Here is a 144,179-nt window from a genome sequence, read left to right as displayed (position 1 = left end):
TAACAACTTTATTTAATGATTTTCTAACTACTTCTACAAAAAGACGAAATCCACATGTCTCTTGTCACAAAAAGATGAAAAAGTTTGTTAGAGAAATAACTAGCTTTTGACTTTACAATATTATTGTAGACACCTAAAATTGTTCTTTGAAAATATTTTTATTATTTATTTAATTATTTTTATCCTAATGTCTTCTATTAATTAAATAAAAAAATTTATTTAATTCATTCATTCATTAGCCCTTTCCATTATTTTTTTCTTGGTAAGGGGTCAAAGTCGTTAACACTTTTTACTAGAGCTATGAACTAGTGAGGCCACATTTTGTAGGGACCTCATCCTTAGAAATGGTTTTTCCATTGCATGTGCATGGCATCTCCACCTTATCACTATGTTGCATATGCATGAAAACTCACCCTCATATATCCTCTGCCTCGTACAACCAAGACCATATTACTCGGACACCACACGGAGGTGTCACCTTATCTCTCCATTGCCTGCGAGTAGGTATCTCCTTATCTCTCCATGGTGGCAATTCCCTCTCCTTATAACTCCCATCCATTGCACACTACCTCTGTCAGAGACTCCTTCCATGTCATTGTTTGTGTCTCCTTATTGTTAGTGTGAGCCTTGTCAAGGGCTCCTACGCGATGAAAGGAACGAGTTTTGAACTCTTGACCACCCTATCAACAAGTTTTATTATTTAATTAATCTACCCCCTTTCCTCTATTAGTTAAATAAATATTTTTATTCATTTAGATAATTCACTTACCTTTTTTATATTTTAATTCTAACCCTTCAACTTGTTCACATGGATCATATTCTAAGTAGGCATGTGACAAGTGTCAATCGTCTCTTCATTCACGTTGTGTTTTCTCAAAAGTCAACACACCTCTTAATCTCATTCCTCCATCTAAAATTTAACCTCTTCATCCTATTCACTCTTATCTTTCACATTTCCACCTCTTAATCTCCTCCTTCCATTTTTACCTAACTTCAAATCCTATTGATTCTCTTTCATCTATGTGATCCTAGTCATTCATCTTCCCACCTCTTAATCCAAATCCTCCATTTTTAGGATGATCTCTATCAAGAAGGATTCCTCCTCTCATTTTGCATAGAACATATCTTGAGCATACTTACACTTTGCCAAAATCACTCCAGCAATACATCATCTCACTTTTAGTCTTACATTATCACAACCACATCTATTCTTCCTTGAGCTCTTGTGTAAGTGCCTACAAAATCTGAGAGCACTCATTATCAAATACAAGATCATGGAGGATAGGAGATCAATGTGTGTTAAGTGTTGTCATTGATGTCAACCTAATATGTGTGGATTGTTGTCTAAGATGTAAAGGTTTGAAAATAAGTGTTTATATGTTATACTATTTGGTGGTGATATTGAGTATGTGGTGTTTCCAAAAGGTGACAATAGTGGAAGTTGAAATATGCAAGAAAGAGATTTTTAAGTCATTATGAGAGAATGATCCTCTTTTTTATGAAGGCTTGCAGTTTTGAATTTAATGTCTATGTTTTGTGGATGTTGGACTATTATGTTTTCAGGTCCTTAGTAGTTTAGGTATTGAAGTTAGTTGTCGTAGTTTGCTGACAATGAGGTTGTCTATCAAGACTAGCTTGGAGAATTCTCTGTATTACTTCATTGTATTGATTCAAGTGTTGTGGCTTGGGGGACATGTTCATATTGTTCATGCAATGTTCTATTTTATTATTCAAGCATTGTTTTTCTCTGCAAGTGAAGTTATGTTGTTTTGTTGTTCAGTGTTATCATTTTTGTTGGTCTCTGGTCGACTTAGTTGGTTCGCCTTTTTTGGATCATACTCTTTTGGTCCAGATATGCATTGGAGGTTGAGTTAAGGTATTATTACAAGTCTTACCATAGCATGTAAAGATCCACATTAAGTAATTTGTATTGGATAATGTTTTTGAGCTAATTGGCCAATGTTCTTTATTGTTTATCTAAACATTTCATTTGATGTTTACTTTGAAGCATGTGTTGTTGTGTGTAGTTCATTGTAATTGACTTAAGAAGATATGTTGTGATGTATCTGGGTCCCCTTTATCTCTTGGAGTGTATTACAATTAGCATAATTGCTCATGGTTGTTGGCTTTGTGTAAAGTATACTTATTTTGTTTGTGACCAACCTAGTTCAAAGTTTTGGTGAACAAGGTGATATAAATAGATGTGTGAATGTGTTAATTTTAGTGATAATTGATTGAGAATGTTGTGGAAGCGTATGTGGGAAGTAAAAGTGTGAATATCAGTTTGTGATGAGCCTTGATGATCATATCCTTCAATGTGACACATTTTTTGAGGCGACGGATGTGTGTGTTATGTTTGCCATGATATTTATCATTTGAATCAGAGATTCAAGGATATTTTCATTATCAAGAGATATTGTTCATTTCAATTCATCATTCCTCTATGCATGCTAGAAGACAGTGAGTCCTTTTGGTAGCTTGTGAAGATCTGTATCTTTCCTTGGGATCATGCACCTCAACTTGCAAGTCTATTGTATCCTTCCCTAAGGTTGTGCATCTTATCTTGCAAGTCTAAATCAGGAGCAGCAAGCTTCCTTGGGCTTGTGCCTAAAACATTGTATTTAGTTATTCATATAGTGAGTTTGATTCTTACAGTGGTTTTTCCCATAATGTGTTTTCCACATAAAAAATTTGGTGTTCATGTGTTTGGTGTTTGTTGTTTCATATTACATTGGTGTTTAGTTGGTTAAAGATAATTGATGTGTTTGTGATTGAAAGAGTTTAGGGATTTTATTAAGACTATTCACTCCCCCCTCTTAGTCTTGTGGTGTGTTCAACAATTGATATCAGACTAAGGTTCCTCTAGGAAAATCTTAACCACTTGAGGAAGGTTTTTAATGGTGAAAGACAATGGTCACAAAGTACCAAAGTTTGATGGTTCATATTACTCCTTTTAGAACAAGTAGATGAAATCTTATTTGGAATCACGTCGTTTGGAGTAGGGGAAGCTGTGAAGGATGGTTATACTCCTCCGTCTAGTGGTCCTTCTACTCTGGATGAGGTCAAGTTGCATGAAAACAATGGTAAGGCAATAAATACACTTATCAGTGGTTGAGTGATTCTATGCTCTTGAAGGTCATATCCCTCAATACTGCAAAGGAATTTTGGGAGAAGTTGGGCAGCATTTATGAAGGAGATCAGAAGATCAAACAAGTCAAGATGCAAAATCTAAAGTATAAATTTGAGACTTTGAGAATTTCTAAAGATTGGAACATTGATAGTTACTTGCACCAAGTAAATGAGATAGTAAGTGCAATTAGAGGTATTGGTAGAAAGATGGAATAAATGAGGTTGTGAAAGAAGTAATGAGAACACTACCTAGATGATATAGACCTAATTTATATGCTATTGAGGAAAGTCATAATATGGATACATATACCTTGCATAAGATCTATATATCAATCTTAGCCTTTAAGATTTAGAATTTGGAGATCCACATAATGGTAAGAAGGAAGTTGCATTCAAATCTACCAAGAAGATTGAAGATGTACCTTGAACAAGAAATGATCTAGACGATGAGGAAGAAAATTTTGTGAGAAGACTAAAAAAAGATACAAAAAATACAAAGGTAATTTGCTCTTTAAATGTTTTAATTGTGGAAGAATTGAGCATTATGTTGTACCATCCTAAAACTTCACCCCTTTGCAATTTTGATTGCATTGGGTCCCTACCTTAATGTTTGCACCCCTTGGCTTGATTAGGACTTGATTATACCCATGCCCCTCATGTATTGCACCATTTTTTACTTTTTCAATGCATTTGGAACCTTTGCCTAACCCCAAAATAGGGTAGGACCAAAGTGTATCACCTTGGTTCTCACTAGGACCGGCATAGCGCCACGCCTTGGCTCTCACTAGGACCATGGTGCCATGCCATGGTCCTCCACATTTTGGGCCCTTCAAAAACCCAATTTAGCAATTCAAATTTGGGTGAGATTCTTATCTTTGTGTCGGTTCATGTCAAAAATTAATTAGTTTTCCAGTGGGCAAGTATAAAAGGAATCTTTATCCTCTCATTTGGACATCCGACAATCATAATATACACACATGAGATCAAGCATTCAAGAATTCAAGCAATTGAGCAAGAAATCAGTCTTCCTTCAAGCCTTGGAGCAACAATAAAGTCAAGATTCAAGCACTGAAGTAGACATCATTCATTGTATCTTGTTGAAGACTTCATAAAGCCCTAATTCCATGTGGAGACAATCAAAACTCCACAAGGAGGTATATCACTTGATTTTTAGTCATTATTCAACATCTCCCTCAAAAGGAGAATATTTCATTATAGCAATTTCAATTATCATTATCTCAATTTCATGGTTAATTCCAAAACCGGGGTTTGACTTAGGCAAGCCCCTATTCCCAACCTATTTCCCTTTCTTTTTGTGTGTAGGAAATAGGTATGGAATTGTGATCTTCATAATCGACATTATTTGCAGAGATGAATCAATCCCCCTTTAGTGTGTGAAAAGTTCGGAGGACCATGGCGACGGGCACCACGGTCTTGACATTTTAGGTGTTATTTCTGGGATCAAATCCGAGTCTACAAACATTTCTCATTTCCAGGTGAACAACTCAATCCTCCATTTGTAGCTCATTGTTTTCATGTTTTTACCTTCATTTCTAGCACTTTCTCTTGAATCAACAATTCAATTTACAAAAGAGGAAACCCCCAATCAAATCAAATCAGTATTCAGTCTTAATCTTTTTTGGTTTTTGATTGAATCTATTGGATTCCCCTTCTTTTGAATGTAATGGTCAACCCAAGAAAAAATTAGTAGTTTTCATCTCTTTTGGGGTTGAAACCCTAATTTTTCACCATTACATATGCTACTAGATGTACTTTCAAGGAAGATAACTATAAGATACCAAAATGATTATTACAGAAAAGATGATAGAAATAAAAAAATAGATGATAGAGGTAAGATTAAGAAGAATATTTATTCAATGGAGACCCACTCATCTAAGGATAAATATTGTGATTACTTAAATGATGAATTATTATTTTTAACCATGAAAGAAAAGGATAATGAAAGGTCTAGTACTCCACATGATGAAGATAATTGTGAAAGATCAATGATTGTAAAGATTGCATTACATGCAAAAGAAGAACCTAAAGCTTGGAAAATTGACTCTAGATGCTCAAATAATATGACAGGTGATAGAAGGAAGTTTCTTGACCTTGAAAAGTATGATAATGGGTAAGTGAGGTTTTCTAGTGAAGAGGTTGCACCTATTTGTGGTAAAGAAACCATATGCATTGATGGTAAGCATAAGACGAATGATGTTTATTATATTAAGGGTTTAAGAAATAATCTTTTGAGTGTGAGTCAAATGTGCAAAAAAGGATACAAGCTCATATTCCATGGGACCAAATGTGAGATAAAAAAAAAGAAGATTCTAGAAGGTTACTTGCAAAAGGTATAAAAACAAATGGCAATGTTTATTACATAAAGGAAAACAAAGGAAGTAGTTGTTTGTTGGCTCAAAGCAGTGAATATTGGTTATGGCATAAAAGGGTGGGACACATTAATTTTTATAACATTGTGAAGATTAGATCCACTCATGCAGTGAGAGATTTGCAAAAGATTACCAAACTTGCCAATACAATGTGCAAGGAATGTCGGATGGAAAAGTAAACAAGGAACAAATTCAAGAACATAGAGTACTCTACTACAAAATATTTGGATTTGATTCATACAAACATGTGCAGACCCACAAGGACAAGAGGACTAAATGGTGAAAGATATTTTATGTTGCTCATTGATGACTATTCTAGAATGACATGGGCTACTTTCTTAAAAGAAAATCTAGAAGCCCTTTATAGATTTAAAGTGTTTAAATATATGGTTGAAAATCAAGTAGAAGCTAAGATCAAAAGTCTATGGTCTGATAGAGATGGAGAATTCACATCAAATAAATTTGATAGATTTTCTAAAGAGCATGGTATTAAAAGGTAATCGTTTGCACCTAGGTATCCACAAAAAAATGGATTTGTTAAAAGGAAGAATAGAACAATTATTTTTATTAAAAAAGCAGTGTTAGCTAGGGTGTCGACCCTTAACTGAATAGAACTATTGTTGAAATGGCTAGAACTATGTTAAAAGATGCTAACTTACCTAATGTGTATTTGAGAGATGTTGTGCATAATGTTGTCTAAATTCTTAATAGGGTACAAGTGAGAGTGAATCACACAATGAAACCTTATGAGTTATGGTATAGAATATCTCCTATGGTCATATATTTCAGAATCTTTGGAAGCAAGTGCTACATTAGAAGAGATGAGGAAGACTTGGAAAAGTTTAATGCAAGATATGATGAAGGAATATTTATGGGATTCTCTACAAAAAAGAAAGAATAATGGTGCTTAAACATGATGCTAAAGAGGAGTGCAAAAAGCACAAATGTTAAAGTAACTGAAGAGTAGAATCAGGTTGCTCTAGAACCAAAGATTGAGATAGAAAACACCCCCCCTGCCCTTTATTGTATAAGAAAAAGATGTTTCAAAAGATAAAGTAGAATCAAATGCAGAGGAGAAGGAACTCAAGCAAGCACCTAAAACACCTACAAAGTATGTGCAAAAGAATCATTTGGAAGATTAGATCATTGGAGATAAAGGCAAAGGAGTTCAGACAAGAAGAAGAGTAGCTAATCCAAGTGAACAAACGTATTTGTGTTTCTTATTTAAGGTGGAGCCAAGGACACTTGTAGAGGCTTACAAATGTGATAGATGAATGAAGGCAATGGAAGAACTAAATCAAAAAAAAAAAAATCAAACATGGGATTTGGTACCTAGACTGTGGGACAAAAATTTGATAGGAACAAAGTGGGTGTTCTAGAACAAGCTAAATAAAGATGGAGGAGTCACAATAAACAAGGCAAGATTGGTTTGTAAAGGCTATTCAAATTTGAAGGCATAGACTCTGAGGAAATTTTTCTCTGGTAACTAGGATCAAAGCTATAAGAATATTTCTTGCATATGTTGCTTACAAGAACTTTAAGGTATATCAAATGGGTGTTAAGTCAGCATTCTTGAATAGAGAACTTGAAGAAGAGATATACATTAAACAACCAAATGGGTTTAAATTGTTGAAAGATCTAGATACAATTTTCCAAACTCGAGAAGGCACTATATGGACTCAAGCAAGCTCCTAGAGCTTGGTATGCATGGTTGGATAGATATTTGTTGCAACATAACTTCAAGAAAGGTCTCATAGATAATAATGTTTATTTGAATTTTGAAAGTAACAACTATTGGTAGTAGTTGTATATGTTGATGATATCATTTATGGTGGAGATGATATCTGTAAGAGGTTTGCAGAAGAAATGCAAAAAGAATTTGAGATGTTGATTAGTGAGTTGCCATTTTTTCTTGTTCTTCAAGTAACATAGTTAGAAGATGGTATTTTCATTTCTCACACTAGTTATATCAAGGAGATGTTGAAGAAGTTTGGTATGGAGGATTGTAAGCAAATTGGAACCCCCATGGTCATAGGTTGTCATTTAAGAAGAGATGATGAATCTTCAGAAGTGGATTAGGAACTTTATAGATCTATGATTGGTGGATTTTTGTATTTGATTGCTCAAGATCAAATATTAGGCATGTATTTTGTTTGTTTGTCAGATATAGCTAATCCAAAGTAGTCTCATTATAAATAAATGAAAAAGATATTTCGATATTTGAAAGGGACTCTAAATTTTGGTTTGTGGTGTAAGAAGGATGATGATTTCTCTCTAAAAAACTACATAGATGTTGATTGGATAAGATGTGTTGATGATAGAAGAAGTACAATGGGTGGTGCATTTTTCTTGGGAAATAGATTGGACTCTTGGTTGAACAAGAAGCAAGATTTTGTGTTATTATCTAGAATAGAAGCAAAAATATATTACAATAGCATCCTATTGCACTCAAGTAATGTGGATGAAGTAAACTCTTAAAGATACCAAGGTGATGTAAGATGAGGCAATTCCTATTATGAGTGATAATATATGTGCAATTAACATTTCAAAGAATAGGGTGACACATTCAAGAACTAAACACATTTCTATATGGTATCATTTCTTAAGAGAGAAGGTTGTAGAGAAGGAAGTCAGAGTGGAATATGTGCCTATAAAGGATCAGATTGCAGATATTTTCACCAAGGCACTGCCAAAGAACACTTTTGAGTATCTCTTACAAAAGTTAGAGGTTATTGCCCCTCCTACTTCAAACTAGATGCATAGAAGTGGTGCATCTTTCTAGGGGAGGATTCAAAGTATATCTTTTGTCTTTTGTATTAATGTGGTGGTTGCTCCTAGGGGGAGCAGTGAAGGTTGTGGTTTCTTGATTACAAGAAAATGTTGCAACAGAAAGATATCCTTGACAAAGGGAGTGTTATAGATATCAAAGATACAACCGAAAGGGGAGAACTATTTGGAAGAATGTTGGACCCTTTTTCCTTGACGTCAAAGGCAGAGAGAGTTACAATTGGAGATTTAGCTCTTGGTTGGTGGTAAACGTGTTGCCATCAATGACAAAGGGGGAGATTGTTAATAATATATGTTCAATGTTTCCATTGGTGTCAACCTGATATGTGTGGATTGTTGCTTGACATGTAAAGGTCTGAAAATGAGTGTTCATAAGTTATTATGTTGTATGGTGGTGATATTAAGTATGTGGTGTTTTCGAAAGGTGACAGAAGTGGGAGTTAAAATATGCAAGAAAAAGTATTTAAAGTTGTTATGGGAGAATGCTTTGCATTCCTCTTCTTTTGAAGATCATGGCTTGTTTTTCTAGATTTAATGTTTATGTTTTGTGGATGTTGCACTATTATTTTTTCAAGTCCTGAATAGTTCAGGTGTTGAAGTTAGTTGTTGCAGTTTGCTTACAATGAGGTTATCTATCAGGACTGGTCTGGAGAATGCTTTGTTGTGTTAATTCAAGTGTTGTTTCTTATGGGGCATGTTCATATTGTTCATGCAATATTACAATTTAAAATTAAAGTGTTGGTTTGCTTCACAAGTGAAATTATAGTGTTCTGTTGTTCGAAGTTATCATTTATGTTGGTCTTTGGCTGACTCAGTTGGTTCATGTTATTTGGATCATACTCTTTTTCTCTAGATACGCATTGGAGGTTGATTTAAGGTATTGTTATGGGTCTTACTATAATGTGTAAAGATCCACATTAAGTAATTTACATTGGATAATGTTTTTGAGCCAATTGGTTAATATGCTTTACTTTTATCTACACATTTCATTTGATGTCACCTTTGGAGGATCTGTTGTTGTGTGTGGTTCATTGCAATTGACTTAAGAATAAATGTTGTGATTTATTTGGGTCTCCTTTATCTCTTGGAGTGGACCACATTTGGTTTAGTTAAAGTATGTTTATTTTGTCTGCGGCCGACCTAGTTGAGAGTTTTGGTGAACAAGGTGATATAAATAGATGTGTGGATGTGTGAATTATAGTGTGGATTAATTGAGAGCATTGTGGAAGCATATATGGGAAGAAAAAGTGCAAATATCAGTTTGTTATGAGCCTTGATGATCATATACTTCAGTATGACAAAGTTTTTAATGTAGGGAATGTGTGAGTTATTTTTGCCATGATATTGATCACTTGAATCAGAGTTTCAAGGATAATTTCATGATTAGGAGATCTTATTTATTTCAATTTATCATTCTTCTATGCATGTTGGAAGATAGTGAATCCTTTTGGCAACTTGTGTAGATCTATATCTTGCCTTTGGATCATTTGTCTCAGCTTGCAAGTCTATTATAAATTTCCCTAAGGTCATGTGTCATAGTCTACAAGTCCAAATTAGGAGCAATGCGCTTCCTTGGTCTTATGCCTAAACCATTATATTCAGTTATTAATATAGTGAGTTTCATTCTCATAGTGGTTTTTCTCATATTGGGTTTTCCATGTTAAAAATCTAGTGTTCATGTGTTTGGGGTTTGTTGTTTCATCTTTCATTGGTGTTTATTTGGTTAAAGATAACTGATAACTTGTGTTTGTGATTGAAAAAGTTCAATAGTTTTATGATGAATATACATGTTGAACTAGCTACGGTAGTGGTATTGTATTAGTACCTCCTTCAGGAAAGCCAATTATTTTGTCCTATTGTCTCCACTTCTTATGCACTAATAACATAGTCAAGTATAAGCCCTTATTGTTGGTTCTAAAGTAGCTTCATCCTTTAAAATTCAAACACCTATGTATCTTTGGTAATTCATGATTGATTATAAGACAGGTTATGGGAACATATCAAGCAAAATAAACTAAACTCTCTCAATACTATGACTAAGTCCTATCATTGTTAAAGAATTTTGTTTCTTACACCATAAATCCTATCCCATGGAAAGATAATTGACATGCAAATGTAGGAAAGCACTACTTCCCTTATATCCCTTGAGGGCCCTTCTGTGGATTATCAATTTATCATTTGAATAATCTTACTTATCCCATAGTTTCTGATAGTTCTAGTGATATTTCCTATTGTTCTAACATGGATTTTGATGAGTGGTACTCTCATATTATTCAATATTTATGTAATGGTACCTTTCCTGATCCTACAATTAAGAATGAGAGAGCTTGAATCCGCAACTAGCCACGTGTTACATCATTCTATCTAATGTCCTTTATAGGTGAGGTTGTAATGGTCTCATTTGTTGTATTGACAAATCAAAGATCCCTATTGCTCTCAAGGAAGCACATTTAGTTCTTGTGGAGGGAATTTTGGTGGTAAATCTTTGGTTCAAAAGTTTCTTTCAATAGGATACTATTAGAAAACTATGGAGAAAGATTCCTTTGCCTTTGTCAAAAAGTGTCATCAGTGTCAATGATATAACAATTTGATTCATGCTCCCACCCATGAACTTAGAGCCCAAGTCCATGAACTTAGAGCCCAAGTTGCTCCTTGGCCATTTTTCTTATGTAGTTTGGATCTTATTGGTAAATTTTATCCTCCTCAAGGAAATACTTTCATCATCACATAAGCAAATTACTTTATGAAATGGGTTGAATCCATTCCTCTTCAATCCACAACTTCTAACGTAATTTGTCAATTCATCTTAGATAATATCATTTCTTCCTTTGGTATGCCTTCCACTTTGATCTCTAACAATGGTACTTCATTTAAGAATAAAGATAGGAAGAAGTTTCTCAAGAAATATCACATTCAACATCATTTTTCTACTTCTTACTATCATCAATAAAATGGTCAAGCCAAAGCTTTTAATAAAATAATTGAGTAGAGCCTTAACAAAATTGTTAATAAACAAGGTAAGGATTGGTATACTTAGCTATCCTATGCTCTATGGGCTTACCGAACTAGTATTCGTATAGGTATGGGTACTACTCATACCCTTGTTTATGGTGTCAATGCAATTATGCCTTTAAAATTAGAGATTCATTTATTGTGAATTTCTCTCAAGGGCATTCTTGAAACCAATTCTTATAAAGAACAATGTCTTTAACAACTTGAAATGCTCGATGATCGACGTATAAATGCTCTCGAACATATTCAAGCCTATCAAAATACTATCTAGCGAAGTTATAAAGACAAATTTATTCAACGATCTTTCTCAAATCATGACTTGGTGCTCTATAAAAATCAACACAATGTAAACACTCTACCAAGAGAAAAAGGAAAGTTCAACTTGAATTATCTTGGACCATACATCATTATTGAAGTCTATGGATCAAGTTCTTACAAAATGGTAGATGCAGAAGGTATGCCTCACAAGGATCCCATTAATACTATGCACCTACATAGATATTACGCTTAATTTTATTCTTTCTTACTCTTTCACTAAATGATAAGCTAGAATTTTCATCCTTAAAGCATGTTATGTTAGATAGGTAGATTATCTTACTATTTTGTGTACCTTATTTTATTTTCTACAAACTATTCTTCAGTTGTCTTGGATTCATTATGTAATATCTTGTTCTTAGGAGATTAGATTTCTTTATGTTAGCATATAGTTCAGTATTGTATGTGCCAAGTTAGTTAGATCATTATGTGTTTAGTTAGAAAATATTGTAGCTACATTACATATATATTTAGCTTAACATGGTTACATTACATCATCAATTGTTGCATTTAGTTAAACAGTGCTCAATTTTTAAAAAAAAATCACACAAGTATCAACTTAATCATTGTAGCATTAATTTAAATAATGTACATTAGTTGTTTAATTAATCACATTGCATTGAATTAGATATATATGTTCATTACCATTGCAATCCCTTTTTCATACCCTCTAACAATTTTCTCATGTTAAGTTAAAAGCTTTGAGATACTAATCCTTTTATCCATTCTCAGTTATCCAACTAGTTCATAAATATTTGCTTTCTTGTTAGTGCACAACTACTAATAAAAAATAGAGTTGGGCTCAATTAAAATCTTTGAATTATCAAATACAAAATAATTGGTCCTAGCCTTAACATATTGCCATTGGAGGTGTTGATAGGGTTTGATTTCACATAGAAATTGATAGGTAGACATCAATTAGCTCACAAGTCTAGGATTATCCTATCTTCAATGAAATTAAGGTTTGTCAATGTGAATGCAATGTTTAGAATGATTAGCTCCTCGACTAAAGGGCCTTTAGCTTTATCATTTTTTCTTGAATTACTTAGTTTAATAAAATCTCCACTCATCTAAGGCCTTTCCTTCCTTTTTTATCATCGACCCCTCCACTTCATTTCACTTATTTCTTTAGGTTCTTAATGCTCTACTCACACCTCTATCTATCATGGAGGAAACTAGAACGTAGGGAAAGCACTACATCTATGTTGCGGGCCTAATCATACAGTTATATAATAAACCAAATCCAATGGTGTGGTGCATTTTGTCTATATATAGTTTACTATGTTGAGCATGTTGTGGGTACATAGTAGCCAAGGTATATATTTTCCTTCAAAATTTTAGATTTGTCATCTCATGGGTATTAGACATCATTTCTAAGACCTCTGATTCATTATTTCAAGCACATATTCCTAATATTTACATCATCAACTTAATTAATCTACACATCTTTTTAGTTTGAGCATCTACACACTCAATTATGCTTTTAGAAGAGGATTGATCCATTGTTTCAAAATTCAAGTGGTTGTAACTCTAAAAGACAAAATTGTCTAGTATAATTACTTTGTTGCTTGAAAAATTCATCTTCTAATCTTGTTTTGGTTATAACATCCCTTATCATTATTTCTCACTCGAGGTTGGAAATTTTTAATTTGAGTAAGACTAAAGGCTTGCATATTACTATTTAATTAACTTGTAGTGCTAAAAGTCTACATATTACTATTAAATTGACTTGCACAACTTGACTCTATGCAACCACCTTTTTTAAGGTTGCCTAATTATCAGTTGTAGAACACCTAGAAGGGAAATTCCTTATTTTTGGGCTATCAAATTATTCATCAACACCAAAAGAATGTTTAGCCTAAGCTTGAAGGCATACATTCATACTTTGTTTGATACCTTGTTCAAGCCAATACTATTTTTGTTCTGCACAATGGATTATTTTTATGATTCCTTGCACCTATCATACATGTATTTAATTGTGATGCTCTATCAATTTTTCATTATTTTCTTTTAATTTTTTTCTTTTTCATTTTTTATTTCCAATACTAGTTGTGTGATGACTTGTTTGAGTAGAAAGCTATGTACTATATGTTTCATAAATGAAAGAATTAAACCTTTTAACATACAAGATTGACTTGTAAAAATAGAATGATACTAAAAAATGTGTGTAGAAATTGTAATTAGGCATCCTATCACATAAAAAAGATGATTGATTGCGTAAAACTATTAAGAGAAAATATCAAATTAAATACTTGGATGATTCTAAAATCATGAAAACTTAAATTTATTAAAGACATTTTTCCTTTATTAAAAAGTTGCTTAGGAAGATTGTAGCTCAAATTAAGCTAACTCCTAGAAATATTAAAATATCTTAAAATCCTTGAAGCATAAAAGAAGACTAGTCTTTATTAAACTTAAATACCTATAAAGACTTATCAAATTGTCTTAAACACTTTTAAACTAGATAGAATCGCATGTAGAATTCACTCATTTAAATCATTCCAAAAAATCTAAGAATTGTTCATATCCTTTAGGCCAAATGGATGTAACAAGAGAACAATATAAATCTTTAAACTAAATTTCATGCAACCACCTCTCTCTTTGCTAATTATATTACTATCGTAGACCTATTCTTAAAATATATTCTATCACTATTGGTCATAATTTATTGTTGTTGTGACATAATTTGTTGCCCTCTACAGATGTTATTTTGATCTTACCTTCATGTTGAAATAACTCTTGGATTTGTCACTATATATTTTTTCCCATTTGACGCAGAGTGGGCAACAAGAAGGTTAGAAGACCCAAAATCACCCCTCTATGCCTAATCTAAGGCTTAATACAGCCCCACAACTAGGGTTCTAAATACACTAATGATAACCAGTCACCAATTACACTTCCTAGGAAGAGTTTGGAGTGTTTCACACCTAGGAAAACTTACCCTAACCCTCCAATCAAGTTTGGAACTCTCCTTTGTGCACCCGAGTCAAGAAACCTCTATTTAGGCCTAGTTCTAGTAGCCTTGCCAGACTGATATTTCTAACTTTGTTCAAAATTCTTCCAAAACACCCTTGGAACAATTTAAATACCCTTTTTTGGGATTACACCCAACCCCAAGAGACTGAGGTTTGACTCTGCTCCAGCACCCCTAAGCACCTACTATGGACATAGACCTAATAGGCCTAATTAGGCTTGATTTCCAAAGCAACTACTTCAGGATGGGTTTGCAAGACTAGACTCAACACTTGGACATGTTACCCTATCCTCTAATGGGACAATTAAACCATCAAACCAATCTCCATATACTTCCTTGGTGAATGTTTGTCCTTTCCTCCTTGTAGTCTAGACTAAACACATTGTCTTGTTTAGCCTAGGGCTTGGTGGTAACCACACCAGCCCTCACTCCCTGATTCCACCCTTTTGGAATCTCAATGTACACTCCCCTAACTTGCATTTTCAAAAATGTCATGTAATTCCACATTGAAATTCGCAAGTTAGGGCCACATCTTGGGTGAAACCCTATGAATCGGGGTTTTGAATGACAGTTTTCAGTAAACAGGCCACTACTTGCTCCAAACTATGCCAAATGGAGTCAAATCACTTGCATTAGAGCTTGGATTCACACTAAAATATAACCACTTCAAAGTTTCATTCAATCAAATCCTTTTTAGACCATACTATATGGAAAACAATGAGAGTTGGGTAAAATCTAAGTTTTTATTGTTGTTCAATCCACCAAATCTTCACACACACCATCCAAATTCAACATGGATGATCTCAGAGGCCTAAATAGGCCTTCCCCCAATGGCTATAACTATTTTCAAATGGTTATGGCCATTGGACCCTCTTTTCCACAACTGGTGGAAATGTTGGTTAGCAACTTTTTACAACTTTGTATATTTGACACTTTTGATGTGCCAAAGTCCTCAATGGACTTTGTAGACCTATCCTAGGCCTAAAACTACTCAAATCAACCTATCAACATGCTTCCTACACTTCATGAACCCCATGGCCTAATTTGTTCTCTAGCTTTATAAATGACCTTAGAGCCAATTGGCCTTACAAATGGGTTCCTTACTACATCAAGAGGATCCAAACTGATCCAGCACACCAACCTAGGATCTAAGACCTATCTAGCACTCAAAAAACAAATGGAACCAAGAGGGTGCCTTGCACCATACTCCCGGGGCTATAAAAACTCAAGTCTCCTGAGTTGGTAGATCTAGAACCTTGCATCCAATCTTCTCCAAGGCATGCTCTATCATCCAAGTTGCATCTTCTAAGGGTTTGTCCTTCCACTGGACCAAGTACTCATAGTAGGTATGCCTCCTTGTTTTCTTACTCACCCTCTTGTCAAGTACATGCTCAACTTCAAGCTTAGGCTTCTTAAGTAGGTCTTGTAACATCTCTTCTCTGCTAGAGTCATCTTGACCTGCATCATACACATCAGTAGAAGGACCTTTATATGCATATATATCGAAAACATTGAAATTGTTAGAGATACCAATGTCTAGAGGAAGATCAATCTTGTAGGCATTGTTGCCACACTTTTCAATGATCTTGAAAAGATATGTCTTCTTCATCATCAACTTGGTGTATTTCTCCTTAGGGAGTCTCTCCTTCTTGAGATAATTCATCACCATATCTCCAACCTTAAACTGCAAATCTCTTCTTTTCCTATCTGTTGCATGCTTGTATTTGTCTGAGGTTTGTTCCAACCTATCCTTTACTTGTTGTTGTATGTCTCTCATCACTTCTACAAAGTCTTCTTCTTGTGCACTTCTTCTTTCCAAATCCTTCACATCTCTCAACTCCAATACACCTCTAGGGTGTGACCCATACACTATTTCAAAGGGACTATGGCCAATGCTCCTATTCACTGAGTCATTATAAGAAAATTCTACTTGAGGAAGTATTGAATCCCATTTAGCTCCTTGATCCTCAGTTAGACACCTTATTAGGTTTCCAAGTGACCTATTGATGACCTCGGTCTACCCATCAAATTAGGGATGATAAGCTGAGGTAAATGACAAATTGGTACCCAAAATTCTCCAAAGGGTTCACCAAAAATGCCCAATAAACTTAGAGTCTATGTCTGAGATGATTGACAGTGGCAAACCATGTAACCTTACAACCTCTTTGAAGAATATACCTTCTATGTGAGATGCATCATGTGTCATTTTACAAGGTAGGAAGTGAGACATTTTTGAAAACCTGTCAACAACTACATAGATGTCATAACCCTATTTGGTCTTTGGGAGTCCTAATACAAATTCCATACTGACTAAATACCATGGCTTTTTTGGTATGGGTAAAGGGGTATACAAACCTGCATTTGAACTACTACCCTTGGCCTTTTGACAAATCATACAACCTTCCACATACTTTCTAATCTCAGCCTGCATCCTAGGCTAGAAGTAGAATCTTCTAACCAATTCAAGGGTCTTGTCAATCCTAAAATGACCTACCAATCCCCCACAATGCTTCTCTTTCACAATGTTTTCTCTCATGGAGCCTTTAGGGATGCAAAGTTGGATTCCTTTGAAAAGTAGACCTTCCTGCAAAATGAAGTCTAAGAACTCCTTGTGGTACTTGTCACCCATTTCCTTGCACACTTGGTATGCTTCTTTGAAGTCCTCATCTCCTTGGTACATATCCTTCATGGAACTAATTCCTGTGATCTCCAATTGAACCTCCTTCACTGTCAAGTTCCTCCTGCTAAGGGCATCAGCCACCTTATTTGCCACTCCTTTCTTGTGCTTGATGATGAAAGTGAATGCTTGAAGATATTTCATCCACTTCATATGTCGATGGTTCAACTTGTCTTGTCTATTCAAGAAGATCATAGCATGGTTATCAGTATAGACTATAAACTCCTTTGGCAACAAATAATGCCTCCATTTCCTTAAAGATTGGACCATTACATACATCTCCAAGTCATAGGTTGAATACTTTTGTTTGGCTTCATTTAATTTTTCACTAAAGAAGGCTACTGGTCTACCTTCTTGACTCAAGACTCCTCCTATTGCCTTGTTACTTGCATCACATTCTATGGTGAAGACCTTATGGAAATTAGGTAGAACCAATATAGGTTGCTTAGCTACCCTTCTTTTCAAATACTCAAAGGACTTATCTGCTTCACTAGTCCATACAAATTGACGTTTTCTACCCCCCTTTATAGTGTCAATCATAGGTGCACATACACCACTAAAATTCTTAATAAAATTCCTATAGAAACTTGCAAGACCATGAAAACTCTTTACCTCACTTCCATTTGTAGGTATAGGCCAATTTAGGATTGCTTCCACCTTGGATGGATCCATCTTGAGGCTATTCTTGGAGATCACAAAACCAAGAAACACTAACTCCTCTTGCAAGAAAACACATTTTTCCAAAGTGATCTTCAACTGCTCTTCATTCAACCTTTTCAACACCAAATCCAAATGTATTAGATGTTCATCTCTATTCTTGCTAAAAATCAGGATATCATCTAAGTATACAACAACAAAATGATTGATAAAGGGTTTCAAGACTTCATTCATGAGTCTCATGAATGTACTAGGAGCATTTGAGAGGCCAAATGGCATAACCAGCCACTCATAAATTCCTTCATTTATTTTGAAGCTTGTCTTCCACTCATCTCCCTCTCTTATCTTGATTTGATGGTAGCCGCTCTTCAAATCCACCTTGGAATAGTACTTGGCTCCTCCTAGACAGTCCATCAAGTCTTCTATCTGAGGCATAGGGAGCCTATACCTGATTGTGATCATGTTTATGGCCCTTGAATCCATACATAATCTCCATGTACCTTCTTTCTTTGGGGTAAATATTGTAGGGATAACACAAGGGCTAATGTTCTTCCTTATGAATCCTTTCTCTAGCAACTCATGTACTTGCCTCACAAGTTCTTCATTCTGATCAGGGATCAACTTGTATGCTGCTTTGTTGAGAAATGTAGAGCCTGGTTTGAGGTCAATGCAGTGACTTACATCTCTGAAAGGTGGTAGGGTCTCTGGTTTGCTTCCTACAACTACACCCTTGTATCTTTCCAACAACTCGTTCACCTCTCTACGACCTGCAGTCCTCTCTTGCACCTTGTCTTCTTCTTTCTTCCTCACTTATTCTCTTGGCTTCACCACTATGGCAAAGAATGGGGTATCCTTCTCTTTCATTGTCTGTATAAACTCCTCATTACCTACTAACATGACGCCAATCACAACATGATTGTCTTTGCCATCATTTGGCAGTGGGGTCATAGTGTATTTCACTCCATCTTTGGTCAACTTGTAGACATTTTTCTTCCCATCATGCATTGAGTCTACATCATATTTGCATGGTTTTCCTAGGAGTAAATGACAAGCATCCATTTTTGCAACATCACACAAAATCTTGTCTCTATATTCACCTATCTAAAAGTCCACCCAAACTTGTTCACGTATTAAGGCTTTCTACTCTTTGCTCAACCAAGAGACCTTGTAGGGGTAAGGGTGGGGGATTTTCTTCAAACCAAGTTTATTGACCATCTATGTTGAAGCAAGATTATCAGTTGACCCTGAGTCCACAATGACTCTGCATACCTTTCCACTTACCTTGCAAGTAGTTCTAAATAGTGTCTTCCTCTATGGTGGCTCCTTGGTGGTTGGTACCTTCAAGAGGGTCCTTTTGAAAATTAGACACTCCCCTTGCTCTGGATCTGCATGCCTTGAAGGTGAGTTCACACTTTGGGTGTCTTCTTCTTGTGCCAAATGAACTCTTCTTTCTCCACCTTGATTGTTAGAACCTTGCTTTTTCGAACATCTGAATGATTGGTGGCCAACTTGATTACATGTGAAACATCTTCTGGTGAACACATTGGTTCCTTTACCTCCAAATCTACCGAGGCAATTTGGTCTTCTTCCTCTGAAACTACCCCTGTGGCTTGGTTCTCCTTTTAGTTCCTGATTACTTGACTCTCCTTATGGTCTAGGATATTTTCCTCTTCCACCAAATCTACCCCTTCCTCTAAACTTTCCTCCTCTTTCTCTACCTTGTTGGTCTCCCTTTCTCCTAAACTTTTCTTCAATTCTTAATGCCATTTGATAACATTTATGAATTGTCTCAGGATTGAAGAGACTTAGTTCATCTTGAATGGCATACTTAAGGCCATTCTTGTATCTTGCCAAATTTTTCTTCTCACTCTCTATCACCCTTTCTCTTAGGGACATTTTGTGAAACTCCTTTGTGTATCCACTCACATCCAAATCCCTTTGTCTTAGGTTGTGCAACTTCTTGTGCATTGTCACTTCATAATCCTCAAGTACAAATAGCTTTTTCACTTCTGCAACCATCCTCTTCCATGATGAGATGGGGTTCTTCCCTTCTTCTACTCTCCCATTTTGTAAGAAGTTCCACCAACTAAGGGTGAACCCCTTCATCTTAGACTTAGCAGTCTTCATCTTCTGATTCTCAGGATCATCTTCACACTCAAAGTGGTTCTCTAAGGCCTCCAACCAATCCATGACTTCCTCTAGGTTCATCTTCCTAGTGAACATAGGTAGGCTTTCTTTATTGTCTCTTCTACCTATTCTCTCAAGGGCCTCAAGGAAATTTCTCTGATCTGCAGGTATCCTCTCTCTTGCCTACAAAAGGGCATCTCCGTCATTCCCTTCTTCTTGATCAAAGTCTCCTTCCTTCTTGTCCATCTTACCCTTCAACTTATCCAATTATTTTCTCATCTCTTTGTTTGTTGCTATCTTCTCTCTTACCATCTTGGCCAATTCAATGTTGGTCATCCTTCTCCCATCACTGGTGTCTTCTGCAACTAGGGTTTTGCACCTAGTCACAGAGAATAGTTTGAATCTCTACAACTAGACACAATAATACCTTTAAATCTACCTTGTTGGAAAGTAGATTCACCAATCCTTCATGCCTTGCAAGTAGGTTCCTCTAACAATTATGTACTGGATCGTACAACACAACAAAAAAGAAAAGAAAAAACAGCGAAAATGGTGTAAAACAAGGTTTTTTCCTTACAACCAAAACTTGCTTTGCATTCCATATCTTTGAGCCTATAAAATGATGTTGTCTTTGTCTTTTAACATCATGATTCATTTTGTTATAACCAACTTCTTCACCGCCAACAACAAAATGTGCAACTTTTGAAATGTTGCAAAATGTTTCTTAGCATTTTTACATCTTTCTATTCTGAGGGGTGCAAACTTGCACTCAAGTGTACTCCCAAGCTCCAAAGGACCTCTATACATTCTCAGAGACCTAAAACAATGCCTTGCACCCTTATTACATGATGACTCTGTGCTTAGAGTAGTGCGCCTGTGAACAACATCAACATTATATATTTCTAGGATATCGACATCCTGAACACAACAAAAGCTTGGACAACTCAACCATGAATTCATTAAGTCCCAAATGGTTGGTCCACTTATTACAACATAAAAGACACATAAATGATTTAATAAAACACCAAAAAAATTATGGAGTGATAGGTGCCCTGCACCATACTCCCCTGGGACAAAGAACTCAAGTCCCTTGAGTTAAGAGGTCTGCAATTTCCACACCATGTTGAACTATATTTGATTCTGACATCCACATAGCATCTGATTCAGGTAACCCTGCCCAGCTTACAAGATAATTTTTGTATACCCCTTTCCTTGTCTTCTTTACTACCTTGGTGTCCAAGATACTTTCCAACTTGATTGGTTGGCTTGGTGGCAAATCTCTCACCCAATCTTTAGTACCTTGTGATGAAGTGTCCAACTGATGTGTTTGAGATTCTCCCTTGTATGGATAGAGATCACATACATTAAAGATATGATAAATACCCAAGGTGGGAGGGAGTTCAACTTCATATGCATTCTAACCATATTTATGAACCACCTTGAGAGGCCCAAACTTCTTCATCAATAGCTTAGTAGGCTACCCTTTTGGAAGTTGCTCTTTCCTTAGGTATGCTAGGACCAAATCTTCAATCTTAAATTGTACATTCCTTCTTGTTTTATCAGCATTCATCTTATACTACTCGGACTTTTGTTGTAAGGTTTGTCTTACCTTATCATGCACTTCTTTGATTCCTTCTGCAAAATTCTCACCTTGTGCACTCTTAGGTGTCATATAACTGAGATCCCTAAGCTCTAGTATGCCCCTAGGATGAAAACCATACACTATTTCAAAGGGACTTTTACCTATACTTCGGCTAACTAAGTCATTGTATGCATATTCTTCCTAACCGATTACCAAATCCCAAGTATGCCCATGTTGTTTGGTGAGGCATCTTAGTAGATTACCCAAGGATATGTTTACTACCTCTATCTGACCATCTGATTGAGGATGATAAGCAGATGAAAAAGATAATTTTGTGCCTAACTTTCTCCAAAGTGTTCTCCAAAAGTGGCTTAAGAACTTTACATCTCTATCACTGACTATGTTGATTGGAAGGCCATGAATTCTAATTATCTCTTTGAAGAAGAGTCATGCAATGTAGGTGGCATCATTGGTGCTTTTACAAGGTATAAAATGTGTCATCTTGCTGGACCTATCAACCACTACATACACACTGTCAAATCCCCTTGGAGTTCTTGGTAGGCCTAATACAAAATCCATGCTTAAACATTCCCAAGGCCTCTGAGGTATGACCAAAGGTTGGTACAGACCTACATTACTTGATGAACCTTTTGCTCTTTGGCAAATTGCACATTGTTCTACAAACCTTCTCACTTCTGATTGCAACTTGGGCCAATGGTAAAACCTCCTAACCTACTCCATAGTTTTATCTATGCTAAAATGAGCTCCTAGACCTCCTTGATACTTTTATTGAATAATGTTTTGTCTCATAGAACATTGGGGAATGCAAAGAAGGTGTCCTTTGAACAAAAAACCCTCTTGTATCATATACTCTCAATAAGAAACATGTGAGGTGTTAGAAAAGTCAGAACAAACAACATATATCTCAGCAAAGTCTTTATCATCCTTGTAGAGGTCTTTTAATTTAGTCAATCCCACACTTTGCAATTGTATCTCTTGCATAGTCATGACTCTCCTACTTAATGCATCAACTACCTTGTTTGCAGTGCCCTTTTTGTGCTTGATAGTGAAGGTGTAGGATTGTAAGTATTCAACCCGCTTTAGGTGTCTTTGATTCAATTTCTCTTGCCCATTGAGGAAACTAAAGACATGGTTGTCAGTATAAACTACAAACTCTTTGGGTAGCGAGTCATGATGCCACTTCTTCAATGCTTGCACCATGGCATACAACTCCAAATCATATGAGGAGTATCTTTGATTGGCTTCATTCAATTTCTCTGAAAAGAATGCTATAGGATGACCTTCTTGACTCAAAATGGCCCCTATTGCCCTTTGGCTAGCATCACACTCTTTTGTAAATAACTGACTAAAATCAGGCAATCTAAGGGTTGGCAACTCTGCTATCTTAGCTTTCAACAATTCAAACCCCTTATTGGCTTCGTCTGTCCACTTAAATTGACATTTAACCATTTCTTTAATGGTGTTAAGGATAGGAGCACAAACATGGCTAAAGTTTCTCACAAACTTCCTATAAAAAGATGTCATTCCATGAAAACTTCTAACATCACTTATGCTCCTAGGTGTAGGCCAATTAAGTATGGCCTCTACTTTACTTGGATCCATCTTTAAACAACCTTGTGAAATGACAAAACCAAGGTAAACTAACTCTGTTTTCAAGAACTCACATTTTTCAAAGTTGATTTTGAGTTGAGCCTCCTTCAACTTCTTTAAGACCATCTCCACATGCTTAAGGTGTTCCTCCTTGGACCTGCTGACGACCAAAATCTCATCAAGATACACAATAACAAATTTGCTAATAAACTCAACTAAGACTTCATCCATGAGCCTTTGAAAGGTACTAGGTGCATTGGTGAGGCCAAAAGGCATCACCAACCACTCATATAGGCCTACATTAGTTCTAAATGTTATCTTCCATTCATCACCAGGTTTGATTCTTATCTGATGATAACCAGATTTTAAGTCCACCTTTGTGAAGTAGCATGCTCCACCTATATTGTCCAATAGGTCCTATATCCTTGGCATGGGAAACTAGTATCTTATGCTGATCTTATTAATTACTCTTGAGTTAGTGCACATCCTCCATTTTCCTCTTTTTTTAGTCACTAGAACAGTGGGAACAGCACAAGGACTCAAACTCTTTTTAATAAACCCTTTGTATAAGAGTTCTTGCACTTGTTTGGCAATCTCCTCATTTTGGCTAGGTGTCATTTTATAAGCAGTTGTGTTAGGAAGATTTGCCCCTGGTATCAAGTCTATTTGATTATTTACATCCCTCATTAGAGGCAAAGAATTAGGCATATCATCTCCTATAACTTCTACATATTGCTTTAGTAAACCTTTCACTTCTTGAGGCAATTCACCCATTGGATCTGCCTTAGCTTCATCTTTAGGCTTTAGCACTATAGCAGAGCCCTGATTACCTTCTTGTTTTAACACTTTAAGGAACTCTTTGCCACTCATCAACATAACACTTGACACTACTTGTTTTTCCTCCTTTGGATCAAGTAATGGATCCATTTGATACTTCTTACCATTCTTGATGATGAGATAACTATTCTTTTCTCCATCATGACATCTTTCACATCATATTGCCATAGACGACCCAAAAGAAGATGACAAGCATCCATAGGCAATATGTCACATAGAAGTTTGTCTTTGTATTCACCAATTTCAAATTCCTCCCATGCTTGTTCATCAACTAAGACATGTTGACCCCGGTTGAGCCATGATACCTTATACGGAGTGAGATGAGGCAATCTTTCCACTTTGAGCTTATCCACCATTTCAACTGAGACAATATTCTTTGTGGAACCTGAATCCATAATCACCTTACAAATTTTTCCATGTGACTTACAAGTGGTCCTAAATATACTTTTCCTTTGTGGTGGCTCTTGAGCTTGGGGTATCTTTAACATTGCTCTTCTCATCATCAAATTTTCCCCATCTGTCACTGGCCCTGCCTTACTGATTGGAGAGGTCACACTTTGAGTATCCTTCTCTTGCACAAACTGAGTCCTTCTCTCACTCATGTATGAACTTGATGAACTTGAGGCTTTTCCCAGACACCTTCTCATGGTATGTCTAACTTGGTTGCAGTGGTAACAACTACCGGTGAAGACTATATTTCCTCTCCCCGAGCTTCCAAACTTGCCTCTAATATTGTGTCTCCCTCTAAAGGATCCTCTATATGTTCCTCTTTAAGAGTCCCCACTTCCTTCTTGGTTTTGATTCTCTTCATTTCTTCAAGCACTTTGTCCTCTACCAAAGGTTCCTCTACCCCTGAAGTTCTTACCACCTCTATGCTTTTGATTTTGCTCACTTCTCCTTTTGATCTTTTCCTCTGCCCTTAATGGCAACTAAAAACACTTGTGAATAGTGTGTGGTGTGAGGATTCTCATTTCATCTTGTATGTTTTGCCTAAGACCATTCATGTATCTTGCCAATTTCTCCACTTCATTCTCATGTTTCCTAGCTCTCAAACATAGTTTGTGGAATTCCTCAATGTATGCATTGACATCTAGTTCCCTTTGTTTCAAATTTTGCAGTCTCTTGTGAATTTGAACTCTATAATTCCCTAGTAGGAATTTAGCTTTAATCGTCATCTTCATATGCTCCCATGAAGTTATCTTTTTCTTACCTACTTGTATCCTTTCTTCTTGCATCATGTTCCACTAAACCAGGGTTGATCCCCTCAATCTTGACTTGGCTACATTTACTCTTTTCTCCTCTACTACCTCCTTATAATCAAAATGATTATTCAATGCTTCTATCCAATCTAATAATTCCTCTCCATTGAGATTTCCTCCATAGGTGAGTAATCCATCCAAATTATCCTTGGAGATGGATTTGACTGCATCCAAGAATAGTTTTTGGTCTTGAGGCATTGCTACTGTTGTCTGGTCCTCCTCATCTTCCACTTCTTCATCTGTCTCATCTCCCCATTATGTCTTAACCTTCCCATTCTCCTTCTTAGCATCTCGGGTCACTTTAGTTCCTTCCTGATCCTTCAATCCTTCTAGCATCTCTATCACCATCTGTCAGATGGCTTCTTGAATCATTTCCTTTAGAGAAATTGAAATTTCTTCTGATTCCTCAATGTCTGACATGCACCAATGTTTCAAAAAGGATGGCTTTGATACCACTTTGATGCAAAGATTCTTGGAGTTGATCCAAATAACCTAGTTGTCTTTCTTGTTCTCTCCAACCTACTAACTACTCAAGCCCATCCAATGGTACTTGGTAAGGGTTCTCCTAGTTATACCTCCAAGGCCTAATCCACTTTATCTTTCCTCCAAGGTATAGCCACAAGTTTTTTACAACAACTCTTCTTATCGAGGATTCCACCTCAATCCCTATCACACCTTCCTAATGCTCCAACAACCTCTGCAAAGGATCTTAATTCACAAACTTGTTCCATGAGTGTAAAATGAATTCACATAGTGTATTTGGTGTCTTCTAATGGTTTGGTCACCTTTAAACCCATTGTCAAGCCTTCCCAAGGTCACCTTGGCTATACCGGGCTCCAAACAAGCCTAATTCAATTAGCCCTCCTATTATGGTTTTCAGGGCTAATTTTCACATCTACCCACACAAGGCCCCAAATAAATTAAATTTATGAGTACCCTTTTCCTAGTTACATACAATATTCCAAAATGGCATCTGGGTACTTTGTACACATGGGTTTTCTAGAATTGTCCTATTTTCAAGGGTTTTAGGCCTACCCAATGACTTGCAAACTTGGCCTTAGAAGGCTTCACCAATCAAAACCTCTACAAAAACCAATAAATTATTCTCAAAGGGAATTAAATGAGGTCTTCAAAAATGTATCCACTTCTATTCTACCAATCCATGTGTGCTCTGAAAATGCACATCTTTTTTTGTCCTAGTCTCACCAACTCCTAGCTGTGAGCCTAGGGTATCATTGTAAAACCACTAAAAAGGTCTGAAAAGCTATAAAACTCACACTAAACATATTTATAGACCCTAACCTATCATTCAATGGGATTTCAACTAGTGCCATCAACGGATGCTCAGGTTAGAGCCATTTCTTGCTTAAACCCTAGCTTACAAGGGTTTTGCACCTAATCACAGAGAATGATTTGAATCTCTGCAACCAGACACAATTAGACCTTTAAATATACCTTGTTGGAAATTATATTCACCAATCCTTCATTCCCTACAAGTAGGTTCCTCTGACAAGTCCGTACAAGACCGTACAACACAAAAACAAAAACAAAAAAACAGTGAAAACGGTGTAAAACAAGGTTTTTTCCTTACAACCAAAACTTGCTTTGCATTCCAAATCTTAGAACATGTACAATGATGTTGTATTTGTCTTTTAACAACATGATTTATTTGGTTAGAACCAACTTCTTCACTACTAACAACAAAAAGTACAACTTTTGCAATGTTGCAAAATGTTGCTTAGCATTTTTACATCTTTTTTATTCTTAGGGTGCAAACTTGCACTCAAGTGTATTCTCGTGCTCCAAAGGCCCTCTATGCATTCTAGGAGATCTAAAACAATTCCTTTCACCCTTATTACATGATGACTCTATTCTTAGAGTAGTTCACCTATGAACAACATCAACATTACATCTTTCTAGGATATCAACATCCTGAACACAACAAAAGCTTGGACAACTCAACCATGACTTCATTAAGTCCCATATGGTTGGTCCACTTATTACAACATAAAATACACATAAAATATTTAATAACACACCAAAATTTTCATGGAGTGATAGGTGCCCTGCACCTTGAACTCTCCTTTGTGCACCCGAGTCAAGAAACCTCTATTTAGGCCTAGTTCTAGTAGCCCTACCAGATCGGTATTTCTAACTTTGTTCAAAATTATTCCAAAACACCCTTATAAAAATTTGCATATTTGAGTACCCTTTTTGGGCTTACACCCAACCCCAAGATGCTAAGGTTTGACCCTTCTCCAGTACCCCTAAGAACCTATTGTGGGCATAGACCTAATAGGCCTAATTAGGCTTGATTTCCAAAGAAACTACTTGAAGCTGGGTTTGTAGGACTAGAATCAACACTTTGACATGTTCCCTTGTCCTCTAATGGGCCAATTAAACCATCAAAATATTCTCCATATACTTCCTTGGTGATTGTTTGTTCTTTCCTCCTTGTAGTCTAAACTAAACACATTGTCTTGTTTAGCCTAGGGCTTGGTGGTAACCACACCAACCCTAATTCCCTAATACCACCCTTTTGTAATCTCAATGTACACTTCCCTAACTTTCATTTTCCAAAAGGCCGTGGAATTCCACAATTTAACTTGCAAGTTAGGGCCACATCTTGGGTGAAACCCTATGAATCGGGGTTTTGAATGACAATTTTTTAGTAAACAGACCACTACTCGCTCCAAACTATGCCAAATGGAGTCAGATCACTTGCATTAGAGCCTGGATTCACACTACAATATAACCACTTCAAATTTTTCATTCAATCAAATCCTTTGTCAAACCGTATTGTACGAAAAATAGCGAGAGTTGGGTAAAATCTGAGTTTTTATTGTTGTTCAATCCACCAAATCTTCACACACACCATCCAACTTCAACATGGATAATGTAAAAGGTCTAAATAGGCTTTCCCCCAATGTCTATAACTATTTTCAAATGGTTATGGTCGTTGGAACCTCTTCTCCACAACCGGTGGAAACGGTGCTTAGCTACTTTGAAAAGTTGCTTAGCAACTTTTTACAACTTTGTATATTTGACACTTTTGATGTTTCAAAGTCCCCACTGGAATTTGTAGACCTATCCTAGGCCTAAAAATACTCAAATCAACCTATAAACATGCTTCCTACACTTCATGAATCCCATGGCCTAATTTGGTCTCTAGCTTTATAAATGACCTTAGAGCCAATTGGCCTTACAAATGGGTTCCTTATTACATCAAGAGGATCCAAATTGATCCAACACACCAACCTAGGATCTAAGACCTATATAGAACTCAAACAACAAATGGAACCAAGAGTGTGCCCTGCACCACCATTCCCCATTATTTGTTTTGTCATTTTTATCCTCTTTCAATTTCTAGGCAAAATGATGAAATTGCCAATCGTAGTTTTGTTTCATCTTCTAGAAATGAATGAAATGTCATTGGAATCAAAATGTAGACGCATGGGTGTATGTATAATTCATCATCATGTCTCTATCCCTTTATGATACCTTCAAGCCATATTCCTTCTCAAATTTATAAATACAAAGTTTTTTTAATGTCAAGATGGATTATATAATTATTTGTAGGGTGTTTACTTTGTTAAACATTTCTTAAGACCTTTTTTATCTATTAGTGTGTCCATATCAATAATTTTCCTTGCATTATTATCTCCATGCTAGTTGATTTGTTAATCTCCTAATAAAGGATTATGTGGCATTACCCTTGCAAGAGGTCTCTTTCTAAGGTAGCTTGTCAAGGTGAGGTCAATTTAATGGGTCAAATTTATTCCATTGGGTTTTATTTTCTTTCTAATTAGATATTTGTACTTAGTTTCTTTTACATGCATCATATTCATTTTTGTAGTGTGGTCACATCCAAGCAAGTGTGAAAGGTTCTTGATGTATTACCCCGATACCAATTTTTGCATCAGCCTCTTTTTATCTTATATAATATGCATTTATTTTTCATTACATGTTTAGTTTCCTCAAATTGTGTTATTTATTTTCATACCTTACTTACCAAGTGTTTGACAATAAACATTGGTGCAAATTTTTACATTTGTTTGATCCACTATAGGAGTAAGGCGAGTATAGTAGGGATAACTATAACTCTAATAGTAGGATGGTTCATTTGATAAATAGAGCCAGGTTGGTGATGAGTTTTCTTGATAGGGTGACTTTGCCCTATATTACATATTTAGTTTGACTATAATTTCAAGAGTTAGATATCCAACAACTAGTCCGGTCAAATCCAAAAACTACATGATTTTATGAGTTGTGGAAATCTAATGTCTTTAATTAATTCCTATTTTTCAGACTTAAAATGTGTATATATTTATATTTTTTTTACATATTTTTTATACTTAGTTTAATTACATAATGTACCAAACCCCAAAATATTTTTTCCATACCATCATACAACACTAGTACCCAATTTCGATTTGGGAACCTAGAATTTAAATTTAAACTTCTTTAAAAATATTTTTTCTTCAAGAAAGTACATATTAGTGCTATAAAAAGCTCCATGCTTTCTCTTTTCAAGAAATCAACCAATTAAACTATAAAGGCTCTTAAGAAACAAATGATTTGCACTTCAACATTTAACTATTATTTATTCTAATGAACAAAATCAACTTCACCTATGCTAGTCATAGTTGTGTTTGGTATAAATCAAAATCGGAGTCAAGCTCAACTCCAACAACTATAATATTCATCAATCTAGTAAAATCATGATACGTTTGACTTGTATGAGATAGTTGATCTCAAATTGTAAACTACATAACAAGTACTTTTATTACAATACTACAAAGGTAGTACTTATCACTATGCATGTGATACATATGAACTACAAGAATCTATTATCTCAAATTATTATCCACTCCACGTCTGAATTGTTATACCATGACTCATTTATCAACTACCCAAAAAATATTATTATTGCAACACTATAAAGACAAGTATTTGCAAATACATGACACTTATTAAATATGTTTTCATATATAATTTGTCACAATATACTTGTAAATAATTCCACAAATACTTAAGAATAATGTCTCATCAAATCACTAAAATACATACAATACAATATACCTAATCAGCATCAAATCCCCTCGAAGAGAACTATTAATGCAACAAAAACCTAAGTATATCGTCTCATCAAGATAATAAAAGGTACATATGCATCAAGAGAGACTATTAGTTAGCAATGGAATGTCATGGGAAGAAGTGGATCCAACCTTCACATCATTAAAGCATCAATGTGCTTTCAACCACACCAACTTTTGGTGATGCACACTCCTATGCAACTCTATACAAAATTACGTTTATACTAAATTTATGAGTACTTTATTAGCTCATTGTTTTCTTACCTAATTTTTTTTATTTCTTGTCTAGATTGTACACCACCCCAAAGTTTACCCTACTTTATCTATTTTGAGGATTTTTGTATCTATAACCTTTATCAATACTTGATTTTTACATTTATCCAAAAAATGCAATACGCAACAACTATTAATAAGTAGGTATTATCAACATTTGGACAAGTTTGGGGAGTAAAGGTATTCTTCTCCTTCGGTCTGTGATGTCTCCTACCCAAAAAAAATCAAACTCTTCCTCCTCTACTCCGATATCCTCTGCTACTGTGTTGGTTGTGCAGGGCGATGCTCGGACGGTGCCTGGTGTGGATCCTCATGTCCAGGGGGAGTTTGATGCCTCTCAGCCCTTGGATGCTCCTGCTGGGGTTTTGGGTGCAAGGGGCTCCTCCCCGATGTCCTCTTGTCCCAATGTTACTAATGTGCAGCCCGGTGTGACTCGGAAGCCACGACCTAGACCATTTGGTGGGTTCGTTCTGGTCACTAAGGCCATATCTGTCAATCTAAAAGATGATACAACAGAGGAAATTGTTTATAATGTTGCTATCCTCTCTTTACATGGTGTGATTTACCGCTTTAGGGGGTTTTGGCCTTCTCTTCCTAAGTTGCATGCTTGGATATCTGAACAATGGGAGCCTCTTATCATGGGTAAAGTTCATATTTTCCCCATGGCTAAGGGGTTTTTCATTGCAAAGTTTGATAATGCCTAGGACAGAGACAAAATTTTATGTGATCGCTTTTTTAACTAGGAGGATAAATTTTTGTTAATGAGTAAGCCTTAACACTCTGATTTTAACCCTTCTACTGAAATGTTTAATAAGATTTCGACCTGGGTTCAACTTCCTAATCTCCCACTTCATTTATGGAATGATTCTCTTTTAGAGGAAGTGGGAGATGCCCTTGGTGATTTTCTGATGGTGGATGTTGAGTCCTTTGATATTTTCCACTCCACATTTGCCCACATACTTGTTGACCTGGATATCTCAAATGGGTTGCCTGCTGAAATTTTACTTAATTCTTCAAAGGGTTCTTGGGTCCAATCTTTGGACTATGAAGGGATTCCATTTCGCTGCAAGAGATGTTTTAAAATTGGGCATGTTGGTAAGCATTGTGGGTTTGACAAAATGGCAACTAAGGCTACATGATGGAAAGGCGCATCAGTACAACATTATACAATGTCGAAGTTACCCGATCAACCTAGGATTTTTTCTGAGGTGATTGCTTTGGAACCACAGGATCCTGAGGCATCCCCTCTAGTTGTCTCTCTTGGTGGGGCTGCTGAAATTGTGCATGTGTCTCTTGATGTCTCCTGTAAGAAAGGAGACTCAAGAGGCTTCTTCTAGTGATAATGATTTGGCTAGTACTCCTATTTTTACCAAATTTGTTGACTTTCCTGTTGATGTTGGGGTTTTGTCGTAAGCCGGTTCTGGTGAGGTTGTCTCTGTCGGACTGCGGCAGACTGGTGTTGCTAGGTTTTTGCCTTTGTTGTCCATTGGTTCTGGTGAGGCTAAGACAGCGGTTGTTGGCTCTCTCCCTCGGGATTTTGGTGCACTGGATTGGCATGTTAAGCCAGGGCAAGTGGAAGAGGGGTGGATTTATGTTAAAGGCAAAAAAGCTAAGTCCTTTAAGCCTTCTTTCGATATGACTCTTCGTTCTCATAAGAGCAATTCTAAATGTAAACCTTGATGGTTCTTGGGTAGGGGATGGTTTTTAGTTGGCTGCAGGTTGTTCTTTTTGCAGCTTTGTTGTTTTTGGTGATGGGTATCCTTTTTACCCATGGTTGTCTGGTGTTGTCATGTTCCTTTTATTCGGACAACTTTCTGGTTGAGGTTTCCAGATCCTATCTTTTTTTGGTTGCAAAGGGTTTCGGGTCCCTTCAAAACCTATTTTTCCCCTAATCAAAAACTATTAATAAGTAGGTTTCCTTTTGTAAAATCATATGCCTTTTTACGAGTATCACACTTTATAATCGACTTACCCAATCAAGTAAAATCTTTGTTTGGTTTTCATCGATGATATTAAACTCGCCCTCAATCATGTTTGGTCAAATTTAAATTGTTTTGTTAGAGTGATCTCTTCATTAAATGTATCAACTTGGACATAATTATTAGTATCACACCTATATTACATGGGGACACAAGGATGATTGGAAAATGTCCCAAGCAATCTACAAGTACAAATTTATAGAAAACATCTAGAGACAATTACTATAGGTACAACTCATTCTCCCCTATGGTCAAAGTCATGAAGAGTGCACTTTAACATTAAATGAAGACTAAGTTTCATGTGTTTCAAATTTTAAGTTCTTTGCAAGGTGATTTGGGTTCTTTGCCTTATAAAATTTTAAATTCCCAACTATTTGTGAAATGCAAACTTATCGGGGACTACCGAACATATATGGACATGATGTATCAACCCTTTGATGTCCTTGTCTTTTCCACAAACCCTCCTTGTGGTATTAAGATGGTTAAAACTCTTAAAATGTTATTTTGCCAACTTTCGAACATCCCACTTGTTGTCTAAATCTCCAAATGTCTTGTCCTTCCCTGCAACTTATTCTCGCAGCTAGTTAGAATATGAAAGCCTTTATTAAACTTATCTTGCATAACCTTAAGAGACATCTAGATGTTCATCTTCTTCAGGTGTCAACCCAACCTTCTACGAATTTTGGCAAGGTCTTTTGGGTTTATGGTACATTTGTCTTTGTGGACTTTTAGGTGATAATTGAACATCTAAACCTGTATCCATATCATCCTAACTTCTAGTCTATCCCCGCAAAAATCTTCAATGTGTTAAGTCTGTCATTTGAGCAAAGGGTAGGTAGTATGTGGAATTTCAATCAGGATGTGGAAGTCAGTTGTCCCACTGCAATATGCAAACCTTAATGAAAATTATATTAGTTTCCCCGCAAAATTGCTAAAAGAGTGAAAATGTCAAAATATTAAAGTTTCTAGGATTCTAGTATAGACTAGAGGATATTCTAACATGGCATTGCCCAAACCCCCTAATCCCTAACCAATAGTCACAAGCTTGAAACAAACATTGAAACAAAAGGCTTGATGGATAGAGAAGTAAATGTGTTGGCCTTCACCCAACATTTGGACATCCCAAGTCTAAAAACAAAAGTTTGAATCTACTTCCATTACTACACTTTACCATGAAATGCAATGATTTTGTTAAATGATCATTTGGAAACTTGTGCCTACTTCCAACTTTTGTTCCTCACCCAAACCACCCTAGCTCCAAAGTTCCATTTTTTACAAAAGCCTACATGATACTACATTGAAAAAGTTAATCAATTTGTAGATTTTTCTTGGAACACTAGACATGTGAGTTTTCAAAGCCTTCAAAGTTCAAAACTTTTTTGAAACAACTCTAATAAAAACATTCAACTTTCGAAATTGTGAGATTTCATCAAGTTGGAGGACATTTCAACAATAGCCATCACAACCTCCAATTAAACTTTACAAACATTCAATTTAGATGAGAAAATCTTTTTAAAAAATAGAATTACAAAATTTAACCCTACAATTGGACCTACCTTTTTCAAACCTCACAAAACTATGATTCCCTCCCATATTTTCACAAAGCATGGGTTTGATGCAAAGAAAACTTCTAAAAGCCATGTAAGCGAGTTCTATAGTTATAAAAACTCCCAAAATGTCAATAATAAGTGTTGATGGCTTGCTAATTTGTGGAACCTCAAATGCCAATAGCTTATTACGAAATAGTGGAGGCAATGCAAAGTGGAACCTATTTTAGTGAGTTTTGAAGTTTGCTAACCCATTAAAAATTGACAAGGTTCAATGAACTTTAAAAGTAATGATGAAGCAAATCAAAACAAGGGCTTTTTTGATGAATTTTAATTAAACCACCAAAATACCAATAGGGTTTGAAAATCTCCCAAAGTGTTGACAAAGTAAAACGGAATTGGTTGTTGAAGGTTCTAAAATTTGCCAAAGCTCCAAAATGCTGACAAGGGTTTTTAAATATTCAAAATGATTAATGCCCAATGAAATATTTATTAAGTAACAAGTTAGTCCCTACATCCAAACTTCTTTCGTAGACATCCCAAAGCCACTTTTCATCTCCACAAGGATGTATTATGTATAATATTAAAAGGAATTCAAAGGTTTGCTTGTTTCTAATGGACTACAAGATGTTCACCATGATGTCCTAAAATTTATGTCTCTTGTGGATCCTTGTAAATTATTTAAAACACATATAAACTCTAATTTCCTTGTTACGAATTGAATCTAAGGACTTGCTTTTGGATATTGTGAGACTTTGAGAAAGAAGTTATGACTTCTAACCCTTACAAAGACGTCATTAAGGCGGTGCTTGTGAAGATAATTTTGAAGAGCACCACGATGCTATTGCCAAGCTTGACCCACGCAACTAACTCAGAGGGTTTTCTTTTCTTAAAATACACATCCCAGGATGCAATTTTCATGTAGCTTCACACTACGATCATGGTGCCCATTTTACCATCAATGCAATTGAGGGTTTCAACCATGGTTAGAAAACTCAAACTCAACAAAGACTTGGCAAACATTTGACAAATACTCGATAAAAGCTTAAATTTCATTAGAAATACATTTGTTTTGCAAAATTCAATGATAAGATGTATCCAATGAGTATAAAGTGTTTTCTATTAAATTTGACTAATTTGAATGCAAATTGAGTAAAAAATTGCATACTCGTGTGGAATCCTGATATAATCGTTAGTTGACAACTATTATGAGTTTATGATGATGGTTTTTGAAGTTTGAACATCATCATCATTCATCATAATTTGTAAATTGCATATTACAACATTTTAAATCTTCCTCTTTCCTGGTCTAATTATGCATTCAGGCATTGCAATGGAAGCTCTAAATTTAGAATTCTTCTCTTTAGTTGCTTCTCTTTCTCCCCATTTTCACTATTTTTTATAACTAGAGGTTAGTTCAAGAACCAACAACACAAACTTTAAATATCTAATGAACAAGTAGTGTTTCTGATTGCAACTAGTTATGCATTCAAGCATTGCAATGGAAGCTCTAAATTAAGGATTATTCTCTTTAATTGCTTCTCTTTCTCCCCATTTTCACATTTTTTTATAACTAGAGATTAGTTCAAGAACCAACACCAAAAACTTTAAACATCTAATGAACAAGTAGTATTTCCAATTGTAAGCATCTTCAGGGTTATATGGCTTAAAAGCACCAAACTTGGGGTTAGGGAGTGCATAAATTCTCTTATCTTTCAAATATAACCCCCATTTCAAAATTCCAATAGAACAATCATTTAAGTCCCTTTCAATCACTAGAAAACACAATGAAAAATTAAGTTATCTTGCAAGCCAAGACCTTACCATAAGAGACCTCAAGGAAATCATTTTCCATCTTGAGAGTTCATTTCCTTCTAAGAGGAGTGGGATACTTGGTATCTTATCTAAGATGGCAAGTTTGTCAAAATGATGTCCACTGGTAGGATGAATTTTGGAAGTGCATGGAAGTTCCAATTTATAAGTTACACTTCCTAACCGATTGAGAACCTTGGCCCATAAAATTTAGTTGCAACCCTAATGTTCTTGAGTTGCTTGAGTGGTATGTGTTTAAAAGATTACAACCAAACAAATACCCAATCTCCCTCCTCAAAATGTCTCACAATACAATGTTGATCTACTTGTTTCCTCCTATTATTACAAGTGACCATTAAATTATCTTCAAGAATTTGTATTATTTTATATAATACAATCCTTTGTACAACACAAAGCATTGATTGGATAAACAATGTCAGAATCCAACATTTCCTTTTCCTTGACTAATTTCTCAACTTCTAACTTTTGATCATATGAATAGGAAAAAGGTCTAATGTTAGGAGTAATACCTCCATATATTAATTCGATGCATGATCATGATCTCCAATTGAAGGTAAACACATGGGTTCTAGAGAACTAGTTGATGGCATTGAACAATCTCTTGAAGGTCTAGTATATCTTGAGCTTTTTGGTCTTATGCTTCTACAAAATGTAGTTGAGATATTATGCCATGAAAACCACACATTAGTAATTTCTCCATCTTCCGTGTGCTCATGATTTGGCATGGTGGTGATTGTGTCCTTATAAATTTATACTTTTGTCCATTTATGTGACATCATGAATAAGTCTTAAAAATTGAAAGAAATTGTTTGTAACTATATAAACCATTGTACACTTATATCTATATTTAAACCCTCGATTGAGATAACAAACATTTATAAATCAAGTTGGTAATCTCCCATTGAGAATTTCATTAGATGGCATTAAATACCACAAGAAAGATGTTTTCAATCAGCTATCATGACTTGAAAATTAAATATTGAATACACAAAACAATTGACCTCATTAGTCAATCTTTTATGAGTAAAATTGTGTCTACATATACCAACCAACACCATCACCTTTCTCTTTTTAATATAACCAAACACTTTGAGTGATTGTGCTATGTTTGTGTCATTCAATCATGTGGAGAGATAATAGCACTTTCTTCTCCTCTGAGTTTTCATGCTCAAGTTCCACATTCAATTCTTCTATAGCTATTTCTTTCTTCTTCAACTTATTCTTAATAATCATTAATCTTTTCTCATTATTAGCACACTTATGAACTCTAGACCATTTGTTGTCACAATGCCAACATAAACCTTTTGCTTTCTATCATTCCTCTTGTTGAGAGGAGAGTTTAGTAATCTGTTATAGGTTAAATAATTTATCCCCATTTTTGTTGACAATATTAGTCACATTTATATCTTTCCATCCTATGCTTTGACTTTATCCGGATATTTTGGTGGTAAGAGTTTTGTTGCTCAATATGCAATTCTTGTTGCATAGCTTTCCTAATTGTGCAAAGTTCCAACAAATGAACATCATACTTAATTTGATAATTAAGTCCATTAATGTAGAGTTGAAGCCTCTAATTAAATGTTACATCATAAGTCTATAATCCCAATCAAATATGCTCAACATTGTATTCAACTAAAGACCTTATTTGTTTTAAATTTGTCAGTTGGGTGATATAGTTTCTCTTTCATGGTTGCTTACAGTGAATTCTTCATTCATTACTTAACTATTTCCAACTAAGCACTTGGCCTTCTTGTTCATCATCAATAGTTACCTTCGACAAGGTTCAAATTCTAAATATAATGAATTGACTATTGGGGTTTTTTAATAAGCCCCTAATCTAATAATCTTAAATGCATATGGGTGATCATGTTGAAAAATATGGAACGCAATACAACCTTCCGCTCTAGTTTTCTTTCAATAGAATGTAACTTTTTCCTAATATTCGAAAAAAAGACTAACCGCCCCTGTTTGTGCCAGTTTGCATCAAATGCCACTAACTCTGCAAAGGGCACTTTCAATGTTGTCAGATGGTTTGAACTCCAGAACAACTATTCTCCAATTCCTAATTGACTTACTTTCAATGCTCTAAGATGGTTTGAACTCTAGATCAGCTATTGTAGAGTTTCAGATTGAGTTGTTTGAAACATAATACAAAACTCGGTAAGCCAAGACTATGCATGTATCTCAAGCTAAGGAGGGGAAAGACAGCAGAAACTACAAGATACAAAATTTGGTAATCCAAGACTATGTAAGCATCACAGGATAAGGAGAGGAATGACAGCAGAAACTGCAGAAGATGATAGCCCTGTAGATTCTACAAGATCCATTAGATGAAATTCAACTTTTCGTCCTGGCTCATATGTGCTCTTCCTGCAACTTTTGTTGCATATATTTGTACTTATTCACTCGTATGGGCTCCACATGTTGTGGTTTTGTTTTTAGTGGTTAAAAAGAACAAATATGTTAGACACAAAGTCCCCAAACTCAAACTCGGCTCTGACTCGGCAAGGCTAACTCGACTCATGACTCGGCTCGAACTCGGCTCGGACTCGGCAATGACTCGGCAACGACTCAGCAAAATAAGAAAACCCTTGAAATTTAGAGATTTTTAACGATTTAAAACTTGTTTCATACACCCATTATTGAATCAAGCTTAAAGACACTATAACATCATCAAATAGAAGCTAATTTGGTCACATACATAAACATACATCCATCACATGTGTAGAAATGTAAATTGTAGCTGAAGGAATTAGAAAACATAGATATATAGAGTTATAAATGTTGTCCAATGTATATAAAATCCATGACTTCAAATGTTCCCAAACATATATCTAGTTGTAAAGTGTAAACAAAAACAAGTCTATGGCTCAGGCTCAGGCTCGTCTATCTGCCTCCTAGAAAGGCGTCTAAGGTAGGTCCTGGATGACTGAGTAGCCATAGTCTCTGCCTGTGATGTGTCAGTCTGAGTAGCCATAGGTGTTGTGTTTGATCGTGCTCTATCCTCCTCTGCCATAGCCACAGCCTCAGCTTTTCTGTCTGCCTGGTCAACCACTCAAGGTCCTCATCAGTGAAGACTGGATCGGTGGACTCAGTGAGCCAATTGGACTCGGGGTCGACTTCCTCTAGAGTGATCGGAGAGGAGTCAGCGTCCAAAATCTATCTGGTCCTGAGACGAAGGTTGTAATGAACAAAGACTAGATCATTCAACCTCTCCACAGACAATCTATTTCACCTCTTTGAGTGGATGAGCTCGAACATGCTCCAGTTGCGCTCACATCCAGAAGCGCTGCATAGCTGGCTCAATATGCAGATGGCAATTTTTTGAAGGTTTGGGGTTGAAGGCCCAAACATTTGCCACCATCTATCTGAGATAAGGAAAAGAAAAAAACATTAGTCTCATTTCCAACTTTAAAGGTAGATTATAAAATGAAAAATTAAAATGTATAAGTCATAAACTTTAGAATTTTCTACCTGGCTACAATTTTGTCCGACCCTCTTTGCACAATTGGCTGGCAAAGATTGCCCCTATTGCATTATTAAATGCATCCATCTCGAGCAATGTAGTTGTGGTATCAGTGCCCATCCGTTGTACTACTGAATATAGTCCGCTAAGAACCTCCTCATCCGCTTTGAAATCAACACGGAAACGAAATGATGGATTGAGGTAATAAGCTGCTGCATGGATGGGCCTATGAAATTGGTTATGTCATCTTCTATCAATTATGTCCCAAATGGGCCTATACTTATCCTCAACTCCAGCATATATAGATCTAATGGCCTCCTTGGCCCTATCCATGCCCTCATATATGTAGCCCATAGCGGGCTTCTCCCCATCAACTACTCGTAGGTGAACTACTAGGGGCTCAATGACCTGCAAATAATGTTAAACAAAAATATTTAACTCACAAGTGTGCATGAAAATAAAAAAAATTGCAAAGTTGCACAATGCAAACAAAACAAAAATATGCATATAAATTTATAAAATTACCTGCACGATTTCTACACAAGGAATCCAAAAATCCGACTCATCAAAAATGCAATCTGCCACATCCATCCTTGCAGTGGTCGTAGCATAGGATGAGGAAGTCCACTCCTCACCAACAAACATGTGCCTCAAAGATGCCTTTGATTTTAACAAGGATTTCAATGTGAGGAAATTCGAGGCAAATCTCGTTATACCAGGACGAGCCAACTCCCTTTCCCCTGTGTATTGTCTCATAATGCTAAGGACCAATGCATGATTGTAAATAAATTTGCATACATTTTTTGCCCTTTCAACGCATTCTTTCACCCATCCAAGCTTACCTATATCCTTCAGCATGAGGTCAAGGCAATGGGCCGCACATGGAGACCAAAAGATTTTTGGGTGCCTCTCCATCAAAAGTTTTCCTACAACAATTTTAAATTAGTTAAAGAATTAGATATGATAAGTATCAAGAAATTTTACCATTAATATTTAAAAGTTAAAAACTTAAAAGTTTAAAAATTAAAACTTAAAACTTAAAAGAAAACTTTTAAAGTTTACCTACAGCAACATAACTTGTTGCATTATCAGTCACTACTTGCACCACATTTTCTTCCCCCACCTCATCTATAACTTCCTCAATAGTAAGTATGCCGCATTTTTGACGTGTGAGGAAGCATTGATGGACTTCAAAAACATGGTGGATCCTAAAAATAAAACAAATTAATTATCAATAAATTAGAATGCAAATTATTGAATTTCAATCACAATGCATTTAGAGAAGTAAAATGATCAATCACCTCCGCTGGAAACAAGAAAATTTAGGAGTGTTCTATTCCTCCTATCAGTCCAACCATCTATCATGATGGTGCAACCCTTGTGGCTCCTAGATTGGCGGTGCTCCTCTAGGTCAACTTTCATATCTTCCACCATTTCCAACAAGAGAGGGCCACTCAACTCTGTATCACTAAGGGCTTTAAACCCCGCCCCACAAATGGTTACTACATCAATCATACCTTGCTAATAAGGAGACCTGTCACAAATTGAAATATATTAAATAAGAAAAGTTCAATTTCAATTTCAATTTTCAACTTCAAACCATAAAATTTTAGATTTTAATTTAAAACAATCAAATAAAAAAGTACCTAGCTGTAATAAATGGAATGTTGCAGAAGTACCGAAACTTGCAAATTGTTTTTCTTCCTGCATCATGGACCTCCTTGTTCCAAGACATGCTCTCAAGTGAGGGTTGTGCGTCAGGAGTAGTGCGTGGTACAAAAAAATTGTCTATCTTAGATTTTTGCACTCTAGGACCAAAAGTGTGACTAGCAGAAGTACTAGCACTAGCAGAAGCACTAGGACGAAAGGGAGGCATGGAAGAACCCTCTCCAACACAACCTATGGATGCAGCTGTGGATGTGGATGTGGATGTGGATGTGGATGTGGATGTCGATGTGGATGGAGGGGAACCAATATGACATAACTCCTCTCTTTGTCTTTTTTTTTGTTTACTTATGTATTTCAAAATTTTCTAATTGGACATAACAAAAACAGACTGCTTCAAGAGGTGCCTTGGTACAAAGCTCAGTATCATGACCACGTATGCCAGCAATATGATATTTCAATCTATTTATCCCCCCATGGTTAATTTCCTTACAAAAACTACACTTGGTTTGATTTCTTTGTCTACCAGGGAATTCTTCAGTGTATTTTCATGTCTCATCTTTTTTACCATGTTTCCTAGGCTTAGGTTGTGGAGGATTAGGATGAGCCATTAAGAAAAAAAATTATTTTCAAAACATGAGAGCTGCTGTAATAAGACAATTTTACAAATCACCATTTGAGCATTGTGTTTGACAAAGTTTTAAATTTTAAATTTTAAACTAATTAAAAAAAATCAGCAAAGAATAATTTGTGCATTGTGTTTTTTCTTGAAAATTTTCAAATTTCAAAGAAAGAAATTAAAAATTGAGAAAAATCAGCAAACCCTAGATTTTTTTTAGAAAAAATTGTAAATACATGTATACATTTTTTTCAAAAAAAAAATATAGGGTTTGCTATGCTATTGTTCTATTTATCTCATTGTGATTGATCATTGAAGTATGCAATATAGATTTGGAAAGTTGAACTTAAAAAAAAAAATAACAACAAAACAAAAAATCCATAAATATAGAAAAAAAAAAAGCCAACATAATCAATAAAAATTAACACTTACCTCTTTCAAATTTGTTGAAAAGTGTTTGAAATGAACTTCTATGAACTCCTTGATGCTCTCAATGCAACTGTAGTGTTGCCCCAATTTGATTTGTGCAAACTTTTCACCTCTTCCTCTCAGTTGGTTGCAAAACTATGGCTTCCTATTTTTCTCTCTTCCTCTCTTTTTTCCTCTCTTCCACTCATAAAAGTGAATGTCAATCCCTTTTAGGGTTAAAAGAAAAGGAAATGAAAAAAAAAACATAAAAAAATGTTATATTTTTTAATAATTTTGTGACTCGATGTTTTCAGTTCACGCGGCAGGGTCACGGGGCTCGGACTCGACGAGTCAGGGTGTGACTCGCTGACTCATCCGAGCCCAGGCAGGGTCACCGTGACCCAGCGAGGGTCACCCGGCCCACGGACTCACATGACTCGCCGCGAGTCACGGAACTCTGGTTAGACATAAACAATAGATTCTATTTTTAGAGGAATACCCATTACATCTATTACTCGTATCTCTTCTGTTTCCAAACTTTCGGTATTAAAAAAAATATATCCAGTCATTGTTGCTTCTCCTGCAACTTTTGCTACATATGTACATATGTCTATAGTTATTCATTGGCATGGTTTCCAAATGGGTTAGTCTTTATTTTGAGTGCTGAGAAAGAACCTTTATATTAAGACATAAGCAAGAAGTCCATCTTTTAGAGAAACACCCATTACTTATATTGCTTACATCTCTTTTGTTTCAGAATTCCAGTACTAGGAAAAAAATCCAGTCTTTGCTACAGAAAAACGATAATAAATAAACATGTATATGTTGTGCATCACACATTATATTAAAATGAATATAATTTTGTATCATAAATTACACTAAATTTAGTGTTTGGAATCATTATAGATATTTCTTCATAATTATTTGTGAAAATTGTAATAGCCAAGAAAATGCAGAGGAACCTTATTTTGGTCTGAATAAAATGATCATTTATCTTGAAGTTTGAAGAAGCAAGGTAAATCAGCATGAGTTTCTGAACTAGCTTAGCATAATTTGTGTAAGTCCTGGCAGGCTACTTATCATCTGATGACCATCTTCTATTAAAAATGGAATACCTATCAAATGCCTAATGCTTTAACCCGACGGTCACCTGCAATTAACGATTATAGACTGGTAACACCAATCAAACAAAGCTACATGTCTATATAGAAATGGCAGCGATGAATCCACATAAAAGACTTGCAATTCTTGCTCGTCCTCTGAATAGAACATTTTTCACAGGCATTGGGGTTTCATCATGAGTATATGCTATTTCCAATGGCAATGGAGACAGTTGAGAATTAGTTAATATTGAAGATACATGTTGCCACGTTTCACATATATTTTAAAACAGCAACTCCAAAGCCAATTGAAAGAAATGTTGCAATTGATATTCCAAATATGCCAGCAAGAATTCCAGGGACAATTAATGTTTTCCACCCTTTTGTTGTAGCCATTCCACAAGCTGTTGTAGGACCTCCAACATTTGCATTTGAGGCCAGCAACAATAGCTTTGGATCAAACCCTAGAACTTTTCCAATCCCCAAAATGACAGCCAGATGAACAGCCACCTGTACTAGAGCAAAAAAGAAAATTGCTGGTGCAGTCTTCACAACATTGGCAATGCTTCCATTTGCCCCTATAACTGCAAAAAAAACCTACAGAAATATAATATATTTTAGAGGAATTAATCAATTTGATCTAACTTTGTACCTACAATGCCACAATGTGCTCAGTAACTGCAAAAAAATCCTACAGAAATACAGTATAGTTTAGAGGAATACAGAAATACAATTTGATCTAATTTTGTACCTGCAAGACAACAATGTGCTCGGTGTGTAATTTGTCAAGGTATACCCAAATCAGGACATAAGAACCCAAAAATCAGAATGAATGATACCATATAAGAACTCAATTGGACTGAATTACTCTGAAAAGAGATCTAGTGGTATAACATGGTGTGTAATTTGCTCAAAAGATACAATTCTTCACAAAAGACATTTAGTTCCCTACATTGTTAACCCAATAGAAAACTACTGAAATCCAACAAACATTGGCAGAAAATGGAACCTGCTATGAGGTTTTTTGGTCTCTATGCATTTCCCTGGACCTCTCATGGTCCAATTTATCTTTGCATCCTTGCTTCTTGTCTTGTCAACTTTGTCTTCAATTTGTTTGAACATTATATAGAGTATGAGTGTGTAGGATCTGATCACAGAAGTGATGAAAACATGTTTTACAGAATCTTATTGATATACTTTGGATCACCGTCATCAATTAGACTTAAAATCATTCTCCATAGCTCTCCAAAATTTGTCCACATCCAATACTCCATTAGCTTCATAATTAACTTGCAATCGCAGACATTAGCTAGAAATCATAGTTGACAGTAGTCCATGGCTCCATACTTTTAACTCCTTAAGTGATTTGCATCACAGTTTAAACTTGATCAGATATCCAAAGTTGATCAATCTCTCTTCCTAATTCAAAATACCTCCCAAAAACCCAACAAACTATGAAATTCATTTACTTCCGTATTTTCTTTCTGGTATACTATTTGAATCAGATAAATATACAGGAAATAATTTTATGCTTTTCTACATGTTCATCACAAACCTTTTGTTGTAGGGTTGATCACGATATTAGCAACAGATTTTTCCCTCTTGAGGCTCACAATCTACAATCTTTCAACTAAATGATTATCATGATCCCTCGCTGACTGCTGATTAATCTTCATTTGTAAACAAAATTTTATAGATTCATTGAACATTATTGAGTTTGAGTTTGACAAAAATGGCATGCAGTGAATCAAATATCTTTCAAGAAGTTTTGACCATGTCCAAAAGGGTATGTTTCAACAATGTGTAATCAGTATTGCAAAAGAAAATGTCTTTTAAACTCCATACTGCCTCTGCCCAATAGTGATATAATTTTCTCTTGAATCCTACCCCACAAAACCAGTACCTCTATTTTTCCAGCTTTATGGTCTCCTTACTGCCTTGATACATTAATTTCCAGTCTAACACAGTTTATAGCAGAGAAGTATGGCTCATTTGATTGAACCCTCATGGGTAAAAATCACATTCCATTAGTGACAATACTTGAAATTCCGGCAATTTTGAACTAAAGAAAATACTGCAGCTAACAACCATGACAATGCAATTTGCACCAAAGGAAACACCAACAATCTTAGGAGTTAAAACATGATGTTTATGAAAAATATTGATACTGATGGGTTATTGTTAGCATTGAAGTTTCCCATTTAGGCAACTCAATGATTCAATACGTCAAGGGACATAACGACTATTCAAATTACTAATCCTCTGTGTATAATTTCCAAAGATCCATAGACTCCTACGAGTTCTAGGGCTTGCCTTAAAGTTATTTTGATATGCTATTTTTTGCATCATTTCTGGTAATTTAGAAAATGTGTAGAAATGAAAATCGAATTCAAAAATAGATTGAAACATATATTTCATTTAAGGACGAAAAGAAAGGTAAGAATGAATGGTAGCCTGACATTTCTAGAGATTTTTTTATATTTCTTGACACCTATATTAAGAAAAAAAACCCAGAAGTTAAGCATATTTCACAAAATAAGGCTATCAAATCAAAATTTGATAGGACTTGGCAGGGAACCCAACTAACAGCATCAAGCTACAATCATGTCACAACTACTCAAGCCAGAAGCAGCCTTGCAGTACCTCTTGTTTTAAGAGTTTCAACCAAAAGAACCAAAGTCCTAATGTCTATAACTGAAAATTATATTTTAATATTGCATCAATCACACAACAGATGGAACTTCAAATTACAAATGCATAAAAAAGTTAAAAACAAATGCACAAAATCACATATTCAAATCAATTTTTCATTTCTTCAAAAAGCTTACAAGGAAACCACTACAAACTGTTCATCACAGCTGCACAAAATTTATCACTATATAGAATTCTTCTATCTTGCACCTAAATAATACTATTTAGCAAAAATCTAATCTACAAAAAGCTCCTTATCTCTTACGAGAGATGAGTTGAAGGCAAGTCTAAATCATTAAAGTATATCTACACTTTATTAGACTTTGCCCTTTTTACTAAAAATGAAATGCAAAATAGAATAACTTGAACCACAACACATTCGCACAGAGCCTGTGTGGAATTCCTATCTGAGCCAAGGACTCAGCATTCTTCCTCCTTTCATATCACCAATCCTGCATAATTGATTTTCTACTGTGTGCATTCTTTGTGTCTAAGATTAGCTTCTTCATTCCTGATATATTGTCCTCTATGTTAATCCTTCCAAGAAATGAAGAGGATTTTTACTTGTTTTCTCTTCGTTGCTTTTCTTTTGTTAAAGCATTGTCATTTATGTTTGTGATGAATGGGAGTGGTGGCGGTGTTTGTGCTTGCATGCTACCCATATCGCTCCTTATGTTCTCTTGTTTTTATTTCTCCTAACTACACAATGTTCCATTGAACGTGAAAGGGATGCTAAGGTCCATTTATTAACAGAGAGCATTTATAGACAAGAAGGGCCAAGAGGATTTTGCTTTCTTTCCATTAAAAAAAAGGAGAATTTACTGTCATTCACAATACAAAACCCCTGGCTAAGGCATTCTCCACAAGGAAGAAACCCCTTATTTGTAGCATATAGAGTTTGATCTTCTCATTAAACCACTACTAGTTGCCCTAAAAAGAATCAATCTATCTCATTTTACTGTCACATTCTCCTTTTTTCAATTAAAAACCCTCATTGCAGTAGGTGACCATTTTCCAAAAATTTAAGCAAGATAAGCATTGGTTGTATCATTTCACAACACTAAATTCAAAGGGAGATAAACTTAGGTTTCTTATCATTTACTATGCATGACTAAAAATGGGGATAGGGTTTGTGTCATGTCTCGTTTTTTCAAATTAGAGTTATGGAGAAGACCTCTAGCCTTTCATCTTTTCTTGTAGGCTAAAGGATAAAGCAAGAGAAATGGTTGATAATATTAATTTAAGTTGAATTCACTAATTTTATATTTAAGGGGCAAGCTAATAATATTATTAGAATAAATTAAACAGTATTTTTAAAACACGTAATTATAAAAAAACATTTTTTTATGCTTTGGAAGGAAATTTTAATTTAAGGGCTGTTTTGGAGAGGTTTAAAAAGGTGGTGTTTGGCTTCATGTTGGCATCTTGACTTCAGTTGACATTTTCACTTTCCAAAATTGAGCCGTGTTCAATCTTCATCTGAGGACAAAATACTTTGGCTGTTATGAGTTCTTGGAAGACAAAAACCCTCATCTATATCTTAAATTTTGGAGATTTCATGCAAATTTCAGAATTTTGGCAATTAGATTTGCAAACAAATATTTTGTATTTTCAAAAGGATTTTATCTCTACATTTTTTTATTTGTCCACATTTTTTGTTGACTTGTTTCCTATTTGGAGCACCTACATATTTGAAGAAATTCCATACCATTTAAAGGTATTTATGGAGGAACCATACAACATCAATTGCATCTTTGGTGGAGCAATCAACACTTTTTCATATCTGGGACATGGGCACCAGCACTAGAAGAGTTCAACATATTATATATTGTTGTTTCCAAACTTATTTCTAACTGCATACATTTCAGCCATCATTGGACACTTTAAGGATCATTTAATACACATTTCAGATCAAATTGCAGCCCTTCAGCAGTGCACATTGACATCTCAAGGTTGTTTGACCATATCAACAGCAATTCATCATCATTTTCCAGCCATACAATCAGCCCATACATTCAGATCTGCCATTTGTCATTTTGTGAGTGAAAAATTATCACTATAAGTTGTAATTTCAATCCATCATATCAGCATTCAAATTTAGTTTTGCTACTACAACTGAATAAAATTGGTTTCAAAGGTTTTCCTACTGCTATGTATTCATTTTGGTAAGCTAGGGTATACAATTTAGCTCTTATTTTTTATGTAATTTGACCTACACAATTCAAATTTGATAATAAAGGATTACATGTGAAGGTTTGATAAGAAATATCCAGCTAGTTGTTTCCACTTTTAGAATCATATTGCAAAGTTTTCCATAACATATGCCAATAATGGTATCTTTTGATAAATTTACAAAGAAATGTGTTTATGCCCTATAGGATATGACTTACAAGATATAATGCGTGCTCTAAATATATACTAAGAAACTTGACAAGAAGAAATACTGAAGACAAACCAAGAGACCTAAAGAATAAGGTAGTAAGTGTTTGTAACCATGAGGGAAAGGTCTTCAATGGATACACCATGCATTCTTTGAGGAACACAATAAATTTATGGGTATACTATAATGTCCCCATTTTTCTAGCCTCTTATTAAGTTTTAGCCTTTTGGCTAAGTGGAGAAATAAGGAGAAATTAATTAATTAATTTCTTATAAAGTCATGAAATAAATTAAAAATTAAAAGGGGTGACTTTATATTTAATTAATTAATTAATTAGTGACTTAAAATAAAATAATTAATTATAAAGTCACTAAAATGAAGATAAATAGAGGTTGAGCCTAATTGTATGATCACTGGAGATTTGGATTATGGATTTGATGAGTTAATTTCTTATAAAGTCATTATGGATTTGATGAATTAATTTCTTATAAAGTCCTGAAATAAATTAAAAATTAAAAGGGGTGACTTTATATTTATTTAATTAATTAATTAGTGACTTAAAATAAAATAATTAATTATAAAGTCACTAAAATGAAGATAAATAGAGGTTGAGCCTAATTGTATGATCACTGGAGATTTGGATTATGGATTTGATGAACTGACTGATGCTTTGCATTAGTTGAATCTCTGAGGATGCAAACCTTCAGCAGATTGATAGAAGGGCTGGACGAAACCCTGGTTCTTCCTCTTGGGAGTAGATTCGTGACGGAGTTTACATCAGCACCAAATTAGTGAAGTCTTCTTTCGAAGACAAATTTGCAGATGAGAGTGGAAGATACTCAGTCTTCCATACGGTGCTTATTGGAGATTGATACACATTCATGGTGATTAGCATTCATGGAATTATCAGTACATCATGCATCAATTTTCATTGGAGAAGAAGGACGATTTGTTGGAGATCAGCTTGGGCCGAAAATTGGAGACAATTGATGACATTGCAGGTCTGATTCAAAATTGGTTGCCATCCACATAAACCACGATCTGCTATTATTTCCTTGCTGGAGCTGCAAAGCATTCATTGGAGATCAGCACTTGCATTGGAAGAGATAGGCAATTTAGGAGGGCAATTTTGAAGAAGTTTATAGTGCATTTGGAGAGGTTTAAATACACTTGCAAGTCTGCCATAGGGGTCCGATCAGACCCATTGATTTTCAGACTTTTGCTCATTGCTACCGATTGGAGGGTGACAACTTTGTGGGTAGAAGCTCAATCAGATCGCCTTGACAAGACAATCATTTTGCTCACTAATTCAGAGGCAAAGAAGCTGGCATTATTTTATATCTTAATCTGCAACTTCAAGGGTTGGGCAGCCTGCTCTAGGAGAGGCGATTTCATGCTTGGAGGCTTCCAAAAATCACCAAAATAATCAGACTTCATCGCCTGGCATTCTGCTCCGGATTGGCATCATTAAATCAGGTTTTTGACATATTTCTAGCTTATCATTTGGTCATTTTCTGAGTACTTGTCTTCAGAATTAGGGATAGCCATTAGAAGGTTAATTGGTTATTGAGAAAGAGAGTTTCCTATGTTCATGTAATGACTGTAATGTAATCAGAAATTCATAACAGCAGTCTCGACAGTCAATGTTTAATTCCAAAGCATGTATGGCAATTGTATGACATAATGTCAATGTCCATTACAAGTCAGATTTGAAGTATATTTTGCATTTTTTGTTGTTTGCATATCTTCTGGTTATATTTGCAATCAGTTATTGCTTTGATCATTATTGAAACTCGCATAAGTCTGAAGACAAACTTCAGAATCAATAACACGCAGAAATCTCAATCTGAAAACAAGAACAGCAGGTAATCCGCTAAGTGTTTGACAATATTCCCTACCTTTCAGTACTATATCAGCAGGGGATTAAAAGGGAGGAATAAGGTTGCTTATCAATTGAATGATTGTCTGAAGACTACATGCCAGCTGTTTGTTGAAATGACAGAGAGCTGTAGGTTCATGTTTATGTATTCAAAGTGATGTAATAATATCATGGATTAGTTGCATTATCATTCTAGACGATTGTTCTTTCAATTAAAGTCATTGATTGGTCATTTTATGATCCTAGACAAGACTGAAAATCTTGTCAGCATAACACACGGTTTTCAGAACAGCATAACACACAGTCTTGGCAGCAAATATTCCTTGTTTCTCAGTCATTATAGGACGGGATATTACATATACAATGAAATATAACATAATTCACAAACTCAGACTCGGAGAGTACTTGACAAGCCCAAAATTTCCGACTCAGTAAAAATGCAACAAACCTCAGCAACTTAAATCTCTTAAAAAACACTTTTCTTTTGCAAAAATCAATTGCAAAGTGTATCAAATAGGATCTAAAAAACCATGAGGAAGTGTTTTATATTTTAGATTTGATACTTGAATACATATAAATAAATAAATTGCATCAAAATACTAAGTTGGATACAATAACTAGCTACTAACAAATAACTAATATGAATTTACGATAATTGTTTTTGAAAATTATCATTATAAATTGCATATCTAGGCAAGTAAAAAGATTGCAAGTTTTTATAATTTCCTCTTCCCCGTTCTTGTGAAAAAATGGGCAGTAGAAGGTATGGTCCTCGCACTCAAGTGTGGCTCCTCACTTGGCTCTACCCTGCAACTAGATGGCAATGACACCTCAGCTATATCAATGTCATCCAATGAAAATCCAATCTCCTCTGCTTTTACTACAGCCACATCCTCCTTTGCCTGACTCTCAAAATCAACAATCCCATCATCTGCAAACGAGGACTCATCATTCGGCATAGTATAGTCACTTTAGGGATCAATCTCATCCAAATCAATAGGTTGTTCTGATTTTCCCTCCACCTTTCTTGTGCAAAGAAAAAGGTTGTAATACACAAAGACTAGACTATTGAGGTGTTGTTGAGTCAATTTATTTCACTTCTTCATGGGAATGGCATCGAAAGAACTCCAATTGCACTCACTATCAAAAGCACTACAAAGTTGAGACAAAATTTGGAGGGCTAGCTTTTGTAGATTTGGGGTATTTTCACCCCAATCTTCCCACCAAGAACCTGCAAACAATATATTCATGAGTTTGTAAATAAACAATATTCTATTCAAAATTGAAATTTGTAACTTGCAATAATATAAGACTTTACTATTTTCACCTAGTGTCTGAGTGGATCTTCCTTGTATAGCTAATGGTGAAGAAAAGACCCTCCCCCTAGCTTGCTTATAATTTTGCAACTCAAAAATAATGAGGTCTCTCACATCAACCTCTAGTATCATCCTCACAATGCATGTGGATAGGCGCTCCATAACCTTCCATCAGCATCCATGATGCTATCGAAGAAAAAAAAAACTTGGGATTGAGATGGTACACCATTGCTTGAATGGGTTGATGGAGTCGATTGTTCCACCTCCAATTGATGATCTCCCTAAATAGGGACATATCTACTTGCATTCCCTTATAATAGTTATGGATGGCCTTTTCGGCTCTATCCATAGCCTCATAAATATTTACCATTGGGTTTTGTTCTCCATCCACCAAGTGCAAAACTCTCACCAATGGCTTTGATATCTACAAAGTACACATAAATTTAAGTTACAGCTAGTACTTACAATGAAACCAAATATTTTTAAAGTTCAAAAATATAGAATTCACTTTGAATTTAAATTAAAGTTTGAAGTTACCTTAGCAATCTCTAAAGCTCTCTTTGTCGAAACTATTTTTGCAATCCTCTCTCAATCAACTTCCTTTGAATAGCCTTTGTCTAGCCATGCTTGACTCGAAACATTTGCTTCAAGGGGGTTTGATAAACTAGAATTACTTTGCAACATCAACAAAAAAATTGCAAACCTTGTATCACCTAATCAAACAAGCTATTTCCCCTTAATGTTATCTCTCATCAAGATTCCTATGGCAAGCTGGATGGTTGAAAGGTTACAATCCAATAGGGTTGCCATAGAATTGTAGGGGGCTAGGGTAGGCTCCATGACCAACTATAGATAGTTTGGACCATCCTGAAGCCCCAAGCAATATCTATTTGTTGGGTGGGCTCCTACGGGTTCTCCTACTAGTGAAACCTTTCTCACTGGACCCTTGCCCTCACCCCAGATGGAAGGTTCGAACTCCCTTCCTCCTAGAGAAAGAAGGAAGTAACGACATGATAATAAATATATTTTGTTATATCTTGTATCTTCTACAATTAGTCTCACCCAGTCAACTTTTCCTATGTCCTCCAAAAGAAGGTCAAGGCAATGTCCAAAGGGTTGAGTTTAATTGGTTAAAGCATTGGGTTCCGACTGTGGAGACCCAAGTTAAAATCCTAAAGGGACATATATTTGGCTTCTAATATGGACATGGTTTCTAAAAAAGTGAATTTCTAAGTTGTGACACTTGACCTTGATAGGTGGTTTCTAGCGTGGTTGCTCGAAAGGAATTGATATCAGTCTCTTGAAGCACTCTTCTAACCAACACATATGTTGTTTCATTGCTGGTAACAACTTGGACAACATGTGGTATGCCCACATCTAGAACTATCTGCTCCAACATCAAACTCATGTTTTCTGCAGTCTTTATTTTATTGGAGGCATCAATTTACTTTAAAAAATTAAATCACCATTTGAAGCCATTTAAAAATTGACAAGGGTGTGATTCCTTCTATCTATCCACCCACCTAAAAGATGCATCCAAGTTTTTTCTATTTTATCTTTTGATCTTCCATAATTTGTTTTACACCTAAAATAGCATCTTAGAGCAGCCTAAAACTTAACTCTTTTGGAAAGGGTCCCTTGTACCCTTCCCTTGCAACTGTCAATGTTCTCACCAAACACTCCCAATATAGACTCCTTGCTACATTGAAAGGAAGGTTGTTTTAACACCAAAAATTTGCATACACCTTATCTGCTTCTTGGTGCACCTCCCTATTCCACGGGCTCGGCTAAACTGGCTCCAAAAAGTTGTTATAAACTTCGTGTTATTGATTTTTCCAAATAATCAAAGTCGCAGCTTGTTCTGCTGATCACAATCAAACATCTTAATTTTTTGGAAAAATCAATAACACGAAGTTTATAACCACTTTTTGGAGCCAGTTTAGCCGCGGCCCTATTCCACTTTGTAGCACTAAAAATTTGCATACATCTTATTTGTTTCTTTGTGCACCTCCATGTTGCATCCTATAGCTTCTAATGAAAGTTGTGCTCCTAGTAGATTTCTAGGCACAAAAAAACCCTATGATTGAACTCTACTCGAGCTACATGAGGTGGATGTGCCACATACACATGGATCATGACTAGAGCCCACAATGCTTTGCATATCTACATTGAAGTTTGTTGCCAAATTAGAAGCAATGGTTGCTTGTGCATTGGCCCTTTGTAATTTATTTTCATCCAATGATGTAAGAAGGGCCATTATCTATCGTTTCACCTTTTCTAAAGCTGCTTGACATGGCTTGGAATCATAATTAGAAATCCTTGCAAGATGGTATTTGAAGCAATTGATGCCTCCACTAAGTATTTCCATGCACTAGTTACAAATCATGAACCTCGCTACCAATTCCATTTCGGCATACTTTCAAGCAAGGTCATGGCTTCCAAGGGGTCTAAATCCAACAAGACGGCTTCCACTTATTGAGTTTGAACTAGATGTAAAGCATGATGCCATTGTGATTATATATTAACCTATAATATCAATAAGAATAAAATAATAATGATATAAAAATATATAGCAATTTTGAACATAATTTATTTTATAGAATTCACTTAAATATTAAATGCATATAAAATTCACTTAAATATTGAATGCATTTAAAAAATGATAATGTAATTTAGTAGCATGGTAATTGAATTAACGAATTTAACAAAAATATCACTTTTGACCCTAAAATGTAAACCATAATACCTATATTGAAAATAAATTTAAAAGATTGAAAAAATTTGATTCAAAATAAGTATACTGTATAAATCAATTAAAATTTTAATCATTTCACAAATTCAGCAAATTGAATCAATTCAATGTTGGTATGTGAAGTTAGTTTTATTTCTTCCACAATTGATAAAACAATTAGCAACTAAGCTTAGGAAAATTAAAAAAATCGAAATTGTACAAAAATATTGGAAAAATAGCTCAATAACCTGAGCTTCAACTAAAAAATCTTCACAATTCATTGTAGAATGCTTGTTAGTGTGTGGTGAGGAAGGGCAAATGGAGGTTTTATTAAAAAAAAATTGTATTTTTTCCAAGTCAAAATTGCATCATAACCCAGCACCAATTTTCCCGCATGAAATCACCAAGTTTTGGTGAGTTTCTCACAGAAAAAATTGGTGATTTTTTCGCAAAAAATCAGGAAAAAAAAACAGCAAGATTACTCTGTGAGTACTTGTGTGCTGAAAAAAGATCACGAGTACTCAACAAGTTTGTAATAGAATGACAATGTTTAACTTCACAAATAAAAAGCTCTTAAAATATTAGGAAACGTCAGTTCTTATAAACTAGTCCTATTTGCAAGCATGAATCACAGGTTTGGCCAATTTTTTTAAAATCATCTTTATTTATATTCGGTATCATATGTCAAGCATGTATATTATACAAGGAAGATAAAGAATTGAAAATATAAACTAAAATAAAGATTACCTGCATCATTATTAAAGCAAGTGCTTCTCCAGCAGGTGCAAGAGAACCAATATGTGATGGAAATACTGTTGCCAGAACTACCACCAATGCTGTTATGCATGTAATGCCCCCACCTTGAAAGCCAACAAGTTTAGCCAAATACATTCCTGCACTACAAATAACACAAGATAATGCCAGAGCAGTTGCACTTTCCAATACAGGCAGACCCTTACTATCTCCTGCTTTAGATTCCATCTGATTGTCTGCCACACATCAAATGAGACCAAATTATTCAAAAAAAAATCTGTGCAGACCATTTTTATGACTTTCAGATCTTACGATTTACTTGTAAATGTGGCAAAGGTAAATTGCATCCAGACATGTTTTCAAACATTCATCACAAGCATGATAACTGATTCCATCATACTTGTAAACATTCAGGACAAGTGAGTAAAATTATCTACCACAAGAAAATTATCTGGATGTTTTTCTGCACAAATAATTTTTATCACCTTCATTCTTTTATTTACTTAAGCATTTTCTAGTAGTCATGACAAGCATAGTTCGTAATTGAGATATTTCATATTTAACAAGATTGATATACATAGATACATACATATATACATGTGTGTGAGAGATGAAACTTAAGCCTGAAATATGAAATATTGATTAATGCATGATGAGAGGCAGACAATAGTTATAATACACATACATATTGATGTGCATTCTAAATAGTCAAACTTAATGTATATAATGCGTCCTCCCAGTCAGAATGTCTCAGCCTCAAAGCCTTGCTAAAAAAGGTGTTGCAATTTTCTGTTAACCTCAAAGCATTGTGACTGTTTCCACTGGGTATTTTTTATTGGTTAGGCTAACAGTCTTTAAATTATTTGCATTGACAGTGACAATTTGAGTCTTCACAAAAAAAAAGCAATAGTTTATGGTGGTAGAATAGCATGATTAGATATGCATATAAACTAAGAAGACCTAGAATGGGATTAACAACATTTATGAAGAAAAACATATGGAACTGATTTACACATGGAACTTGTGTTGTATGGTGTCTATGACTTGTTTTGACCTTTTAATAGAATCCAGTGGTTGCATATGAGATATTGGATTGGTCATCGCCAACCTGACAAAGCCATTGTCTAAATCTTTATCTTCTGACAATCACTGAGAGAGCTCTCATATTTTAGCAAGATCAGGCAGTTGGAGCCTCTCACTCAAAGAGATTGGTGTCTCTTGCTCAGTTGGTGCTCAGTTGTGGGGATTGTTGTCTCCAGCTGGTTGGTGCCTACAAATCTTCTAGAGACGATTGGTGTCTCTTGTGGGTTAGTGCCTACGAAATTTGTAAGAAATTCTCGATACAAAAGCAATATTTTGCTGTGGTTTTCTCCTGCAAGGGTTTCCACATACATTGTGTGTTCATTTGTGTTCTCACTTGCTAGATCTTACATGTGTGGTTGATTAAGCTTATTGAAGTATTGATATTGCATCTAATCAAGTTTTGAAAATTGAAAGTTTGTTGTTATACACTTTCAAAGGATGATAATTATTAAAGGTTGTGACCCTTGCAAAGGGCAGATATAGAGGTGTGACTCTCCCTCACATGGGAAGATATGAAGGGAAGAAGATTTCATTTATGGGAATACATCCAAGGGAGATAAACTTCCAGAATAGAAAATAAGCACTGTAATGAATAATCAGAAGTGCAGATCTGATTTGAATAATAAGAAAGCAATGAGGAGACATGACCCATTTAAATGGATATCTCTTTCCAAAGAGATGTGTCTCCTCAATGAGATATGAAGTTATAAAAAGACACAAACGCAATCACACCCAAGAGGACATTCAACAGATTGAAGAAGAACTAATTCTGATAAAGAAAGGAAATCTAGATCGAACTTTTAGTCATCCAACAGCAAATAAATCAAAGGAATTAATCTTCAGATCGGGCTTAAAACAGCAGTCTGAAATTATTTTCAGATCTGCACTTCTCAGGCTATACTCTGACAACTGCTAGTGGTATATGTATATATATGCTGAAGTGTATGCCTCTATGGTAGTAAATAATTATGCATACTGTCTGAAAAAACACCCAAGTTGAGAGAGGAAGGATTTGAGGTGTAAGAGAAGGGTGGTGAGTGAGCTCGTAAGTAGTCCGTCCTAGAACCATTGCAGCCTAGGACAAAGAGGACACTTACAGAGTCAACTAACCCCTTACAACCTCCCCCCAATCCCACAAGATGACAACTATTTCCGGAAGATGAGAAATGATGGGGGAAAGCAGGTAAAAGCCACCAAGCAAGCAAGAGAGCTGTGGTAGACATCCATTGTTGGGCTTGGTGTATAAATGGCTTCGGGCAGACCCATCATGTCTCTTCCTCCAAACCCTGATATGCTCGCATTATTAATAACATGATGTAATTGCCTAACCCTAATGATTAAACATATATGTGTATATTTGCATATGTTGCGATTGTAGGAATCCAATCTAGGATTGCATCATTAAAGAGATATTTATTTGGTAAGATGTAACCCTAACCCTAATTTGTTGCAATTTTGAATTTAGGGCAAATTAAGAAGGAGACATTACATCCTAACATATAACCAATTTCGCTTAGGGATTAAACATTACTCCCGATCCCCAACAATCGATACTTCTCTAAAATTTAACTACATCTATCAAGGGTTGATAATCGAAGTAATTGTTTAATACCTAATTCATGGTGGTATAAGCTTTAATAATTCTTCCCGACCCCCAATCCCCAATATTCAACTCTTCGCTCCAAAAATGACTATATGTCTCGGACTTCAGTGATCAAATGCGTTCCTTATCATCTTAGACTGTCTTGACTTAGCGAATAGCCTTGTCTCAATCCATGAGGCCTTGCCTTAAGGTTACTAGAATCATTAGGATCTTCGTAATTGAACCAAAAATGAACCCAACCCCCAAACAAAATTTACCCAAACTTGTGAATTGATACCTTGAACCCGGACTAGTAACTGTTGGAAATTATTGGCATTGATGTCAAAAGGCAGAGTTAGTTTGTGCAGCACAAGAGGCGAGTTAAAACATGGGCTAACCCATGTTTTGGTGCATTTAAGGATTGAAATGAGATGCAAATATAATCTTTTATTTTTGTTTGACTCCCTCATTTGGGCTAACCTCTTTTGAAAAGGCAAAAAAAAAAATTTAATAAAAGTATAAGCTGCAGGCTGACCCAGTCAAGGGTAATTAAGATAAATTTTTAATTATATTTTTTGGTGCCCCCTAAAATAGTGGAAGAGATTTTTAAAGAGATAAAATCATAAAAATAAATATTTCCTAGGTGTTGGCCGACCTGTTTTATGAGGATGTGCCTCTTGGTGAAGAGGCGCATTTTGCAAGATATAAATACATTTCTAAAAGGTCATTTAGGCATACATTCATTGAAAATCCTTCCTATCAGGAGTAGAAATAAGAGCAGAAAATCAGATTTGTAAGAGAAGAAAATCGGATTTGTGAGAATATATTGAAGATCATATTTCAGATCTGAGTGAAAAGAAGTTCAAGGCAAATCGTGGGCAGACTTTGAAGGCCTTAAAGGGATCTAGGGTAGATCCAAATATCATATTCTTTTTGTTTGTTGAAAGTTGGTGCCTTCTAATTGGAGAGTTCGGGAGGTCAGAGCCTCTTATTCAAAGAGATCGAAGTCTCTTGATGAGTTGGTGCTCAATGAAGGGGATTGGTGTCTCCTATGAGTTGGTGCCTATGAAGTTGTAAGAAGTTTCCTATAATAAACTATTAAAAAGCAATATTTTGCCGTTGTTTTCTCCTGCAAGGGTTTCCACGTAAAATTGTGTGTGCATCTTGTGTTGAAATTTGCTAGATCTTGCTTGTATAGATGTTTTGATTATCACATATGTTTGCTAAGGTTATAAGTTAAAAAGATTATTCTTATACTACAACAACAATAAAATTCAAAGACTAGACAATGGAAGAACCAAAACAAAAGATGTTTTATATGTACAAGGACTAAACCATAATCTATTGAGTCAAATGTGTGATGAAGGGCACACCTTTACATTTCATTCCAAAGGATGAAAAATTATGAAAGATGGAAAACTAATAGAAGATGCCTACAGAACGAATGGAAATCTGCTACATGGGGCAGGAAGATGAGAGTTGGTTGTGGCACAAGAGGATGAGTCACCTGAACTTTGACAGCATTGTGAAGATCAACAAAAAGCAAGTCGTAAGGGACATGCCAAAATTAGTGAAATCTTCAAACACCATTTGCAAACAGTGTCATTATGGGAAAGAAACAAGGACAAGCTTCAACAAAGGAGTATTCTACATCAAAGCCTTTGGAACTTGTTCACACTGATTTGTGTGGGCCTACAAGGACAAAAAGCTTGCAAGGTGAGTGTTAAACATGTTGTTAATTGATGATTATTCTAGGATGACATGGGTAGTGTTTCTTAAAAAAAATCTGAAGCAATAGGGAAGTTTAAGGCATTCAAAGCCTTAACAGAAAATGAAACAAAGTTGAAGATCAAGTGCCTTAAATCTGACAAAGAAGAGAATTTTCCTCAAAAGAGTTTGAAGAACATCGTGAAAGGCATGAGATAAGGAGACAATATTCAGCAGCAAGGACTCCAGAGCAAAATGGAGCAGTTGAGAGAAAGAATAGAACCATCCAAGGTATGGCAAGGGCCATGCTTAATAAATCCAAGATAGCTGAAACTTTTTGGAAAGGAGCAGTTCACATGGCTGTATACATCTCCAATCGAGCACAAATCAAGGTAAATAACAAAAAAACTCCTTATGAACTTTGGAAAGGAAGGCCTGCATCTAGTAAAGTATTTCAAGGTTTTGGGAAGCAAATACTATAGGAAGGGATGAGGAAGATTTGGGAAAATTTGATTCCAAAAGAGATGAAGGTATCTTTCTTGGATATTCCACACTAAGCAAAGCTTACAGATGTGTTGTGCGTTGCACACGCTCCTTGTCGCCAACAGGGTCCCCCTTCCTGTTTTTGAGCCTTTCGCCCTCGCCCTGTTCAGTTTCGCGTAGAGTGTCTCACGCCCTTCCAAGCGAGCCCGCGACTGGTCCGTGAAGTGATGATGTCAATGAAAAGAGCCGATGAATCCATCAGGCTAGTCTAGCCCTCGGGCACGAATGCCAAGAGTGAGTTCAAAATTGTGAAATCGCCTTGAATAGGCGTAAGGTGATAGAGATTGGCGAAGCTCGCCAAGCAAAGAGCAGTGTGTCTAAAGATCGCACGAGGACCCAAAGTTGCCGTTTTTCGCACAAGAGCGATGAGATAGATTGCATAAGGTTTGTCCTTACGATGTTTATGGGATTTGAATAAAGGATGATTTTCGCCTGCTAGTGAAGGAGCGAATTTCCTGGCCAAAATCCCAAGGTTGCAAAACTTGCCCAAGTGCCCAAGTTCGCGCTTCTTGAGGAGAAAGTCTAAATCACCAACATCGCTCTAGGAGTAAAATTTTGGACTTTAAGGCCAAATTGAGAGAAAACTCCAAAATTTGCAAGACTAGGCCTAAGGTCCGAAAATGCCTTAAAAGCTGTGAAAACTGGCAAAGGGTCCAAAATTTCAAAAAGTTGCCAAAATTGCCCAAGTCACCAAATTTCGGACCCAGAGGCTAAAATTCTAAAACTTCAAAAGGTTAAAAGATTGCCAAAATCGCCCGGGGGGGCGAATTTCGGACCCTGGGGTTAAATTCTCAAAATTCAAAATTTCCCAAAACTGGCTTAAGGTCCAAAAATGCTTTGAAAGTTTGCAAAAGACCCCAATGGTCCTAATTTCGCCTAAGTCATCCTAATTTCGGACCCTGGGGCCGAAATTTAAAAATTTGGAAAAGTTGCAAAAACCCCCAAATGGTCCGAATTTCACTTAAAACATCCAATTTCGGACCCTAGGGCTGAAATTCATAGTCTTGTATAAATTTGCAAAGCATGTTAAATGGTCTGAAATTCGTAGAAGTTGTAAAAAACGCCTTATGGTCCAAAGTTTCTTCCAATTCCAAAAGCGTTTAAGGTCCGAAGGTTTTTTTAATTTGCAAAAAGGCGCCGATGGTTCGAAATTTGGGTAAAATCGCAAAACGCCTTAAAGCTCCGAAATTTGCAAAACATGCTAAAAGGTCCGAATTTGGCCTAAAAACGCGAAATTCCAAACATGCTAAATGCTCCGAAGTTTCTTCGATTTGCAAAAGGGGGCTTAGGGTCCGAAGTTTTTAAAAGGTTTGCAAAATGTGCTAAGAGTCCGAAAATATCTCCAAATCCCGAAATACGCTTATGGTCCGAAGTTCATGAATGCTCTGAAATTCGCCAAAGACGTGAAAATCACGAAGGACGCAATGGCTCCGAAGTTCGTATAGCTTGCAAAACAACGCCATAGCTCCGAAGTTCGCCCTTAGGGTTAGAAAACGCAGTTAAAAGTTTGCAAAACAGCGCCATAGCTCTGAAATTCGCCATAAAACTTCAAAACTGCAACGAGTAGGGCAAGTAAGGAATTCGAAGTTGATAAAAATCCTCCATTTCCCCCCCCCAAAAATCGCTTAGGTCCGAAGTTGGTGTGATAGCGCTCAAGCATTTCATCAAGGAAAACGCAGTTTAAATTGATAAGAAGCCCCTCCATACTGCCGAATTTCGCGTAAAGGGAGGATCACGTCCAATTTTTTAAGGGAGACAGAGCCAATTTCGCGCAATTCACATTCAAGATAAAAAGCTAACACAAACCATTCCAAACACTCAAGTTCAGATTACCAATTGCCCAAGGTAAAAATCGCTTAGTCTAAAATGATAAATTCCTTTCAAACAGCAACCGCGAAAATTTGAATTAAGGAGATAACCGTTAATCTTCGAAATTTGCAGAACTATCCATTCGTCTTTACGCAGCAAGTCAGGCAATTTCTCGCCATCCATTCTCATCAGGTAAGTACGCTTTGCCTCTCTTGATCATCTGAAATGCTTATCAATCAAATAGATGTGTGCGCAAAATCTGATTAAAATGCTTAAATTTTCGAAATTCGCATCTCTTTCCACTTGTAAAACGTTGTGCAAAGCAGTCAAAACTAGAATTTGCTCCTAAGATTTAACCAGAAATTGCATTTTCAAACTTAGGAGAATTTTTCGAGCTTTGCCCCTGTTAAAAAATTAATCCAAAAAAGTGTAAATTCGCGATCAAAAGCTTCATGAATACTTTGGTTCAAATCAATCAAGCTCTCAGCTAGAAATGTCGCTCCATATCCAATCTAAATTTTGAATTAATCCTTGAATGTTGGAGTATTTTCTATCTAACCCGCCTTACTTTTTTGTATCGCCTCGTAATCCGCGCCCGGTTGTGCAGGATAAATGCCTAAATCGGCAGTAGAATCATCAAAGACGCCCGCTGCAGCCGAGACATCGCGAGCACCCAAATCAGATATCCCACGCAAAGTTGAAAGGATGAAGTATCAATATCAAAGAGGAGGATTGAGGGAGTCAAAAGTTCAAAGCGTCTGGGACAATATCGGTGATACCGACCTAGGCCATATTGACATCCAGGACTTCAGGAATCGGGTCTTCTCCCCTAACGCATATGGCAAGCCTAGACAGATGGTGGAAAGTAGCATCGCCCAGGCGGCAGGATTTCCTCCAGTAGTACAAAACTATGAGTTAGTAGTAGAGGTTGCCCGGCATTATCAGCCAGATTCCAGATTGGTGCTCCTCGAGAATATGACTCTCGCCAACTTCACTCCTGAGGCCATTGGCGACGCATTCGACATTCCCTTCCCAAACAATCCCACGGCCACGACTATAGATGAAGCACAAGGGGCATATGATATGAATCCGGCCCGATGCAAAGCACTGATCAACGAAGAGTGGTACAAGGAGAGAAGACTTCCGAGCGCCAGGATTGTGAAAAAGACCCCCAGAAGTGATTTTCATAATGCGCATGGGGATATGGTCACATTACTCAGCCGAGTTATGGAACTTCCTAAATCCAACTACTTTGAAGAGTGGATGTTTTATTTCACAGAGCAAGTCTTCGCTAGGAAGTCTAAGTTTGACTGGGCCCAGATCATAAGTGACAACATCCACACTCAGCTGATTGAGCTTGAAACGAAGAAATACTTCACCATGACCTCTTATTTGGTCTACATGTTCGCCAAGAACCAGCCGCTGCCAGGTTTGATAATGAAAGGTGAAATCGGGAATGGGCCTGGTCAGGTAAAGGTCTATGATTGTTACCCGCAGCTGCATTACCAAGATATAGCTCAGAGAGAAAAGAGCAGCCCAGCTTATGCAGTTGGCCAATATGAGTGCGTCAATGACGCCTTCGCAATGCGCCTGGTCGGGCTAATGCAGGGAGGATTACACATAAGGCTCTCATAGCAGGCTACTATTCTAGTATAGAGATACGGGGCTTGGTTCATCCAGTTCCCAAGGTTCTCCTATATCCGAATAGCGGGCTTTGATGGTGCCCCTCTCCGACTTCCACGATACCCAACCGACAAAGTAGTTCTTATGGAGGTCGCAAGGCAGTCACGTCCGGCCGGCATCTTACTCAAAGAAAGCAAGCAGGCTGGATTCGCGTTCCCCATGATCATAGGCAACCAGGATGTCCACCTGAAGACCCCCACCCTAGCAGAGGAATCCCTCACAGAGCTGGCCTCTTATGGCCTACAGGACCATTTTCCGAGAAAATATTTCGATCACGATAATCTAGCGAAGAGAGCCTATGGCAAGCGGTACAGAGCAAAGGAATCAGTTGAAGACTATTGGAAAAATTGCTCTGATGACTACGAAGTCCGGAGACGTGAATATTCTAGGCTCAGTGTGCAGCAAATGCGGCTCTTTGAATATCGCCGGGTCCCAGATCAACTCACAGATTCAGGGAATTGCCTTCAAGTCCAAGAATTTGAGGCAGTAAGGCATCTTTTGCCAGGTGTTGATTGGTCACAGGACCCGATCACTGATTTTGAGGCAATCATGGCAGCCCCAGCAAGATACACAGACCAATGGTTACATCAGCAGATTGAGAGGCTAATTCATGAGGGAGTCCAGTTCACTTACCACCTAATGGGCAGCCTCGATTCTCAATCTTCCGAAGATGAAGGAACGTCCAGTGCACCCAGAGAAGAAATTGAAAAACCTGCGAAGAGAAAGAAGGCTAAGGCTTGCAGAGGGACTCGGACGTCCAAGAGAACGAGAAGGGAAAAGATTCCTATAAGGAGACCAGAGGTCACTTCATCGTCAAAGGACCCCAGTTCGTCCAACGATGTAGTGGAATTAGATTATATACCTGCTCCGCCTTCTCAAAGTGACATTGATGTGTTTGGAACTGATGATCCTCCCGCACCCGACATGCTAGAAGTTGAGCTAAGAGCCATTGAATCAACCCAACCGAGTAGCTATTGTGACGTTTTCACACATCGCCCCATTGCAAATGGGGACCCCTGTTTTTTGCTTTTTAGGGTTTGTTTTTTTTAGGTCTTTTAGGGTTTTGTCAGTTGGCTTTTGCATTTTTGAGTGTTGTCGGGGAGATCAATAGGATAGCGGGTCCTGCTGGAGTGAAGTCCTGATCCTGAAAATTTGGCTAAGTCTGAAAGTCCTGATCCTGAAAATTTGGCTAAGTCTGGATTGTCCTGATCCTCAAATTTGACTAAGTCTGGAAACTGAAAAACCTCAAAAAACTAGATTTTGCAATATAACTCCTGGAGGTCTCAGACCACTCTCAAACATCCTGAAAGTATATATGGAATATAACTTAAAGGACACTTATACTTAAATGTTATATTCCATAAAAATTATCCTGATAGAGAGTTCAAAAAGTCAAAATTCGCTCCTGTCCTTCACTGAGGATCCAAAGCGAATTTCGCTCCTGTCCCTCTCCAAGGGACCAAGGCAAAGCGCTCTTGTCCCTCACCAAGGGTCCAGGGCGAAAAGGCTTATTTGAGTCATTCCTGACCTTGTTTGGTCAAATTGGAACATCAAAGGCATGGTGGAGGACGAAATGAACGTGATAGAGCATCCAAACTTGAACAAAGACAATGAAATGATGGAGTTTTTGTCTACAAAGGTAAAAGCACTCCTGTCCCTCACTGAAGGACCAGGGCGATTTTTTATAAAATCAACAATTTCCCTCCGAGATTATGCTAAGACAAAGTTGAGCAAGATTGGAAAGGTCTTCTAAATCATGATGAACAAAGGTTTGACTCCAAAAACTTGATGATCCTGGGCCAAATGCAAAAGGCGCTCCTGTCCCTCACTGAAGGACCAGGGCGAAAATGTTCTAAGGCACGCTCCTTCTAAAGATCAAGTGAATTAAACTCAAAAGTTCCAAATAAAAATGCCATTTTGGATGCCAAGGATGAGGTTTTGAACGTGAAAGCAAGGAATGCAAGGCTTAAAATGCAAGAGCGCTCCTGTCCCTCTCTAAGGGACCAGAGCGAAGTTATTGGCATTCACTATTTTCTACTTGGGCGTTAATATCCTCCAAATCACATGAAATGCCAAAATCATCAACTTCGAAATATTTGAAAAAATTAATTAAATTGGCATTTAATAAATTAATTTTTAGCCTTAGAAAATCGATTTTTTTTTTATTAATGGAGGCATTTGAAATTAATTATTATTAAATTAAAATTGAAAATGGGGCGCTTGAGGTATCATGTTTTATTATTTTATTAGGTCGGCCTCTTGTTTTTGCAAATTTATTTATTTTTTGGCCTATTTTGCCAAGTCGGCCTATGGAGAGATGTAGAAGGTGAGCGCTCTATATATTGGAGGTGTTGTTTCACAATTCAAATCATTCAATCATCCTTTCAAGTGCGAAATTGGAGAGCAATTTGAGGAGCGAAATCCAAAAGAGTGGAGCGAATTTCTACAAGTGTGGAAGAAGCTAGTGGAGGGCGAAATTCATCTTGAAAGCTATTGGAGAGGCGAATTTCTAGCTAGATTGGAGGATAATTTCCAGATTTTTTGAAGACATTTGAAGGCGAATTTCCAGATTTTTGAAGAGGCTAGTGGAGTTATTCTTTTTCAAACTAGAGGAGGCGTACTTCATCCAAGGAAGGACTATAAATCTTGCCCAACAAAATCCGGTCCTCTTCCTTCATTTTTCAAGGTTTTGTACTTAAATACTCAAAGGGAAGGTATGAAGAATCATTTTTTAAAGTTCTTATTCAAGACTTACTATGATCCCATTGCAATTTTGTAAAGTCTAAGTCTTGAAGATCCAAATTCCATTCATTATTAATTTGAAAATGTGTAGTTCTTGATTTATCATGACTTTTTTCAAATTAATATTTTAAGTTTTACCGTCGAAAGGTCTTAAATTTCATGCTTTGAGGTTTGATGCTCAAAAGACTAACTTTAATATTTTGTGTAGGCATCAAATGGAGATCCCGGAGTTGTAAAATCAAGCCAGATCAAGGACGATCAAGCAAGGACAAGGGCGACCTCCTCCAGTCTAGCATCGACAAGGACGGCCTTCTTTGGACTAACGTCATCAAGGGCGACTTCTCCAATCCAGTATTCCAAGGCGAGGTACATCAATCATCCTGCACATCAAGGACACAAGAAGTTAGAACAAGGGTTCGTTGAAGAAGCAGATAGTACCAGATGAATTAATTAAAGCTAGCTTCTCAACAACATCAAGTTGAATATTTACCAAGTTACAAGTGTCAGACGAGGTGGCATCCTAGTCATCACTTCTCTAGTCAGTGTGGTCCACCTCAGCATGTCCAGATTCAATGTACCTAACTCATGGAAGGTGGCACAAACTCCGATGTACCTACCCTAGCTATCCATTGGTGGAATTTTCTAGAGAGAACATGTGTCCAAGCAATACAATTTTATCATTGGTCAAGCATTAAATGTTATGTAATGGTTGTAACAAACCCTAATTAGGGTTTTCATTGTTGAATCTTGGCCATTGATCTCGAATTGATCTAAGCCATCGAATTGTATTGAGGGTACTATATAAGCCCTGGCATTTCATTTTGTAAAGGTAATAGAATAGAAGAGAATAGGAGTTGGAAGCAGTTAGAAGACAGATAGAGAGTAGTTAGAAGGTGATTAGCTAGTTGATAAAATAGCAATTAAAGTAGAGTAGAGAGAGAAGGCAAAGATTGTTGCCAAGATGTTGTTGTAAAAGACTTGTAACTTCATTGAAGAAATGATGAAATTTATGGGTCGATTCAACAATTTGCATGGTCTCTATACTTCTCGTATTTGATTTCATGTTATTAGATGAGTGGAAGAAATGTGCTTGATTGATGGTGGAATTCGTATATCCATACTACTAGCAGTTTGTTGATTACAAACTTGCCTTGTGTAGTCAACTGGAATCATTCAGCTTAAGCTTAACTTCAATTTTCGCTTCTTCATTGATATGCATCAACCTGATGGTGTCTATGCCTGCAGTGATGATTTGAACATCATAAAGCTTTCCTTCGAAGATCGCACTAACCTTGTGGAGATGGTCCTGCGATGTCAAAACAAGACCTAGTTAGAATTTCATCAAAGATCAATCATTGCTCCTACATTCCTTAGTATTAGGATTAGATTCTCTCCTCGCCCTCGTCTTTCTTCCTTTTTTTTCAAATCAAAGCTAGTAAAAGCCTGTGTTCCAGCAATATTCAAAGCAAATCAAACGTTCAATCATCAAATGTAAGTCCCCTTGTGATTCCAGCAAATCACATCATACCACAGAGAGCTTATCCACACGTAGAGACCCTACATCGAAGAACCTTGGAGTCATCCTGATTGATCCTTTTTCGCGACATCTTCAACAATCAAAGGCTTTATTCAAGAGAGGATAAGGTACCCTTGGGTATTTTATTCTGTGTTTGATAGTGTACAAAATACACGTCAACAGTAACCCAATAGAGGAAGGAGAGATTCCATCCATTCAAGGGATCGAAGTGCATGAACCCACCCAACAGAGCCGCCATGAACTGCTGCTCCATAATACAACCAAAGATGACTCTACCATTGAAGGAGAGCAAAGGGCAAAGGAGACCCGTGAGCTCGAAAGGACTGAAGAGAAACCATCACACGAAGGCGCCAGACAACTGTTCAGTGAAATGGGAGAAAGTTCAACTGCAAGTAAGGAACTTGGCACCTCCCCCACCCCTCCGGTAACAGAACAGCTGCAAATCTGTGATGAGTCGGCTGAAAACCTCAAAAAACAGAATGCAAACTTAACCATATCATCAGCCCAAACAGTACCTCAAGAATGGTTAATTGCCAGAGCCCAACGCAAGGCCGCCACCAAACCACCTATTGATCTGGAGGACATCTTCTCGCGCATAGACCAAGCTAAAGCTAAGGGGAAGAAAAAGCCTAAGGCATATTCTAGAATGACTAAGGATGATCAAAGGAACCGCACTCTTCACATTGCCACCCCGCCTGCAGATAAGCCACCAGATCAAATCACACTGGCAGATTATAGCATCACGGCTGTCCCCATTGGACGAGCCACTAAGGAGCAAGAAAAAGAAGAATTCAAGGATTCAGTGCAAAACATACTCAGGCAACTTGAACAGATAACAGCTGAGAAGGATATGTATCGGGCCCTTGCTAAACAGGTCGAAGGGTACATCGATCAACTCCTAAGACCATTACACAATGCCTCTGAATCCCACATTCCTCCGACAGCATTGGCACAGAGGACCACAACAGAATTTGAAGGAGTACGGGACATCGCAAGGGCCGTCAAGGAATGGATACAAGGCATCAGAAAAAGGGGAGAACGAATCCTTGAGGAAGTGAAGGAAATGGCTCGCCACCGAGAAACCACTTTGGTTAAGTTATTAGAGGTAAAGAGGGAATCCCTCCACATCCACGAAGTGGCTGCCACTACTCTTCCCCTCATGAACGCTCTTTTTTGGTCCCATGCACAGATTCCTACATTACCCACCATCCTAGATCCTCATAACATCAGCACTCTTAAGGAATGGTACTGGACTGTCAACATGAAGAATGATGTGAAGGAAATCATCGATAGAGAACACAATGCATGCGAGGTAATTCTGAAAACCATGCAAGAACTTGGCAAGATAATCCTTCGATCAATGGTTTCGGGATGGGTAAATGATCAATCCAATGAAGTGATACCGCCAGATTGGGAGGAAAGATTGGGAACAAATAAGATCACTTATTCCACTAAGGACCTAGGCTTCGCCGGTCAATTCCACTCGGACATGTTGTGCTTTGAGCGTAATCGTTCCAGTTGGCAAGATGGTCTGAAGCAGGTAGACCAATACCTCGAAGGCATGCAATATAAAATTTGCCATCCTCCTATGCCTCCATTCAGTCTGCTTTTCAAATTATGTATCAGGTTCCAGGAGTATGTTCGTGAGGAACGTGCAGTAGGTCGAGATCTCTGGCGAGAATATTTGCATGAAGAAAGTCAATTTTTGATAAAAGGATTTGAAGCTGGAAAATAAAAAGTGCTTTCCTAAAAATGCACTTTTTTCCTTTTTAAATTTTGAAAAGTGCACTTTTGGCCAAAAGGGTCATATTTGACTTTTTTACTTTATGAATGCACCTTTTTGGATAATTTTGGATAAGTTTTAATTATCCTTTTTGGGTAGTTATTACTCATTTTGGGGTGGTTGTTAATATTTGCCTCCCATTTATGGGTATGGGCAGCCATGCTTTATGGATGAATCTGGGCCACTTGTTTAGATTAGATCTGGGCCATTCATCCAATTTTGGGGCCTATTTAAAGGGGACTGGTTTCCCTCATTTTGTAAGAAGTTCATGGATTGTTGCTGAAGCTCTAGCGAAATTTACACAAGATTAATGCAAAGTTAAGGCTGTTTTCTTTTCATTGTGAGTGCATGGTCTCCTTCTTCACCATTTAAATTATTTTGTTATGTCTTTCATTTTTCTGTAGCATTTTCAAACAAACATCCGACAGAATCTTCGCAGTTCACATCATTGGGGAATGGCTGATTGTCTTTCTCTCTGCATGGTTAATCTGAACCTTTTATATGCTTAAGTTCAGTTATTGAATACTCACTATGAATGTAAAAGTTCTAATGTTGTAGTTGATAGCATGAAAATCTTATTTTCCTTTGAAGATTGCACTAGATTTATGTAAACATTGTGCTCAAGTAGCTGGTGATGCTTAGTCTAGTTATTTGGAGGTGTCCGTCTGTTTGCTAAAACTGCTATCTTAGTTAGAATTTACATTTCATGTATCTCTCTCTCCCTATCCTTCCCTCCTTTTTCCCCCTTTTTATCAAGAAAATCCGCAGTCCCACTAAAAATAGTATCAACTTAACCGAAATCATTTGATAAGAAAGATCATAAAGATTCCAAGGAACTTATCTATAAATCGCCTATCTCACCGTAAGTCCCCCTTGTGTTTCCAGCATAAACACATCAAACCACTGAGAAATCCCACAGTCAAGACCTGACAAACGAAACCTTGAGGTTATCCCCTTTGATCAAACGTAAAAAAACAGCACTAGGGATTTCCTTATCTCAAGAGAGGATAGGATACTCAGCTGGTTATTCTATTCTGCGTTGGCCGTATGGAGTTTGCAGCAATGCGATTCCAAACATGTCAACAAGATGCTACAACAAAAAACTGCACAAAGTTGTTGAAAGTGCCTTGATGAAGAAAAGCATCGAAAGGAGATAGCACAAGAAATTGATTATCAAAGGGTAGAAAGCTCCAAGGAAGAAGAAACAAAGGTTGGATCTGAAATTGAAGAAGGGGAGCAAGAAAACACAAGAACATCCAAGGGACCACCCAAGACACCACCTAGGTTTGTTCAAAAGAACCATCATAAAAAATTGATTATTGGAGATAAAAGTATAGAAATTCAAATAAGAAGACAACTTGCCAACATAATAGAGCATGCAAACACGTGTTTTCTCTCCAAAGTTGAGACAAACAATTTTTCAAAAGCAAGTCAAGATAAACATTGGATCAAGACAATGGAGGAAGAATTGGATCAAGTAGAAAAGAATGAGACTTGGGAGCTTGTCCCAATACCTAAGGAGAAGAATGTTTTTGAGACCAAGTGGATTTTTCAAAACAAGTTGAATGAAGATGGGGAAGTCACAAGGAACAAAGCGATACTTGTATGCAAAGGCTATGCACAAGTTGAAGGAATAGATTTTGAAGAAACATTTGCTCCTATTGCAAAATTAGAGGCCATCTAAATGTTCTTGGCTCTTTCATGTTTCAAGAATTTCAAATTTTTTCAAATAGATGTCAAATGAACTTTTCTTAATGGAAATCTTGAAGAGAAAGTGTAAATTGAACACCCTAAAGGATTCATCTTATCAAAAAATGAAGATTATGTGCGTAGACTGAAGAAGGCCCTCCCACGGACTAAAGCAAGCCGCAAGGGCATGGTATTCAAGGTTAGACAAGTACCTCCAAGAGCAAGGCTTCAAAAGAGGTATAGTGGATAGCAACATGTATGTCAAGAAAGGAGATAAGTTGTTAATTGTTGTCTATGTGGATGACATCATTTCTGGAGGAGATTGTGAGGGAATGTGTCAAGACTTTGCTTCTAACATGCAAAAACGAATTTGAGATGTCAATGCTCAGCAAGTTATCTTTCTTTCTTGGTTTGCAAATCTCTCAATCAGGAAAAAGGATATTTATTTCTCAAACCAAGTATGTTAAAGAGATGTTAAAAAGTTCAAGATGGAAGATTGTAATCTAGTAAGTACTCCTATGGTTACTGGTTGCAAATCGGGCAAAGATGATGAATCTCCTACAGCAAATCAAACTATGTATAGATCCATGATTGAAAGCTAGCTATATCTAACAGCTACAAGACTTGACTTTATGCAAGCAGTTGGTTTAGTGGTACAATTTGAGGCAGCTCCGAAAGAAAGCCATGTCAATACAGTCAACAAAATATTGAAATATTTAAAAGGGACTATGGATTTCAGATTGTGGTATCCAAGAAGTAAAGATTTCACCCTTATAGAATACACGTATGCAGATTAGGCTGGCAATATTTGATGATAGGAAAAGCACCAATGGAGGTGCATTCTTTCTTGTCAATTATCTTCTATCTTGGCTAAGCAAGAAACAAGCAGTAGTCTCACTATGTAGAAAAGAGGTAGAGTATATTGCAGCACCAACTTGTTACACACATGTTCTATGGATGAAATAGACATTGAAAGATACCAAGGTTGAGTATGTACATGCCGTTCCTATACTTTGCAATAATACGAGTGTCATCAACATATCAAAGAATATTGCTATGCACTCAGGGACAAAACATATTACGATTAAGTACCATTTCTTGAAGGAGCAAGCACTTGAGCAACAAGTAAAGTTGGAGCATGTTGCTACTAAGGAGTAGATTGCAGATATCTTCACAAAGCCTCTTCCAAAAGAGACTTTTGAGTACCTGAGGGAGAAATTGAGAGTGATGTCACTCTAATCCATTCACTAAGTTCTTCAACAAAAGCATGAATTCAAGGGGAGCTAATCATTTTCTTATTCAAGTTAGCACTGGATACCCTTTGCCAATTTCCAAAGGGGAGAAGTTGCGTAAGGGAGAGCATTTCATGTTAGTTTTATGTTAAACTTAGCAATCAAATTAACAGTAAAGAACAAGAAAACACAAATGCACACATAACACAGCGATACCCTGGGAAAACCTCCCTCTTGGAGGAAAAACCCAACAACAATAATCTCAGATCTGATTCGATTAAGCAGATTACAAGTTTACCCTTCTAGCGCATAAATCACCTATAGCAAAACTTATCTTAATCTGGAAGTCAGGGTGATGTGCAGATCGTTGTCAAACTTAGACAGCCTTTGGGCAGCCTTGACATGCTCCAGCAGACCTGTTGACGTGTATTTTGTACACAATCATACACAGAATAAAATACCCAAGGGTACCTTATCCTCTCTTGAATAAAATCTCTAACTGCTGAAGATATCGCAAGAAGGATCAGTTAGGGTGACTTCAATGTTCTTTTAAGTAGGGTCTCTACGTGTGGACAAGCACCAGTGGTCGTTGTGATTGCTGTTTCATCAAGGGGTCTTACGCCAAATCCGAACTGCAGGAACAGGGTTTCCTAATACTAACAAGCTCTCAAAAAAAAGATCAAAAGAGTAGGGCTTGCAAGAGATACAGTCTAATCTAATCCTAAGAATGACTCAATGTGGACGAGACTTGGCAAGATTCTACCAACTTCAATATTGCCATAAAGTAACAACTCAATTGAAATTGATGCGATCTTCTAAGGTAACAAATGATTTTTCAATTCATCAAGGATCATAAACACTACCACAAAGGCACATGTCCAAGATACAACAATGATTGAAAGTATAAGTGATTCAAGTTGATCCAGTTGACCACGCAAGGCGTTCCTACAATCAGCAAGAAGCTAGTGGTTTGGAAAGTGAACCTCACCGACGATCAAGTCCAACACTTTGTCCTTCAAATTAAAACACTATCTTGATTGAGAATGATTCAAGAAAACGAACAACCATGAAGATAACCACAAGAATTGCAATAAAACACCATAACTTCAATATTTTATTGATCTCAAAGCCATCATGAACAACAATTGTTTGAAATTCCTTCTTCAAAGCTCAATCTTGCTACAAAATACTTGCTTCTATCAAATTGCTAATCTCTAATCACTAATGCTGATATCTAATCTCTAGTTTTTTTTAGTTCTAGTTTCAAAATGAAAAGAAATGAGGGTATATATAGCATCCTCAATTACAATGAACGGTCCAGATCAAAATAAGATCAATGGCCAAGATTATGACACCTAAACCCTAATTAGGGTTTGTTACAACTTACAACCATTACATAACATTTAATGCTTGACCAATGATAAAATTGTATTGCTTGGCACATGTCCTCTCTAGAAATTTCCACCAATGGATAGCTAGGGTAGTGTTGACGTGTATTTTATACACAATCATACACAGAATAAAATACCAATAGGCATCTTATCCTCTCTTGAGAAAATAGTCTCTAACTGTTGAAGATCTGCAAAAAGGATCAGTTAGGTAGACTCCAAGGTTCTTTTAGTAGGGTCTCTACGTGTGGACAAGCTTTTAGTGGTATGATGTGATTTGTTGTTTCCTCCAAGGGGTCTTACGCATTCTAAAGCTCGAAGATTTTACTAAACTAAAAGGAACTTTCAAAAAAAAGCAAAAAGATAGGGTTTAAAGAGGTCTAATCTAGCCTAACCCTATGAGTGACTTAGTATGGACGAGACTTGGCAAGATTCAACCAATTTCAATTTTGCCATAAGATAACAACTCAATTGAAATTAGTGCGATCTTCTAAGGTAATAAAATGATACTCAATACATCAAAGATCAAGGACACTACTACGAAGGTACATATCCAAGATACAATGATAATTGAAGATTAAGGACTCAAAGTGTTCTCCAGTCGACCACACAAGGCGTTCCTACAATCAGCAAGAAGCTAGTGGTTTGGATTACGAATCCTACCAAATATCAAATCTCACACTTAGTCTTTCAAATTAACAAACTACTTCGATTGAGCACGATTCAAGTGTATCAAACAACCATGAAGATAACTCAAGAAATTTGCAACAAAACACCATAACTTCAATATTTTATTGATTTCCAAGTCATCATGTACAACAATTGCTTGAATTTCTCTCTTCAAGACTCAATCTTGCTACAAAATAAAATTGCTTCTAACTCTAATCTCTCTTACATCAACTATTGACTATTATCTGACTATTACTCTATTATCTATTACACTATTCCTCAATGAAATGAAAAATGGGGGTATAAATAGCATCCCCAGTTACAATGAAAGGTCCAGATTGAAAGTAAATCAACGGACAAGATCATGACACCTAAACCCTAATTAGGGTTTGTTACAAATGACCTCCTTTTTACTGAACAATATTAAATACATAGCCAAATATTAAATTCGGCACAAAAACCTAGGAGGTATCAACCAATGAGAAATAAGATGTCATGTCATCTGTAACAACCTTTCATCTAGAATTTTATTCCCTTTCCAATTCTCTTTCTTAGCATATGCAATGAATTTTGTCACGATTCCTTCGATTTCTGTGATTGGAATCTCGGGAAGATTCTTGATACTCTCTTCTAAGTGGATGACCTGATCGAATGCATCTAGAAGAGCTGCGTCCCAAGTAGGTTCAAGTTCCTTCGTTCTATCAATCAGAGCATGGTGGCAAACATCTGATCATACTGCTCATCTGTAACATCTGCGTCCTTGCGAAAGATGATCTTGATTCTATCCTCAAATTCTTGCATGTCCACATCTGTCTCAACCTCGATCCTTCTGCCAAGAATGGTACGAAGTACCTCAAATACTCTGTCCTGGATCGGATTGATCACCTCCTCAACTTGACCACATCTAACACTGATGTCCTCGAAGAGAACACTCTTTATATGGAGTAAGGTTGACCACTGAAATAAACTGTGAGAATCACCTTCCAAGATCCTCTCCTGCGCTAAAATTCTTCTAGATGTGTGTCTTATAACTCTCAAGACAGGAATGACAACGTCCTTGGTATGGGCAAATGCAGCTACTGTTGCCATCAATCTGTGGATTATCTCAAGAACTTGGATAGCCTGATGAATAATCTTCGTCATCCTTGTAACAAACTCTATGGCCACTGTATGAGATCTATCCATCCAACTACATGTACGCTGGACCAGGTTCCTGAATCTTTCTGCTTCATTGATCGATTGAAGGGGCAATGCCTGCACTGGTGATCTAACTGGATCCTGACGTCCCAAAGGTTCATTGATGTGACTGAAATATGTCCTCCATGCACCGACCTCTCTCTCAAGCTTTCTATTCTTTTCCACTTCTTCTCTAAGCTTGTCCTTCAATGCCTCAAATGTGTCGGTAGCATCATCCATTGTCTGCTCTGCTGTGGATGGTCCTAACTCAATAGTCTGTATATCATAATCCTCTGCTAGGATCTCACCCTCATATTTGTCTGCTGCCGGTGTAGCTATCTGCAGTTTTCTGGATCCAGTCTCATCTCGAATCATCTTGGACATCTTTGTAGCCTTCTTCTTCTCTGTTATCACATGTGAACGTCCAACAAGGCTCTCTAAATCAATTGCACTGTCCTCGTCCTCTACTACGATCACCTTGGTTAATCTTTCCTTCAACCAATCTGGAATATTCGATCTTGTTTCTTGAACTTGAATTTCTTTATGTACTATTTCTTCTTCTCTGGGAGGAGATGTCATTTCATTATCTTCATCTAAATCATAGTCTTGGAGAGATCCATCTGATGAAACATGTTGTGCCTGTCCTTCCTCCTGCCTGTCATTCTGTACCATAGACTCCATGGACTCTTCCACTCGAATTGTTCTATTCTCCGGTCTGGAAGAAGTACCTGGTGTTTGATCTTTGTTGGCACCTTGCTTTTTCTTGGAAGGCTCTTTCTTTTCTGATCTTTCTTTTCTCTTCGAACCTCTCGGATGGAGATTACCCTCACTGGCACATCGAAGGTTACCTTCACCTGAATTTCTAGGATTAGGATTGCCTTCACTCACACTAGCTCCACCTTCGGCTGGTTTCTCTTCCAAAGTAAAAGACATAGCTATGCCTTGTTCTCTCAACTTCTGATGCTGAACGTCTACCCATCTGCGAGTACAAGACAAGACTGGTGCCATCAAATCATCTAAATCCACGACCTCGGGCTCATTCCAATCCAACCTTATTGTTTTGCTTTCTCTATCATAGGAAGACTGGATGTGCCTGCCATTGTCCTGAGCTTGGTCGGCCACTCTGTAAATCCTGCATTTCCTGATGAAATCCAAAGGCAATCTAGAATGTATCTTTCGTTTCACTTCAAGATCATCTAAGAGATTCATCATAAAATCTTCAATCTGGTGCTCATGCTTAAATCTTCTACCGACCGTCTCCTCTAAATGTCCATGTGGATCAAAACTATTTCTCCAAGCAAAAGATGAAAAAGAATACAAGGCTAACTCCTTCTCTGCATCATCCATGGCTAAGACATTAGGACATACCTCAACTGAATTACCCAAAATAATAGGTACCTGAACTCCATTCTGATGTCTGTGTCTGAATGCCTTCACATATGCTGCTAACTGCCTTGTTACCTCAAGTAACACAATTCTGTCTGTCGGATACCTCGGCAACATGTATGGAGGTAAAGGACATCCATGCACTCTAATGTAAGTGAACTTGGGAAACTGAATGAACCAAGCACCGTACCTCTTGATGAATTCCTGGGCATCCTGAGATAATCTATTGTGAATCCCTCCTTGCAACGTCCTTGTGATGTTCATCGTGAAAGTATCATTAACTAACTTGTAGTTTTTCCCTGGCGGATGATGCAAGTAGGCATAGGATTCACAAGCTCTGACCTCACCGGGTCCTCTTCCAATCACTCCTCTGTGAGGTAGTCCTGCGTACTCAACACTCCTGATCAAAGCATAGATGACGTATGAACTCATGTGGAAGGACTTAGTAGCCCTGAGTCTCCTCAACTGTACATCTAAGCAATGGCTAATTATCCTAGCCCAATGTATCGTACCCTTTCCTTGAACAATCACCTGGATGAAGTAAAACATCCACTTCTCAAAATAGAAGGCATGAGGTGCTCCTGTAACTCGGTTGAGCATAGTAATCAAATCTCTGTACTCCTCCTGGAAAGCAATCCGGTGCGGTGTGTTCGGTACCTTGCTTAGACGGGGACGACTCTTGAGTAGCCAGCTCTTGTTGATTATGCTTAGGCAAGCATCTGGATCATCATCGTACACTGATCTGGCTCCTTCAATGCTCTTATATATCATGTCCCTGTGCTCTGGAAGATGGAAAGCTTCACTTATAGCTTCCTCTGAAAGGTACGCCAAAGTGTTTCCCTCATTGGACACAATTGTCCTGGACTGTGGATTGTAGTGACGGGCACACTCGATCATCAACTCGTGGCACTGAATAGCTGGAGAAAAACCGGCCGCCTTGATGATGCCACTCTCTATTATTCTCCGGGCGACAGGTGATGGCTTGCCAATGTAAGGGACCTCTCGAAACTTCTTCGTGCTAAAGTTCCCCAAGTTTGTATCTCCAATGTTGCTCCACTTCGACACGATCTTGGTCTCCACTTCTTCGGTCTTCTGATCTTCTTTCATGAGAGCTGAGCGGCTGGTGGATGCTCCCGCCTTCGGGGTCGCCATACCTACATAACATTTCACTATTAGGACTAGATTTTGCAATAAATAACATTGATTAGAGAGATAAAGTTTTTAGGAAACCTCATGATAAGACTTTAGAGTTATCATTTCCTAAAAAACGACTGAGCTTACTGAAATTCAAAATTCAAAATTTCAAAACTTAAAATATGACGATGAACAAATAAAACAATGAAATCAAATCGCCATACCTCAATAGAGAGCTAGCTCTAGAATGCAAAAAGACAAAAGATCGCCTAGGCAAAATTGAGGTATAGATGATCTTCAACGTTATCTCCTCAAGATATTAATTTCGCCACCTTTGTCTTCAATGTGATCTTCAAATTCACCTTTAACGTGGTCTTCAACTCTTAGCAAATTCGCTCAAATGAAGGTCTTTAAGTATCGCACCACCTTTGATTGCTTACGCCACCTTGGATGGAATTCGCACCTCTTCAAACACACTTCGCACTATCTTCGCTTTCCTCAATTCGCATGTAGAAGGATAAAATAATGATGTGAAAATAATAGTTTTCACCCCCCTATATATAGCGCTTGCATCTCTCCATTTACTAAGGCCGACTTGGTAAAATATAACAATTTCAAACGATTTTTAAATGATTTTTTAATTAAATAACAAGGCCGACCTCCATATATGAGCGCTCCAATTCGATTTTTTTATTAATTAATTAATGATTAATTAAATGCCTTTCGTTTTAATTTATAAATTTCGATTTTTTAATAAAGGCAAAATAATTAATAAATGATCAACGCCATATTAAATGCTAATTTAAATAGGATTTTCAATTTTATCGAACTTAGCATTTAAGGGAAATTTGAAATGTTTATTTGGCGCCAAAATTATGAAAACGAAAGGGACGTACCTCATCGCCCTGGTCCCTTGGAGAGGGACAGGAGCGATCCATGATTTTGTCATGTTTTCAACGTTCATCTCCTTCCCTTCCACGTTCAATATCGATCATTTTGATGGGTCCTTCGAATTTGATTGCCTTGCATGTGCGCATAAGTGCCTTTGGGTGTTCATCGCCCTGGTCCTTGTCCAAAGGACAGGAGCGATGTGAGCTTTTTAGCATGTTTGACGATGTTTGGACGTTTAAGACTCTTGCATGTGATCTTCAAACGATGTCTCGAACCTTGTATGATCTTGTGGAGTATTTGACCTGGCATGAACTCGAAACAAAACGAAGAGTCCAAGGCAAATCGCCCTGGTCCCTTGGAGAGGGACAGGAGCGATATGGTCCCTATGTACATCTTGGTGATCATTTTATGTTCAAAATCTTTGTGTATCACCTTCAAAAGGCACCATGGACCCTCTAAGACCTTGCAAACCCTTGATCTTACGTAAATCTTGCATGAAATGGCCAATATATCCAACATCGCCCTGGTCCCTTCCTGAGGGACAGGAGCGAACTAGGTCTTAGGGTGCAAATTTCTTCATTGTGATGACCTTTAAGTGCTTGTGCTCGATGAAGATGCCTTAAGATGTTCTTGCCACCCTTCGTCTTGACTTAGATCGATTTCAAACTTAAGTAAAAGGCAATATAACCATTGTATCGCCCTGGTCCCTTGGAGAGGGACAGGAGCGATCCATCTCTTGTGGCCTTCATTTCATTTTGTCAGGTTCCAAATTTATATTCAACGGATTCGTCATGCTCTACTCCATTCATCCATGCCTTGATATCGTATGCAACTTGGCAAGAAAATTAATTATAACAAAAATCGCTCTGGTCCCTTCCTGAGGGACAGGAGCGAACTGGGCATTTTGGGACCCTTGTGGACGTTTAAAAATCTTCAATTTGTATTCAATGAGTTCATCTCACGCTCTTCCTTGCCTTTGGACGTAAACTTGTCTTGATTTTTGCCTGGATTTTGCCCAATGAAGGACATCGCTCTGGTCCCTGGGAGAGGGACGGGAGCTATAAGGTACTTCGCCCTGGTCCCTTGGAGAGGGACAGGAGCGAACTTTGCATTCTGGACCATTCTCCTTTGTGTTAGCACTTCAAATTATATTCATTTGGTAAAGCATCTTCCTTTGGACCTCTTCAAATCATCAAGTCAACGAAATCTCGCAAGGACAAGGCAAAATGGATTTGTAGCTCCGGTCCTTCACAGAGGGACAGGAGCGATTTTCCTCCTAGAGGCGTTTCGGTGCTCATGAAAATCTTCAATTTATATTCAATGGAAAGATCTCGCCGTTCTCCATCACTTCCAATTTGAAATTCGTCTTGACTCTGCAGGAATAGTGAGATATTTGAAAATGAGCTCCCGTCCTTCACTGAGGGACAGGAGCGATTTTGCTCCTACAGGCCAAAATAACATGATTTTTCACATTTTAACACTTCACAAGGCAAACAAATCATTTCCAATGCCCAGGATCAAAAAATCAAAAAAGTCAAAATTTAGTCAAAATATTCAATCGGACAAAAATTCACACTTCACTCTCAACACTTAGACAAATTTAAGCTCTGCATCAACATTCCAATTGAACATTAGACCATTCTGGCGAATTCATTGCATTCAAAATTCGCATCCTAGAAAAGGAAGCTCAAAAGCTCTCAAAAACGACTGGATTTTGGCCTGAAAAGACAAAAAATAAAAACCCTAAGGCTTGACCCTAAATCCAGACAACTAACTGACTAACAAAATCCTAAAGATGAAAGCGAAAACGAACAAAAGACAAGCAAAAAGAGGGGGTCCCCATTTGCGATGGGGCGATGTGTGAAATGGTCACAACAGGTAGGTACATCGGAGTTTGTGCCACCTTCTATGAATTAGGTACATTGAACCTGGACATTGTTGAGGTGGACCAATCCGACTGGAGGAGTGATGACTAGGATGCCACCTCGTCTGACACTTGTAGCTTGGTAGATATTCAATTTGATGTCGTTGAGAAGCTATCTTTAATTAACTCTTGTTCTAACTCCTTTTGTCCTTGATTTGCAGGATGATTGATGTACCTCGCCTTGGAATGCTGGATTGGAAGAGGTCGCCCTTATCTTGACGATGCTGGATCGAAGAAGGTCGTCCTTGTCAATGCTAGACTGGAGGAGGTTGTCCTTATCTTTGCTTGATCGTCCTTGATGAGACCGTCCTTGATCTGGCTTGATTTTCCTTGAGAAGAGTCTTTCGACTTGTAGATCTTTCGAGCTTGGGAGTCGCCATCTTGATACCTACACAACATTTCATAATAAGTAATAGATTTTGCAATGTAAAAATATAGATTAGATTAAAGATTGAATTTAGGAAACTTCATGATAAGTCTTTGAGTTATCATTTCCTAAATACGATTGAGCTACTGGAAATTTCAAAATTTCAAAATTCAAAATTTAAGATCAATATTCAAAAATTCAAGACAAGGGAAGACTTCGCCATACCTTACTTGAGAACTAACTCTAAAATGCAAAATTAGGAAATTCGCTTAGGCAAAAATGAGGTTTGAAGATTTCAACGTGATCTTCTTCTAGCGAATGCCTCTTCCTTATCAACTTCGCCAACTTGGAGGGTCCTCAACGTCTTGATGGCAAATTCGCTCCACTTGAACACAAACCAAGTTCGCACTCCCCTTTGAATGGAAATTTCGCACCTCCTTGATGAAATTCGCACTTCTTCCTTGTCTTCTCCAAATCGCATGCAAAGGAATGTTTAAATGATGATTTGAAAATGCAATAATTCACCTCCTTATATAAGCGCTTACCCTCTTAATTTCCCCTAGGCCGACTTTTGGAAAATAAAGCAATTAAAAACAAATTTTAATAAAAATAGGGGCCGACTTTATAAAATATATATATAAAAAAAAAAAAATCCAAGCGCTCACCCTTTTATTTAATTAATTAATTAATTAATTTAAATGCCTTCGTAAATAATTATTTCGATTTTTTAAAAGGCAAAATTAATTATTTAAATGTTTCATGCGCAATTTTTAAATGCTAACTTAATTGAATATTTCAAATTTTATCGATTTTTAGCATTTAATATAATTTGAAAATTATGTTAGCGCCAAAATTTGGGAGATGTAAAGAGGTACAAACCACATCGCCCTGGTCCCTGGGAGAGGGACAGGAGCGAACTTTGCATTTACCCCTTGGCCTTTATCTTCTAAGTTGCCAAATTGATTCGTGAGGTAGGCAATGATCTCCTTGTTTGTTTCACACACGCCAAACTTCTTCTTTGTAAAGCAAATTTGTCCTTCAAGTGGTTTTCGCCCTGGTCCTTGACTAGAGGACAGGAGCGAATTTAGTTTCTAGCTCAAATTTGTGATCTTTTAACATTCATTTCTTGTTTATCACCTTTCAAATGACATTTTCAACCTTGTATAACTTTGCTTTGATGTGATCTAGGAAAGGAAATGATTGATTTTATGAATATCGCCCTGGTCCTTGACTGAAGGACAGGAGCGAATTTGCCTCTTTGCTCAAGTTGATCACTTTTTGATGTTTGGTTCCTTGCATATCATCTTCTCAAAGACATTTTCGACCCTGTGTGACCTTGTGCGACCTTGCCTTGACGTGGTTTTTGAAAGAAATGGCCAATTTAGTGAATATCGCCCTGGTCCTTGACTGAAGGACAGGAGCGAACTTTGGTCTATAGTGCAAATCCTCCATCATATTGATATCAATTTGTCTTCAAGGCGTAAAATGACGTCCTTTATTCCTTCTTGAACACTTGAAACGAACGTGGCCTTCAAAATTTAAGCATACTTAGAGATTTCGCTCTGGTCCCTAGGAGAGGGACAGGAGCGAACTTAGGTGATTTCATCACATTAGGCGGTCTTTGCAACTTCATTCTTCGTCGAGGCGTTCCAAACATCATTGCCTCCTTGTACCTTGACTCGGAGTGACTTAAACTTGGAGGGAAATGTTAGATAACCTTGATTTCGCCCTGGTCCCTGGCTGAGGGACAGGAGCGATTTGACCTAAAACTCCAAAAATTTGCCATTTTCGAATCTCAAAATCTTTCAAAAACCTCCAATTCGCGTTCAACTGCATCCCCTGGCGCCCCTGCACAAGACAAATGAAATAAATTAATAACCAGGATGCATAAAATCATATTTTCGCCCTGGTCCCTGACTGAGGGACAGGAGCGAACTTGCTTCCACAGGCCAAAATATCGAGATTTTAAGACCTCAATCACTTCAAAAGGCAAAATTAGGTTATTTCCAATGCCTGGGATCAATTATCAAAATTTCCAAAATTTGGCCAAAATCACTCAAACAAAATTTCAAAATTCCATCATCAACACTTAGGCAAAAAAATTCGGACTTGCATTCAAAATTCCGACTGAACCTAGACAGACTCTTTTGACCCCCTGACAGATTCACCCTACTTCAAAATTGCATCTTACGAGAGGAAGCTCAACAATCTTCAAAAATGGGCTGGACTTTGGCTTAAAAACATCAAAACGGAAACCCTAAGGCTTAACCCCAGGTCCAGACGACTGACTCACCTATCCAAAACCCTAAAAGCAGAGAGAGAAATAGGCAAAACCGAGCAAAAAGAGGGGGTCCCCATTTTAATGGGGCGATGTGTGAAATGGTCACAACAAGACCTAAGGCAAATTCGGCAGCCTAGAAGATCTTCGCCCAACCTAGTAGACAAATCCCTGACTGATAAGCATTCACTGCCCTAGAGTGCAGCTCCAGATTTGCTGATCATAGATGCTGATCAATGAAGGAAATTGCAGATCACATACAATAGAAGTTCGCTAACCTTGCAGAGGTAATTTGCTAAGTGTGTATATGTTGCGTTGATGCTTGAATTGCCTTGAATATATATGAGCTTTTACATCTTATTTGACTTAGGTCAGCCTTTACAGTAAATTTATAAGGCATCTAAAGTTGGCGCACAAAATAGGGTCTGACCCATAATAATTACAAGTTCCACATTATAGGGTCAGCCCTATCACATCAACAAGTTACATTATATCACCCCTTTAGGGCCCAGCATGAATCACAAGTTACAATGCCCATTTAGGGCCAGACCCAATTACAAGTTACACAAGTTGAGCGCCCAAATAGGGCTTGCCCTTTAACATTCACAAGATATATAATATAATCACATAAGTAAGCCCATCAAACATTAACCAAGCTAGGTCAGCCCAATCAAGGGATACGACCTAGCTATATTTCAATTTTCAACACTCCCTCTTAGCTAGGGAGGATCCCTTGAATAATCAAGTTACACTGTGACCATGCGTGATGGACTCTTTCCATGATATCCATCACGCATTCCCACAAAGGATGGTTCCAAGATGCATCATGGATTCCTTCCATGATATTCACCATGCATGCCCGCAAAGGATGAATTCAATATACATCATGAATTCTTTCATGATACCCATCATGCACACCCGCAGAGGATAGATCCACCTTGCATTGCCCGCAGAGGGTGGAAGAGGTCTTACACCTCAAAGAAACTACCACCTTGCACTTTGCAGAGGGTGGCTCCACCATGCCTACTTGCAGAGGGTGGAACGAGGGCCCTAACCTCAGACTTCTCCCAAAGAAGAATGCCTTAATCGAGGGCTTTCACCTCAATCTTCTCCCGGAAGATTGCCTTAACCAAGGATATGGCTTCCTCTGAAACTGAAACAACAAACAAGCTCCCTCTGAAGCTCAATACAACAAGCTCCCTCTAAAGCTCAACCTGATCATAGTATCACCAACTAAGCCATGTCTCTTAGTCTTCAGCCTGTGATGCTTCCACCCAAGATGTCTCAAAACCTTCCTTTCTTGAATACAATCATCATCTTTATGCTCCTCAGTCCGTCCTGAAAGCATTTAAGAGAGGTTACTAATAGTTCAAGACTATCTTACATGATTCAATATCCAATGAATTGATAACAACATGAAAAATTCAAAAAATACTTCTCTTATAAGTAAGTTTTCAACATAACCATCCACTTAGATCACATTGAAACATCTGATGATGGTTGCGTGGCCTTCGGCCCTCACCATCACTAAGAATCCATTCTCATCCATAAGCACTTCATAAATATCCTCGCCACAGGAGCATGTTGATTCGGTTTGAAGTCTGGACACTGCATGACATTAGCAATTGATAGTTGTGAATCATTTCCCAATTTGTATGAGTAGAGCGATAAGCCTGATAGAGTTGCATTCATGCTAGTCTTCTTCAACACTTCTTTGTGCTACCTACTCTGATTTCTCAGTCTGCAAAAAAAGGATACAGGATCTACCTTCAAGCTGTTAGGCTTTATAGAAGGAACCTGCTCTGATACCATGTTGGTTTATGTTAAACTTAGCAATCAGATTGACAGTAAAGAACAAAAAAACACAAATGCACACATAACACAGTGATACCCTGGGAAAACCTCCCTCTTGGAGGAAAAACCCAGCAACAATAATCTCAGATCTGATTTGATTAAGCAGATTACAAGTTTACCCTTCTAGGGCATAAATCAACTATAGCAAAACTTATCTTAATCTGGAAGTCAGGGTGATGTGTAGATCGCTGTCAAACTTAGACAACCTTTGGGCAGCCTTGACATGCTCCAGCAGACCTAAGGCAAATTCGGCAGCCCAGAAGATCTTCGCCCAGCCTAGTAGACAAATCTCTGACTGATAAGCATTCACTGCCCTAGAGTGCAGCTCCAGATTTGCTGATCACGGATGCTGATCAATGAAGGAAATTGCAGATCACATAGAATAGAAGTTCACTAACCTTGCAGAGGTAATTCGCTAAGTGTGTATATATTGTGTTGATGCTTGCATTGCCTTGAATATATATGAGCTTTTACATCTTATTTAACTTAGGTCGGCCTTTATAGTAAATTTATAAGGCATCTAAAGTTGGCGCACAAAATAGGGTCTAACCCATAATAATTACAAGTTACACATTATAGGGTCAGTCCTATCACATCAACAAGTTACATTATATTACACATTTAGGGCCCAGCATGAATCACAAGTTACAATGCCCATTTAGGGCCAAACCCAATTACAAGTTACACAAGTTGAGCACCCAAATAGGGCCTGCCCTTTTACATTCACAAGCTACATAATATAATCACATAAGTAGGCCCATCAAACATTTACCAAGCTAGGTCGGCCCAATCAAGGGATACGATCTAGCTATATTTCAACACTTCATTCAAGGAGAATTGTTTGACCTAGTTGCTTTCAAAAGATCATTTTTACAGTGTTGCCATCAATGACAAAGGAGGAAATTGCTGTGAATTATTGTCATTGATGTCAAAAGGCAGAGTTAGTTTGTGCAGCACAAGAAGCAAGTTAAATATATTAATTTGCATAATTATCTTCACATGGGCCAACCCATGTTTTGGTGCAATTAAGGATTAAAATGAGATGCAAAAATAATCTTTTATTTTTGTTTGACCCCCTCATTTGGGCCGACCTCTTTGAAAAGGCAAAGAAAATAATTTAATAAACTATAAACTGCTAGCCGGCGCAGTCAAGGGTAATTAAAATAGGGCCGACCCCACTTGGAGTAAGCGCCCATTTTGGGCAACATCTTTTTAAAGAAATAAAATCATAAAAAAAATATTTCCTAAGTGCTGGCCGACCAGTTTTAGGAGGATGTGCCTCTTGGTGAAGAGGTGCCTCTTGAAAGATATAAATAAAGAATTGTTGAAGGTCAGTTAGGTATCAATTCGTTGAAAAATCTTTCCTTTCAAAAGCAGAAATAAGAGCAGAAAATCAGATTTGTGAGCATCTATTGAAGATAATATTTCAGATCTGAGTGTGTGTGTGTTTTCTTTAGTAACTTAAAAAATTAACATTGCAGTGTACGGCAATGTTGTCCCAATTATTTGTGTTCTTGTAGTTGGTACAATAAACACAAATACCACAAAAATACTATCTGAATTAATCTATATGCTAAAAGTTTATTCTTGGAAAATATTTTTAAATAAACAAAATCCAACAGGGTTTGTACCAGCTTAAAAAATCTGTGACATTGATATTCACGTGTCCTGGGATAGACTTAATTTTAGAGTACATAATGAGAAAGTCAAGATCAAAAAATTATTAAATAACCTTAAAAATATACTTTTTCAGAAAGACCAGGCGATTGAAACAAACAAATGTGAAGACAACAGAGATGTAAGATATCAGAGATATTCTGAAACAGAAAAGTACCTTCGGCAGCTGTTGAAATTTCAGGAGGTATTCTAGAAGCCAGTGCAAAAAGTGTTGTGAAGTAAATTGCACAGACCAAATTATCCGCAGCCAGTCCTGCTGTTAACACTGATGAAGACACACCAAGAGCCTCTGAAACTGCAACATAATTAACAGCTGCAGAAAAGTTGGAAGATAAAATTCAGAATTTCAAGATACTAAAAATAGTAAAAGCCTAAAATAAAATATAATAAACACATGTAAAAGACTAATGTCATTGGAAGACACAAAAAAATAGATCAAAATAGTCAGTAAGTAAAAAAAAAAGTAACCTATTGAAAAAATAAAAAAGAAAATGAAAAAAAGTAATATATGCCATACAACACCAAAACTTCTGAAAGGTGGATTGTAACATTTAAATCATTTCCCTCACGCTTTGAGGACACCCAAGTAGCATCTTCTTGTTATTAGATTACTAGATTATAAAATTTTACATGTGATTAATATATTTTCAATCACAGCCATTGTAACAAGGTTTGACTAGTCTTCAAGGACTTTTGCCAAACCACTGAATTTTTCATAGTGGAATGTTCATTTTGTTAGAAAATTTTACATTTGACCAATTCGTATTTCCATTACAATTATGGTAACAAGGTTTGACCAAACATCCATGTCTTTTGCTGAACCACAGGATTTTTTAATTGGACCAAATCTGAAAATGCCAGGCCAGCATACTGGCCATGACATCAATCCTCATTTTTGTCATGTAAATTCTATTGTCCAGCCTGTGTTCTTTGAAAATAATGATGAACATAGTGATGAGTGTAGTAGCAGTGCAGTGGGATGTTGTCACTGATTGTATCAAGGATCATTACAGAGATTATATAGCAATCTTTATTTTAAAGATGTTTAAAATTTAAATTTTGGAGCCTAGTGGTCCAAGATCCTAGAACATAGACTCACTCTAACTAAATATTGTATGACAGTGGGCAGTATCAACTTTTAAAATATTGTGAACATTTACCATCAAAATATTTCATTTACATTATTTTCATATTTTGATAATGTATGCATAATTTTGAAATTTAACATTGTGAACATTTGCCATCAAAATATTTCATTTACATTATTTTCATATTTTGATAATGTAATCATGCATAATTTTGTACATTATAAAAATTCAAACTATTCCAAACTTTTTTGGAATTCCGAACATTGATGAAAATTTCCTTCAAACCTCTCAAAACTTTTTCAATCTTGTTACTATGATTGCAGCCAGAATTGTTTGGCATTGTTTGAGTTTCGAGTTTTTCAACAATACACACTACAAAACATAAATGGTTACTCAAAGAAATTGGATGGTAGCTTAAAGAATTAAAAAAAGTTACAGAAACTCAGATTTTACTAATCTCATGATCCCTAAATATGGAGGAAATCCATGTGAAATTGATCGCAGGATAATTTTACACGCATGGGCAATATCCATACAAATTATCTCTATTGGAAGCACAGAAAATCATTAATGCATACAAAATTAAAAGTTAAAAGTGAACGTGCCTACCATTAACAATCATCCCTTTCCCCAATAAAATAGGTTATTAAAGACTACAAATAATCTACGTTGCAGGGTTCTCCCCCTGGCAGGCCGGGTACCGGTCCAGTTCGAACCCAGTTCTGATTCTGGTTCGATATTATTATTTTGATATTGAACTTGAAGTATATGATGCTATGATTACAAGTTTATAGTGGTTTTGTTGTTTATATGATGCTATGTGATATTCTAATCTTAATTCATGCAAGATTTGTACTAGATCAGAATGCTCCCCAATGATATTTTTCCTTCTAGAGGTTTTAGTTTGAATAGAGAATGCATATTAATTGAATAATGGTACCCCTGATTTGTATAAATAACTATAAGACTTCACTTTCCCCTTATTTTGGGACAGTAAGAGGTCATTTATAGCTTTGCAGCCTATATTTTTCATAACTGAGTGCCTAGTCACATTCAAGTACATGGCTTTCCCATGTACCTACTTTTAAAACAAAATTGCCATCTCATTCATCATGGTGGTTCATAACACAATCCTGCAATGATTAGACTTCATGGAATACAGTGTTCAAGCACTTATTAGATTGCCCATAAGAAGATCCAGGAGAATCTCCATTCAAGAAGTTTTTTTCCTTTTCTATGTTCTATTAACTTTCTTTCCAAAATCCCGAAGAGATTGTTTTTTAAAGCAAGGTTTATTATTGTTTTCTAATAACTTGTTCGTTTTTCTCAACCAGTAATGGTAGCCTAGGGTTACACTGTTGTTGTTTCATATTATTTGTTTATTTTTAAAAATGTATATACAAGTATGGTGTCATGCCCCGCCTAGGGGTAATACAAATCACAGCTTTATAGAAAACCTAGGCAATGAAAATTGCATTCCCTTGGGAAAGGCTGACCCAGATTGGAATGAGAACATTATATTTAAAAACATTACAAGTGCAAACAATAAAGATGATAATGGGCCAACCTCTTTTTTTTGCATTATGAAATGTACACCCTATGCTTCGTCGACCCCTACCTATAGGTGACTTATGGAAATTTGGACTTAATGCTGGAGGTTTATGGAAATTTGTTAAGTCTTTTTCAAAGACAAGTTTTAGTTTAAATGTTGAAATGAGCTACAGGCAAGGACACCATTTGGAAGGAAAAGCTTCAGCTTGAATTTTATTTGCTAAATCCCTTGCTAATGATGAATGTTATGTAGGCAATTTAATGTCTTGCCCTTGATAGGTGTGTAATTGCTGTTGTGGTCGATTGATCTCCTTGCTCAGTCGTATGCCCTCTTTCTTTTGGACGTGAACCTTATTGGAGTTATTCGTTGTCCACAATTGCACAAATATTGATAACTTGGGTGATGTGTGAGGCCTGCCTTGTATGGTCGGTTTTGTTATTAGGAAGAAATAAGTTGGTCAATTATATTTGGCAAAGAGATATGATGATTGGAGGTGAAAACAGAGCCTTTTCTAAGCCTTTTCATTAAGCACTTGACCTCCAAGTTGGGATGTGAGCTATTTTTTTCTTTTTGGTTGCAATAATGCCTGAACCAAGTGGGGCTACATCCAAGGAGCCCCTTCCCCAAGTAAAAACACACAGGTGTCTGACCATAATGTAGGTCATTGGTTACATTACTAACTTAACTCTACTCTTCTCATGAGAGCGAAGAGTCATGCTGAAACCTTCTCCCTTAGCTCTCTTTTCTTTCTTCCTTTTAACCTACCTACCTTATCAACACAACTGTCAGTATTACCATTGTCCATCACCACAGCCCTAGAACCTCCTGATTTGACTTTAATAATCACCAAGCACTTTGGTGGGTCAAAGCTCTTCAGGGTCTCCATCTCTTCTTCACTGGCTCCAATTTCTTCACTCAAGACCAAAGAGATTTCATCCACTTTCTCCACCATCTAATGAAGAGGGTCACTTCCCTCCACCAAGTAGCTAATTTCTCCACTCTACACCTATCACAGAGGGCAACAGTATGACTTGTTGTGAAGCATCACCTACATCTGAAGGGAACTCCTTCAAAGTCCAAGAACTGCACCCAACTTCCTTTTGAAGTTTAAATAGAAATTTATGGTGGAAAACCTTTGGAAACATCCAATTCCACCAGGATCCGAACTTACGTAGTATGCAATAAATTTAAAGAACCTTCATCAACCAACAAAAATCTACCCAACGAGTTCTCGACAACTTCAAAACAGGAGTCAAACCAGAACTACATGGGGAGATTTGGAAGCCTAACCCACAGAGGAATCCGATCAAAAGATTTGGAAATGGGATTAAAAGCTAGATGCCATGGTTTCAGCATCAAGGGTTGATTGTCTTCCCAACACCACTGACAGTCGCAAAAGATATTACATTTGTCATCCATATTTTCAAAAACAACAACAAAAAACCCTCAAGCTTGTTGGTATATTTGAACACAGCCTTCCAAAATAGGTTCCCAATGAGACAAGATCCATTTGTGAAGGTCACGTAAACTCGGCCAAAGCCCTCTAAAGCGCCCAATAAGCCCCAAGACTGAGAAAACCCTTTCATTATGATCCACTTCTTTTTCCACCTCCTCATACAGATACATAGTGACAGATCTGGCTAAGGGAAGATCAATATTTCGTTGAATCATTGTCCTTTGAACAAACCCCCACCGAAAGACAAGATCTTACACCTTGCTCAGAATCCTTCCCACTCCATTTTGAGCACCCTTCACCCACCCTAAACCCACTAGGGGGGCCTAACCCCTACTCTTTTTGCCCCACATCACTACCCTTGTCTGCATCATTGTAGATACCACACTCCTATTCTCGTTCAGAAGCAACAACCCGCTCCTGCATGTTACCCTGACGCACCACAAAAGCCCACAAAGCGCACTCACGGTTGGATATTCCATCATTAACACCACGTACACAGTTTGTTGGTTTTGTTATTATTTGCTTGTGGTTTGTTATTTTTATTTAGCAAACCTATGGTTTGGTTTGTTATTTGTTAAAACCATGAATGCGCGGTTCATTGTGAGATTTTCATGTATAAATATTTTATTGTAACGCAATACAGAATCAATTCGATTGCTCTACAAATGTTGATATGGTATCAAAGCAGATCGATTATGTGCCTATTCTTAAGGATTTTGGGCACCACAATTAGAGCAGATTTATTTCATCTTTTTCCGCAGTTCTCAATGCATTAGATGTCGTAATCATTTGCAGCAGAGGCCTTTCACTAAACCTACCACCGAGTCTGATAACTCTGTGTTTGTGTGGGAAGAGCACAGTTTTGTGCGGGATCGAAGTCCAAAATTGTAGAAGTCTACAATCTCAGCACTTGGGCATTATAACCTTGGGCTTTATAACGTATTGCAAGGCCATTCTTCTTATGGAGGACTCACAGAAGTAAGCTCGTGGGCTTAATAACGTATTTTCGCAGCATGTTGAGGATGGGAGCAGTTCATAGCCCTCCATGGCCAAGCTCCAAGCTCTTCTCTTGTCAACAGATTACATATTGATGGATTGGGGATATTGTGTTCAATACATTTCTTTTGACGTGAACTCCAATCCAACCGATCAAAGGCTTAATGCAGTGAAGGCTATGACTGATGGGATCCACAAACTTTTGAGTTGATTAGATCAACATGGAGACCATGATTTCCCTTCTCTGTCTAGAAAAGAAGTCACTGACAAGACCGAGTTTTGTATGCATCGTGGTCTGCAACATAGAGCAGCATGTGGGAGATCGCAATCTATTTGCCAGGACGTCCATAAACAATATTCCTTCGCCATCAATCACAACTCTGATAATGACACTACCTACGCTAGTTCATGTACAGTAGGTTGTGTTGTGTTTTTTAGCACAATCGAACAAAGAATAAAATACCAAAAGTATTCTATCCTCTCTTGATCAAAATCTTCTTGGATGCTAAATGATGTGATCAACCAAGACAACTCCAAGATTTCTATATTCAAGTCATGACATGTGGATACCTCATTGGTTGATGTGATTGTTGGTAATCTAAGGGGCCTTATGAGATGGATGTCTTGATTTCAAGGAATGCTTTACAAATGATATGCGATATAGCTCTCTTGCTTGCTACTACTTCTAGATGTTTGATAAAGAAAATGCAAAAGTTGAGGGTTGAGGGATACTAAACTACTCCTAAGAATGCAAGGACGAAGAGCAATTCCAATGAAACTCTATTAGTCTTTGCTTTGACATATAAGAACAACTCCACAAAGGCTAATGCAATCTTCTAATGAAGTTAAGTAAATGTTCAAATTATTACCAAGCATAGACACCATTAATTGAATGCATATCAATGATTCAGAAACAATTGAACTGAAGCTCGTTCAAGAATTCAAGTTGACCTTGCAATCAACAAACTGCTAGTGGTATGGATTAAGAGTTTCACCATGAATCATGCACAACGCTCTATCATTCAACTTAGATACTTAAACAAATTTTAAAGCTTGAATTGAGAAGATGAATAATCATGCAAATGCTTCAAGAATTGAATAGAAACGCCACACTTCAATGTCTTTATTAATCCAGCAGCAAAATAGCAACAATTCTTCAAGTCTCTAATCTCTTACAAATGAAAATGAGTGGGGCTTATATAGTGCTCCCAATTATGACGAATGGCCAAGATTGAACGAAGATCAAGGGTCAAGATTTCGCCACCTAAACCCTAATTAGGGTTTACTACAATCAAAACCTATCTAGATAAACATCACCAAAAACATTAGCCAATAGGAATGTGACATCCATTTGGCACAAATTACGAGGAGGAACCCTCCAATAAGAAAATTCATTGCCACATAGGATTATAGCAAATTGTCATCTAAAATCTGTTGCCTTTTTCTCTTTCCCTTTTGGCAAATTCAAAGAACCTAGTCGATATGCATTCAATTTCAGTTTCTGGAGCTGCTCGCAGGTTCTTCAATTGATCTTCCAAATAACTAACTTCCTCAATACCCAAGACAAAAGTGGTCTCCCATCCTAACCTAAAATCTCTTGTCTTGCTAACAAGTACCATGAGTGCATGTATGTCATCTAGCTGATTTTCCGTTATCAACCCCTCAATTCCATGAAAGATGACTTTGTTGGCATAACTGATGGTGTTGGCACAACCAGTTCATCAGTTAGTATTGTCATTGATGACCAACACTTACTGGTGAAAAAGGCCAAACTCATAGGCAAGAAGATGTGGTAAACCTCAATGGTTTACTCATGGCTGCAAACAGTATGGAGGATTCAGAGCTTCCCAAATATGCATCATTGACACACTTAAGCAGTGTGTCGGTAGAAGGCTAATCGGTTGAAGAGAAAACAGAGTAGCCGACCGGTCAGTCAAGCACCCGATAGGTATTGAGATCAGTTTCTTAAAACTGGTAGATGAAATGATGATGCGGTCGCAAGAGATGACTCAAATTGCAGTTTAGTAGTCTTATGCAAACCGGAACACTCTGGATAGACAGGTGATCAGTTTAATTGATTATCAGTGACCGGTGGCAAAAGGTGAAGAGTTACACCGGTGAACTGATGATACAAGTTGAAGGATGATATCCACCGGGAATCTCAGAGCAGTGACCGATAAGCTTGATGCGATGGCCAAAGGTGAGTCAATCATGGCGAGATATCATCAAACAAATGAATAGGGAAGTCTACTGCAATTAACAATCAATTAAGGTGAGATTTGAGCGGATTTTTCCGGTTCACATTAATAAGACAAAACACGACCCAGAGGTTGGTGAAATTATGAGTTGCAGAGGCAGTTAAGGATGAGTCATTGGCGAGATTGATGGAGAGCGTGCAGAGAGAGTGCAGGAAGATTTGGAAAGTTTTGAATTTCAAATCTACTAAGTTTTGTATAAAGGTTTTTGGCGAAAACCAAAAAGACTGATCATAAAAATTGCGAAGTGCAATTCTAAGGAGAAGCGATCCAGCGAGGTGAGAAGAGGGCAAAACTGCTAAGTAAATAGCAGAGTGGTGAAGAGAGTGTTTAGAGCTCGGAGAGTATGAAGAGCAGAGAAAGAATGCAAAGCACCAATAAAGTGCAGAGCAAGTGTGATGCAAACCACCGGTAGAGTGCAGAGCAAGTGTAATCGATGGTGAAATCGCAGAGCTTCATTTGGATCTGATTAAGCTAAGAGAAGCTATTACAGCATATCATTCTCTCTGTTGTTTTCTTATAACTACAACAGCAAAATCCCTTAACCGGGTGGACTTTAACAAGTCCCTTTGTAAAATCCCTTAACCGGGTGACATCATAAATGATGATCTTAAGTCCTTTAACAAGGCTACCTCTAACAAGGTAAAGGTTCTACTAGGCCTTAAAGAAAATCCCTTAACCGGGTGGCATGTAACAGTGTCTTTGTAATCTCCTAATAGGGATGGCTCTTCACTGAGCATACTTCAGAAGAGTGCAAATTTTGTGAGTTTCTACTCACACCGTGGTTTTCTCCCATTTGGGTTTCCACGTGATAAATCTTGGTAGTCTTGTGTGTTTCATTATTGTGTGCATATTTCTTATCAATGTTGTTTTTACTGATAAGTGATAAGTTTGAATAAGAAGTTTTGATTAAAGTTAAAACTGTAAAATTGGTATAGTGTTGATTCACCCCTCCCCTCTCAACACTGATTGGGACTAACAAACTTTCACTTTCTTCCAACTCATTGATATCTATGTGCATTCCGGCGTCTATCTCATTTTCAAGAGTGATTTGCACTACTTCCACAATCTTGTCATGAATCAGATGGATTCCCTCATCAACTTGATTGCATCCATTGTTGATATCTCCATAAATAACCTTCCTCATGTGAAGCAAGTTGCTCCAATGCAGAAAGTCTGGTGATTGTCCATCTTTCAAAATCCCTTCCTTCACCAAAATCTTCTTAGGCGTCTTCCTTATTTCTTGCAAAATAGGGATAGTGAAGTCCCTAGTGTAGACAAAAGTGTCAAATGCTGCCATGAGAGCATGAGTTCTTCCGAGGATTCTCACAGCTCTATCAAGTATCTTCATTATATCTCTTATGAATTTGTTAGCCTTCTTGAGGGATTTGTTTATCCAAGTATCCATTAGATCTGCTGAATTTCTTACTTTCTCTGCATGATCCACTGATTTTGGAGGAAGCAGCGGTGGTGGTGTAGCCGATGGATCATGTTGCCTCAATGGCCCCTTGAATTGTTGGAAGTAATTTCTCCATGCACTTCTCTCTCCAGTTTTCTAGTCTTTTATACTTCCATCCTAAGCATATCGTGGATTGTTTTCACTGAATCATTCATATCACCCAAAGCTTGCTCAATGGTAGGCAAACCGAAATCAACAATTTCCAAATCATATTCTTTTATCGTGATCTCGTCTTCAAATTTATCTACCCTTGGAGTGGCGATTTGTATGACTCGAGAACCTATATATCCCTCATCACTTTGGGCATCTTTGTTGCTTTCTTCTTTTCAGTGATTTCTTGAATTTGATTTAGGAGACTATCCAAATCACCCAATGGTTCTTCCACTGCTATTACTTCTTTGGCGAGCCTTTCTATGAGCCATGCAGGATAGCAGATCTTCCTTCTCCTTCTTGTGTTTCTTCAGGCAATTGGTCATCTCTAGGGGGAGAGGTTGTCTCATCACTGTCTTCTTCTATATTTATAGACTCATTACCTTCATCCTCATTGTTTACTTGCATGTGGGGAACAGTATTATCTTGGTCTTATGGCTGGTTCCCTTTGTTCTGCTTCTCACTTTTGTCATTCTTGATTGTAGATTCCATTGATTCCTTCACTCCACGACTCAAGTCTCCTTCAAGTCTTTGGTTCCAATAGCCTCCATCTTGATTCATCTCTACTTCATGCCAGGAAGAGGTACTAGTGGAAGGATGACCGGATCTCGGTTTATACCTCTTACGTGATGATCCTCCTTCACGATTCTCCTTTCTCTTGGAACCTTTGGAGTGGGTTGAACGGGTGGCACTTCCACTTGCACTTGTATCTTCTTCATTGTCATCTGATAAGTCTGCTCTTCCCACTAAGTCGAATGTTAGTTGCACATTTTGTTTTTTCAATTTATGATGTTGGATATCTACCCATTTGCGTGTGTAGGCCAAGACTAGCTTCATCAAATCTGTGATTTCTACATCAATCCAATTGACCTTTATTTCCTTGTCCTTCTCTTCTTCATAGGTATGCTAGGGACATTTACCGCTATCTTGTGCTTGATCAGCAACATTAAAAATTTTACATCTATGAATGATGTCAATGGGTAGCCTAGAGTATATCCTCCTTCTTACTTCAAAATCATCTTAAGCATTCATCTAGTAATCCTCCAAATGCCATTTGTGTTTATGCTTTTTCCCATCAGCCTTTCTTATGTTTCCATAAGGATCAAAATTATCTCTAGAAACATATTGTATAAGTGAGTAAGATGACAATTCATCTTCGGAGTTGTCAGTTCCTTGTAGAGAGGGGCAGACTTCTATGGATTGTCCAAGTGAAATAGGAAAGGCAATGTCAGTCTTCTGTCTATTCCTTGCACCTTATCATACGCCACCAACTGCCTTACCACTTCTAGTAACACTATCTTATCCGTAGGATAGCGTGGCAACATGTAGAGTGGGGAAGAGCATCCTTGAATTCTTATATATGTAAACTTTGGGAATTGAATGAACCAAGCACCAAATTTCTTGACCAATTCCTGCGCTTCCGGAGATAACCATTGATGGATTATGCCTTGTAGGGTTCTTGTGATATGCATAGTGAAGGCGTCATTAACTCTTCTATAATGTGGCTTACTAGAATGTTGCAATTGTGTATATGATTCACATGCTCTTATTTCTCCAGGTCCTCTTCCAACCAGGCCTCTATACATCAATCCAGCATACTCATAATTTCTAGCAAGAGAGTATATGATATATGAGCTCATTTAAAATGTCTTAGTGGAGATGAGCCTCCTCAATTGTATATCAATGCTATTGTTGATGATCCTTGCCCAGTTGATCATATATTTCCTATTTGTGATTGTTTCTATGAAGAAGAACATCCGATTCTCGAAGTAGAATGCTTGAGGAGCACCTGTGACTCGGTTGAGCAAAGTAATTAAGTCACTAAATTCCTCCTTAAAATTAACTCTATGTAGTCTGCCAAGAAGTTTTCTTTTGTCAGGTCGACTCTTCAATAGCCAATATTTATTGATGATTCCAAGACAAATCTCGGGGTCAACATCATAGAATGCTTTAGCTCCTTCCATGCTTCTATAAATCATATCTCTCGGCTCGAGTATGTAGAAAGCTTCACTAATGGCCACCTCTGATAGATAAGCAAGTACTCTTCCATCAGGTGCCACTATTGTCCTTGTATGAGAATCACAGTGTTTAGCGCACGCAACCATCAGTTCATAGCATTGTATGGCCGGAGGAAAACCAGCTGCATTGATAATTCCACTCTCCATTATCTTCTTAGTTGTTGCTGAAGGTTTGCTTGTGTATAGTGAGCTATGAAATCTCTTCACATCAAATCGCCCAAGATTAGTATCTCCCATGTTACTCCAATAGGAAGTGATCTTAGTTTTCAGCACTTCACCTTTCGAATCTTCTTTGATGAGGGTTTGACGTGTGCCTGCTCCAGCCTTTAGTGCTGCCATACCTCACCTAAAAGAATTGTCTAAGTTAGGATTATGGTGTGAAAAGTGCCCAAATTACTGATTCAATGCCTATGAGGCATTAGAACAAATAATGAATGGCTATAACCTTTGACTAAAACACAATCTAAACTTAAGCAAATCTCAAAAGAATCATTTAAATGCCACTAATTGTTCATTTTCAGTATGCTATCTGCAACTTCATGATATTAAAAGGGTCTAATTTGTAATGTCCCCTTTTGGAATTTGCTGTATTTTAATCCTAAGAGTCTATAACAATCATTCCAACTTAATATGAGAGTTGGAATATATAAATAAATATAACATTATCAAAATTGAATATATTTCCTTCTAGTATTTAGCTTAAAATTTTAAGAATAGTTTAGAAGAAAGAACTTATCTTGATAGCTTCTTATGGGTAGATGATACATAATCCAAATCTCTTGCTGTCACTTCCTCGGATATAATACGTTCATTGCCAACCCTCTTACAATTCGATGTATCTAATGATTGTCTTCCAACACATATACCACCACATTTTTACCTTCTGCTTCCTCTCTAAGAATGACTTTCACCTCCTCGTTAATATAAGCTTTCTCAGAAAGGTTGTGACTCTTTTAGATAATTGCTACTCTTTGTAACACCCTTTTTTTTTGGATTAGATATCATATAATCATTACATATCAGCTCATTCGAGCATCCAACTTATTACAAATATCAGCTCCTTTCGAGCAAACTAACAAGAAGTGGAAGACCAAGGGTCACAACTTAGAAATCCACTTAGGAAGACCAAGAGTCTACATAAAGGTGTCCCTCATGGCAGTTGAACTTGGGTCTCCACATTGAGAACTCAATGCTTTAATCAACTAAGCTCGACCCCTTGGACTTTGTAACACCCTTTCACTAATATGAGTTGATGCTTTGTTTATTTTGACTAATCGGACCCTTTTGCCAAATTGCTCATTGTCTTAATCACCCTTCAGTTCGCTCCTTCCAAAATGATAACTACTTCTAAATCATTTAGAGTATACTCATCTACTAAAATCCAAGAATATAGCCTGACATCGTGTATTGGTGCTACACCTGGGATAGTCTTGAATTATGAAATCGTTACCCAAGGTTGATAGTGCTCCAATGAGTAGAGTAAATCTGATACAATACACAAAGTAAATTCCCCCTTGCTCGATATCGGGAATACGAAACTCCACGTATTTTACTTCCAATATACTTTCATCTGTACCCATCGCAGCTTCACTATGAATGGAGGGCGCCGTTAATGTCTGGCCATCAAGTATATTAATTATTATTTGTGGTGTCTTCTTACTCATAAAGATCGCTGCATTTTCCCGTCTATTCTGCTACTTCAAGTGCCACAAATAAACTCACTTCCGTGAACCAAATATGGATAAGAGTTATATACAAAACAATCTTCCCTACCTCGCATGGAATGAATTTGTATGCCTTCTTATACCTCGTTTGTGGAATGATAAGGCACGATGCCAAGGAGACACGTCTTATCACCAACCATCTTTAACTTGCCTTAACCATATCACTTCATGTTAATTACCAACCAGTATAATCCAGATCGGTTTGTAAACATAGCAAAAATCGGTTATGCTATCCCCATCGGTTGGTCCCCTCTTTAATCGCTAGCCCCATGCCTTTTCTCAATTGATTGTAATGCAATACAGAATTAATTCGATTGCTCTGCAAAAGTTGATCCCAACCACATGGAAATCGATCTGCAGAAAACCTCCAACCATGCTGAGCCCTAACCGCAGAAGTATCCCGCCACAGTGAAGCACACCCACCACACAGAAGACCACCTGCAAAAAAACTTCGTCCTTGTGGAGCCCTAGCTGCAGAAGCATCCCCCAACGGCCTCATCGGCAACTAATATGAAAAAATTAAGTTGGGATGTGAGCTTTATTCATAAGCAGCCATAAGCATTATTCTGCTGTGTATGTATATTTCTTTATCTCTACTGTAAATTGATTCAATGCTGGAGAGTGAATGCTCAGACCTGCAGGGGGTTATTTGAAGCCTTATTTTTGTTCATTTTGGACCTGTTTGTGGAGTATTCCTGTCCCTTAGACATGGCTAACAGCTAGACTAAGTATTATTATATTTTCAGATTGTTTAGCTCAGTTCTGAGGTCAAAAAAGAAACACATTTTCTTTGTATTTCAGACTATGAATATTATGCAAGTCAAACTCTATTCTGAATTTTATCACAGAAATTAGTATTACTTTAGTTCTTGTTCCGTAGCACTTTAAAATGCATGCGAATGTCCCTCCTGTAAATCTGCAAATAAAATTACAATATTACTCCCTACATAAATCTGAAACTGTGCAAACACATTATCAAGCAACTGATAGAAAACAAAAGTTGGGAGTCAAAATTGGAAGGGTATTTTACACAGTGGGGTGTGCATAGGCAATCCAAGGCCTTCTGGCTCAGGTTGTGTGGTTCAGAATTCAGAAGGCAAGATGATTAAGTGGTTTCAAAGAAACTTCAGTAGGAAACAAATAATGAGGCAGAGGATCACAGAATAGTTCTGAGTTTACCTTTGGCTTTTCAGTCAGAATCTCACAACTCATCATTGAGGATGATTCTATGATCATAATAAACTCCATCAAGAAGCAGAGTGCATAGAATTAGAGGATTGCCAATATACCATGTGATGCTTGGACTCTCCTGAATTCTTTCACTTCTTATGCATGTAACGACTGTTATCATTTAGCCAATTTTGTGGCTGACCACCTTGCCAATTACACCATCAATGTATGTTGTATCAGATGACTTGAATGCTTGGGATGATTTGTCTTCAAAGTAGAATAAACATTAATAGTCCACACGTTGGTGGTTGGCAAACGCTCCTCATTTTCTGGTGGGTCATGTTTCAATTGTGTGACATTGCCTTTAATTGATATGGACGTCGACAATAAAGTTTTTCAATCAGTCTGGGTGTTTGGTTTTTTGAGACAAGTATGGGCTCTGCCACATCTGACCATTAGAGCTAAAGTTTATAAGTTTGTTTGTATGGGCTCCGCTGCATCTGGTCATTAGGGCTGATGTTTTTGTTGATACTTGATAACTTTGATGGTCCTCTGTGTTCTATAAAAAGATTTGCAGCTTGCAACTCTAGTTATTGTAAGTCATTTTCTATATTATAAGTATAACAAGCGTAAGCCCTGTTTTCGTTGATACTTGATAACTATGATGGCCCTCTGTGTTCTATAAAAAGATTTGCAGCTTGCAACTCTGGTTATTGTAAGTCATTTTCTATATTATAAGTATAACAAGCGTGAGCCATATGCAAATTTACAAAGTGAAAAAAAAAAAAAAACAAGACAGCATAATATTGCTAGCAGTAAGTAGTATAGACAAATTCTTATGACAAATATACAGATCATTACTACATAGCATATTTTCCAACTATGAAATTCTATTTATCAATCACCCAATAATTAGTGTTTCCCAATGATTAAATTGTGTGCATCTATTATGCTAGTTATTGATGGAGAAAACAAAACACAAATTGATAGATTAGAAGCTCTAACAAAATTTTATAATGACCTCTCAATTCATCTAGATTTAAAACATGAACATGAGATTTATGTTACTATGGTTAAACTTGGAATTGAAGAATTAATGCTCTACCCAGAATCTTCTCTTTTAAGTTAGACCTCTGGACGTATATATTAAGCTGAGATTACCTCCACCAATATGCCTGCTCATTAGAGCAGCTGCTATCTTCCAGCTATCTTGACCTAGAGATCGCATGGGTACCACCAAATAAGCAACCAAAGTCCCTATGACTGTTGCAACTGCTATCAGCAAACAAAAATAGGGAATGAGCAACTCAAATCTCATCCAGGCTTGTGAAAAATACTGAGCTAGTCTAATATAAAATGCTTCAGAATTGATCAAATTGATTCTCTCTGAATATAGAAATAAACAACATGCATACCTTCTTCAAGTTATTGTATAACATCACAACTGATAATGAGATTATATTTCTAAAATGCTTCATAGAATATTTTTACCAAAGTGTAGCAAACTTGAGCAAGAGCTGACTATACAACTATGAGAATTTTATTATTATTACAGGACTCCTATAGACAGGTCCTGAAGAACATGCATTTCTTTCATCAACTTGCCTACCTCAGATGACATATAATCAAGCAGAGTCTCAAATAACCCCTTAGAATCAAAATGTGCAAGACAACAACCATCCATGACATATATCTTCACAAGAAATGATCCTGGTCGGTACTTCTCACAAAACCTTCTTCCTGTTAGAACTTGGAACTATTATGAAGACATTGTGAATAGACAAAAATACCCTTCCTTATACCTCAACCATCAGAATAAATAAAGGGCAAGCTGGAAGCAGTGCTTGTTTCTTGTCAAGAGAAAAATCACCAAAGCTTGCTTTACGTGAATAGTTGGGGAGAAGAAAAACGAAAACACATTCTACCATAATTTGCTTTACCAATAGTTAAAGTATTTCCATCTAATGAAAAAACATGAATTTAGTCATCCCTCAGTTTTGTCATTTTCTCTGTGAAAAGTGAAAATTAATATGCCATCCATGTAATGGTAAAACAATTTACATTGTTCCAGATTAACAAAAACAGGCCAAAATAATGTATAAATTCCTATATGAGAAGTTGAACGCTTTAGTCACAATAATCACGGTCGCTCCAATATGCCAAATAGAATGTAGTCATCAGATCCCTAGACAACCTGATCAGTTGAGACATTGTCATATTTTTATCCTTAGAACTCTTGAGCTTTTGTCGTATTTTGATTTACATAGTAGTAATGATGTTTCAGAAGTTTACTATATGTATTTCAAATGTTAGTTTGAACCTATTAAAGCATGTTTTGTCTTTGCCAGTTTATTCCTGCAGCCATGTCATTTATTCTTGTTGCCATGCGGATTGTTTAGGGCAATATCATATGTGAAATTAATAGATGTCCTGATTAAATAAAATACGTATGTATGTTCTTGTATGTTATTTCTTTTTGAAGTGCAAGGAATAAATGATGTTGCAGTGGAAGCTAGCCTATCACGCCAGTTGCAGGAAGAGATACTCAAGAAGATGACTGAAGGATCGAACAGTAGAAATGCTGAAAAGTGTAAGGAACGGCATAGGAGAAGCAATCAAGCGATACTATCGATGTCTAACTTAAGTGGACATTGAAGTTGTAAATACCGCCACAGTATGTTATGACTATGGTGCAGTTTAGATCTGCATTTCCGCATTTCCTGTAGCATAGCTCTAGCTATCTCCTTTCTCAATCAATTATCCGTCTCTTCTCTTCGGCGTGATTTGTGTTGTCTACAGTAGATGATTTCTTTTAAAAATAAGTTCTTTATCTCCTCTCGAGGTTAGATAGAAAGAGAAGGGGAAAAAGCAGAGCAAAGGATTTTTCACAAGTGTTTTTTGAGTTTCTTTTCATATTGAATCATGTAATGACTTCCAAAGAATGATGAATAAAAAATATGTTATTCTCAGCATTTAGAGTTGTTTTTGGGAAGCCCGGAATCACTCACCCAAGGGGGCCCACTTGGTGAGTGTTCCTGTGCAGTTGTTAAGATTAGTTTTCTTTCCCTAGCTGCAGTAGACGTTCTTGCATTGACTGTTCCTGCAGCCACTGGAAACAGATCCACTGACTGTTCCTGCAGCCAAACCAAAACAGAGTATTTTTTGTTTATCAGCATTGAACTTAGCCAATATTGTTTTATGAATTTATGCAGAAGTTTTCTTGTAGCCTTTCAATAGTTTCAATTCTTGCTTATCTTTTCCGCATAATGTTAGTTGCTGCAGTAATGCAGAGTAGCTGTTGCAGGAACTTAGTGCATATATAGTGCAGACCCATTTCAAGTATCACGTCCCTGGTTTGACAATCAAATGAACACTAGCTATGGAAATAGTGACTTTACCAAGTGAATGTCCAAACTTCGGGTTGAGACTTCAACTAGAGTTATTATTCTTATTGTTGGGTTGTACATTTTTTGCGTCATTGCCGGGGATGGTGTCAAACTAAGAACCTGTTATGGTTATTGTTTTTTTCAGTTTTCAGTTAATTGTTTTTCTGGCATACCTGATTCTTCGAAAAATTTCATGAATCTGCATGCATAGGCGAAGAAGAGATGTTCTAGGTAGATTTCTGCCCAGTCATCCTAATCATGCAGAAATTAATTCTTCAGATATAAATCCTTTTGCTGAACTTTATCAAACCCCGGAGAATTTGAACCACCCTGAATATGAATTTCTAGAAGGCAGTCTTCAATTCCTCTTTGGACCCCCAGAAGAGGAATTTCATATAGTAACTCCCCCCACAAGTCCAATGCAAGGAAACCCACCTCCAGGTGGAAATAATCCACCACCACCTTTGGACCCAATGTTTGAGTTCCCCATATCTGATTAGCATGATAATGCTAATCTCAAGAACATTTTAGATTTTTCCCTCCCTAAATTCTATGGATTGGTGACAGAGGATCCAGACACATTTCTATTTGAATTTGATTTTCTCTGTATGAGTTTTGATTATACTACAGATGCCCATAGACTCAAAATATTTCCTGCCACCTTGAAGGAATCATCTCTAAGATGGTTTATGAGCTTGGGTAGTAGCACAATCAATACATGGGATGAGATGAAACGATTGTTTCTTGCAAAATATAAAGAGTATTGTAGAGGCATTGATCGTCATGGGGATGATATCTTTAGAATGACACAGAAAGAAGATGAAAGTCTTGAAGATTATCTGGAGAGGTTTCTGTTTAGTGTCAAAAAGTCCAAGCATAGTACTCTAAACAAAGATTCCCTCAAGTTGATATTTTGGAGGGGAACCAGTGATCAACACATTGATTATTTACATCTTATGGGAGGAGGTGACATTACACAGTCCACGTGGACTGAAATAGGACAAATTTGTAAGAAGTATTCCAGATCTGCTTCTAAAAAGAACAGGCGTTTCAAGCCAGGAGCACCTTCATCAGCATCTGGTACTGGAGTTTCTCGAATGGAACTTAGCCATTTGTTGAAAGATTTTAAGGAGGACATTATAAACAATATGGCTACTCAATTGGATACACTCTCAACTAAGAAGAAACATAAGAAGTTGATGCATTTCTTAAAGAATTTTGCCCTCATTGTAGACAACGGAAAAAGGATTGCAGATGTAAAATGGTTGCAAATGTTGAGGTTCCTGACTTCAAGCCAATACAAGGTGAGGATGAGCAAGTTTTCTATGTCCCTCAAAGAAGGCCAAATTTCCAAAGACAAGGTATGCCTCCGGATCCACTTTCTTTTTCTGGTTATAATGGAAATTCTTATGTACCAAATAATCAATGGCAATCACCATATGCTCAAAATTTTGGTAATTATCAAAACTGGTATGGTTCTCAAGGCCAAGGACAACATTTTGCTAATCAAATGCCACAGTGGCAGCAGCCACAGGGAAATTGGTATCCACCTCAGAGCCAAGAGAGCCAGTTTCAAGGGAATTGGCAACCTACTCCTCAATGGAGGGGGAGTCAACCATGGACTACCCAATCTTCTGGTTATCAACAACCTATTCAGCAGCCACAACAGCCTGCAATAATGCCTCCTCCTACAGCCACTGTTATCCCACCTAAACCAACGCAGTTGCCCACTCAGCCAATGCCAAATCCTAATATTAAATCTCAGCAACAACAACAAGCTTATTCAACTGATCTTAATCAATACCCAGCCTATTCTTTATCCATAAGTGATATTCACCTACGATCTGGGACAACTCTGCCTAATCCATCTCCTCCAGTTATTACTGAGGTACAAGAAGAACAAGAAATTTCTAATCCAATAGACACGATACCTCAGAAGCAGAGATTACCACCATTTCCCCAGAGATTGCAAGAAAAGGAAGTTCTCACAGAACAAGAGCAAGGTTTTGATATCATAGATCAACCGAAACATGTTTGTGTTAAAATTCCATTGTTGAAAGCAATAAAAGATGTTCCTATATACAGTAAGGCACTTAGAGAAGCATGTCTAAAAAAACCTGGCAGGAAGAAGAAGGATCCACAAACAGTGTATGTTATGGGTCAACTAACAGATATTATGTTAGGCAAGGTTTCAATTCCAAAATATTCTGATCCAAGTAGTCTTGTTGTAAGTATAGTCATTAATGGCAGCCAGATAAGGAATGTTTTAGTTGATTTAGGGGCAGTCATTAATGTGATGACAAGAGAAGTAATGAAACAGCTTGAAATCAATAGTCTAAGGCCTACACCCATGGTTTTACAGCTTGCTGATAGCTCTACAGTGCGACCTGATGGTATGATTGAAGATGTGGTGGTTATTTTGGATTCCTGGGAATACCCTGCAGACTTTATGATTTTGTCTCCAAAGGCAACACTGGGAGGATATCTGGTGATTTTGGGAAGACCTTGGTTTGCCACGACTGATGTATATATTGGATGTAGATCAGAAGATATGACTATTTCAAATGGGAACTCTACAAAAACATTAGCTTTGTATTCTCCTGCACAGCCCCACTTTGATCAACAAGCAGCAGTTTGGCCTACTTTGGAAGAAGAATCTGAGGGAGTTGACTCTATTAATCACCTTATGATGATTAACCGAGGGCCATTCATGCAATTACATGATGAAGACTCAATTCTTTATAAAATTCTGACAAATAAGTTGACACAAGAACAGCAATTGCAGGAGTTGGTACCAAATGTTGCAGATTCAGACTTTCCTGCAGCCACTGATATATTGCATACTCTGTTGCCGCAGGAAGTCTCTACTTCTCATTTTTCTGATATATCCCAGATTGATCTTACTATCAAAATAGAAGTTGATTTGAATAAATGTTTGAATATCAATAGTGATCTTTCAGATACTCAAAAGGAGGCACTTGTGGACTTGCTTAAATGTCATAAAAATGCCTTTGCATGGGATTACAAGGATATGCATGGAATAGATCCAACGGTTTGCACCCACCGTATCTATATAAAAGAAGAAAGTTACCCACTCAGACAACCACAAAGACGAATTAATCCTGCATTAAAAGAAATAGTTAAAGAAGAATTGCAGAAGTTGTTAAAGGCTGGATTTATCTATCCTATCTTTGATAGCCAATGGGTATCACCTTTGGTAATAGTTCCTAAGAAAGGAGGAAAATGGAGGGTATGTGTTGATTATAGAGCTTTGAACTTAGCAACAAGAAAAGATCATTTTCCATTACCATTTGTGGATCAGGTATTGGACTCTTTGGCTAGGAAAATATATTTTTCATTTCTTGATGGATTCAGTGGTTACAATCAGATTCAGATAGCCCAGGAGGACCAAGAAAAGACAACATTTACTTGTCCTTGGGGCACATATGCATATTCTATTCTTCCTTTTGGATTGTATAATGCTCCAGCCACTTTTCAAAGAGCAGTGATCAGTATCTTTTCTGATATTTCTCAAGACATCATGGAAATCTATATGGATGACTTTACAACTTATGGTTCTGAATTTGAACAAGCATTGGGGAACCTGAAAAAAGTTTTGCAGTGATGTGAGGACTATAGTTTATCATTAAACAGTGAGAAGTGCTTCATCATGATGCAGGAAGGAATAGTCCTTGGTCATCATATCTCTATAAAAGGAATACAGGTTGACCCAGCAAAGATTGAAGTCACTCAACATATCAATGCACCGGTGAAGCAAAAAGATGTAAGAAATTTCCTTGGTCATGCTGGATACTATAAAAGGTTTATCAAAAATTTCAGCAAAATTGCAAGTCCCTTATATTCACTACTTACCAAGGATATGAAATTTAAATGGACCTCTTCATGCAATGAAGCTTTCTTGAAGCTTAAGCATGCTTTGACCCAAGCACCAGTTCTTAAAGGTCCAAATTGGTCTTTACCATTTCAAATTCATACAGATGCATCTGATTATGCAATAGGAGCAGTATTAGGACAGAAGATTGATAACTTGGAAAGTGTAATATATTATATTAGCAAGAACTTGCAGGGGCCTGAGTTGAATTATACAGTCACTGAAAAGGAAATGTTAGCCGTTATATATGCACTCAACAAATTCAGGCACTATATCACAGGATATCCCATATTTGTACATACTGATCATACCGCAATCAGATATCTCATGAATAAGCCTTCAATTACTAGTAGATTAGCTCGCTAGTTATTGTTGATGCAGGAATTTGATATCGCAGTTGTAGATAAACAAGGTAAGTCCAATGTGGTTGCAGATTATCTTTCAAGACTTCAGTTACAGGAAGATTCTACAGCAATAGATGATGCTTTTCCGGATGAACATCTATTCCTTATACAAGCCCACACTCCCTGGTATGTTGATATTGCCAGCTATTTAGCTACTGCTAAAATGCCACTTCATTTCTCTCCTAAAGAAAGAAGGTTGTTAGTAGAAAAAAGCTTTAACTTCTCATGGATTGTTGACTGTTTGTTTTATACTGGACCTGACCAAGTCATGAGAAGATGTGTAAGAGAAGATGAAACATATGATATCCTGCATGCATGTCATGATGAGCTGTGCGGAGGACATTTTGCTACTAAGAGAATAGCACTCAAAATACTCAATACAGGATATTATTGGCCCACATTATATAAGGATGCAGCACAGTATACAAGAAAATGTGACAGATGCCAGCGCATGGGGAGACCTACTAAATCTAATGAGATGTCATTATATCCACAAATATTAGTTGCATTGTTTGATAAATGGGGATTAGATTTTGTTGGCCCAATTGATCCGCCTTCTAATGGCAAATCCTACATTTTGGTATGTACAAATTATGTAACAAAATGGGTGGAAGCTCGTGCCATGACACATGCAAGAGATAATAAGGTGGTTGAGTTTCTTTATGAGGAGATATTTACAAAATATGGAGTACCAAGAGAAATTGTATCAGACCAAGGCCCACAATTTACTTCAACATTGATTGCAGCCTTGGTCAATGAATACAATATAAGGCACACAAAATCTACTCCATATCATCCACAAGCTAATGGACAGGTAGAGGTTACAAATAGGGAGTTTGAGGCTATTCTTACCAAAACAGTATCTGTTCATAAAAAAGACTAGTCTCATAGGCTTTCAGAAGCAATTTGGGCATACAAAACAACTTGGAAAACACCAATTGGCTTTACACCTTTTGAGATGGTTTATGGAAAAGCAGCAATGATGCCTATTGAATTTGAGCATAAAACTCTGAGGACAGCTTTGCAATTAAATATGACACTTGCTGAAGCACAAAAGGAACGTATTCAACAATTGAATGCTTTGGATGAAATGAGAAAAATGGCTGTCCAGCAGACAGAACTGATACAAAATCAAAGAGCAAAGTGGCATGATAAATATATCAAAGAGAAAAAGTTCAAATCCGGTGACTGGGCACTATTGTATGACTCAAGATATAAAGATACCATGGGAAAGTTGCAAACCAGATGGTTAGGTCCATATGAGATTGAGGAAGTTTTCAATAATGGAGTTGTTCGTTTGACCACAATTGACCCAGTTCGGTTTAAGCTTTTGGTGAATGGTCACCGATTGCGTCTTTATCATAAGCCGGCCAATAAAGAGGAGTTCCTGCAGCAATTTGCTAAGAAGGATCAAACACAGGTTCCTGCAGCAACTGATCAGGTTCCTGCAGCCACTGATCAAGTTCCTTCAACAATTGACCAAAGTAATGGAGGTAAGGTTCTTGCAGCCACTGCAGTGAACATGTTTGCCGCTTCATTATTCTTCTTGCGTCATTTCACAAAAATATTTCCATGTCTTATGGAAATATTCTTCTCCATAAATAAAATTTCCATCCACGTCATCCCATCTCATTTTCTTATCTGTCATTTCATTTCATTTCGCCTTCCTTTTCGTACGACTGCAGGTATGTACATATTGTATTTTATTTTAATTACGCATTTATGATTTCATTATGATTATTGTCTTTCCTAAATCCGCGTACACTCCCCTAAACCTTGTTAGCTTGTGTGGACACGTGCTAAGTTAAGTTTGGGGGGGTGTTTTATGGTTCGATTTCCAAAATTGGTAATTATTCGTCCTTTTCGGTACCTTGATTTGATTGCTTGCCATCATTTCTTTAACAAGATATTCTTTGACACAAGGAAGTAATAAACTTTGCCGTCAAATTTGGACATATGTATGGAATTTTCAATTTTCAGTCTGTAGGATATTTTGGTTCTCTGTTTCTCAGCTGCAGAGTTTGCTATACTAACAGAGTAAGAAATGGGTGGAGATCCAATCCGCCATGAACCAACAATCCATGATGCGTTGCTGCAGGACGCTCTTTGTGAGCATTATTTTAGGCAGCATGGTTGGATTGTTTACTTTCTGAAAAATCAGGGATTATAATGAAGAAATTGCCGTAGAGTTTATGCATTCATTCAACGAAGGAGAGGCTATTGTTAAAGGATTAAGAGTCATTGCTACAGAGCAACGGATAGCTGAAGTTACAGGGTTGCCGCAGCAAGGAGAATTGTTTCCAAAATCAAAAGACGCCAGAACCGCCATAGCAAAGTTTACACTTCCGGCAGATGGACCTCTAATGGTGGACAAGCAAGGAACCAGGAGGGTTTCCCTACCAGTAGAGTGGCCCCAGGTAGCTTTATATGTAATGAAATACATTACTTGCAAAGGGAGGTATTCAAATCTACATTAACCACATTTTAAATTGCTTAGTCATCTATGGCATGGCCGGAGAGTGAATGTCCCCAATTTTCTATACCACCTCATTTCCATAAGTGTCGAAGAAACACGGAAAAATGGAAATCGTTCTGTCAGCCATCCTAGTTTGATTAAATTGCTTGTAGAACATTCTCTTAGAGATGTTTCACAGATGGAATGGGGGGTATTTGAAGACATATTGCAGTTTAGGGTTGAAAATGCTCCTGTTGCAGATGATCCACCAGTTGAAGAAGAAAATATTGAAGAACCCTCTTCTCCTATAGTGTCTGCAGAGAACGAATTGCTCGTCACTGAAAGAGTTGTGGTTATTATGGAAGAACAGATGGTTGAGACAAATGTGGAGCAACCCTCCACTTCTCTTCAAAGAGAATCACCATCTTCTAAAAGAAAAGGGAAGGAATTGGAAATAATTGATGCAGATGAAGAACCTATGGTTCAGCCGCATGCAACTCGAGTTTCTCCTGCGGCCAAGAGGCGTAGGTCAAAAAGAAAAACTCTTGCAGCAAAGCCACAGGTAGAAACCATTCCCGCAGCCATTCCAAAGGTTTATGTGAAAAGAACTCCGAGTAAGACCCAGAAGGCTCGTCCAGCAGGTGATCCGGCAAAGGTTATTTTAGTGGAAACATCAGAAGAAGGGAGCCCTACAGATGTTGAAATCCAGAAGGAAGATGATGTAGATAGACTATCAAATCTTGCATATGTGGCAGAGCAGCTTAAGGAACCTGTTGAAGAGATTTTACGGCCTCAGGTAACACCTATTAGACCTCCATCATCCCTAAGCAGTTTATCTATTGTGTTCACATTTTATAGACAATGGGAAATAGAGAGGGCTAGGTTGCAAGGGATTATTGACAAACAGCAAAGAGAAATTGAAAATAGGGATAACAAAATTGAAGAATTAAAGGCTAAAATTGATACAATCACTAGTATGGTCCCCGAATTGATGCAATGTAGGGCACCACCAAGGGTTTATGCTATGCATTTAAGGGAGCAATATTTGAATTTCAAATTGAACCGCATTGTCAGGGACCTTAGCCCCTCTTTAGAAACCCTTGAGAAATTTTATGATGCTTACCAGACTTCTCCAGCAGCTGTGAAAAATTTGTTATGTGAATTTTATTTACATAACTATGTTGTAGCTTCAGATAGTGAGTGGAATCCTTTGCTATATATTGGTGATATCCATATAAAAGCTTTAATGTCATGGATTCAAAATGAGATCAGCATGGGGGCACAAGCCAGAGCATACAAGGATTTTGAATTTGATTGTCCATTGCCATTGAGAAAGGAAGCAAAAGAGCCAAGAGTTCTTTATTATGAATGGCAGAAATTACTGGTAAGGCATGATGTTAGGAATCTAGTACTGCCGATGAGGGAAGAAATATACCAAGCATATGAGCACTTAGTTCAGACTGATAGTACAGCTGCAATAGATGGTTTAACTTAGCGCTCGAATAACTTGCCAGAAGAATTGAAGCAGGGAGAGCCTCATTCACTGCCAAATTTCCAGGCAGCTATGCAAAGAGCCCCCAAATATATACAACTGGGCAGAGAGAAGACCAATAACTGGTTACCGTTGATCTTTCAACCTCTTATTCTTATGTGGTCACCATTGGGATGTAAGACTACAGATAAGCCCTATGAAGCAGTTATAGAAGAAGCCAGATGGTCCAGGTTGGAAAAGATTAAAGGATTTTACTGGAATTTAGCTTCAAGAGGAACAAGTCAAGGAACCATTGGTGACCTAAGAGTTAGTGCAAGAATCAGAAATTTTCCTCTTGCTGGAGGATCAGCAAGATCTTAAAGTTGGGGGGCATGATGAGTTGAGACATTGTCATATTTTTATCCTTAGAACAACTCTTGAGCTTTTGTCGTACTTTGATTTCCATAGTAGTAATGATGTTTCAAAAGTTTACTATATGTATTTCAGATGTTAGTCTAAACCTATTAAAGCATGTTTTGTCTTTGCCAGTTTATTCCTGCAGCCATGTCATTTATTCTTGTTGCCATGCGGATTGTTTAGGGCAATATCATATGTGAAATTAATAGATGTCCTGATTAAATAAAATACGTATGTATGTTCTTGTATGTTATTTCTTTTTGAAATGCAGAGAATAAATGATGTTGCGGTGGAAGCTAGCCTATCACGTCAGTTGCAGGAAGAGATACTCAAGAAGATGACTAAAGGATCGAACAACAAAAATGCTGAAAAACATAAGGAACGGCATACGAGACGCAATCAAGCGATACTACCGATGTCTAACTTAAGTGGACATTGAAGTTGTAAATACCGCCACAGTATGTTATGACTGTGGTTCGGTTTAGATCCGCATTTCCTGTAGCATAACTCTAGCTATCTCCTTTCTCGATCAATTATCTGCCTCTTCTCTTCGGCGTGATTTGTGTTGTCTACAGTAGATGATTTCTTTTAAAAATAAGCTCTTTATCTCCTCTCAAGGTTAGATAGAAAGAGAAGGGAAAAAAAGCAGAGCAAAGGATTTTTCACAAGTGTTTTTTGAGTTTCTTTTCATATTGAATCATGTAATGACTTCCAAAGAATGATGAATAAAAATATGTTATTCTGAGCATTTAGAGTTGTTTTTGGGAAGCCTGGAATCACTTACCCAAGGGGGCCCACTTGGTGAGTGTTCCTGTGCAATTGTTAAGATTAGTTTTCTTTCCCTAGCTGCAGTAGACATTCTTGCATTGACTGTTCTTGCAGCCACTGGAAACAGATCCACTAACTGTTCCTACAGCCAAACCAAAACAGAGTAATTTTTGTTTATCAACATTGAACTTAGCCAGTATTGTTTTATGAATTTATGCAAAAGTTTTCCTGTAGCCTTTCAATAGTTTCAATTCTTGCTTATCTTTTCCGCATAATGTTAGTTGCTACAGTAATGCAGAGTAGTTGTTGCAGGCATAGTTGAACTACTCGTGACTCGACTCGACTCGCCAAGCCCCTGGGAAAAAAACTCGGCGAAAACTCGAGAAAAACTCGGCAACTTAAAAACACACTTAAACTTAGTAAAAAATGCATTTTTTTTGCAAAATTTAATGAGAAGATGCATCCAATGAGTCAATAAATGATAACAAAAAAGAAACAAGCTGATTCTAGAAATATTTAAATGCAAAGTGTCTACAAAATCGCATCCTCATGAGGAATGTTGATGGCTGGAAGCCTGGAAGCAAAATAGTAAATTACTAAATAGTTTTTGTAAAAACAAAAGTAAATACATCATTACAAATTACAATTACAACTTCCTCTTCCCAACTCTAGCAAAAACTTGGGGAGAGGTAGAACTAGAGGGTCTAGACTGTCTAGTCGCATAAGTCTGCTATGGGACTGGGCGTGACTGTGCCTCCTCGCTCAGTATGGTTGATTGAGACTCATCCTCCATCCTGGATGAAGCTATGTCTCCACCTGCCTCTGGCACTAGCAATGAATCATCATCCTCATCCTCATCCTCCTCAATGTCATCCAGCCTGAAACCAAATCCACCCCCCTCCTCCATAGCCTGCCTCTCCAAATCAATGATGTCAGTGTCGAAAAACAATGGAGGTTGCTCCTGTGATGTCCAATCACTGTAAGGATCTATATCATCCAAGTCAATTGGACCACCTTCTAGTTCCTCTACCTTCTTTACGCGCAATCGAAGATTATATCGCATGTAGACAAGGTCATTGAGCCGTTTTTGCGCTAACTTGCTCCTCTTCTTCGTGTGGATTGCTTCAAATAAGCTCCAATTGCGCTCACAATTGGATGAACTACAAGGCTGACATAAGACTCTGAAGGCAAACTTTTTGAGATGTGGGGTGTTTCCACCCCAATTTTGCCACCAAGCATCTGCAAAATAAATAAAATGGAAAAGTTAGAAAGCAAAGAGAAAAGAGAAAACATAATTTATCAATCATTTTAGTCTTTAGATCCCAAAATCCAAATGGCAAATGTTATACCTGGGGTTTGAGTGGTTCTTCCTCTCCTAGCCAGCTCTAAAGAGAATAGCTTACCCCTTCCTCCCTCATAATTTTGGAGCTCACTCACAATGAGGTCTCTCTCCTCAACATCAGGTACCATCCTCTCAATGCATGTACTGAGGCCCTCCATGACTTCTCCATTCGAATCTGAGTAAGAACCCCCGAACCTAAAACGAGGGTTGAAGGAAGTACCCTGCTGCATGAATGGGTTGGTGGAGCTGATTGTTCCACCTCCTATCAACAATTTCCCAAATGGGATCAAATTTGAGCCTATCCCCCTTGTAGTAATTTTTGATAGACTCCTTGACCCTATCCATGGCCTCATAAAGATATCCCATTGGGGTTTTATCCCCATCCACCAAGTGAAGAACTCGAACCAAGGGCTTTGACACCTACAATTGAAAAATACAAATTACAAAAAGATCAAAATTTAAATAATGAAGTTACAAATTAGTAATGAGAGACTTGAATCAAGAATAACTAAAATTTAAAAATTATAATTTTGCAGTTAGTAACAACCTTCACAATCTCTGCAGCCCTTTGTGCAAATTGGCTGTCAAAGACTATGCATGCGACAGCCTCTCCTTCAGGCTTCTTTGAATAAGGTGAGTTAAGCCATTCTCCACTCACAAACATTTGTTTCAAAGAAGTCAATGCAGCAAGAATGCTTTGCAACGTCAGGAAAATCGTTGCAAACCTTGTGACACCAGCTCTCACCAAATATTTCCCTTGGGTGTGTTGTCTCATCAAATTTAGGACCCAAGGGTGATTGTAAATATATTTAGTGATCCTCCTTGCATCATCCACAACTAGAGTCACCCAATCAAGTTTTCCTATGTCCTCCAAAAGAAGGTCAAGGACATGTGTTGCACAAGGTGTCCAAAAAAGAGTGGGGTGCCTCTCTTGGAGGATTCTTCCTGCAAAAGAAGAATTTATTCTTAAGAAATATGCAACCAAGTAAAACAAAGCCCACAACAAATAAAAATATTGCTAATGCCTAAAAGTGATAATTCAAAAGGATTCTACCTGCTGACACATATGCTGTTGCATTATCTGTGATGATTTGCACCACATTCTCTACCCCCACCTCTATGATGACATGCTCCAACATTCCAGCCAATGTTTCTACATTTTTCACCTTGTTGGAGGCATCAACAGATTTCAAGAACACTACATTGTCCTTACAAGCGACCAAAAAATTGATGATGGTGCGGTTCTTGCCATCTATCCACCCATCAGAAAGAATGGTGCAGCCATAATTTGCCCATTCAATTTTTTGATCCTCCATCACTTCTCTTGCCCTAGCAACTGCATTTGTGAGCAACCTGTAAGTGCAAAGTGAAATTAGGTCTTAGTACACAATTTTGATTTAATAAACAAGAAATCTAAAAAATAATTAAAAATGAAATCAAGTGGACTATGGAGTAATTTACTAACCTCCCACTCAAATCCCTACGAGAAGGGGCCTTGTACCCCTTTCCTGCAACTATCATAGCAGTCACCAAATTCAGCCAATAAGCATTCTCCGCCACATTAAATGCAATGTTGTTGAAGTACCAAAAATCAACTACTGCAATGTCAGTTTTCTCATGTACCTCCTTATTCCATCCAGTGGCCTCTAATGATGGTTGTGCTCCAGGTGTGTTCCTGGGCACAAAATAATCACCTATCGACCCTGATCGTTGTGATGGAAGTGGAACAGTGCCAGGTACTCTACTAGACGAAGTAGAAGCAATGGGCGAGGTGATGGTGGGTTTGCAAATACGTGGGCCACGCCGAGAGCCCACTATGCCCTCAAGTGCTTCTTCTTCCTCTTCAAGGTCAATAGAAACACCTTGAGATTCAGCTATGGCTGATCTCATGGCTAGCTTTGCCCTCTCCCTTTGCAATTTCTTCTCTTCCCCAGCTGCAAGTAGGGCATTCGTTTGTCTTTTTATTTCTTCGCTGGTCCCAGAGCATGCTCTAGCATCATACCTATCTATTCCTGCAAGGTGGTATTTGAGGCGGTTGATGCCTCCATGAAGTATTCTCTCACACTTTATGCATATAATTGACCCAGAATCAGGTCCCTCATAGGCATACCTCCATGCCCCATCTCTAGCACCTCTAGGACGGGTGCCTATATATCCAGATGGGCATGGATCTAGTGGCCATTGCTCCCTTGCCATGATTAATGCTTACTTAACCTACACATACAAAGTGAAAAAAAAATTAACATTTTAGTTAAACAATTTAGCACTAAGCAAACTATCTACATTAGTTTAAATAAATTTAGACATCATTCGAAGTTTTTTTTTTAAAAGTAGGGTTTGAATTTTTTTTTTAAAACTAGATTCTTCAAAAAATTTGTGAAAATTCAACAAAACTTGTGTTAAATCTTGTGTAAATAACTTAGAAATGATTTAGACTACCTAGGAATCATTTGTAATCAATCTAAATGCAACAAAAAATAAACAAATTGTTTTAAAAAAGCATTAAAAAAAAATTAAAAAACTTACCTGGAATTTGATTTTCCCTTCAAATCCACTTGGAATCACTCAATAATCACTCCAAATCACCTTGCAAGCCCTTCCAAGTGAGTTTCCCCCTTCTCAGCCCAAAACCATATTGAAAAACAAAAAATGAATGCATTTTATGTCGTTTTCGGTTGATAAGGGAACGCGAGCGAGTTTTTGGTTAAAACTCGGCGAGTTTTCCTAGCGAGTAGAAGTCATTACTACTCGTCAAGTCCAAAAACTCGACGAGTTTTTGTCACTCGCCGAGTTTTCAGTGAGTGTGTCATCTATGGTTGCAAGAACTTAGTGCATATATAGTGCAGATCCATTTCAAGTATTACGTCCCTGGGTTGACAATCAAATGAACACTAGCTATAGAAATAGTGACTTTACCAAGTGAATGTCCAAACTTCGGGTTGAGACTTCAACTAGAGTTATTATTCTTATTGTTGGGTTGAACACAACCAATCATCAATTAAGAGATGCTTGGTATGGATAAGAGTTATAAGCCATTAAGAACCTCAAATATTCATAAGCGGGCTGTAAAGAATTTATTCAGAAATGCCCAAACTCACTAATAAATATAATACACATAGCTATTCATATGCTCTCAATCTATGGAGATAACTTTGATTCTATTTTTGGGAGAGTATCATTGCCTATCTAAATATCAACAAAAACAAACTTCTTACTACTAGTATTTTGGAGATAATTAAATATCTATAGGAGCATAGTAAATATGAGACCAGAAGGTACGTTCCTATCTATGATTGTTTTCTAAAATTTCTGCTTGACAAAAATAATTGATTAATTGTAAAGATCCTAAGTTTTCAGTCTTTATTTCAATCAGGTCTTAGAAAAATGAATTCAGAGATAGGAACCAAAAATAATTGATTAAGTGTATGTGTGTATGTAAACATTTATACCTATTATTTTCTCTTTCTCCCAATTTGCATTTTATATGGCCTAAATTAGAGATGAAAATGGGCCTTCTAGAAAAGTTGTCTAATTTGGTGATCTCATAGGCAATCTCTACCCAAGAACAAATGCCTTAAAGCTATTTATAATAACCTATTTTCTCAAAGAAATGATAGCTTCAAAATACAAAAGCAATGACTACAACACACAATGAATAAATCTAGCTATTTCATTCATAAAAGTGTGAAGAATAAATGCAATGATGTCACATTTATAGAAAATTCGACAAAACACAGATGACAGCATGCCCTTGAAGAAGTGTAATTCCCAAGGAATGATGCAACACCTTTAACTCCAAAAACGGACTGGAACTCCTATAGAAGTGGTGATACCTCACACTCCAAAAAGGACAAGCATAACTAAACCTAATAAACAAACTACACAAATAAGCTTGACCTATAGAATAATAAATACATAGCTGAAACAAAGTAAACAAACTACCCAGGTAAGCATGACCTATGGTATAATAAATGCATAACTGCACCGACAAAAACAAACCTATCATACTTTGGATCAATGATGTTAGCATACCCCCCTTGTGATCCAAGGTTTATTTGTTGTTTCTCATTCACTTTTGCTTCACTCCTAAAAGTCTTGTGAACTTCTTAACTCAACTTTTGCTTCACTTCTAGAAGTCATCTGAATTTCCTAAGTCAATCCAAAGGCTTTGTGAACATATCTTCTATTTGTTCATTTGTAGGATCCACCAGTTTCCAATATTAGACAGTCTTTTTTTCCTTTGACAATAGGGATTGATAACGGATCAAAGGAAAAACAGTGAAGTTCGTGTCACTGGGACTTAACATGCCCAAAAATGGTTTTTTAAATATTAACTTTAAATTAGAGATGACTATTAAATATTTCTATATTTGAAAAATCCTAGTAATTCTTATTTACAAAATAATGTAAATCCATTAAAAATAGATTTCAGAATCAAGTAAAATTTATATGCTACAAATATGTAATTGAACCAAACTATTACTCATGAAATATGAGCCAATAAGTTTGACTCAAAACTACGCTGTTAAATCCTAATATTAAAATCATAACCAAAAATATCATGTCCAAATGATCAAACGGTATTGAATCTATTGACAGGATCACCTGATCCAATACAAAAGGCTATCAATAAACGACCAGTCAAAGCTATGACTCGACGCATGTCAGCTTTGAACAGCAACAGGGGCACTGCCAACGGGAGTAAATATTGATTTACCACTTGATATGCAGGAGCCTCATATGCCACTAGCCCCAAATTGCTGGCTGCAAGTGCCACAAGCGTGCTCACCAATGCTCCGCTCAGTGCACTTCCAATCTTTGTCTTCTCTGACCTTGCATTGAAATCCAGACAAGAATGAATTCTCTCAGTAATACTAGAATTCAGAATTTGAAGCAAGTATTTTTGCTGGCTATTTTTGGGGTCAACTGACAAATTTTTCATGAAATTCAAAAATTAGATTCACCAATTGGTTGATTTTCAAAATTAAAGATTTGAACAAGTATTCATGTAAAACTTGAATAAACCTGTTAGAATTGCCAAAATATACATGTATTGACAACAAAATGTGTGTTTCTCTATAAATCATTAATAAATTCATGTATTAAAAAAGACTACAATTCATTGGCCGTTTTAGCGTAGTCCTTGCACTCCGATTTATGCATGCGCAAGGAGCATTTTCCTGGAGGAGGTGGTGGAGGCAATGATAAATGTAAAACAGAACCTAAGTTCATCTACAAGGCGAAACTGTTAAAAGGAAACGAGCAGCAAGGCGAGGGATGATCAAATGTCTCCTTTGTAAATAACTGGTTTCGAAAATCCAGACTCTGCATTTTAAGCCGCAATATGTTCAAGCGTGCCCAGGATTTGGGAAATCTGCACGGAGCAGACAGGGAAAACCAAAGGTGTGAAGTGAGACCCTAGATACACATTTGGTTGCAGTAATGTTATTAATGTGTCTCTGCTCGAAAGCAGGTATCCTATCTAATGCTAGAGGGACCTATTTGCCCAACAAGGATCACCAAGGTTTGGAGGAATCTCTTGCAAAAGACGCAAGGACATCAATGATCAGATTCTTAAAATTGAATTCTGTATGAAATCCCTTCCTGAAATGATGATAATGTTGGGAGGCCGTTTGGCTTTAGTAGTCCCAGAGTATTTGGCAAAACTTCTTACTCCATGATTTGCTAAACCAAATGAAGATAAGGAAGTTATTGAGGTTTAAGGTTAGGGTTTTGTACCAGATGCCAAATGCTCCGGTTGTAAGCAAGATAGACCATGTGCCCCAGTGATTTGTTGGCGCGATCAGAGGCAAATTCAGTTGCGCTTTCGTTTCAAATCTGCGTGCAAATCCGAGCACCCTACTGTTCGCGTCCTTCAATTTTAGGGGCGCATACATTTTTAGAGGTGTGCTGAGCGATACTCTATTCCGGAGTTGAGAGCAACTCGGTACTCCATTGGGATAACAAGTTTTGGCTGGAGTGCCACAAAAATGCCGAAAACAAGAGGACGCCTCCATCTCACAGATTTTGCTTTCGAACAACACTGTAAGGTGCTTGCTTTTACATAAGTACAACCCCACCAGTTTCTTAGGCGGAGTACACTTCGCGTTCCATAACATTTCAATTGAATTTCTTCCATTTTTTAGTACAGCAGATCTTCAGCCGACAGAATGGCAGTTATATTTTATACTTCCGCACTTTAAACAAGAGACGCATATGCATCACATTACTGTCCTAATGTTTTTTATTGAAGTTGGAATTTGTGAATTATTGAAGTTGGAATTTGTGAATTGTAGTAATAATAATAAAATATTGACATCATTAAATGATAATTTAAAATGTTCAAGTTTAACTGGTTAAAACATTGGGAGACGCATATGCATCACATTACTGTCTTAATGTTTTTTATTAAAGTTGGAATTTGTGAATTGTAGTAATAATAATAAAATATTGACATCATTAAATGATAATTTAAAATGTTCAAGTTTAACCGGTTAAAACATTGGGTTCTCACTATGGAGACCCAAGTTCAATTTTCAATAGGGACATCTGAAGTGGAATTCTAAGCTGGTGACTCTTGGTCTTCCATAGCTCCAATCAAAAGCTATTCAGGTTTCGGCCAATTACCAATCAAAAAAAATAATAATAAAAAATTTGAAATTATTTGAATAATATTTATAGTTATAATTTTACAAATAGTTTTGAAGAAAGTTTAACTTTGAAGCATCTATATTTAAATATTAAAACATAAAATGATTTTCCTTAGTAAGTAAACAATAGACGTGTTCCTATTAATCACTAAAATCTATAACATATTGCTTAGTTAGACAACATTGTAACAATAATAATTTCTAGATAACAAAATTAGATATGTATACTAAAAGTTTTGCAATAAATAAAGTATGTCAAATTAGAATTAAAGTTGCATGTATTTTTATAATAGTTATACAAATGTTATTGTTAATTAATGAAATATAATAATAATTATGATAACACTCTTGGAGTAGAGACGCTAAAGAAGAATGAGACAAAGAAAAAGAGGGGAAGGCTCGTGGGATCAAAGACAAAAAGAATGGGCGGAGTCGTCTTTATGAGCTCTAAGGCTACCAAGCAAAACAAGGTGGAACAATGGTAGAGAAGTTTGTTGCCATAATGCTTATGTTGTAAAATGTGAAGAAGGAAGGATGGTTAGCGTTTTCAATTTTGTTTTTGTTTTCTATTGAAGTTTAGAAATATTTATGTAAGAAGTAGGATGGGAACCACAATTTTTTGTAGAAATGTATGTAGAAATTATGGTGAATAGGATACATGCACAGGATACATGCACACTATAAATTTGTATGGATTCAGAGAAGGAGTAGCATAAACTGTGACAAGTTTTGTATGTAGAAACTATTGTGAACAGGATAGTTGTAGATTGTGAATTTGTATGGATTTGAAATAAGAGGAGCTGAAATTGTGACAAATCTTATTGAAATTTTTGATAATACTAATAAAACTACATAAGCTTTACCAATAAAAATTAAAGTAATTATGATAACTAGTATCATGTATAATTATACATGTAATAATTAATCTATATTATAATAAAAAAACATTAATAACATCTATTATTATTCATAGTAATTATTCTATTATTTATTATTGATGACTACATAATAAGTTTTAATTATTCAATTATATTTAAGTTATATATAATTAATGTATTATAATTATATAATACATTCATATATATAAATTATATTACTTTATTATTTGTTATTTATTATTTATTATTTAATAATTATATATATTATATAATAGTATATAAAAAATTAGTATATTATCATTATATAAATGAGTCAATTAAAGCTATACATTTAATCTTTTTATATGCTTGATATTTATAATTTTATGTATTTTTAAAAATATTGTTATAAAAAATCAAGTGGCTTTATCACTTATTTCATTATCAAAAGAAATAGAACAAAACAAGTTACTATTACATAATAGTGAAATGATTATAGAATACTACTTTTTTTTGTATTAAATATCAAGAGTAAAAGAGGGATTACAAGAGTATCAAGGAGGCCTAGCCTCCAACCAAAAAAAAAGACAATTAGAGAACTTAGAACAACATAACTATAAAAGAGTTGGGCAAGCCAATGCCAGCCATCGCAGAACTACAAAAAGAGTCTAAGCATAACTATCTTTGAGATACAAAAACCGCAGAAGCAAAAGGGTAAAGACAAGAGCAGCAACGCCAAGCTAGTACAGAATGTCAACGTGGGACTCCACTCATGTAGTCCATCCTTTAGATCCCTCCATCCAAACAACCTTCTTCCGATCCTGAATCTGAGCAAGCAAGCCAATACAATCAAACGAGAGAACTCTATTGTTGTTCATCTCGTTGTGTAGCTTGTTGAGGGCCTCTTCAAAAGTAATGTGGTTGTCTGTGACCCTCCTCCAATCGTATCCATCATTCATTGAATAAATAAACATAGCGGCGTGCCAGTCCTTCAGGAATCGGAGGAACTTATGTCTTTCGACATTCATCACAAAACATATATGCACAGCAATATTAAAAACAAAAATAGAAACATTAGGAAATTTGGTTAACCTATTTTAATTATTGCTTCTCATTGGTTGATGCTTTTACATTTAAAATGTTGACGTCATCCTAATAAGATTGTAGAATATTACTGATGCTCTGCCAAATGGACAAGTGTTAGATTAAAGCCTATGGTGGAATAACACACAAAAACAACAAGAAACAAGGATCAAAGTTAGTGTTATTCAACCAAAAACTAATCTAAGCAGGCATATCAAAAGAGAAACTAAAAACATGCTAAAGTATTTAACTAGGGAAACAAATATCACAAGGCATCTTCAAATGTCTTCTAACATGCTCTTGGCTCTTTCTCTTTTGTTCCTCTCCTCTCCAAGTTCCAAATTAGTGTAGCTCTCAGCAGCTTTTTCCACTGTGGATGCTTATGGAGGTTCAAAATTGTAGATGATTACTCTAAATGCTATGCAAGTATGAACAAGCTAGAAATGAGATTATTATCTAGTCTAGTGTTGATTTTAATCCAAAAGAGTAAATGTAAATGTTAAATGCTCTCTAAAATTCACTATAGATTAAATGCATACAAGTTTTCAGGATCCGGATTACGAAGAAATGGGCTTTATTTATAAGAAAAATGGAGCAATGGATGGTTGAGATTAAGTAATCTCAACAAGGGTCGGGATTAAATGATATTCAATCCATGCGATGGCTTTCAACGCAATCCCAAGATGACAAGTGTCAATATGAGATAGGTTGAGAGGAGAGGGAATAAGCATTAAATGCTTGACATGACCTGAAGGTTAACTTGGGAGTTAAGGTCAAGGTTGGGTTGAGTGAATAAATTATTTATTCAAAGAATAAAGCTTTTATCCAATGGATAAACTCTTGTGCAAAAGTAAAAGGGATAACCATGGTCAAAGCAATAAATGTTTGAGGAGACACATGAGTCATACGAGGGTTAAGTTAGGGGTCAAAGTCCCTAACCATGAGTGCAAGTGGAATTCACCATAAATGGTCATGTAAGAGCCATTAGTAGTTTGGAAGATTTTAGGGGCTAATTTGTTGAACACACAAAGCATTAAATGTTTTTCAAAGACTTTGAAGTCTTTAAGAAGTGACTCCAAGTTGCTTAGGAATGTGACAATAATTAGGGGATGGATTAGGTTAATTAGGAAGGGTTTAGAAGAATCTAGAAGGGGGTTTAGGACTGCAAGTGGATTTGGTGGGTGAGGGAAAATAGGATTTTAATTAAAATAAAATTAATTTATTTCAATTTGTGGTTGCAAGTTGCATTTGTAGGAAAATGCAAGTGGGGGGGGATTTGATGATTTAAATAAATGTTTTATTTAATTTATTTAAAAGAGGAAAAGGGGGATTTAATTAAATAAATAGAATTTATTCATTTAATTGAGTATGAATTTGGTTAAATGAATTAATTAAAATAAATTGAATAATTTATTTAATTAATAGGAGAATGTTTGAAGATGAATTAATTAAATATTAATTTAATTAACTGATGGCTAGTGGATTTTTAATCAAATAAATATGAAATATTCATTTAATTAAAATGAACAAATTTATGTGACTACGTTTGCCCCTCTTTGAGATGGTACGGTTTATTGCGTCGTTTCAAAGAAAGAAAAATAGATGTGAAGAAATGCCCCATAAAATGTTAATTTAATGGGTGGTATGCCCCCTCGAGAGATGGGCCGAAATTTTTTGAAAAATCGGGCGATCTCTTGAAAAAGAATGAAAATTGGCAGGGTGGTAGAAGAGAAGAAGTTAGCAATACTGGTGAAAAATAGAAGAAATCAGAAATAAAATGGAGAAATGGGAGGCTTGGGAAATTCACGGAGACCACAGTAGTGAACGAGGGAAAATTAGGGTTACGGTGAAGGGTTTATATGGGGTGAAAGGGGTGAAAATAGACTCATTTGCATTCGCATCCATAGTGAAATTTTAGCTCTAATAGTGACTTTTTGGAGGAGCCAGCAGCAGTCAGGATATTAGTTCCCATAACAGAGCATCGATTAGAGCGAGTCCATCGATTCTAGCAGCCAGACGACTATGAACCAGTGGTATGTGAATTTGAATTTTTTATTTTTGTGCATTTTTGATATGTTTTTAGCTAGGTCCAAGTTGAGTCAAGACAATAGCACTAAAACTATGTTTTAGCGTTGTTGTCAACTAAATTAGCGCTATTGTATAGCGGTTTTAGCGCTTTTGTCAATAGTTGCGCTATTGTATAGTTGTTTTAGCGCTTTCGTTTATTTAACACTATGGGGTAGTTGATTAAGCGTTTTTGCCAATAGTTGCGCTATTGTATAGTTGTTTTAGCGCTTTCGTTTATTTAACGCTATGGGTAGTTGATTAAGCGCTTTTGTTAGGAGATTAGCGTTGTTGTGTGCAAGATAGTGCTTTTGTGTAGGAAAATAGATGCCCCAATGTGTGTGAACAAGAATCTCTGGATGCCAATGATGTATGGATAAAGATGAGGTGAGAGTTGTTTTGGACCATAGCAGCCCTGATGAGACTTAGGTCATTAGGATAAATGTCTATTGAAGTCTAGGTGTGTCATGATTACTTACCTGTTGAGACCCGAAGATACTTGATCAAAGTATCTGTTGATAGTCTAGGTTTAAACTTAAGAAAGTTTGAAACAAAACAACTGATGATGATGCTTGATGTACTTGTGTAGGAGGATCTTCGCGTCTTACAGTTGCGCGATAGGCATCCCGCCACACAAGTGTTGCGTGATCGGTTGATAGAGGCTGAGGTGGATTGCATTGCAGCGACAGGCCTGTACGATGTGATGTATATGCCCGTGATTCGGATGAATCAAGGTTTGATTACAACATTGGCAGAGCGGTGGCATAGTGAGATATGTACATTTCACTTAGCGTAGGGAGAGATGACAGTGACTTTGGAGGATGTATGGCGCATCCTGCAGATTCCTATCCGAAGAGAGCTGGTGAGTTATGACCAACCGTGGGGGACCCTAGCAGTGCCAAGATTTTTTGAGGAGGATGTGTATATTGATGATGGGTCGATAGCCTAGGAGGACATAGCAGCCTTGTATGAGTCGTTACCGGCAGTGCTATCAGGTATTGTTGGGGGACTGTTGTGTCCAGATAGATGATCGCATGGACTTGTCGTTGGTTGGGGTCAGGTGATCGAGCAGATGATTATATAGGGGACCCGGCTTGCATGGGGACCATGCATGCTATCCCACTTATATCGGGAGCTACATGAGGTAGCATATCGAGGGATGGGCTCCTTGGGAGTGGGTATCACGTTACTACATATTTGGGCATGGGAGCATTTACCAGTTACATGACCAGCCAGTTTGAGATTCCGAGCAGTGGATTAGCCCTATGTATACATGTATGGAGGGATGATGAGTCAGCCCCACCTGGGGAAGTTAGAGTGGTGGCGGCGGGCACTGGATGACTTGGATACAGTGATACGGAGGCCATACATTGAGTGTGAGCCCTGGGAGGATGATGTGTAGGCCGTATGTTTTTATGACTCGATTCCTCATTGGTAGGACAACCTACAATGTGGAGAGGCAGTTGCCAAGAAGAGTGTTGAGACAGTTTGGGCGGAGGCAGGGATTGCCTAGTAGTTCGGGAGAGTATGCACGGGTGGTACAAGAGAGGTATTTAAGGGGGCCAGTATTACCGTATGATCGGGCATTAGCAGAGTTTCATACACTACAGGCAAGACCATGGCATATGAGGCCAGGGATGGTGGATGTTGGGGTGTCAGAGGAGTATACGCAGTATATTGTGGCTCATCTGATTCCTCGGATATCAGATCTGGTAGAGTCGATTCCAGATTTTGAGGAGGAGAGAGGATGAAGACAGAGGAGGAGAGGAGGTCGCGAAGTAGTAGGTGGATAGGGGAGAGGGGATGGTGGTGATGGAGATGGTGGTGGTGGGGATGGAGGAGGAGGAGGAGGGGGTGGTGGATTTGGAGGAGGTGGCAGATTCAAAGGTGGGGGTGAAGGAGGTGGGCAATTATAGCGGAGAGGGAGAGGTGGGCAACCATTGCAGCTATCTCAGGGACCTTTGATGTAGGGAGGTATGAGATTAGGTGATAGGGATGTAGGTGAGGGACAGGCACCTATGGAGACAGAGGAGGGAGCCACGGGAGAGGGAGTCAATGGGGAGGCACCTATGGATATAGCTACAGGTGGAGATTTGTGGGATCATATGATAGGATATTTGCATACTCACGTAGAGGATTTGCAAGCAGAGGTGGCAGCTAGAGATGTGCAGCTATTTGCGTGAGAGTCAGAGCTTATTGTGGTGCTGCGGGAGAGGGAAGAGGTCGTGGAGAGATTTGCGGCATTGCAGGAGAGAGTATGGGTGGGAGCAAGAGTAGGAGCACAGGGTCCTACTGGGGATGCGATGAGGGAGATGCAACGGGCACAGGAGGAGATAGATTATTGGCGAGGGTTATATGAGCAGGCAGTGCCAGCTAGTTAGCGAGTACTTAGCTATTCACAGATGTGGCAGGCGAGATTAGAGCGGTCTCAGAGGATGCAGAGCAGTAGTGGTGTGATGGGTCCTCCACTGAGAGATAGATCAGGTGGGGCGGGGACTAGTGGGGGAGCAAGTGGTGATGGTGGTGCAGCATCTGGTCAGAGTGGCATCTGAGAGAGCATGTTGTATGCATGTATTGTATTATTGTTATTTTGGACTATGTCTTGGATGGCTCTTGGTAGCCTATATTTTGGACATCATTGTACTCTGATACATGTATATTTGTGGCGATATGATATGATATATGAGGAGATCCCATATTTTTGTGATGATATGCATTTTGATGGCATGTATGGATGCTTATGCAGGATGATGATTTTATGATTTTATGCTTAGATGGAATAGTTGTACTTGTTTTATGTATGTGTTTATGAGATGAGTCCTATATGCATGTTTGTATGATGATTTATGCCTACATGATGTCTATATGCATGTTTTATGAATGTGATGCTAATGATGTATATGCAGGTTTATATATGTGTGCATGATGTGTTGGTGATGTAATGCCTTATGTATGTAATGCCATGATGATTATGTATGCATAATAAAATGATGATTATGATGGTTGTTTGGATTTTGATGAGACAATGAGATAATGATATGCAGTGATGTTTATGATATAATGCTTTAAATGAATGATTAATATATACATCTAAATGGTTGGTTAGATGAATGTAACAAATGTAAAGTACAAATGTTGAAATGATGATTTCTAAATGACGTATATGGATAATATATGAACCTATGTGGAAACAAATGGTTTGGTTTATGAGTCTAAATGGTAAAAAATATGACGAAGTGATGATGATAAGGCAACGATAATGCAACTCATGGGTAACTGCACCTTAATGCAATTAAAAAGTAGAATGAATGCATTTTTATAACGAATCCTAAATGAAATAAAATAAATGAGTACAAAAATATACTAAATGGATAAATGAATTCACTTAACTAATTGATAGATAAATAAATGTATGCAACGATAAATGATGATAAATGATAATTGGTAACTGACACTAAATGAATGCATAATAATGGCTAATACAATCAAGGACAATTTTATCATATGAATGAATCTAAATGTCATGATTTTGCAATGATGAAATGATATAATAAGACTAATGTCAATAAATGATAATGAACTATATGTAACTTATACAACTAAATGATATGAAATGTACTAAATGCAACTAAATGTAATGATGATGATATGATCATGATAGATGAATGCAAGTTTGTTTATGACTTTGCATGATGTACTAATGATGTATCAGAGTACTTTGTCGCGATTGTATCCAAGACCAGCTCAATTTTCACATAACTGCTCACATTAACTTTGTTCACACTTGCATACAAAACCATGCATATGAATAATGAATGAGTAAATGGATGGGCGATATGGAACGGAATGCAATATAAACAGATGAGATGGAATGATGATCCATAGTGCTTTATTTTCATCATTGAGCTTTAAAATGTTGTAAGAAAATGCAAGCAACTTGACATAATGATTCAAAATGACCTGAGTATTTCTTACATGAATTTTGATATAGCAAGTTAATACAAGCAACTTGATATAACGGATCAAGTTGTCCTAAGTATTGCTTGCGAAACAGACAAGGATTATCTCCTTTCATGCATGACTTGGAACGTCCTCGATATTTTGCCGATCATATCCTGAGACAAGTTCATACCATAGTCAGAGATAAACCATTATCGAGTTTGGATGAGGCAGTAGGAACCAAGGATGGAGCATTGTACCCGCTAGTAACAACATATATAAAGAATAAAGAATATGGATCCTCGATAATGGTTCATGCTCATATGGTCGAGGTATACGCTGTAGTCAACAAGCTGTAGTGATCTATGACTGTATTTCGCACAAGATCACGCAGCTTAGTGAACTTCCCACGTAGACACCATTAGGACATGCCCCAGTACTTCATCGGAATAATTTGCAGAAGATACACAAACAATGTTGTAGGAACCTAATATGAATAAATAACCCACAAATCAACCAAATATTTAATAGCTTAAACAAAATTTTCTTGTCAAAGAAAAATGTCATCTTGTCTTTGTTTCTTGGTAAAGAAGGGTGTATCCTTGTTAAAACAATTTGTGTGTTTGATGTTGATTGTTTGGTTGATCGGATAAGTGGCCATCGTTGGAGTATTTCACAATGTTTGTTTGGTATCTGCTTTGAAAAAAAAGTATGTACAAGGCATTGCCATGTTTTTGATTGTTTGATGTTTTATCATGTTTTTGGATTTTGTGAGATAGTTTTGAATGTTTTTGGAGTTTTTGTGATTGTTTTGAATGTTTTTGGATTTTGTGAGATAGTTTTGAATGAAGAACTCAATGAATCACAAAATAATGTAGAATCCACTTCCATCAACTAGATTAAGGGCATTGCCCCTAGTTTTAGACATGACTATGAAAAAGCGGGATTCTAGACGCGTAAAGTACTATCCTGGATTGCAGATCAATAACTAGCCATGACTTTGGACAGATCGATGAGTGAATGAAATGAATGTGATTGCAACAAGTCTGAAAGACAATGGAGCCATAGCCTGTACGAGTGGCGTCGGTTTGCCAGGTTTTCACCATCGTACTTACCCAAGTTGTCACCAGAGTGGTTGTTCACCATTTGGATGCATGATTTTACTATTTTGATGTTTTTGTATTTTCTTTAGGTCATTTATCTTAATGTTTTTGGTGTTTTTCTGGTATGTATGGGAGCCTGACGCTTTGTGCAGCTTCTATATAAAACCGTTTGAGGTGCATGTTGTTGATCAGGTCTACTAGTGGTTCTCCTTCACACGTAGCCAACTGATATGCCCCAAACCCAAATACAACAGTGATAACATATGGACCCAGCCAATTTGATTCAAACTTTCCCTGATGTTCTTAGTTCGGTTGGTTACAAGGATTTTCTCAAAGAACAAGATCACCTACCTCAAATGTATGATGTCTAACCCGATGATTATAGCTTCTGCTCATGCGTTGTTGATAGGCCTTGAGGTGATTGTATGCAGCTTGTCACTTCTCATCAAGTAGCTCTAAATCTTGAAGATGAGATACTCTGTATGCTTCATCATCTATAAGATTATGCAAGGAAACCTGTAGAGATGGTATCTTGACCTCAATAGGAAGGATAACTTCCGCACCATAGACCAGTGAGTAGGGAGTTGCGCCTGTAGGGGTTCGAATGCTAGTTTGATATGCCCATAGTGCTGGATTCAATTGAACATTCCAATCATGACCGACATCATTAACTGTCTTCTTAAGGATTCTTAATATGTTCTTGTTTGATGCTTTGGCTTGACCATTTCCTTGTGGGTAATAAGGAGTGGAAAAGTGGTGTTGGATGCAAAATTTCTCACAGAGGTCACGGACATCTTGATTTTTGAATGGAAGTCCAATATCTATGATGATGGACATGGGTACACCATATCGGCAGATGATGTAATTAAGGATGAATGAGGTGATCTACTTGTCGGTGACTTGGGTAAGTGGAACAACTTCAATCCACTTTGTGAAGTATTCGGTAGCGGCAATGATGAATTTATGGTCGTTGGATGAAGATGGATGAATTTTACCCACAAGGTCAAGGCCCCATTGACAAAAAGGCCATGGTGTTGTGATCGGTTGCAATTCTTGTACTGGTGCATGTATCAGGTCTCCATGAACTTGACATTTCTTGCATTTTCAGACAAAGTAATAGGAGTCTTTTTCCATAGATGGCCAATAGTATCCAGTGCACAGGAGTTTCTTGGCTAGTGACAAACCGCTTGCATGAGTTCCACAAATTCCTTCATGTACCTCTCCCAAGGCCTTTGTTATCTCATCTTGTTCTAGACATCGAAGGAGAGTACCATCAAGACTACGTCAGTATAGGGTTTCAGCAATAATGGTATATCGAACTATTTGGCGAATGAAGGTTTTACATTGGTTATTCAATTGGTTAGGAGGAAGTGTGAGATCATGGAGGTAGGTGTAAAACTCACCGTACCATGGGGATTCAGAACCGATAAGGCGACATATCATCTCAGATTCGAGGATATAATAAGCGAGAATCCAAAGCTGTTTGACCAAGAACTTGTAGCATGTTGAATTCTATGGAAGATCTAGAAGAGATGCGATAGTAGCCATAGCATCAGCAGCTCGATTCTGATCTCTAGGTATCTGCTCAAAGGTTATAGTAGTGAATGATTCCTTCAATTTGTCTACCATTTGTTTGTACAACATGAGTTTGTCATCCTTGGTCTGATATTCATCTGTTGCTTGCCGAATGACCAATTGGGAGTTGCCATATACTTGTAGTTCTTGTAACTTCCATTGTAGGGCTAGTCTGAGTCCTGTGATCAAGGCCTCACATTCAACTATGTTGTTTGTGCGTGGAAATGTGAGCCTGTAAGACTTCAAGATGCTGTCACCTTGAGGTGTGACAAATAGAATGCTTGCCCTCGAGCCATGTCTAGTGTATGAACCATCAAAGTATAGTTTCCATGGTTGTGTTGTTGTGATCATGAATATCTCTTCATCTGAAAAATTGGAAATGAGAGGATGATCGCCTATGAGTGGTGCATCGGTCAACTGATCTGCAATGACTTGTCCTTTGATAGCTTTACGGTCCACATACTCGATGTCAAATTCACTTAGAATCATCACCCATTTGGCCAAGCGACCTATCAATGTGGCTTTGCTGAGTAAGTACTTGAGTGGATCAATCTTTGCAATGAGTTGTACTTTACGTGTCAACAGATAGTGCCTCACTTTAGTGGCTTCCAAGATTACTGCTAGGCAAGCTCACTCAATAGGTGTGTAATTGAGTTCATAGCCAGCCAGTGTGTGAGAGATATAGTAAACAACACACTCTTTCCCTTCTGCATTATGTTGTGCCAATAGTACACCCAATGCTGTACTTGTTGCTGAAATATAGAGTAATAGAGATCTGCTCGGATCTGGTGGGATCAGTAATGGTGTATTTATGAGATAGTCTTTAAGCATCTGGAATGCTTGCTGGCATCTAGCATCCCACTGAAAGCAAACATTTTTGTGTAGCAAGTGTGTAAATGGGTGACACTTATTTGCCAGTTGTGCAATGAATCTTCAGATGGATTGTAGGCGCCCTTGTAATGTCCTTAACTAACTGATGTTCTTTGGTGGTGGCATGTCCATGATTGCTTTGACCTTTGCAGGATCTACCTCAATACCTTTGCTTGAGACAATATATCCTAGAAGCTTCCCTGAGGTTACTCCAAAGACACATTTCTTTGGGTTGAGTCGAACATGATATTGTTCCAGTCTGTTAAAGATTTTCTCTAATATTTCCAGATGACCTTCTCTTGTTAGTGATTTTGCTAGTAAGTCATCAACATAATCTTCCATTATAGTATGCATCATGTCACGAAAGATGGTGGTCATTGCTCTTTGATAGGTCGCTCCTTCATTCTTTAGACTAAAAGGCATTACATTCTAGTAGCATGTTCCCCATGGACATGTGAAGGTCGTCTTATGTTGATCCTCTGGTGCGATCTTTATTTGATTGTACCCTGAAAAGCCATCCATGAGTGAAAGCATGGCATGTCCTGCTGTTAGGTCTACGATTATGTCGATGTTTGGTAGGGGGAAGTCATCTTTAGGACATGCCTTGTTCAGATCTCTGAAGTCAGTACAGGTATGGATGCCCCCATTTGGTTTTCCGATAGGCACAATATTGGATATCCAATTTGCATAATCAATTGGTCTAATAAAACCAACATCCAAGAGTTTCTTAAGTTCTTCTTTGACTAGTACTGCAATCTGAGGATGCATCTTGTGAAGCTTCTGCTTGACAGGTTTGGCTCCTTCTACTACGGTGAGGTGATGCAGGACTAAATCAGTATCAAGCCCAGGCATGTCTGCATATGACCATGCAAAGTTAATCTGATGCTTCTAGAAGAACTCAACAAACTTGGGTTGTTCCTCTGGAGTTAAAAGAGATGCCAGATGTATGTGGTGAGGAGTTTCAGGAGTCCCCACATTGTATTCTTTTGTTTCCTCAATGAGAATTGTCGATCATTCTTGCTATGCATTAGAAGGGAGGATGTCAAACCTTTCATCCTTAGGCACCTCAGAGAGGTTTTCACCATTGGATACGCTCTTTCTTTTTACTTTTGTGGGATCAAACAGTGCCACAGTGTGGTTTTCATTAGAAGATCCATGTTTTATTGTTATATTTTTGCAGTTGAAAGGTTTGGCATCCGCCCCGAAGTATGTTGCGCTATTAAGTTCTATGGTGAATCCAGCTTTGTGATCCCCACTTGGTATGTTATCCCGTAGTTCCAAGAAGTCAATGATCGCCTCATCATTTTGGTAGTGGTCAAGGCATGGGGGATTAGGTTGGTTCCATTCGATGAGTTCATAATGGATAATGGGCATTACTTTATCGATTAGGTTAAGTTTGTTAGATGTATCAGTGAGGGTTAAGATGTTATGGTGAAGGTTGTTGATGGTACTCTCCCTGTCAGAATCAAGCGTAGGATGTGACGTAGGGTCTGCGGAAGAAGTTTCCAGCTCAAGAACCCAAGAGGTCTTTATATGTGCTTCTCCATAAACAAGAATGTCTTTGCGAGGTGGAGGTGGTGATGTGTCTTCCTCATCTGAAGTATTAAGCTACATGGAATCAAATTCCCATTCATGTGAGTCAGTTTCTGAGTCACTTTCCAATAACTGGTTATTGTACCATACTGGGATATCCATTGAGTTAAACACTGCAGGTGTGATTGGTTGATGTACCTTTGTAGATGAAATGAGCAGTGATGCAGGAAGGATTATGGGATCAATGAATCCGATACGAGGAGTATGGGTAGTGTTGAATCTACTGCTTCTGCTAGAATTGTCGGTGTTGTCAATACTGCTCGGGGTTTTGATAGTGCTAGTGGTGTTGTTGATGCGGTTACTGCGATTGATGGGATTGTGGGTTTGATTGGTGGGGTGATGGGTGTTGTAGATGGTTTTGCTAGTATTTTTAGCCTCAGTGGGGCAGTTGCTATGGTGTTTGATGCTTCTTTTATAATCAAAGGTGACCTCTTTGTAACAGGTTGATATAGAGGTTGGTTGGGTTTTCCTTTGAATCTGAGCTTAGGAAGGATCTCCTTTTGAAAGCCTAAGCCTGTATTATCCTTGGGCTTTAATTCTGGCTGCAGCGGTTCATGTCTTCCTTGCTTGCAAGGTCCCAAAGCACTTTGACCATCATAATGATAGTTCTGATACTTAATATAAGTACAAATCCAATAGCCAACAAGATGAGAGGGGGGGGTGAATCATACAAACTTAATAATCCATAAAGACATCAGATTCAACCTCAGTAACATATATATCAGTCATATAACCAAAACTGTCAAACATGCAAACTCAAAAGCATATGAACAATATAAACCTCATAACACCAGATTTAACGTGGAAACCCAAATAGGGAAAAACCACTGTGGGATTTTGGACCCACTAAGAAATATATTCTTCTAGAGTATGCTTGGTTAAAAGCAAATCCTGTTAAAGATTACAAACACATTGCTAGATGTGACCCGGTTAAGGGATTTCCCTCAAATTTGTTAGGATCTTCACCTTGTTAGAAGTGACCTTGTTAAAGGATTTCAAACACTCAATAAGAATGTCACCTTGCTAGAGGATTTTACAAATAAGACTGTTAAGTCCACTCGGTTAAGAGATTTTTTGCTACTTCTCAAACTAACAATAATAAAAATATGTCTGCAATTTCACATCTAAAAATGCTAAAGCAGATTCCTATTTGTTCAATATAATCTAGACATAGAACTAATCTTGTCTATCTGCTGGGCTTCCATACTCTGTTATTCTAACAGGTCTTCAAGCTTCTGTGCTCGGTAATCACTATGTAGCATCCCTGTGCATACACTTGCCTGCATACATTGTTTATCAACAATTTCCTATTTATAAACAATTTTCCAACCGCTTAATCTCCTTGATCACATTTCCAATGATCAATCATAGCCATAAGATTTTCAATCTTGTCCAGGTTCAATGTATCCTTCGATCTGAAAACGTTTTACCTCGCCTTGGAACTTGCATTTTCACCTTGGAACTTGTGTTAGGGTATTGCGGTTCAATCTGAGTTGTAGATCTTCCTGCTGATTTTTCTTTACCATAGATTATTTAACAATCTTCATACACGGTTTACCAATCATTTAATCTGCTCCAACTCATCAGCTTCCTTCATTAAATATCACATGTAAACATTTAATGCATTATGTTATAGCTCGGTTGTAACTCGGTAACAACTCAGTGAATACTAAACTTCATTCAGTAGACATTCTACCTTCATTAACTGATATCGGTAACCTTAGGGTTTTACCGACTAGGTTCCTTAGGGTTTACCGACTAGGTTCTTTGCTCGGTAACATAGTATAGTATTAACCTTTCAAACAATAGCATATGTAGGATATCAAAACAATCTAAACATCATGATCTCATCATTGTTTGATTCGGTAATAGTTTCCCATTGAATAACTTATCCCCTTATTCATCATATTCTTTCTGTATCTTTTACCGACATCTTTATACTCATCAAATCATACTTCTTAAGATATGGCAACATCATACTGAATTAGAAAATCAATTTCTTGACATCAATGACAAAATAATAATATCAAGATAGTAAAACATCTTTAATCAGTTATATCCATAATCATCAACAACCTTCTCAATATCCTTATTGAAATGCCAACAATCTCTTATTGTAATTTGAATGCCAACCTTCTTCTTGTCTGTTATAATGCCAACAATCTCCCCCTTTGGCATTGATGGCAAAACCAATTGATTTGACTTTATTGATTTGGATTCAGATTGCTGTGAAATTCTGAAATGCTCTCCCTCTGTCATTAGTCTTCTCCCTGGTTCTGAAATGTAGTCTTCTCCTTCGGTCAGTAGACTTCTCCCCCATACATTAGTCTTCTCCCCCTTTGACAACAATGCCAAAAATGAAAAGAACTAAAACATAATTTCTTCCTCTGAGAAGTGAATTCCATGTTGTTATGTATCAATTCAGTCTTAGTCAGAGCATTTTGTCCTCAATTCCCGTTCCCTGTTTATTGTTTCCTGCACACCTTTAGAAAACCTCCTAAAGTGTGTAAATCAGCATCAACTCCTAAAAGATATTATGTATAGTCATCGAATTGATGCTTTCACCGAACTCGGTCAGTGAATGGAAGACAGGGGTAGGACCCCTAACTGACTTCTGAGATACTCAAAAGTGTCTTTTGGCAGTGGCTTGGTGAAGATGTCTACAATTTGTTCCTTTGTGCTAACATACTCCAAAACCACTTTCTTCTCTTGAACTTCTTCTTTAAGAGAACGATATTTGATAGAGATGTGTTTTGTCTTAGAGTGCATAACAGGATTCTTTGAAATGTTAATGGCACTAGTGTTATCACATAATATAGTTACTGGCTCGGTAACTTGATCATTTATACCTTCCAACAGTTGTTTGATCCATGCTATATTGGTGCAATTCAGTGTTGCAGCAACATATTCAGCTTTTGTTGTTGACTGAGAAACACATCCTTGTTTCTTGCTAAGCCAACTCACTACTCTTTCTCTTGAAAAGAAAGCTCCTCCACTTGTGCTTTTCTTGTCATCAATGTTGTCTGCCCAATTAGCATCAGTATAAACTTTTAAATCAAAAACATTTTCTTTCCAATATACTAACCATAATCTTCAGTGCCTTTTAAGTATCTGAAAATTCTTTTGATTGCTGTCATGTGTGTTTCTTTAGGATCTACAAAAAATCTTGCAACAATACCTACTGCATGTGTTATATCTGGCCTGCTATGAACAACATATTGCAACTTTCCAATCATAGATCGGTAAAGTGTCTCATCAACAGATGCAGATTCATCATTCTTTGATAGTTTATAGTTGGTAGTCATAGGAGTACTTACTGGTTTTGAATCCTCCATTCCAAATTTCTTCAAGATTTCCTTTATGTACTTGGATTGGGTAATGAAAATCTCATATTTCATTTGCAGTATCTGCAGACCTATAAAATATTTTATTTCACCGATTAATGACATCTCAAATTCTTTACTCATTTCATTTCCAAAGTTCTTGCATAGAGAGTCATTTCCGCTAAAGATAATATCATCAACAAATATGGCTGAGATCAGTATTCCATTTTCATCAATCTTCATGTACATATTGTTGTTTTCACTTGTTCTTATAAAACCAATTTTGATCAAATATGAGTGCAATCTCTCATACCATGCTCTAGGTGCTTGTTTCAGACCATATAAAGCTTTGTTCAATTTACATACCTGATTATTATTTTCTCCTTCAACAAATCCTTCAGGTTGTTCAATGAAAACTTCTTCTTCTAATATACCATTCAAAAATGCAAATTTGGCATCCATTTGATATACCTTGAAATTCTTGTAAGCAGCATATGCCAACAATGTTCTTACTCCTTCAAGTCTTGCCACAGGTGCAAAAGTCTCACCATAATCAATTCCTTCTTCTTGGGCATAACCTTTGCAAACTAGTCTTGCTTTATTCCAAATGACCTCACCTTTTTCATTTAGCTTGTTTCTGAAGATCCACTTTGTACCGATTACATTTTTGTCCTTCGGTCTTGGGACCAGTGTCCACGTGTCATTCTTCTTGATTTGATCAATCTCTTCTGTCATAGCATTTATCCAGTATTCACTGTTAAATGCCTCTTTCACTATTCTCGGTTCAAATTCAGATATTAAACATGTGTTTTGTCTCAGTTTGTTCCTTGTCATCACTGGATCATTCTTATCTCCTATAATCTGACTTGGTGCATGATTCCTTATGACATACTTGGCTAATACAGGCTCGATAGGCTCTGTATGATCTTCTTCATCACTCGATAACTGGATATTCTCTTCATTTTCTTCAGCAGTCTTCTCGGTAGGACTTCTCGGTTGAACATAGACAAATCCTTCAAAATATTTTGGTTCTTTGGAGTTTCCTTCATCATTTCTTTCTGCAAATTCATCAATTTTCACATTTGCACTTTCTACTATTTTGTTAGATGATTTGATTAGACATTTAAATGCTTTGCTTCTAGAAGAATAACCTAGAAATGTTCCTTCTTCACTTTTCTGATCAAACTTACCATTTCTATCATCTTTGTGAACATAGCATCTACTCCCAAAGATTTTAAAATAACTTACATTAGGTTTCTTGTCATACCAGATTTCATAAGGTGTCTTCAAGGTACCTTTCTTCAATTGAACTCAGTTCAAGGTGCAAGCAGCTGTGCTTATTGCTTCTATCCAAAATGTTTGTGGAACTTTCTTTTCAATCATCAGTGTTCTAGCACAATCCACAATAGATCTATTTCTTCTTTCAGCTATTCCATTCTGCTGTGGAGTTCTTGGTGCAGAGACTTGTCTTTTTATACCATGATCATTGTAAAATAAGTTGAACTCATCAGAAGTAAACTCTCCTCCTCTATCTGATCTAAGACATTTCAGTTGTCTTCCTGTTTCATTTTCAACTCTAGTCTTGTACCATTTAAACATTTGAAAATCTTTTGATTTTTCTTTTAAAAACATTACTGACATCATCCTTGAGTAATCGTCCACAAATAATATGAAATATTTATCACCATAATAACTCTGAACTTTCATAGGACCACAAAGGTTGGTATGCACAAGATCTAAAATTCCCTTAGAAGTGTAAGACTTACGTGTAAAGCTTGATCTTGTCATCTTACCCATCTGGCATCCTCGACACATAGCATTCTCAGGTTTTTCAAGACTCGGTAGACCTCTTACTCGGTGCTTCTTACTTATTTTGATCAGATTATCAAAATTAACATGACAAAACCTTTTATGCCATAACTAGGTATCATCTATCCTTGCATATAGACACTTATTCCGAGTTGAGTCAAGATGAAATGTATTACCTCTTGTTTGTGTCCCGGTAGCAACTAACTTTCCATGCTTGTCATGAACTTTGACAATTCCTTTTTCAAACTCTATTCAGTAACCTGTGTTGTTTAGTTGTGCTACACTCAACAAATTGTATTTCAAACCTTCAACCCAATAAACATCATTACATTTAGCATTGTCAAGAAGTGTTATGGATCCTTTACCTCTTACCGGATATGGTGCATCATTACCAAATCTTACATAACCTCCATCATAATCATCTAATTTAATAAACTTGTGTTTATCACCTGTCATGTGATGTGACCAACCACTATCTATGATCCAAGAATCATTAGTATTTGATGTCATGGAAATGGGGACAAGGCAACAACAAAGTTCAATGTTAATAAGTTAGTTTCAACCATAAAAACAAAACAAAGAACTAAAAACCATTCCAAACATATCAAGAGAGATTTCAAAAAGCATGAAAGAAGTTTAACAAAATAAAAGAAAGGAGAAGAGCCTCCCTAAGATGCTTCCATGATGCCTTTTGATGCTTCTCCCTTGTTTCTCTCCTCTCCAAGTCCCAAATGAGTGTAGCTCTCAACTTTTAGCACTAGCCATGGATGCCATATGGAGATTCAAGATGGTTGAATATGATAAGCAAATGCTATGCAAGTGTAGATAGTGATGCTATGAAAAAGCTCTATGCTAATGCCAGTATAACAACAACACTCTAAAATGCTTCTCCTTTTGCTTGAGGAGAAGGGTTCTATTTATAGAAGAAATGGGGAAATGAAGGGTTAAAATTGAATGGTTTAATCAAGGGCCAAGTTTGAAAGTTGGGGATCCATGTGCACAATTTGCACCAATGAAATGGTGACGAGTGTCAATATAGGATTGGGTTGAGAGAAGAGGTTGGAGGCATTAAAGGCCTGAGAAGACCTCATGGTTATCTAGAAGGTAAGGGTCAAGTCTAAATTAAGATTACCCATTGGATTAAGAGTTAATCCAAGGATAAACCTTTGTACAAATGTTTAAGAGATAATCATGGTCAAAACATTAATGGCCTGATGAGACCTTTGGGTTGGGTAGAGGTTGAGTCAAAACAAATGTTTTAACCATGTGGGAGGGTTGAATTAACCATTAATGGTTATTGGAGACTTTTGGGGATTAAGTGGTTGAAGGTTGAAAGCTTTCAAAGGTTATCCAAGACTTTGAGGGTTAATTTGTTGAACACACAAAGCATTAATTGCTTTTCAAAGACTTTGGAGTCTTTGAGAAGTGACTCCAATTTGCTTAGGAATGTGACAATATTTAGGGGATGGATTAGGCTAATTAGGAAGGGTTTAGAAGAATCTAGAAGGGGTTTAGGCATACAAGTGGATTTTGTAGGAAAATGCAAGTGGGAGAAATTTTGGTATTTTCAATTAAAATAAAATCATTTATTTCAATTAAATGGTGTAAGTTGAATTTGGATAAATATTTAAATAAATATTAATTTATTTAAATGAGAAAAAGAAGATAAAGCATTTAAAATGCTTGAAAACTTTGAGGGAAACCATTAAAGGCTTGAAGATTTTAAGGAAAACCATTAAAGTCTTAAGAAGATTATAGAAGGAAGCCATCAAGTTTGAAGACTTTAAAGCCATCAAGTTTGACTACTTCAAGGGAAACCATTAAAGGTTTCAAGTGGGTGAGGATAAATAGGATTTTAAATAAATAATTTATTTAAAATAGTTGTGCAACTTGCTTTTGTAGGAAAATACAAGTGGGTGGAGGATAAAGGTGATTTAAATAAATTATTTATTTAAAATAATTGTGCAACTTGCTTTTGTAGGAAAATACAAGTGGGTGGAGGATAAAGGTGATTTAAATAAATTATTTATTTAAAATAATTGCGCAACTTGCTTTTGTAGGAAAATACAAGTGGGTGGAGGATAAAGGTGATTTAAATAAATGATTTATTTATTTAAATGTGAGAGGTGGGATTTTGGGGGATTTAAATAAATATTAATTTATTTAAATGTGAGAGGTGGGATTTTGGGGGATTTAAATAAATATTAATTTATTTAAATGTGAGAGAAGATTTAATTAAACAAATATGATTTATTTATTTAATTAATGGTCTGAATTTGGTTAAGTGAATTAAATCAAATAAATTGAATAATTTATTTAATTAATAGGAGAAGAGGGTTAAGATGAATTAATTAAATATTAATTTAATTAATTATTAATTGATGGTTAAATAATCAAATAAATATTAAATATTCATTTAATTAAATGGACAGATTTATGTGACTACATTTGCCCCTCTTTGAGACGGTGCAGTTTATCGCGTCGTTTCAAAGAAAGAAAAATAGGTGTGAAGAAATGCCCCATAAAATGTAAATTTAATGGGTGGTATGCCCCCTCGAGAGATGGACCAATTTTATTTATTTTTTTGAAAAATCAGGCGATCTCTCGAAAAAGAATGAAAAGTGGAGGGGATGTAGAATAGAAGAAATTAGAACTAATGATGAAAGAATGGGAGAAAATGGAGTGAATATGAAGAAACAACAAGCCAGCGAGTACCCTGAGGTCATGCAAGAGATACATAGCAGATGTAGCGTGGGGTTTTGATTGATGCTATACAATTGATCAAAATTGGTTGGACAATCTGGTGCAATCGGTTGAATTGCCCCGGTCAAGTCAAAGCGTGACAGTTGATGTCAGTTGGTCGCTTGGACATGATAAAGTCTGAGTAAGTGAATCAAAGTGACCTGATGTGACTTAGACAATTGATGTAATTGCCCGATGAAGTCAAGGTATATGAAGCAAAATACTCGTTGAGACGTAGACAATTGATGTAATTATCCGTTGGATTGTGTTTGATTGGTTGATCAATTGATAGTGTGTGCGTGTGATGGATGGTTGTGGGGAATCATAGTAGCCCCGTTGAGACTAGGTCATTATGATAAATGCCTGATGTAGTCTAGGATTACCATGATCGATTACCTGTTGAGACCCGAAGATACTTGATCAGAGTATCTGTTGATAGTCTAGGTGTGTGGGAGTCGATGTATCTGTGGAGACAGAGTAACTGGCTTAATTTTGTGGATGAGTGAGGATGGGAAGCGATGAAGGGATTAGGATGATGTTGATGATCAAGATAGGGAGGGTGGGGGGATTTGATGTTAGATAGAAGATATGGAGGACTAGGATCGAGTCCTATGGAAGAAGATGAGTAAAATAGAGTATGCATTATTATGACTACGTATGCATGATATGTAGCTATTATGAATGTATGGATGGGTGGAATGCAACGAAATGCAATATATACAAATGAGATGGAATGACGATCCATAGTGCTCTATTTTCATCATTGAGATTTAAAATGTTGTAAGAAAATACAAGCAACTTGACATAAAGATTCAAGATGACCAGAGTATTTCTTACATGGATTTTATATAGCAAGTTAATACAAGCAACTTGATATAATGGATCAAGTTGACCTGAGTATTTCTTACATGGATTTTATATAGCAAGTTAATACAAGCAACTTGATATAATGGATCAAGTTGACCTGAGTATTGCTTGCGGAACAGACAAGGATTATCTCCTTTCATGCATGACTTGGATCGTCCTCCTTGATCTTAGGCTGATCATATCCTGAGACAAGTGCATACCGTACTAAGAAATAAAACCTTTATCCAATTTGGACGAGGTAGGAGGAACCAAAGGAAGAGCATTGTACCTACAAACAAATAGTATATACATAAAGAATAAAGAATAAGGATCCTTGGTAATGGTTCATGATCATATGGTCGAGGTATACGCTGTAGTCAGCAAGCCATAATGATCTATGACTACATTTGGCATAAGATCACGTAGCTTGGTGAACTTCCCACGTAGACACCATTAGTACATGCCCCAGAACTTCATCGGAAGTAATGCGCAAAT

At 37.1% G+C, this 144,179-nt stretch overlaps 2 protein-coding genes across 4 annotated transcripts; both read right to left on the bottom strand.

The window, feature by feature from the left end:
• Positions 1–43,426: 43,426 nt before the first annotated feature.
• LOC131038906 (uncharacterized) lies at positions 43,427–121,384 on the bottom strand. 3 transcript variants are annotated; one of them, XM_057971479.2, is made up of 6 exons: positions 120,970–121,381; positions 119,836–120,062; positions 102,257–102,367; positions 87,385–87,540; positions 55,088–55,329; positions 43,427–43,940 (listed from the first exon to the last, which is right to left on the bottom strand). In XM_057971479.2, exons 1-6 carry the CDS (start codon positions 121,347–121,349, stop codon positions 43,617–43,619), a joined length of 1,440 nt encoding a protein of 479 aa, XP_057827462.2. In that variant the 5' UTR covers positions 121,350–121,381; the 3' UTR covers positions 43,427–43,616. The 3 variants fall into 3 exon arrangements, with proteins under 3 accessions (XP_057827462.2, XP_057827465.2, XP_057827464.2); XM_057971482.2 differs by having other exon boundaries at positions 119,836–120,057; positions 120,970–121,103; XM_057971481.2 differs by having other exon boundaries at positions 43,795–43,927; positions 120,970–121,384.
• On the bottom strand, positions 114,381–117,496 carry LOC131038907 (uncharacterized). Its single transcript, XM_059218572.1, has 5 exons — positions 116,696–117,496; positions 116,285–116,583; positions 115,778–116,175; positions 115,238–115,650; positions 114,381–115,127 (listed from the first exon to the last, which is right to left on the bottom strand). Exons 1-4 carry the CDS (start codon positions 117,424–117,426, stop codon positions 115,426–115,428), a joined length of 1,653 nt encoding a protein of 550 aa, XP_059074555.1. The 5' UTR covers positions 117,427–117,496; the 3' UTR covers positions 114,381–115,127; positions 115,238–115,425.
• Positions 121,385–144,179: the final 22,795 nt, after the last annotated feature.

The sequence above is a fragment of the Cryptomeria japonica genome, chromosome 1 (assembly GCF_030272615.1).
Source record: "Cryptomeria japonica chromosome 1, Sugi_1.0, whole genome shotgun sequence".
Taxonomy (NCBI): domain Eukaryota; kingdom Viridiplantae; phylum Streptophyta; class Pinopsida; order Cupressales; family Cupressaceae; genus Cryptomeria; species Cryptomeria japonica.
This window is presented reverse-complemented; position numbering and strand designations above follow the sequence as displayed.

Bases quoted from the DNA above. Each gene is read 5' to 3' on its own strand.
- LOC131038907 (XM_059218572.1), bottom strand. From the start codon at position 117,426: ATGGCAAGGGAGCAATGGCCACTAGATCCATGCCCATCTGGATATATA. The intron at 116,176-116,284 runs GTAGAATCCTTT...CTTCTTTTGCAG, and splicing joins AACAGCATATGTGTCAGCAG to GAAGAATCCTCCAAGAGAGG. The intron at 115,651-115,777 runs GTTGTTACTAAC...TTTCAATTGTAG, and splicing joins GGGCTGCAGAGATTGTGAAG to GTGTCAAAGCCCTTGGTTCG.
- LOC131038906 (XM_057971479.2), bottom strand. From the start codon at position 121,349: ATGTTATGGAACGCGAAGTGTACTCCGCCTAAGAAACTGGTGGGGTTG. The intron at 87,541-102,256 runs GTAATCTCAGCT...ACTTTTCTGCAG, and splicing joins GAGCAGGCATATTGGTGGAG to CTGTTAATTATGTTGCAGTT. The intron at 43,941-55,087 runs GTAATCTTTATT...ATATTTCTGTAG, and splicing joins TTGCTTTAATAATGATGCAG to GTTTTTTTTGCAGTTATAGG.